This window comes from Pecten maximus, chromosome 10 (genome assembly GCF_902652985.1).
Source record: "Pecten maximus chromosome 10, xPecMax1.1, whole genome shotgun sequence".
NCBI lineage: Eukaryota > Metazoa > Mollusca > Bivalvia > Pectinida > Pectinidae > Pecten > Pecten maximus.
Window position 1 is genome coordinate 41,207,609 of NC_047024.1, and position 144,179 is coordinate 41,351,787.

The 144,179-nt window shown below is 36.2% G+C and overlaps 8 protein-coding genes across 8 annotated transcripts in view; 5 read left to right on the forward strand and 3 right to left on the reverse strand.

The window, feature by feature from the left end:
- Positions 1-4,159: 4,159 nt before the first annotated feature.
- On the forward strand, positions 4,160-7,254 carry LOC117335838. The gene is made up of 8 exons (XM_033896078.1): positions 4,160-4,276; positions 4,445-4,581; positions 4,791-4,908; positions 5,386-5,538; positions 5,973-6,069; positions 6,364-6,442; positions 6,631-6,732; positions 6,924-7,254. Exons 1-8 carry the CDS (start codon positions 4,200-4,202, stop codon positions 7,049-7,051), a joined length of 891 nt encoding a protein of 296 aa, XP_033751969.1. The 5' UTR covers positions 4,160-4,199; the 3' UTR covers positions 7,052-7,254.
- A 1,949-nt stretch (positions 7,255-9,203) lies between these two features.
- LOC117335839 (AP-2 complex subunit alpha-2-like) lies at positions 9,204-38,358 on the reverse strand. The gene is made up of 24 exons (XM_033896079.1): positions 38,262-38,358; positions 36,315-36,397; positions 35,764-35,832; positions 34,983-35,125; positions 34,024-34,217; positions 33,583-33,712; positions 33,108-33,209; positions 32,525-32,633; positions 30,744-30,966; positions 27,491-27,587; positions 24,445-24,582; positions 23,764-23,871; positions 23,027-23,101; positions 22,517-22,614; positions 21,696-21,825; positions 21,361-21,462; positions 20,568-20,753; positions 17,695-17,891; positions 16,820-16,992; positions 16,077-16,200; positions 15,535-15,651; positions 14,976-15,045; positions 14,577-14,711; positions 9,204-13,751 (listed from the first exon to the last, which is right to left on the reverse strand). Exons 2-24 carry the CDS (start codon positions 36,376-36,378, stop codon positions 13,674-13,676), a joined length of 2,862 nt encoding a protein of 953 aa, XP_033751970.1. The 5' UTR covers positions 36,379-36,397; positions 38,262-38,358; the 3' UTR covers positions 9,204-13,673.
- A 192-nt stretch (positions 38,359-38,550) lies between these two features.
- On the forward strand, positions 38,551-64,302 carry LOC117336147 (doublecortin domain-containing protein 1-like). The gene is given in 35 exon segments (XM_033896532.1): positions 38,551-38,679; positions 40,979-41,164; positions 42,392-42,625; positions 43,268-43,362; positions 43,517-43,629; positions 44,065-44,227; positions 45,440-45,545; positions 45,674-45,773; positions 46,247-46,340; positions 46,746-46,912; positions 47,439-47,531; positions 47,779-47,808; positions 47,810-47,869; positions 48,670-48,756; positions 49,466-49,751; positions 50,380-50,485; positions 51,825-51,966; positions 52,821-52,925; positions 53,371-53,556; positions 54,594-54,742; positions 55,268-55,391; positions 55,823-55,910; positions 56,690-56,775; positions 57,184-57,300; positions 57,584-57,830; positions 58,413-58,656; positions 59,083-59,235; positions 59,349-59,540; positions 60,035-60,258; positions 60,790-60,860; positions 61,152-61,305; positions 61,733-61,992; positions 62,345-62,504; positions 63,037-63,697; positions 64,191-64,302. Coding segments are annotated over 33 exon segments (5,250 nt in total). The 5' UTR covers positions 38,551-38,679; positions 40,979-40,985; the 3' UTR covers positions 63,672-63,697; positions 64,191-64,302.
- A 13,821-nt stretch (positions 64,303-78,123) lies between these two features.
- LOC117335363 lies at positions 78,124-80,738 on the reverse strand. The gene is made up of 8 exons (XM_033895314.1): positions 80,632-80,738; positions 80,321-80,457; positions 80,022-80,139; positions 79,494-79,652; positions 79,055-79,151; positions 78,846-78,924; positions 78,637-78,738; positions 78,124-78,438 (listed from the first exon to the last, which is right to left on the reverse strand). The coding sequence occupies exons 1-8, from the start codon at positions 80,706-80,708 to the stop codon at positions 78,311-78,313; spliced, it is 897 nt and encodes a 298-aa protein (XP_033751205.1). The 5' UTR covers positions 80,709-80,738; the 3' UTR covers positions 78,124-78,310.
- Positions 80,739-88,536: 7,798 nt separating this feature from the next.
- Positions 88,537-115,520, forward strand: LOC117336274 (tetraspanin-18-like). The gene is made up of 9 exons (XM_033896753.1): positions 88,537-88,897; positions 98,147-98,234; positions 101,530-101,742; positions 102,995-103,069; positions 108,953-109,042; positions 109,643-109,723; positions 110,383-110,517; positions 112,631-112,714; positions 114,574-115,520. Exons 2-9 carry the CDS (start codon positions 98,169-98,171, stop codon positions 114,637-114,639), a joined length of 810 nt encoding a protein of 269 aa, XP_033752644.1. The 5' UTR covers positions 88,537-88,897; positions 98,147-98,168; the 3' UTR covers positions 114,640-115,520.
- LOC117336275 lies at positions 114,641-115,520 on the forward strand. Its single transcript, XM_033896754.1, has 2 exons — positions 114,641-114,994; positions 115,078-115,520. The coding sequence occupies exons 1-2, from the start codon at positions 114,830-114,832 to the stop codon at positions 115,405-115,407; spliced, it is 495 nt and encodes a 164-aa protein (XP_033752645.1). The 5' UTR covers positions 114,641-114,829; the 3' UTR covers positions 115,408-115,520.
- Positions 115,521-125,595: 10,075 nt separating this feature from the next.
- LOC117335397 (leucine-rich repeat-containing protein 56-like) lies at positions 125,596-140,053 on the reverse strand. The gene is made up of 13 exons (XM_033895358.1): positions 139,902-140,053; positions 138,620-138,706; positions 137,032-137,191; positions 136,306-136,454; positions 134,838-135,017; positions 132,575-132,689; positions 131,815-132,016; positions 131,165-131,353; positions 129,951-130,090; positions 129,465-129,568; positions 127,809-127,969; positions 126,681-127,005; positions 125,596-126,188 (listed from the first exon to the last, which is right to left on the reverse strand). Exons 2-13 carry the CDS (start codon positions 138,649-138,651, stop codon positions 125,975-125,977), a joined length of 1,971 nt encoding a protein of 656 aa, XP_033751249.1. The 5' UTR covers positions 138,652-138,706; positions 139,902-140,053; the 3' UTR covers positions 125,596-125,974.
- A 56-nt stretch (positions 140,054-140,109) lies between these two features.
- LOC117335399 (thymocyte nuclear protein 1-like) overlaps positions 140,110-144,179 on the forward strand; it is a 9,534-nt gene continuing 5,464 nt past the window's right edge. The window contains exons 1-4 of the mRNA XM_033895361.1: positions 140,110-140,209; positions 141,435-141,595; positions 142,985-143,053; positions 143,416-143,511. Coding sequence (XP_033751252.1) covers positions 140,116-140,209; positions 141,435-141,595; positions 142,985-143,053; positions 143,416-143,511 — 420 coding nt within the window. The 5' untranslated portion in view covers positions 140,110-140,115. The remainder of the gene's footprint in view (positions 140,210-141,434; positions 141,596-142,984; positions 143,054-143,415; positions 143,512-144,179) is intronic.

Consider the following 144,179-nt stretch of genomic DNA (forward strand, 5'->3'; position numbering starts at 1 on the left):
GATAATAAGCATTCCATTTTACTTTTTCTCTACATAATTATATTTACAACTATACCATTAAAATTATTAATAATATTTATGTTAACGGAAGTATGGAAAGGACCTGTATAGGCTAAGCCTGTTGTCCAATCCAATTTGTATATATATCTCTATTATGAAATATTGTATTTAAATTAATTCAAATGATTTATTGAATAAAATATTTTGAAATAAAGAAATTAATTAAAACTGTTGGCGTATAAATATTATACCAGACAACTTACATAACCAGCATTTATACCAAGCTGACTAATTTGCGCGTGCATATACTTGTCACGTGCGTGATCTGTTGCCGCGTGACATAACGTTTCTAATTGAATACTCAGGTTAAAGAATGTTGTTCATGTATTATAATGTGTGGTACAATATGTTATTCATGGTAAGTGTCTAAATAAAAAATTCAGTAACTAATGAATGAACATGATAATGAAATGGTCTATCGATGTATAGACCGAAAACCAATATGTGCACTCTGAATAAACCTGCCGACTCTCTCTGTAAGCCAGAACAAACAGAATCATGACTAATCAACTCGGCGAAGTTGAAGTTCGTTATGTAATTTAGAATTGAAGGACTGTGAGGAAAAAATCATTTTCTGTTTTGCACTGGCTTTGATACAAAGTACTGGCAGCAATGCAGTGTCAACTGCTCTTGCGCACTTCAAAAACGTTCAGGGACTCTGGACTTAAAACTACCAGAGTTATCTCCCTTACAGTGCTCATTGGATGTACCGGTCGGAGCACTGGCATTAAGTGGAAGATCACTACAGCTGTGTTTGAGATTCTGATGAAATGATAAAACTGTCGATACATTTTCAAACCACATCCAACTGACATTTAAGAAGGCTGTTCTCTGAAGGACATCACTTATTAATCAAGAGTACTAGAACTGACTAGAACTACCTTTTCAAAAGTTGACTAAGACTATCACTTAAAACAGTTTTGAATGGGTGATAACGCTACATCATTTCATTTAAACCAATAAGTGATAACACTTAAACTACTAGGGGGAACTGTTTCATTAATTGATATCACTGAAGAGGAATAAAAAGTAAAACTGCGCTCCAAACCATTCATATTTCAAACTTCTAAGCTTATGTAAAATCACTTTAAAGACTCGATGATGTCATTAGAAAATGGAAATACAATTTAATAAGGAAATGGCACCCCGAAGGGAAGTGCAGAAACTGAAGAAACTGTCAGTCGGAAATATACAATTCAGTGAGCATTGAAAAAATCCGCTAACAATGTCCATGAATCTTGAGTTGACTGTTAAAGAAATGTAAGATCCTATTTCATTTTGCATTTTGTCATAATGAAATTTAATTATTTTCTTACTATTTACAGATTGTATAATCTACTAGACATTATTAGCTTCAAAAGTGAACATCAAACAAACAAAAATATACTTCGACAATAAAATAACATAAGAAGGAAAGACAGACGGGGATTTTTGGGCGCCTCCATGACAGTGTCTCGGTCGTCTGCTGGCATTTTCTTCGGTCTAAGAGTATTCCGCACAATTCGTCTCTTTATGAGTATCAAACGCCTCTCCTTCAGCAAATAGCATGTTAATCTACTGTCTTGTGAATGTATGCTTACAATTACGATACTCTGGGTTTAGGCTAATCTATGGTGGCATATTTCTGCCATCGTGTTATTTTAGGTCGCGTTACGGTAAAACGACTTGTCGAGATAATTATGTCGACAAGTCGTGTTACTAACACGGCAAGTCGTGTTATTATGACGACCTGTCGCGATAATTTATCACGACCGGTCAAGTTAGGTTATCGCGGATCTCGACCTAAAATGTGCTTTTGCCCAGATATGCCATCTACTTACGTTGTCGAGATAAGTTATAAATGGACACCCAGCCGTTTCGGAACGTCTCTGGCTTTACACTGAGACATGGGTATATCAGCTCAATTATTTGGTTTAAAAGTATTAATAATAATACTTCAGATCTGAATATTGTCAAAAACAACATTGGACAGAGCACACATTATGTTTAATAAATATTAAAAATTCTAAAACGTATTCAATCATAACTAAATTATCCATCAATTTTATTTCCTTACTGTACAGTACCTCACAGTCTGATTATTTATCCAAAATGGTGACCTGTATGATTTCATTTTTTTTTTAAGCAAATCTAAAAGGTATGGAAAGAAATTACAAAACACATTGGAATAAAATTAAAACAAAAGTTAATGTTCAATAGAATTTTAATTCCAATCAAAATCTGAAGAAACAGAATTTAAACCCCAAAATGAACCATATAATGTGTTCTACAAAGGAATGTTATCAATGATCAAATGTTGCATTCAAACCTATATACAGTCAAACCTGCTCTAACGACCCCCTGTATATAACGACTGCCTGTCTATAACGACCGGTTTTAAGATTCCCCGTGAGATTTTACTATATAACGACCCTCTGTATAGCGACTTCTGTCGCCCATCTTCTGCTCTCGGCAGTCATCCCTCATAAAATCCCCGGAACATCGACCCTGGCTTGATTATACAAACAAAGGACCACCACAACCCTGGGCTGAGTATATAAACAAAAGACCCCTACCACCTGTTAGCCTATAATTACTGTAGCTGCCCTGGCCTGGGGCTCGGTAAGAGAGGAGTCGGGTCACCATGCGTGTCGGTACCATTACATTACAACTGTGCACAGGTGGCTTCATTTGACACGGTCAGTTAATTTTGTGATAACAACTAGGATACATCACTTCAATAACAAACACTGGTCATATCTGTCAACAAGATTTACCCACATGAAAGCCAATAATGCCTTTCTTAATCGTAGCTGTTGGTACTAGCGTTTGTACTGCCGCCATCTTTAATTAGTCAATACTAATAAAAAGTCGTAAACTGACACAAATATCCGTATTTCAATTTGGGTCAGAAAAAAAATAATTTTGGTTTTAAGAAGTAAGACTATAACACAAAATAATTAGTAGTAACACAAATATAATTAATTTATTAATTATTGTGTATTCTTTTTCTTTATTCATGAAAGAAAGGGAGATAATTTGATAGATACATATAGCATTATTTCAGAACAAAATATTAAAAAAAAATTATCCATAAGACCATTTTGAGTTCTATTTTGTGTTTGGGTCCACAAATCATTAAATATTAAACCCTTCAGATTTATAAAGTTGATGCATTTATATAACTTCTGACTGGTCTTCTGAATACCCTGTTCAATGACAATTTATTTATGGCAGTTTTAAGTAAATTGGTTGGTGCAATAATTTTGACCTGTCTATAAAGGCAACCTGTCTATAGTGACCATTTTTTGGCCTCTCCTTGGGCGGTCGCTATAGACAGGTTTGACTGTAGATATATATATATATAGTTAAATGCCTGTGGAAATCAATAACTTGTTAATAGTTTTGAAAACACCTGAAAGTCATCAGTATCAATTCAAAGCTATTTTAACCATTAAAATATATATGGAGTATCTGCAAATCAATCACACAAATTTGTTTGTGTCGGTTATATTTAAAATATCTTAAGCCCTAAACGGCTGGGTGTCCATTTATAACCTATCTCGACAACATAAGTAGATGGCATATCTGGGCAAAAGCACAATTTAGGTCGAGATCCGCGATAACCTAACTTGACCGGTCGTGATAAATTATCGCGACAGGTCGTCATAATAACACGACTTGCCGTGTTAATAACACGACTTGTCGACATAATTATCTCGACAAGTCGTGTTACCGTAACGCGACCTAAAATAACACGATGGCAGAAATATGCCACCATACTAATCCAATTTCTCCCAATGGCAATGGTTCAAAGACATTTCAAATCATTATGCGGGTGTATACTTCCGGTAAAGGAAGTCATTCTAATCCGTCGCACGGTTGGATGCATCCGGAATACGCACGGCAATATTATCATATCTGACTATACCTTTTAGTTATTCACATTTCTGATTTAATTGCTTTTTTATGGCGATTTCAAACCTGAAAACTAGATTTTTGTACTGTTATTCCGGTAACATTTAGATATTAATTATCGCAAGCTCGGATTGATCCTCGGGAACAATTAAGGTGACGTCGTGGCAATCTCGCGCTATCTCGCGAACAATTACGCCTAGTTACAGCATCACGACGATTCTGTCTGAAAGCTGCTTTTTATAATGTCTCATAAAAATACGATGTCACCAACAATTATCGACGAAATGAACGAGGAAAAACTGCATGAACTTTGCGAAAAGTATGTATAGAAATTGAAGATATATTTTCTTTTATATATTTATCTTTAATATGCGTTAAAATACTACTATTAGTGCTCATACAATATCAAACAGAAAATCTTTAAAGTCACGACAAATTTTAACAGGATTTGTTTATGTAATTAATTTTGACGTAACTTCTGTTTTAGTTTGGAGAAGTACCAGAGCTACTGTCATTCACTGTGCGAGTACGTGAACAACCCTGTCACTTCCATCAATGGCAGTTCTGTCCCCTTCTACATACTCCAGCAATTCGCGTACGACCAGGAGAAATTGGCCAACATCAGTATGTATGATTTATTAAGTAGACATATACATAAGAAATATACGCTATTTAAACCAATGGATTTTTTTTCTCTCGTTCAAAAGGGAAGAAACAAAAGAAATTTAACGACGCATTACTTTATATAGATCTATACAGAAGTTATATCTTAAGTTTAATTCATATTTCAGTGACTAAGATTTCAATTTATTGTATTTTTGTTGATTTTACAGAGAATCCAGAAATGACTAAATTTGTTGCCGCCATAGCCGACACTGCCTGTCTCCTAGGAACTGTTCCGTATCCCCCCGGTGGATTATATGAAGTGTCCATGACAAAACCTTCCATAATGTGCGTATCCATAATTTTCTGTTCCAATTATTTGGGTTTTTTGTTAATTTTTGTTGTGTGTTTTTTTAAATTCTTTATTTATTTATTTATTTATTTATTTATTTTTTTGTTGTTGTTGTTTTTATTGTTTTTCATTTTTTGTTTTGTTTCTTGCTTTTATTTTTCCCCCTTTTTAATACCTTGCAGTCTGTGTTTTGGGAAATCATTGGGGGAAAAGCAAACATTTTTGTAATAGGAATAAGGAATCATATACATTTTCTTAACTGAATTCTGATTATTAACGATAGGGAAATTTCGCGCAGGGACTTGACATATATATACCATAGTAATGAATTATGTTATACGATAATAAAGCCCGGTTGTTGGGTTTTTGTGCCAAGTTCCTGTGTTACTTGTTAAACAATTGTAGCCAATGTACATATGTAGATCTAATTAAGTTTACTTACCATCCATATCTTAATTAATATTCCGGTCTAGATTGAACGACAAGACGATAGCCAATTTGGCTCAGGAAAGGGATCACAATAAACAGCAAATACGAGTTGCCATAGAAAATCACGTGACTAGCTCGGTGAGGAGTTTGTTAAAGGCAAACGAAGGATTCTTCAGGGCATGTACCAAACGACAAGGGTAGGTAACTCTTCTGGCCTTAAATTTCCATAGGATAGCATTATATAATTTATTGGAAAAAAATCTCCGGAAAACATAACAGAATTTAAATTAGGTTCATTTCCTAATATTTTTATTCTGCAATGTTTTCCATTGTAATATTTACAAGTTAAGGTATTTCCTCAATATAATGAACGTTGATGAACTCGGGGCGCAAAGGCACGCCTTTTGATAGAGTGTAAGGAACAGTGTAAAATGTCATCTCCACGGATGAAGAATGTCATTGAAGGGCAAACGATGAGCCAAAAGAAAAAAAAACCCACATGTATCGCTATTTTGGCTGATTAATCATCATTATTATTCATGACTACTGTATCTTTCTACTCTTATACAAATCGTTTGTATAAATGCTCCGTCTGATTTATGAATATTTAGTCTCAATTTCGTCTGTGCAGGTTGAATACACGATATGTTTGGACAAAGGTTAACAGCATCAACGTCTCCGTGATAGCCGAGGATGTGATTTCACGTGCGTCAAAAAGAAAATTCAAGGTGAGTAGACTAGCTGTTAAATTCATTTTCCTACGTGGAGCAGTTGCCAGGTACTGACCGTAGGCCGGTGGTTTTTCTCCGGGTACTCCGGCTTTCCTCCACCTCCAAAACCTGGCACCTCCTTAAATGGCCCTGGCTGTTAATAGGACGTTAAACAAAAAGCAAACCAAACCAAACATTTCATTTTCCCTACCGATCCATACATATTTGTAGTGATTTGACTGGAAATCTGATATTCTATATCGGGTAATATTTTTTTTCACGACAAACCAAATATTTATCAATTACTTCCAGGTACTTGGAAGCTCCGATCTGAAGAAAGCGGCAAACTGGCTCAGTCCTAAAATCAAGAGAAAGGCGTGCTTTCCACCAGGTAGAATATTTCATCTGTAACAGATGTCTTCTACAAGTAATTAAATATTGGCCATTCCCTCTTCTTCGAATTTTGCTTTACATAGTACTTTCATTTCTATCTCTTACGCATTAAATTTGTTCAGTTGTAAATAATTTTGATGAAAATAAATGCACGTGAATTATTACAACTCTCCTGTATAATTACAGGTGGTTTGTGTTTCTCTAAGAACCGAAGTGGGTTCCGGTTTAAGATTTCCGGAAGAACAGACGCCGCGAAACCCTTGCCTGGTTTCTTTGACACACGATCAGGTACGTTTTACATACCAACTGCACGTCCTGATGAAAAGAGGCTGTTTAACCCTCAAATAAAACTATACTTTTTTGAATATATATGTTAACCGTGTATATGTCAATAGCGTTTCCAAATCTATCCTTATTCAATCTGTCAATTTTATCATCTTATTTACATAAAATGTCAACATTTGTTGTTCTGTTTATAGATCTGCGCGTGAAGTGCAAGATGGGGTTGCTGCACGGTACAGTCGGGTTCGGCTGGATCCGGAAGTCAGCCTTGAGCAAGGAGAAAACTTGGGGCATGTTTGTTCATCCTCCTACATACGGGTTCTGATTCTCCAACACGCAATCATGGATTTTTCACGAAAATTTTGGCAAAAAATGTTGTTATTTGTGGATTTCTTTGACGGAGAGAACTTTGCTATCAGTATCAATGAATCAAATTGGCATATCAGTGAAAATCATGGACACTGTTATTGGACTTTTTATTATGCTGCTAACTGTGATATTTTGACGTCATTCATTCATTCATTATTCATTCATTCATTATTCACTCACTCACTCACTCATTCATTCATTCATTCATTATTCATTCACTCATTCACGATTCATTCATTAATTCATTATTCATTAATTCATTCATTAATTAATTCATTCATTCATTATTTATTCATTCAATCATTTCTAGTAAATTACATTTTTAATTAAATTCAATTTTAAAGTAATTTTCTATCAAATATTTCTACCTTAACATCTATATTGGGACACAGGAACTTGGTCATAGTTTATTTTTCCTGTGGGTTGCTACACACAGGGACTTGTCAAATCACAACCCCACGTTCCGTAGTCCGTACATACGGAACATGGGGAGGTGGCTTTATGCCTAAGTCGAGTAACTACATTTAGTAATACAGTAACTCATGGACAAGTAAAAATAAATTGTGACTAGAGTTCCTGTATATTAGGGGTTTGTGGGGGACGGGACTTATTTTTACATTTTTGTATTTGATATATCTTAGCCAAATAAAATATTGTTTATACTAATTGTTTTTTGCTTTGTATATACGTGTATATTCTGAAGTCCAATCTATCTGTCTTTAAGACAGCCATACATTCAATGTTTAATTTACAAATAAATGAAACAATGGAGTTCAAATGGTTAACGAATTTTTTATGATATATTTGCATAAGCCGGTTTAAATTTCATTTTTTGATTTCCAAACAGAAGTACATTTAATTAAAATTATTTGAAACTTATTGTAAATCGAATATCAAAAGATCACTTTATTCGGAAATGGTTTAACGATATAGACCTCAAGAGGAAGTACCTAATCTATTTTCAAAAACAATTTTGAACTTGAAAAATACTTAATAATTCTAAAATCAAAAGAAAGACAAACGGAAGTTAAGTTTAGAACATTTACTAATGGAAAATGGAAGATGGAGAGATTCCAACAGAAAATAGAATTTGCAATCTTTGTTGTCAAGACATTGACGATGAATGGCATTATGTTTTCAAATGTAAAGGTTAAACAATTTAGACAAAAAATAATCCTTATTACTACAGTAATTATCCTAATATCTACAAAATGCTAGGCCTTTTTACCATAAGCAACGTTAAAGTTTTGTCAAATGTGAGAAACTTGTTGGGGAAAATAGAAGCATCGCTAAAACAACACAGAATTACCTTAGATATTCATAAACTATTTTATTTTATTACATGTGTTTGATATTCCTTAACAATAAACAAACGATAGAAGCTATATTTTGAACTATTGCACGACTAAAATGACTAGTACACGGTCACGTGTGAACTATTGAACACCTGTGACCGTTTAGAAATCAGTCGTACCCTTTTAAGCGTCTAATTCACCGACTCAGATATCAATTCTAGACCTACAGGAAAGTCGAGATTTCAGTGATTCTAAGTGTGTTTTAGTGTTTATGTAATAAAACAAGTATATCATGGGTGTCTGTGCAATAGTACAGAATATTTGACACGAGGTACTGGTAATTGGCCGACTATTGCACTCGACCTTCGGTATTTTTGTATTCTGATCATTTTCCAAATTAATCCAAAGTTCGTGTAAAGTTCCAGATTTTTTCGTCTGATTATCTTTACTTGCGGTAAAAAAAATGTCAAGTATGTTTCGGGAGTTGGCAAGTAGACAATGTTTTCTGTACAACTTAAACTGTTTCAAACATCAAACTTTAGACATGAAGACTCCGCTCCTAGGCAGCAGTGGGTCCAGTCCAGAAGGAGTCAAAGGCGACATTGAACTCTTAAACTTTGACCAATGACCACTAGAATCTGATCACGTAAAGAACGAGATATTATGATAATATAGTATAGATAAGAAACAAATCCCACCCCAGAGATACAGTATTTTCTATTTCCGATTTGATTTGGGGATTTTGTCTTCATTGATGACCTAGCAACCACAAATTCATTTATTTATTGTGAACACAAAACAAACGCCACTGAATTGATGTACGGATGTTAAGTTTATTTAATAGTATGTTGTATATATATACAATGTCTGTCTAAGATTTACAAGACGATTTTTACCGGAGAACAAGTCACGGTGATTTCTCCGTACCATCGTGTTTCCGGTAAAACAAATATGGGATAATTACGTCGACATTTGTACAAATAAGGGATTCTACTACATATCTATCTTGTATGACGTCAATAATTAACATATAAACTTTGACCTCAGATTCACGTGACCAAAATACATTACACAGCAAGAACAGATGAGAATTTCATATATTACAACAACCACAGCACTACTTGATGAGAGTTCATAGTTCACCATAACATTTGACCTTTTGACTCCAAGTTCAAGGTCAAGTAATACAATATGGCGCCCCTGTCCCGATATACACGATATCCCTAAACTGTTTACTTTGCTAACACACAAAATGGCGGAGCATTTTTTCAGTCCTCTACACATTAACATGATGACCTGAAGTATTGCACACTTAAAATGGGAAGAGTTTTATTTCTCCTACGACAGCCTGTCGACAGGTAACGTTGTTACCATGGCAACCAGGTTGGACCTCTTTCAAAATCACGTATCACATATAAAACATATAATTATCTATGTAGAGGGCACGTGCGCCTGATCATACAACACAGACGATATTGTACAAGTTTCCATTAATACACAAGACCTTTGTGAAACAAACCATTGTGACTTGATAAAATTACCATCCTACAAACATGAAAGTCTTTCCAATATCTATCACCAAATCAACTAAAATAATTTGGTTAAATATAAAGTAGAAAAAGCAAAGAAAGACGCACCAATTGTTTGCCATGTTGTGAATTCACAGGTCTTTACAATGTTGCATGATTTTATCGATCGGGAATTGTCGGTACTTTCCGTTTCTCGTTTACGGAAAGAGCCGACAGTTCCCGAGTGATGTCAGTTACTACACACAAGACGTTGAATTTTAACAATGATGTGAGGGTGCTATGACGTCACAGGGGTACAATCACACTCATTCGTCACATCTATGAAAGTAGCACTAACTACAGCAGGTGAAGCTGGAAAACTCCATTGCTCATGAATACATCTACAACACGACGTTACCAGCACTTAATCTAAAACACGTCAATATATCATGTTATCAAGATATTCAATCGTCTGTATACCTTATTCGGAATAACATCATATTGCCAAGAAAATAAACCAAAACTCATCGTTTGATACTTCAATTGTATTCGGTTTACAATTACAATTTCACAAATTTACTCCGTCTGCTTTTCGATACTGTATTGCAGTATCAAACTAAACATGAAAGTACCAAAAGGCTGACAAAATCGCAGAAAAATTGTTACGAAATATGCTGAAATTTAATTGTTTTATCAATATATTTATATTTTTGTATCTTTCTTTAGTTTTTCAACATCACAGTGCAATCACTACCCAGAGTTGTCCTTCCTTAGACTCTCATTGCACTGAGGTAAGAACGATAACTCTGAGAAGTGAAGTATATGTCCCATGGGCCGAAAAAAAACGGTAACGGTTATAAACGAAATAACACGTAGATAGTATCAGAGCTCATTTATCTACCAGCACTTGTTAAAATTCTGATATTAAAATTATTTGCATGTCTACCTTATTTCTTGCTTAAATAGCTCTACTATAATTGAAAATATCCTTCATCTTCACAACAAGTACTATTACATGTTAAAACACGGAAGGAGATTATGTGACCATGTACAACATTATACTGGGGAAACCACAGTCACCTGAGTAATATATACCGGGTATATAATTCGTAGACGAGAGGACTATTTAGGGATCAACACACTACAGGTAATACATATAGGGAAAACTATTTACGCAACTGGGATCTGTCAGTACTTTCCATTAATATGTATTTCCTTTTATAGAAAGTTCGGATGGTCCAACTCTTAACTGTCTTTCACTGCTCATATCATATATGGTTTGAAATTCGATGCTGAGCAATAATAAAATTGCTTGGAATTTAAATGGTTTTAAGTCAGATATGTAGATCTAGAACAAATTTTCAAGTTAGTGGCCATGGGGGGCATATCCAGTTTGGGTTGTAATATTTCAGAAGACGCTTTCAAGAGTTAAATTAAACTAAAATCACCTCCAAGAAACAATGTCTGTCCCATATTTGAATACATCCTGCACTTCCCCATCCCCCCCCCCCCCCCTCCCCACCAGTAAAAATAATACATGACGTGTCTTAAAACACATATCAGTGTCTTATAGCATGTCTTGTAACACAATGTGTCTTAAAAATATGTCCTATAACGTTTAGCACACATCTCTAAAAATGAATAGCATATGTGTCTTATAACACATACCAGTGTCTTATAACACATGTCTTATAACGGAGAGTACATATGTCTAATAACAGAAACAGCACACGGGTCTTGCAACAGATAGCACAAAATGTCTTATTAATTAAATATAAAAATAACAGGTCGTAGACTGAAACAATTTGTGGAATGATAATATACAAATATACAGGAAAAAAAATGGACACACATACTCAGATGTTTGTTAAAAACAAAAACTGAAAGCGCAGAGCATTACACAAAGCCACAAGTACAAGTAGTGTCCAAAATACTGACAACAAGAATGCTACCTTTTCAGTCCGCACACGACCTACCACCGACATATCTTAGAAGTCTGTAACAGCAGAATGGGGCAACAATTTACTTACGAGTTACCATTGAAATACATTAGGGGTATATTTATCCGGACCTAGGTTTCAGTATGGAGGATCTCTAGACACAAATTATCACGGAAAATCTCGTCGTGTCAGAGCTAGGTCATTATGATATTATTGCAACCTCACATCTGAAGTGCAGGCCTGCAGAAGCCTTAAATAGAGCCACTTAAACTTCTTTGGAGGTGAAAATGGTAAAAAAAAAAAAAAAAAAATCTTGTTTGTATTCAAATGATACTGTTTGCAGATATTTCATTCACTAGCAACAAATTAATGAATACTTGTATCCAGATCTTAATCACAGTCGCCATTACATCAAGGCTTTAGCTAAGTGTGATACAAGAAATAGGCCCTCGTACCGAGAAACTGAAATGTTGGTAGGTAAACAAGCTTTCGTTAAATAGATTTCACTCAGCATCACAACCATCGACAACATGACAAGCATTATGTATATACTAAAATTGTTCTGTATCCTGACCTTTAACCTTCTAACTCTTACCCTCCTGACCTTTAACATTTAGCCTCATGATCTTTTAGCACCTGTAGGTGTGTCGATGGAGGATATTCTAAGAAAAAACATGGCTGGAATATTGATTTCCATTAATTTTATCAACGTGTACATAACTTTTTAATAAAACAGAATTATAAGAATAAGCATGATACTTAGAATATGTGTTAACAAAAACAGCGGAGATTAGATCTTGAATATACAGGTAAGAACCAAAAATTTACAGGTTATAAAGAATTTTTTTTTTTTTTTTTTTTTTTGAAGATTCACTGTACAACATCCTAATTGTTGCCTTATCTTTATCCAAGAAAGCAAATCAAGAAATCAAGACTTTAAGGTGAATCCTAAGCTTCCAAGATTAATGGATTGGAGATACATATACAGAGTAGCCAGCAAAACTTTCTCCAAAGATGCTCGGACACAGGTGTGGTGTATGGGCTAGAATTTTCATGAGCAGGTTTGGATTTATGAACACTGGAGGTTTTAACTTCAACACAAAGAGTGACATCAATCAAAGAAAACACAAAAATAAGGCAAGGGCACATAACTCTTGACTTGATAATTAGCTGCTAGGAGATGGAGGTACCTCTGGACAGATGCCTTTTAGAAAAAGCTGTCGTCATCAGTCGAGGCGAGGTTGTTGAGAATCTGATCCGAGACAGAATTTCATAACAACCTTGTTTCCACATCAGGGAAAATTAGTCACCAAACTTTTTGGCGAGAAGGAAGGCCTGGGGTAGATTTAGAACTGGAAACATTCCAAATGTCTTTTTCTCATTTGCCATCACCTATAGGGCAGCAAGATAACTTTCATATTAATTTCCATGTGAAATAAAATAGCAGACCGGTTAAGGAAACACTACAGAAGGATATTCTCAGGTGTAACCATGTGAGTATTGGAAATGTCATTATATGACGAACAGACACATGGACAGACGACATTCACAAGGCTTAACAATGGTAATATACAACCACCCCATATATACACCCTCCCCTTGGCCACCTCACAGTAACGTCCACGGCCGACACTTCCTCTCTCGTGCACACATGGGGAATTGTATAGCTATATAAAACACTCTCTATAAGATTTGTTATATAGGATATCCCACTCATTCCACAAACAAGTGCAATGAGATATTCCCCTAAGAATTCCCTGGCCACATCTACTGCAGTCCATGATGATTTTTTTTGCGTGGAGCAAGAGTTGCTTCCCCTTCCATAGTGTCCAATATTAAAATTGCTTGTCGAAAAGATCACACAACAGATTAGCAATGCCATCCTTGTTTGTCCTAATCGTCAGTCGGTACATCTACAAAAAATAAAAGTATTCATATCAGAAAATCTTCAATTCAGTCAACAACCATTAAGAGGAGTATTCTTACCTGGTATGTCATTCTAATACAGTGGAGATGTAACAAGGAATTTGATTGGCTAATGAATGAATGAATGCATAAGGCTTCTAAAACCACACAGAAACAACAGAAGTAGTTAGAATAAGGATAAGGCTTATGTGTTCTGAAATTTTAGAATTGACTAGGTGTCTCAAGCAAACTTTCTCAGACCTTATCACTTTCCTGTACTTACCTATTTGACAGGTAATGTACACAGACACTTTACTCACCTTTACTTACTTATTTGACAGAGAGCTCATAAAAACCCATCACTTTCCTGTACTTACTTATTTGTCAGGTAATGTACAGACCCATCACTTTCTGTACTTATTTATTTGACAGAAAGCTCACAAAACCCATTACTCACCTGTGCTTGTTTATTTGACAGAGAGCTCACAGAGACCCTTTACTCACCTGTGCTTGTTTATTTGACAGAGAGCTCACAGAGACCCTTTACTCACCTGTGCTTGTTTATTTGACAGAGAGCTCACAAAGACCCTTTACTCACCCGTGCTTGTTTATTTGACAGAGCGCTCACAGAGACCCATTACTCACCCGTGCTTGTTTATTTGACAGAGAGCTCACAAAAATCCTTTACTCACCTGTGCTTGTTTATTTGACAGAGAGCTCACAGAGACCCATTACTCACCCGTGCTTGTTTATTTGACAGAGAGCTCACAGAGACCCATTACTCACCTGTGCTTGTTTATTTCACAGAGAGCTCACAAAAACCCTTTACTCACCTGTGCTTGTTTATTTGGTTCTAGCCTCAGCAGGCAGCCGACCTGTGCTGTTCTTGTGTGCAATACACCGGCCGACACAAAATTTTCTGGGTTCGGGTCAATATTTTCACATACACTAAATCCTCCACCTAATAACTGTAAAACAAAGGAAAAAGGGGTTACACTCACTAAAATTTAAAATGATCCCGAAAAACAACAACATTTTTGTAACTTTCTAATGATGAACTTTGTCAAAATTTTACATAGACACATATGGGGGAAATATTTTCCAAATACTGAAAATATTCACTTATCTGTCTGCATTAAATCCATCAGCAAACCAATGTCATGGCTACTTCTCATAGTCAGAGCTATGCCCAAACTTTTAAGGAGATCTTCATGTCTGGTGAAATAACGTACCTTTGTTTTAATTTGTTCGGAATCCATCCCAAAACTAGCCTTGAATATTCTCTGGCATTCTTGATTTGGACTGAAACGGAGACAAGATTTCTGATAAACTGCCTGTGACAATAAATGGCATAAATGCTACAGTGAAATTCCCCACAAGGTCAAATATTTGAATATTTGTGTGGCTGCTTTTTGTGGGTTTTTTCATTTCTCCCATCCAACTTGGAAAAAAAAACTTCAACAGCAAATCTTATATCGAAGTGCAAAACAATGTTTACATGCAAGTTTCAACATCTACATTGTCAAAGACTATAAGTCATTCAATAGTGCAGAAAAATAAAGGCTGTATTTATCCTTAAATAAGCCTGTTTGCTTTGTTTAGTATTCAAGTTAGAGGAGGGCTAATTTTGGATTAAATACCAATTTAAAATTGATATTTCAGCAAAAATGTAAAAGGCAGCTTTTACAGTATAAAAGTGGTCTTGGTAGACAAGTATTTGTTATATAGACAAGTGACTGCTATCTACAGGTTGTCCAGATGAGCCCTTAAGGTAAGTTTTTAAGTACTTACTTGTTCAGGGCCTTCCATCGTGTGAAAAATGTTGAAGAGTCCATGTCTGCAGCGTCTATAAATTTGTTAATCATCACTGGTAGCTTGAGATTGATTCTCTGAGTAGCACCACTATATCTGTAAAACAAATTCCGAAATTACTTCGTCATCCCTGCTTTAACCATCTAAAATAAGTTTCAGAAGAATTTTCTTAATAAGTCAAAAACCTGTCTTATGGTTTAAACTACATGATTTATGGGAGGTGTACACACGATTTCCATGCCAATTTTCAAAATCTAAAACAATTTCATTTTTTTCAGTTTAAATTAGATTTGATGAAAATATTCCAAATTCCCATTTTAGTCCTGAGAATAGTTCCGGAAAAATGACCATCTGAGCCTCATTTTCTCTTTAGCAATTATAGATTCAAAATATGTTACAGTACTGCAGTGTTCACTAAAGTGTCATACTGCTGAAAAATGTATAGGGAGCATTTAAATCTTACATTGAAACATTTATAACAATGCAATGATCAAGCATTAATTCTCTCCTAAATTACTTACAGGAATGATATCTGAAGCGTTGGGGCTTCGGTGAACTCGGAAATTATCTCAATGTTGATGACCTGCTGCACCTGCGCCCCACTGTCCACAACAGTCCCCACCGGCTTCTGTTGACATGTTATCTGTACGCCAAATTAAGGATCACACACTTCATACAAAAATCACTCCATAATCAAATAAGTTAACGAAACATCATTCAGCAGGGAAATATGCCGATGCTTTGTGGGTGGGAAATCTGAAATGGGGTTCTAAATCGCACTTCATAAAACCAGTCCCTAAATAAGTAACAAATTTTCATTTAGGAGGAAAATATGCTGATGCTTTAGAACTCAATGAAATAAAAGTGCCACCTTGATTTTTTCTATACACCTGCAGGATGACAAGCTAGGCAAGCACCTCACTTGATTAGATGAAATCTAAACTGGGTTAATTTTCTCTACTGTACTGACATGCCTAGGAAGCTGATCTGGCGGAGGGTGTTCAGGGGAAACAGTCGAGAACAAATTAAGCTGTCCCCATAAGAACATTATCATTTACTGATAACCAAGTTGCTCATCAGTAAGAATCAGAGAAAATCCTGATCAATTAATCATAGAGATAAAATAATCATAAATTAAATAATTTGATTCTTAAGTCACAATAATACTAATACATTACACCATTTTGAGTATAAATGGAAACTATATTTGTCACTAAAATTCCTGCTGCCCTAAAATGAAAACAATTTGTCAGTGGAAGGATATTGGTTTGAAGATCCTCAGACAGATGGGCCTCTACTTGAAAACCAGTAAATTGGAATGAGGTTTTGTTGCCATAGAAAATTCCTAGACGTCCAAGGTTGGCCCTAAATTCTGTTTTCACTCCGATTTGTAGAAGATCATTCTCAAACAGTACGCCGTTGTTCTTACAAATAAATCTGAAAAGAACGCCACAGAATACATGTATATAAGAATTGATAATAAAAAACATTTGCCATAAAAGCTTTTCTGTGCTCAAATACAGTACACAGAAATTATGACTTTCTAGTTATTTTAACTTGGCCTCAATCAGTTAGTTCAATTTGTACATGAAATAAATTTGATTGACAATGGTGTAGATTTTAATTTTAGTTTCTATTCTCCATTAAAGAAAGACTGTCAAAACAACGACTATATTTGAACCACCATACCATCTTTCAGCAATAAAAAACTTTTTGTAGTGAACACTTATATACAGTCAAACCTCGATGATTCAAACTTCATTGATTCAAATTTCTTGCGGTATCGAACTTTTGGCTTGGTTCCGAATTTTCTCACTAAATAACCCTACTACTAACAAACCTATGTATGATTCAAATTTTTACAAATCGAAGTTTTCGATGTATCAAACTTTTTCCATATCATAGTGTTGATTAATAAACAGGCCCAATTTATAGATTAATTGTCATTATCAAGAAAACATCGATCTATTGTCAACCATGAATAATTAAAAGTCCTGCTGTTTTTCTGTTAGTCCCTTGAACTTCAAAACATCAGAGTTTGACTGTATAAAAACATTTTTTTACTGGTCAACTTGAGACGGGAGTGACTATAATTATTGTGAATTTTGTGATTTATTTTAATTATCTTAATTAACTCACTTCTGGTAGCCCTCCTCAGCTCCTGCTGTTAGGTTGTTGGTATCTGTGCCATTACTGGTAACTCCAGCCCCGAACACGTCCACCAACAGACTACTCATACCCCCATCACCGCCTCCACCAGAGGGTGCTGTGGGCGTTCCCAGGCCAAGCAAATCAACAGAACCTGAACTACTTGGTGGAGATATCGGCACCGACAACTGGAGATAAAAACACATTAGACTGATCTTAACTGGCAGTATTGTAATATACTGTGTAATAGAAAACTTTCGTTGTGTATGAATTTTTATTGTTTTTTTTGTGGTTGCTATGGAACAGCGAATATAAATACAATAAATACTGTTGAATGTAATTTATATTGTGGCATGGATAGACCAGCCACTAAAGTTTGTATCCACTAAACAATTAGAAAGCTGCAAACCACGAAGGAAAATACACACAAAAATTTCATGTTATACAGCAGATCAATCTACATTTATATATGGTAACAAGGAATACCGTCAACGTAGAATCAGATATTTAGACTGAATCTTTTATATCAAATGAAAATTTACCAGAAATAATTTTGTCAATTGCCTGTCATAAGACAATTTTAAGCCACACCAAAATCAAATATTTAATATGTTCATATGGATCATGCTACATACAAGATTGAACAATACTAATTTTAGTCAACTTTCATGTATAATGAAAATGTGATTTTCTAAAGGGTGATTATTCTCTATTAACCAGAATGTTTTTTCATGAAGTCATAAATTTCAAGCGTTATGCTGCTATTCATCAACAAGAGGCCCAATGGGCCTGTATCGCTCACCTGGCTCTACAGCAACTTTGAAGTTGATGAGGTCATTTCTAAAGATACAATGTTCTAGTCCTTCATTCCAGCATTCTATTGGCCTAATATCAGGTCTTGGAGGCTCTTGGCTATCGCAAATTTCACCCCTGTGACCTTGAATGAAGGTCAAGGTCATTTATTTGAACAAAATTGGTAGCCCTTCACCCCAGCATATTACAGGCCCAATATCAAGTCCCTGGGCCTCTTGGTTATTGAGAAGAAGTCATTTGAAGATTATAGCCTATTTGACCCATGTGACCTTAAATGAAGGTCAAGGACATTTATTTGAACAAACTTTGTAGCCCTTCACTCCAGCATGCTACAGGCCCAATATCAAGTCCCTGGGCCTCTTGGTTATTGAGAAGAAGTCGTTTGAAGATTATAGCCTATTTGACCCATGTGACCTTGAATGTAGGTCAAGGTCATTTATTTGAACAAACTTTGTAGCCCTTCACCCCAGCATGCTACAGGCCCAATATCAAGTCCCTGGGCCTCTTGGTTATTGAGAAGAAGTTGTTTGAAGATTATGGCCTATTTGACCCCTGTGACCTTGAATGAAGGTCAAGGTCATTTATTTGAACAAACTTTGTAGCCCTTCACTCCAGCATGCTACAGGCCCAATATCAAGTCCCTGGGCCTCTTGGTTATTGAGAAGAAGTCGTTTGAAGATTATAGCCTATTTGACCCATGTGACCTTGAATGTAGGTCAAGGTCATTTATTTGAACAAACTTTGTAGCCCTTCACCCCAGCATGCTACAGGCCCAATATCAAGTCCCTGGGCCTCTTGGTTATTGAGAAGAAGTTGTTTGAAGATTATGGCCTATTTGACCCCTGTGACCTTGAATGAAGGTCAAGGTCATTTATTTGAACAAACTTTGTAGCCCTTCATCCCAGCATGCTACAGGCCCAATATCAAGTCCCTGGGCCTCTTGGTAATTGAGAAGAAGTCGTTTGAAGATTATAGCCTATTTGACCCATGTGACCTTGAATGAAGGTCAAGGTCATTTATTTGAACAAACTTTGTAGCCCTTCACTCCAGCATGGTACATGCCCAATATCAAGTCCCTGGGCCTCTTGGTTATTGAGAAGAAGTCGTTTGAAGATTATAGCCTATTTGACCCCTGTGACCTTGAATGAAGGTCAAGGTCATTTATTTGAACAAACTTTGTAGCCCTTCATCCCAGCATGCTACAGGCCCAATATCAAGTCCCTGGGCCTCTTGGTAATTGAGAAGAAGTCGTTTGAAGATTATAGCCTATTTGACCCATGTGACCTTGAATGAAGGTCAAGGTCATTTATTTGAACAAACTTTGTAGCCCTTCACTCCAGCATGGTACATGCCCAATATCAAGTCCCTGGGCCTCTTGGTTATTGAGAAGAAGTCGTTTGAAGATTATAGCCTATTTGACCCCTGTGACCTTGAATGAAGGTGAAGGTCATTTATTTGAACAAACTTTGTAGGCCTTCACCCCAGCATGCTACAGGCCCAATATCAAGTCCCTGGGCCTCTTGGTTATTGAGAAGAAGTTGTTTAAATGAAAAAGTTGACGCCGGACGGCCGGACGGCCGGACGGACGGACGGACGGACGACGGACGCCGCACCACGGCATAAGCTCACTTGCCCTTCGGGCAGGTGAGCTAATAAACCAGTTAACTCCAAAGTGAAGATGAATTGTTAAGACAATAATAAATTTCGTAGCTATTAGCCTTATAGGGCATTTTATGGCTGCAGTCCATTTGACATATAACTGGCTAACTGAATGAACAATTCCAGCAGATGACAGGACGAGAAAAAACCCAGGTCCGATGGCCCGGGGCCAATAGATTTTGTCTGTGCACAAGTAAATATTGGCGACTACTTGCCCGATTGTCAAGTGCAAAATTTCTCAACTTTTTAAATTGAAGATGTTACAAAATCAGTTTAATTGGACCACTATGTTTCACCTTTGGGCAAGTACTTTTAAACCTAAACTTGCCCACAGGACCAGTGATGCTGAAATATTTCTTCCTGCTATGGATGAACACTACAAGAGGACTCACAGGTGAAGGGGTATCTTGGGGAGCCGCAGCTGGTGCGTCCAAACTGTTACTCATGTGAGCTTGAGGAATCTTGTGCTCCTTTTGTTCCGTTCCCTCAGGCACACCTGATGGCTTCTTCTTCTTCAGCTTGGCAAGTATGGAGGAGTCTCGCTCTGGGAACGGCGGCATTTCCTCCAAAACTGTGGCCTTTTAAAAGAAATATCGCAGACATTTTTAAGAAACTGGTCTCAAATTCAGTCACAAACAGTAACAAAGTATCTAAACGAGATCAGACCTATTTGCCAGTTTGCTAATATGTATTACGTCTATAAGTCTGATTTTACTTAATAAACTAAAGAAGGTTGTTTTACTTTTTTTCTCAAAGAAATGTGCTGAAAGGAGGGAAAGCCTTTTATTTTGCAGATTGATACTTAAAGAATGTGTATTGCTGGTGTATGTAAGAAAAGAAACTTTATGCATTCTGAAATCAAATCTAGTACAGACAGGGCAAAGCAGACACAAAACATATTACCTATTTTCCGTTTTTTTTTTTTTTTTTTTTAAATGACAAATATTCAGAACATTCAGAAGAAAGTAAATTCAAGTCTTAGATATATCAATATCACAAAACTGGAAAAACAAAGCCCTTTTTTTAACATTCAATCAGAAGGATTTTATACATTTCAATCTCATCTGGAATTTTTTTGTCTTTTTCTTGAATATGATATACCACAATTCCCCTGTCAACATTTCATCCAAGTATCAAGCAGCCTATAAAAGCACAATAAAAGCAAATCCATTGATTTCGACTCACCAAGACATCAGTGGAGGCCACCGTGCTTAGTTGTAAGTATTCCACAGCTCTCTGTTGGAGCTCAACCTCAGAGTTCCGCAGGTTGTTGTTGGTGCGCAGAACCTAGAAACAGTTGGCACATTATAGATTAACAATAGACTGGTATGTATTTTCAGAAAAAAAATCTTTCTGTTATTGTCATGTGTTTTCTGTTAATGACAAGTTTTCTGTTAATGTAACATATTTTTATAACAAAAGATATATACTTAAACAATTGAGATAAAGGCTGTGTACTGATGTCAATTGTGAACTGATTATGGGAGAAATTTCTACGAAAATTATATGGTCTCACTTACATCTTGTATGCTATTTTTAATCTCCGGAAACAGGTTAACAAACTTGATGTAGGTTGAGAGGAGGAGACCCCGGGTTCCTGGTCCACACAGGTGATATTTAGAGTGTAAAAGCTGGAACTGTACAATGGGACTGTAACAAAGTAATGACAGGTGTCAACAGGATAACAATAGATGGTTATAATAGGTAAAAGTCCAGGTGTCATCATTGTAACAATGGATGTTTATAACAGGATAACAACGGATGTTTATAACAGGTATTGGTCCAGGTGTCGACAGGGTAACAATGGATGTTTATAACAGGATAACAATGGATGTTTATAACAGGGTAACAATGGATGTTTATAACAGGATAACAATGGATGTTTATAACAGGTATCGGTCCAGGTGTCAACAGGGTAACAATGGATGTTTATAACAGGTATTGGTCCATGTGTCAACAAGGTAACAATGAATGTTTATATCAGGTATCGGTCCATGTGTCAACAGGGTAACAATGGATGTTTATAACAGGATAACAATGGATGTTTATAACAGGATAACAATGGATGTTTATAACAGGGTAACAATGGATGTTTATAACAGGTATTGGTCCAGGTGTCATCAGGGTAACAATGGATGTTTATAACAGGGTAACAATGGATGTTTATAACAGGTATCAGTCCAGGTGTCATCCGGGTAACAATGGATGTTTATAGCAGGTATCGGTCCAGGTGTATGAAACAGTTTTCAGTAGATTTCATGTAATTGAATCACAAAATCACTAATTACATAATTGAATTTAACAGCTGATAAATAATTACCTGCACCCCAGCTGTACTTACCTAGATCTAGAATCTCCAGCAATTAAGTTACCAAATTCTCCTAGGATATAACCACCAACCTTCACCATATTTTCATGACAGGCTGGGGCTTGTAATGCCTGAAAAATATCCAGATAGACATTTTACATTAAAAGTATTAAAATCAAACATCTTTACAGGACCTATCACTAACTTGAATTCTTTGAAAATTAACTTTGATCTGTATATTTCTCAATTTAACATAATTGCAATAAAATTCATAATTTAAACTCTATTGACAAAATTTTTTAACGGTCACTTTGGGTGTCCGACCTCAAAATGTATTTAAAGCATGCTGGACTTACTGTATACCTGGTGATTTTCACCATTTTTGCCCTTTGAAAACGAGGAAAAGGATATTTCTTGAAAACCATTTTGAGCGAATTTAAAATGGGGCGAATATCTTTTTGTGTTGCTCAAGGGCGAAAATAACCTGAGGCAAAAATAACCAGGTAAACAGTATATTGGTATCCCATCAAGACCTCTTCTTACCTCAAAAACTGTTTTAGCTGCATACCCCTGAACGTCGTCTCTGTTTATCACGATCTGTATGACTCGGTACCACACCTGTACAATAAAACACATAAATAAATAGACATACCTCTGGTATGCAAAAATGCAGGCAAAAATCATCCTTCTTCATATTTCAAAATGCCCTTTTAACAGACAGGAAGCAAACATGCAACCCCAATGTTTCGTGTGAAACTCGGGGCTGGTTTTTTCTTTTCTTTGTTTAACATCCTATTAACAGCCAAGGTCAGTTAAGGACGTGCCAGGTTTTGGAGGTGGAGGGAAGCCGGAGTACTCAGGGGGAAAAACCACCAACCTACAGTCAGTACCAGGCAACCCAGGCAACTGCCCCACGTAGGTTTCAAACTCGCAATCCAGAGGTGGAGGGCTAGTGATAAAGTGTTGGGACACCTTAACCACTAGGCCACTGCAACCCCCTGGGCAAGCTAATTTTTTTTGGTCAAAATAAAGATGTGGCTGGAAATTTTCAAAACTCTACCTGCAGACAACAATTCTATAAAAGAAAACATACTCCCTTGAGGTAGGCAGCAGTTTTTCCCTAATACATGGTCTTTGAAAAACCAAGAAGACTTCAGTATGACATGCCTTTGCCATGATATTGTGTTATTTACACCACAGTAAATATGTATCTATGTTTATTTATGTCTATAAAGGATAACTTAAGGAGGTGGTGTAACTGTGAGGAACTGTGTACTTACTTCTTCACTAACGTAGTCGCCTGATATACGAATCAAGTTGAGGATGACGTCCACATACCAAGTGTAATCTACCGCATACTTTTCTGCCAAGATTGCAACCTTCAGAACCTATAAAAATCATAACGACACATTGCATGACATTCTATGACGTTGCATGACATCATATAATACACTGTATGACATCACATTGCATTACATTGCAAGACTACATTCTAAATCTGGAAATATTGCAAGTTCTTTAGTTTACTAGAAATCATCTACTGGACTAGCTGCTACAGAACATGTTAACTTAATCAGGTCCATACATGGTATTCGACACATGCATATTACAAGACAGAGATCACCAGACGAACAAAGACTTGCACAAGTCCCATAATACCACTGAAAAGGTTACTTGACACAAGCATATTACTGGACAGATATCCCCAGGTGAACGGAGACTTGCACAAGTCCCTTAATTACATAACAAGGTTACTTTACACAGGTATATTACTAGAAAGATATCCTCAGGTGAACCAAGATGAAGTATTTCTCTTTAACACTAACACAGAAGTAACCATCAAATTTTCAACACTGAGTCACAACTGGATCAAAGATATAGCAAACTCAACGAACAGATTCCTGTAGAAACCAATTTCCTCCTCCCAAAATATTGACTAATTATCACTATGGCTGACGTACCATTTCCTCTCTGATGGAGTAGTCGGCAGACTCGAGGTAGTCGAGCATTTCACCTACAATCTCCTCGGCATTGGTGCGGTCACACATGGCGTATAATAGATCTACAGCACGCTGTCTCACACTCACATCACGCTCCGTCTGGGATTAAATTACAATACATATATATAATTATAGTGCTCCGTCTGTGATTAAATTACAATACATATATATATAAAAACCCACACAATCACAATTTAGCGCTTTCACTCCATCATGGGAGCTCTTCAGATTTCAGATATATATATATATATATATAGTATAGCATATCTTTTGAGAAGTATTGGGGAGTACAAATTAATCTCCACATCTGATGATAGTTCTGTGGAGTATTTCTGAGTATAAGTCAATATCAACTAGTGGTGGGCCGATTATCGATTATAATCGAAAATTAATCGAAATTACCAAAATACAGCGATAATCGATTGTTAAATTCAATCAAAGGGCCAAAGGCCCTGAGAAACGTCAGGGTCTGAGGTCATATTATAAGAAATTTAAAATTGGATTTTATAGTCAGACAGTTACATTTGTATCAGATGAAATGTCTTCATCTGGCCCTGGTATTTCTATTCTATATATATTCAAGAAAACATGTATAACATATATATATATCAGCTGACAACTTTACAATAGCTGAGTATAGTTCTTTCCCCATTTCTTTAATGCTTGTGAAAGATTATTGATATACTCCTGAATCAGTATTTAAAAGCTGCTTGTAAACTTTGAAAAAAGAATCAACTGTCGTGAACTGAGCGACAAATCGGTCTATTAACCGAACATGTTGTAACTACAACTAAAGATAAAATCCAAGATGTACACAGTCGAAGTTTTTTTATTTTATTTATACTATAGGTTATTAATAAGGCCTATCAAACATCTATTTTATGAACCCTTAAGTAACACATTTTAACTCTGATAGAAAATTGCGGTCGCGTTGTCCGACGAGACATATCTAGTTTTGACACCGCCAGTACATCAGTCACGGATCATAATCATTAGATTCTTTTCAAACAACAAATAATAACCTTATTTAATAAAATCCTCACGAAAAACGGCAATGTAGTTTGTTACAACTTGCCCTCAATTCCTGGTCATATTTCTTGCGTATTCTAGCGACTTACAAATGAATATGAAACTGCGAACGGTCGTTGGTTTAGTTACAGTAGACATAACCGCCATTTTGGCTGACTAGTGATCATGAAGAGTCACGTGACAGCTGAAGTTATCTCGTGGAATGCTCGGGTGCATTTGACTACGTAAATAGGATTGGTTTTAAGCTATCAAATGTTCCTGCATATGAACTCAGGATGAACAGATGTGAAAAGTTTCTCTGTGAATGCATGTAAATTTCCACGACGATCAAACTGATTTTTCTACTTTCGTTTTCAAGGCAGTATCGAGACAGAACTACGTAATCCTACGCCAACAAAATTGCATATACTGACGAGGAAAAGGGTTAATAATTATACTCTAAAATAGTCTAGAACACCGAACATTAACATTTCATTTTAAATAATTGCAGTAAACACGGTTTACATCACTAAAATTGTGTCAATAATTGCTATCAAAATAGGAACTATATTAGGCTGCGGTGGTATATCATTTGTATGACAGAAAAGAGGAATAGTTAGCCGGAAGAGATCTGTCAGTAACAACATTTCCCCACCACGCCTATAACGGCAGGTGCTAAAGGCACCCTGACGTTAATAATCGCTTAGTGAAATTTCCATTGAAAATATCTCCGGTAAAAAATGCGGCGTTTCCGGAATAAGTGCCCTGTGTTGGTTTCTTTGTTAGTCACTGTTCCGGTCACGAAAACGCTTCACGCACTCAAATTATATACAGATATAAAGCGTCTGTTTAACTCATACGCTTGAACAAAATGGAGGCACTTGAGACGGTGACACATGAGGCGGAATTATTCCACCACCCAGGCGCGAGTACCTTTAGTATGGAAATATTTTGGATTTGGAAAAGTAAAAAAGGGCCTCCAAATAAAGAAAATCTCGATATGTAGGCGGCAGTTTGTCGCCTTCGCAGATATGTTAATAAAGATAAGTTGACGTATTTTTTTTCTCCCGTATGATGGCGTATCAAGTGACTTGTTTCAGTTTCAATTTGAATTTCAACGTTTGCCGGTGATATTCATGCTAAAGTAAACGAAACCAAAAGTTACATACTGACTGGTCTGTTACGTTAAACTTTGAACAATGGCTTTAGTTTTGGATTACGTTGACATGTTTCAAATACTGGATTTCTGTACCAATTAATGAGAGTATTATACAGATTGTGGATGGGAAATAATAACAACAACGTCTCGTATGACTTCTTCTATTTCTATTAATCTCGTATGTTCATTGGAAACTTGTTAATATTGTTTTAAACTTTTAATCATGAATTCACAATACATTTTTTCAAATATTCATAATACATTTAATAAATAACTCTGATTTACATACTATCCGATTATAATCGATAATCGATCGGAAGGGGCTCTCCGATTATGCCGATTAATCGATTAGGAAATCACATCCGATTCCCAACACTAATATCAACAACTATTGATAATTTTGGTAAGTATTGAGGAGTACAAATTGTTGTCGACATCTTTTGATAGTTTAAGTCTAATTCTAATTTGTCATTTTAAATCAACACTTTTTCGGAAGTCTTAAAAATTTAGATAAAACACATCCTATAACATTTTGGAAATAAGATGTTTCAAGTTCAAACTTGTACGGCCTTCAACCAGAACTACTGGTGTTCAATCTGATTAAAATCATATTTTTATTTGTGTTCCTGTTCTGTAAAGTACAATGTGGGAGAGCGCAGGTCAAGATATGTTTTTAATCTGATTGCACTGGGGTTCAACCCTGCCAGAAGTGCTACCAGTCATAATATTTAAAACACACTAGAAACAAAATTTATACTTAAATGAACAATTGTGAAATTATTTTTTTAAGATTATTTTATATTACTTCATTCTCTGGAGTTAAAAAACATGTAACAATACCTTGAGGGCAGTGACAACGGTCTCTTGGTGTTTCTTCACTGCCTCATGGGAGAATTCTGATGTAGCCAGCAGACACATGCTCTCAAGGGCAAGATATCTATCAAATACAATGACACAAATCTGGTTAAATGCTGTATGTATTGCGACTGGGTTATTTTGACCCTCGCCATTTCAAATGTCTAACTTCACAGAACAATTAAAACATACCTGGTATGCCCTTTCAAATCAAAAATAAAAAGTGATTTTAGGGAGTCAACAGCAAACAGTTGTAATGAAAATTGTGGCAAATGCCAGTAACCGAGTTTGATATCCGACAGAGATTGAAGCAAGTACATACATGTCAACCTCTGAGACCTCCAATGAGGGAGATCTCCCTCATTCCACATCCAAAATGAGGGAGAAAGTGCGTGAAAAAAATCGTGACATTTTTGTTGCATTAAGGTGATGTTCCTCATGAGCTTGTGCAGGTGTAAATTACCTCGGGCTACATTTTGATATTAAAATTTGACTACAATGGTTAATTTTAAGGAATAATTAAAAAAAAAAAAATTTAAAAAAAAAGATTAATTCTTTTAAAAAATGTTTTAAGAAATTTCATAGAGAGGAACTGTATTTAGTGAGTTAATAATGATGTAGTCACCTGAAATCTGCAATCAGTATACAAAAGTAACTACTTATCTCCTGACTTTTTTTTTTATTTTGTTCTGAAATATATCTAAATGTATTTATCAAATTATCTCCCTTCCTTTCTCAAACAAGAGGCCCAGAGGGCCTGTATCGCTCACCTGGTTTCATGAGATATGAAACAAGAATGATGCTTCAGTATATTTGTCGCTGGTATTGCTATGTCAATATATATCATAAGCATTTTATATGGGTACATGTACATTGGTTTTATTTTAATGCTAAAAATGCCAAAAAGTGTATTAATCCATGAAATGAAATTGACTTTTGGCGCGACCCCATAGGGATGCTACCACACAAATATGAGTGATATCCATATTACTTAGTTTCAGAGAAGATCTTGTTAAGACTTATTGACCCCTTTTGACCCTGCCCTCTGCCCCCTGGGGGGTCAGCTCCTTCCTTTATACAATTTTGAATCCCTACCCCTATAGGATGCTACCAGTCAAACCATTGCTAAGTTTCAGAGAATGATTTGTTTAAATCAATTTAGCCAAATAGACCCCTCTTGGCCCCACCCCTCAGCCCCCTGGCGGCCTGGGTACAGTTGTACAATTTTGAATCCCCACCCAATAACCATGCTACCATACAAATGAAAGTAATATCCATTGCTTAGTTTCAGAGAAGAAGTTGTTTAAACAAATTGACCAATTTTGGCCCCGCCTCTCAGGCCCCTTGGGGGTCAGCCCCACCATTTGTACAATTTTGAATCCCCACCCCATAGGGATGCTACCAATATGAGTGATATCCATTGCTTAGTTTCAGGGCAGAAGTCGTTTATATCAATATAGCCAAATTGACCCCTTTTGGCCCCGCCCCTCAGTCCCCTGGGGGCCAGCCCCATCATTTGTACAATTTTGAATCCTCACCCCGTAGTGATGAAACCAGGCAAATAAGAGTTATATCCATTGCTCGGTTTCAGAGAAGAAGTCGTTTATATCAATATAGCCAAATTGACCCATTTTGGCCCTGCCCCTAAGGCCCCTGGGGGCCAGCCCCATCATTTGTACAATTATGAATCCTCACCCCATAGTGATGCTACCAGGCAAATATGAGCGATATCCATTGCTCGGTTTCAGAGAAGAAGTCGTTTATATCATGTAGCCAAATTGACCACATTTGGCCCCGCCCCTCAGGCCCCTGGGGGGCCAGCCCCATCATTTGTACAATTTTGAATCCTCATCCCATAGTGATGCTACCAGACAAATATGAGTGATATCCATTGCTCGCTTTCAGAAAAGAAGTCGTTTATATCAATATAGACCAATTGACCCGTTTTGGCCCCGCCCATCAGGCCCCTGGGGGGCCAGCCCCATCATTTGTACAATTTTGAATCCTCACCCCATAATGATGCTACCAGGCAAATATGAGCGATATCCATTGCTCGGTTTCAGAGAAGAAGTCGTTTATATCAATATAGCAAAATTGACCCCTTTTGGCCCCGCCCCTCAGGCCCCTGGGGGGCCAGCCCCATCATTTGTACAATTTTGAGTCCCCTACCCATAGGGATGCTTCTGACCAAATTTGATCAAATTCTGATCAGCGGTTATGAAGAAGAAGTCAATTGTTGACGGACGGACGGACGCCACGGTATCCTTCGGACCAGGTGAGCTAATAATAATTACACAGTAATTTATTAATTTTTGTTTTACTACTAGTTCTATTGTGACATAAAACAAACTTCTTAAAATGTGTTTTTATTTTTTTCTGACCCAAATTGAAATCCGGATTTTTGTGGCAGTTTACGACTTTATATTAGTATTGTCCAATTAAAGATGGCGGCAATACAAATGCTGGTACTGACAGCTACGATTAAGAAAGGCATTATTGGCTTTCATGTGAGTAAATCTTGTTGACAGATATTACCAGTGTTTGTTCTTGAAGTGATGTATCCTAGTTGTAATCACAAAATTAACTGACCGTGTCAAATGAAGCCACATGGGTTATAATGTATACACCAGTCGGCCGGCACGTATGCATGGTGACCGGTGACCGACTCCCCTCTCTCACCAAGCCCCAGGCTAGGGCAGCTACACAGGTGGTGGGGGTGTTTTGTTTACATAATCAGTTCAGGGTCGAAGTGTCTGAGATTTCCGGGGTATTATGAGGGATGACTGCTCAAATCCGGGATAAATTTAACCCCGATTCGGGAAATGTACCAAATTGGGATTTAGGGGAAATTTTAATGATTTTCCGGGCACTTCCCGCGTAATCCGGGATGGTTGACACCTATGCAAGTAGAGGAATTCTTTTCCTCCAGGCAAAACTCAATAATAAAATACAATTAACATACTTTATTTGGCATCCTCAAATTTTTAAATATTCTTCAAAATTTGACAGATTGGTGTATATATGAATTGGCATGCCAAAATTAGTTTACCATAGAACAGGATATAGAAATTATAATCATAATTAAGCTTAATGCTTCTAGTGCTAAAAGCACTAAAATAACATTAACACTAAAATATGTACATTTACATACTTCATTTTAATTACTTGCGAGTACCTGTGAACAGTCTAAGACATAATGAGTAGAGTTTGAACTAGACTTGCCCCTGGTCTGACCTACCTGAGGTTGGTTTCGCGGTGCTGGAGGAACTGACCCAGCTGGTTACAGGCTCTGACTAGGAGATTGGGATCGCTGTCCATGTGGATGATCAGGTTAATAGCCTCAAACAGAACAGCATTCTTGGCATTGGAGTGCTGTACTTTCTTCGATTTGGGAGGCTCCTGTGCCTTGTTTAGGATTGTCTCCAAACATTCCGTCAGCCTTGTACGCACCGCCGGGTCCTCTGTCAATGGAGATATCATATGACTAAAGCTCAACAATGTTTTACTGACTTACCAAGCAAACTTTCTCTACTGAAATTTAGGACTTGATGCATGAACTCACTGAAGCTTTTGTGTTTGCAATACTGTTTCTAGTAAAAGAATGTCTCTTTATTTAGTATAATGACTTCTTTCAGAAAAAGTATCTGAAATTACTATAATATTTATTTGGGGTATAAGACCTGAACTGGATCAGTGTAAGGCGGTTTATCCAACTACCATGATTTACCTGGGGGAGTTAATTCTGACTATAATGATTTACCTGGGGGAGTTAGTTCTGACTAAAATGATTTACCTGGGGGAGTTAGTTCTGACTCTAATGGTTTACCTGGGAGAGTTAGTTCTGACTATAATGTTTTACCTGAGTAAGTTAGTTCTGACTATAATGATTTACCTGGGTAAGTTAGTTCTGACTATAATGATTTACCTGAGAGAGTTAGTTCTGACTATAATGGTTTATCTGAGAGAGTTAGTTCTGACTATAATGATTTACCTGGGGAGATAGTTCTGACTATAATGGTTTACCTGGGGGAGTTAGTTCTGACTATAATGATTTACCTGGGGGAGTTAGTCCTGACTATAATGGTTTACCTGGGGGAGTTAGTTCTGACTCTAATAATTTACCTGGAGGAGGATAGCTCTGACTATAATGGTTTACCTGGGGAGTTAGTTCTGACTATAATGATTTATCTGAGAGAGTTAGTTCTGACTATAATGATTTACCTGGGGGAGGATAGCTCTGACTATAATGGTTTACCTGGGGGAGGATAGCTCTGACTATAATGGTTTACCTGGGGGAGTTAGGTCTGACTATAATGATTTACCTGGGGGAGTTAGTTCTGACTATAATGATTTACCTGGGGGAGGATAGTTCTGACTATAATGATTTACCTGGGGAGTTAGGTCTGACTATAATGATTTACCTGGGGGAGTTAGTTCTGACTATAATGATTTACCTGGGGGAGGATAGTTCTGACTGTAATGATTTACCTGGGGGAGGATAGTTATGACTATAATGATTTACCTGGGGGAGTTAGTTCTGACTATAATGATTTACCTGGGGGAGTTAATTCTGACTATAATGATTTACCTGGGGGAGTTCGTTCGGACTATAATGGTTTACCTGGGGGAGGATAGTTCTGACTATAATGATTTACCTGGGGAGGATAGTTCTGACTATAATGATTTACCTGGGGGAGGATAGTTCTGACTATAATGGTTTACCTGGGGGAGGATAGTTCTGACTATAATGGTTTACCTGGGGGAGGATAGCTCTGACTCTAATGATTTACCTGGGGAGTTAGTTCTGACTCTAATAATTTACCTGGGGGAGTTAGTTCTGACTATAATGGTTTACCTGGGGAGTTAGTTCTGACTATAATAGTTTACCTGGGGGAGGATAGTTCTGACTATAATGATTTATCTGGGGGAGTTAGTTCTGACTATAATGATTTACCTGGGGAGTTAGTTCTGACTATAATGATTTACCTGGGGGAGTTAGTTCTGACTATAATGGTTTACCTGGGGGAGGATAGTTCTGTAACAATCTGAGGAGCTTGACAGACAGCCAGGGAGCAGGAACAAAGTAATAAGTGTAGTCTTGTAGATCTGTGTAGGATGACGTCACAATCTGAAATGATCACTTAATCAGTCACAAACTAAACCACATAAACACAATAGCATTGTTATACTCTATTGTTATCTGACATCCTGACACAATGCTAAATTACGATACCACGAAACATTTAAACCAAATTGTGAATAATGAGGTTTTGATACTTTACTTTATTGTTATTAAGAGATAAGGGTTATTTCATTTAAATATCTACCTGACTGCAGGACTCCACAATAAATCACTTCTATACATGGTTGATTACCTTCCTTTTACTTCTATGTAATTTATTAAATGAATTCTATAGGTGGTACTCCTCACCCAAACCTGGAGTCCTGGGGTGGGGTAGATGTTTTACTGGACAAGCCCTAAACTAATACAAATAATTTTTACAGCTACACTTCAGTTTATAAATCATACTTCATTCAGCCTTCAAACCCTTTTAATTCTTGCATATTTGTTTTGTCTGTGACTACAATAAAGAGGACATACCCTGCTCAGTCTTGAGACCGCCAGAGAAACACAACCTTTGTATTCGTCAGGATTCTTCTTCACCAAGGCTTCAATCAGACTGGCCGCTGATGTCACCACACCCTGTAATAATGATACCATACCATATAAAGACGAGAAATTTTCAGTTGAAGGCTTCCTTTAAGAATAGGAGAAAGAGAAGATATTGGTTCCAAGAGACCAACAGACTCAATATTGAGGACCATGCATCTACTGCTAAAATGTTTCCTAGATAAATTGTAATATGAAAAGCTGCTTAACTCTGTAGAGTTGAAGTTATTGTGATTTTATTTTAAATGCAATTTGAAAGACTTTTGCACAATAAAACATAAGTTTATAAACTTTTATATAAGGCCCTGAACAACACTGTGAACTCAAAGATATTTTCCTTATAAACTCTGAATTAGAGTTTCTTTGATATATTTGAAGTTCAGGGATGTGAGGTCAGCATACTGACCATGTGTTGGTCATTCAGTAGGTGGATGACACGAGATGACCATTCGCCGATCTGTATAAATTCTGGTGAAGTCCTCAAAAGCCTCAGAAGAGTAAGAGCAGCACTCTGCTTCACAGCGTCAATGGTATCTCTGTAGGTCAAACATCACATTAGATTATTTCTAAAAAAATAAACTTTCTTCATCTTACAATAATTGCGAAACAAGTTATAAAAACTTATATCAATCACTCTTGTTGGCCCAGACAGATGCGCGAGAGGGGTCTTACTGTGGGAGGAAACCCGGAGTACCCGGGGAAAAACCCACATGGTCGGGCAGGTGTGTTACCATTGTGCCATTCGACCACTATAGATTTTTTCTGTCATATCCAATCAAAGCATGCATGACAAACTGTATATAAATCACTAAAGGTCAGACATGATAAGTCACATGATCAACCTTACCCTGAGACAAGCAGGCGAGGGATATCCGTGCCAAGTCCCTCGGCCATTTCCCTACTGCCGATGTTAGCCACACACTGGAGGGCCAAGGTCACATGGATAGGATTACGGCTCCCAAGGTCGTTCTTGATGGACTGTATCACAAGCTTCATCAATTCATTGTTGGCACTGACCATCACCGAGATGAAAAGGTAGCCCTAGGAAAATATTAACAGCACAATCAGAAGGATTTTCATAAAACCCAAGTTTAGTGTGAGAATTATGCACCAAATCAACTATCTGTGACAAATGTCTGTCTATTGTGATGTTTATATTTTATTTCCATTCAAACCACAAACCAGTTGTTGTTTTTCCAAATCAATTTTATCAAAATGTATCCTCCATTATTTTTTATAATAAATTGATATGGTGTATGTTATATATACTGTTGGATATGTCGAGATGTTGTGGATGGATAAGGAGATAGGAGAGGAAGTGTTAGACTCAAAACTCCTAAAGACTTAAGATATTCCAGATGATTTTTTTATTTCATTAAGGGCTGTTCCAAAATTATCCATGTGAGAGGGGTGGCAAGCATTAGAGACCCCACCATCCATCAAATATCAAAACATATCTAGTATAAGTAAGTAAAGAAAAATGTGTCTTTACCCAACCCTCATCATCCATCAAATTTTATTACAAGGTTTTTTTCCCACCCCTCCAACACAGATAATTAAATAATTCTGGAACAGCTCTAACATCTACAAATATATTTTAACTGTTTAACTGTACCTAAATATCTCTTCCTACATCCTTGGTTTTAGGACAGACCAAAAAATCTGTTTCTCTGTGCACTTGTTGGAGCTGACGACAGGCCAAACTTACAATCTGTTTCTTAGTGAACTTATTGGAGCTGATGACAGGCCAAACTTACAATCTGTTTCTTAGTGAACTTATTGGAGCTGACAACAGGCCAAACTTACAATCTGTTTCTCAGTGTACTTGTTTGAGCTGAGAAGATTGACTGCCTCCATCTGTCCAAAGTCAATGTCGTGACCCAGGAGGAAGATAAACAACAGTTTACAGACATACTTCTTCTTCTGGTAGCCATCCAAGGTTTTATCTCCTGCAACAACATAAAATTTCAAAATATTGACAATCCTGAAAGCTATGTGATACAGTCAATGTAGAAAATATTAGGATGTCAGGGTAGGAAACAACAACATTTCTGTAACCACATAATGTATAATTCTCGAGGTATTATTCACTTTTTATATGACAGTGATTTTTACCGCTTTCTGATTGGTCAAGACCTGCCCCACAGGTCAATGTCCGCCATACAATAGTAGATCTAGTTGGTATTGGGTAAATGTTCTGTTGTCAGAACTGACAACTTTTCAATATTTGATTAAATACGGATTATTGAATCAAATGTTTTTTTTTGAAAATCAAACAAACTATTTCAAATACCAAAATATCTTTGATCCCATACCAATATATAGTCATGAAAATTTTTCATGCAATTATTAAAATCATCAAAACTCAAAAATATTTCTGATGCCTACTATATATACTGGTATTTTTTCCCAAAACTTTACTTTGAATTTATTCAACATAACGACATAATGTCGAATGGACTCAAAAATTAAACAAACAAAAAATTCTTGTCAAAATACTGGGAAAAACATTCTTATGCAGTTATCCAGTGATAAGGAATAAATGTTGTACAAACCGTGCTACACTCAATGACAGTGACAAACTTACCTTTGAACTTAGATCTAATGTTGGCTAATTCCTTATTAATTCTTTTAATTTCGGCCTCCTTACTTTTGCCTAAAACAAAAAGTCCACATGTCAAACAATTAACAGCATAAGAAATTTGGTAGACATTACTCTAAACTATTTTCAATAATCAAGGGGAATGCTGAAATGAAAATAATGTACACAGTAGTCTCCCTTTGCGAAATACTCGGATCCCAACATCTAATATAAACATTGATAAACACAGTATTTTTCCCTTAGATACTGATCAAGAGTTTCTGTTAGTCTCCCATTACTAGATATTCACAGTAATGAATATCTGATATAAACACAGTAGTCTCCCCTTACTAAATAATGACTGTTCCTTCAATAAACACAGTTATCCCCCTTTACTGGATACTTGTAGTCCCAGATTCTTTACACAGTAGTCTCCCTTTACTAGATACACACAATTCGGATTATCTGATATTAAACACAGCAGTCTCCCTTTATTAGATACACAGTTCTAAATACCAGATACTTAACACAGTAGTCTCCCTTTACTAGATACTCACAGTTCCTGATATCTGATATAAACACAGCCAGACCGCGCATGCCATCTCCCTTGACAGCCGGCATGGTGAAGCTCTACAGACACCTGTAAATAAAACAATATCTTATGAATCAATTGTCTATCAGAAGTTGACCCTTGATTTTTAAACAATTTCAGAAGTCAGATCACTATTTCTCAGATACAACACATGTCAAATAGACATTCCTTTAATCTCAAGAGTCAAAAAAATATATATATACTCTTGAAGGTCTACTGAATGCCCATCACCTGAGATATTACCAGGGAGTAATAGCCTATGTGTGGTTCATTTTCCACAATTTGAAAAAAATGCATGTGGACCATTTCCTCTTAATCTGTATTAAGTTTTCAACAAGAGCCATTGAGAACATTTATGTGCATGGCCTTTGACTCTCCTTCCAATATCAAACACTGCAGGTGCGTTGTTTATAATTTAACAACATCTTAACATCAAGTTCGGCTTTAAGCTTCATGTTTTCAGAGGAACACCAAATCTTTTCTTTTATAAATATCAGAAATCATAATGCAAATTGTAATCAAAACTGATTCCATTGCTAAGGCAGGATATAATTTAGACTAAAATAAAACATACAACCAACCAACCATGCTTTGTGTACTATAGAATCTATAGAAAAATCTAAAAGCATGAAAAACAGAAGCGTAATCAGTATGCCAGGTTTTCAGAAACTCTCCCATAATTCTGAGTGATTTTTTTTTCTTTTAATTTTTCTTTAACATATGCTTTTGGAGTTTAAAAACTTTGACACTTTAGGAAAAGTGTGAAAGTGTATGCAAACTTACAACATAATTTGTTTGATCATACAAATTTCAAGGAAAATTTCATTTAACTTTTGAAATTTCTGCTACGTATATATACATAAATATTGTAATTTGTGTCAAGAGAAGCAGACTAATGACACACGTTACGTCCTTCAACAATCAATACAAAAAAAATCAACACAACGGATAACATGACTTGTTTGAAAGAAACATGTTTTAAGTATTATTGACTAAATTCTATAATAAAGCTATAGCTTATAATGTCTAGCTTTTTGTCTAAAAATTATTAACTTATCCTGATTTTACATTTTCAAATTTTTTAATGCATAAAACCTGCTAAATACCTTCTTTATCAGTAATAACTAAGAACCAACAATTACCGACAATTCAGGTTGGCAGGATATTGCAGTATTCACTAAATCAACATTTTGTGTAAATATTGCTATGTAAGTACGTTGCATATAACACATTATTCAACAGTATGATTATTGACATCTCATTCAATATTTATGATTATGGAAAAAAAGTCTGGTAAATATTGATTGTGATAGAAAAACAATGTGTATTTTATAGAAGTACCAGTAATGAATCTGCCACTTATATTACATTCCTGCATAAATTGACCGGTCACCCTAAATTTATTATTCACACTTCTTCCATCACTACTAAGTATATGTGCAACATTTCCTCACTATTTATTGGTACTTCATTCAAGTTAGTCAAGGTTTATTACACACGGTTTTCACACATGATCCTTCGGTTTCCAAAGTAAGCATATGATCCTATCTAAACATGGCACACCCCTCAAAATCTGGCTTGATACGATTTTTGTGGGAGGGTCACTTTTAATTTAATCAGTGTCCCGGATGATCTATTAAAAATCACTGAACACATCTGCTGAAAACGATTCTAAATTTCTATACAAACAGACAAGCAGATCACATTAATGCATACAATATGAAACATAAGGCATAAACATTAGTTACAACGAAACGGGAATATGAATCATTCAGTGTCAATATAGCGATTCCCACCCCCTGTCTTCAAATAAACCGGCCCGTGCATTTTCGGAGACCAAATGGCCAATAAGGAATATATTTGACATCAGCATCGAGCGATTTAGAAACAGTAGAATAATTGTTGCACCAACCGTTAGTCCACTGTCCTTAAATACTTTCCACGATCACCACTTCTCCCTCTGATTCGAGCTAGGTAGGTGGATCATCAGTAAAAATGGCCGCCATAAGTCAATGACAATCAAAACGAGGTCAAAGTTTACACCCACATTTTAGAAAACATAACACATACAAATTTCAATAAAGAAAAAGACAATAAAATAAAATAATATTTCTAAAGTTATTCGTTGATCATAATTGAACTAATTTTTGTATTTATTATTTACCGCGCACCTGTGACATGACGTCATCACCAAGGTGATCGGAGTAAATATTTCAATATGGAGGCCGACAGATGCTTTAGGTCTGTAATGTAATGATAATAAACAGACTGTGGATTTCTAGATAACGTTTAGCTGGGAGTAGAAGGATAATTCTGCCCACAACACACTCGTAAGTATCACTGTCATATCTCATATTTACAGTGAAATATTTCCCGGCACAATGAGAAGATGCAGTTGAGTCAATTTTGCAAGCAGGTGCCCGTTTCGATAGGCGCCCGGGCACTTGACAAAATGATGACTATCTGGAGAGAGGTGTGCATTAGCATTTGAACCAGTACTTACTTTATTGAGGGAGATTAGATGTTAGTATGTTTATTTGAGTTTGTGATTGATTAAGATTTAATAACGAGATATAAGATAATTGAAATAACGATTTAGGACATTCAAATGATGTCTACATAATGTTTACATATATATGTAGGCCCGTGTTTCAGGTAAATGACCCTGCAGATGGAATGCATTGACAACATAATTTGACATGGAATCGATAACCAGCAAAACTGTCTTCCATTGCTGTTGATATAAAAAAACAAAACTTCCAGTTAATTCAGAACAACAATTTAAGCAATTTTTGGGAGTGAAATGCCAGAGAATATTGTTTTTCTTCTTATCATAACTCCCTTTCGTCAATAATGTGGAGTGTTGGGTGCACAGGGGCGCTGATTAAAAAGAGAGAGAGTTTAGGTATTTTGCCAGATGTTTTACTGTAACTGTCAACAAATCCTGTGTTTAGTGAAATCTTATACTGCATTATATAATAATAATACTGGACGCAGGCAAAATGCCTATATATCCAGATCAAATGTTCTCCCGACAGTGGATAAGTTCATCATTGTCTATTTCATGGTTAAAAAAGCATTCTGGTTGTCCCCAGTACTCATCCAGGCGGGCTTCAAATGTTTTCAGTGTATGTGATTTTGATTTAAACATATTTTATTGTATCTTATTATATACAAGGGAATTGGGCCCAATTAAGTTATCAAACTTATATTAGCACTTTCCTTTATACTGCATCTACCATACTCACCCCCATGTCTATGTGTGAAAACATGTTGATCTGCCAAAATAATGTGTCTCAAATATATAATGTATACATTGCCTTTCACATAGGTGACCAGGGTTTGAATCCCCTGATTGCAAATGAAAAGTGTCACCTGCCCAACCACACAGGTTTTCTCTGGGTATTCTGGTTTCTTCTCGCAGTAAGACTCCTCAGACAATTCCTCAGTTGATATAACTTGTTTTGCAATCATAAAATAAATAAAGTTTACATATTGGCTTTGTACTTACAGCTGTCAGAGTGTAGCTTCAACTATTGTTACATTGTTCCAATGTAGAGACCTATTCTGCAAACTGAGTTATATGCTCAGAAAACTTTCCCTGAAAGGATACCATGTCACACTGTTAGAAGCTGAGGCACGTCCTTTGTGTCAGCTGCAAGGTCTTAAGATACTATAATAGGATTATTATATGCTGATTATAATTTGGCCATTACTAAGTTTTGCATATGTATAATTGTATTATGGAGAGGACATTGATAAGTTTTGATAACTTACATTCAATCCTTTTGTATATTGTTTATGCAATAACATTTATTTAACTTCAATGCAAGATCTTTAGCTTTAAAGTTATTTACTTATCATAGAGAATGATTAATTGCCAAAATTATACAAACACAGAAACTTATTTAATTGCCACTCATTTAAAATGTATGTAGCTTTTTTATTAAGACAAAAATATAACTTGTGTAAAGGTATCTGCAATATTATCAGAAGGATACCAGAGTTACTGCCCTTGGGTCAAACTATCATATAGATCTGTGTCATAATCAATCAATCAGTCAACCAATCATATCATCATTATCAAGTGAAACTCCATATTACCATGGTTACCATTACCATTATCAGAATATATTTTCTCTTGTATCTATATGGAATAAAAAAAAATAAATAGTGCATTGAAACTGAAAAACAGCTAGTGTAGAATTTGTGTTGAAGCTGCTCCTATTACTGTTTGAAGCATACGAAGATTTAAAGAAGACCTCTCAAACATATTACAGAAGGACTATATTTAACCTCTATTTAAAAAGGATTTCACTTATAAATTCTAAAGTACCCTATTGTAAACTGGACAATGAACATGAGGCTTGAATGAATACTGTAAATTTACCAACTTATTTTGATGGTGACTTAATTTTGGCAGATTCAAGTCTTAAAGACTTTTTTGCTGCAATTTGATTTCACGATTTACAGGAATAAAAGACCTGTGTCTGTTATTGATACTAATCTGTGGCAATAAATTTCTGAATTTTAATCACCCGTGAAATATATGTGAAAATTAATTGCACACAAAAATAAGTTGGTTTACAGTAACTAACTGAGCTTCATTTTCTTAATTGTTTCTTGTAGGATAGCGATGCCTCACCGCCGGCATGAGCACGGCGATTCTGGGCGGCCACGACTGCCAGCCCAGACCACCTCCAACTTGATGTACAGCAAGGCAAACACTGACATGGTCAGCTATGAGGACCTTCTTATAGCCCAGTATCTTGAGGAACTCCGAAAGGCAAAAGGAGAAATGAAGAAAACCAAAGAGTAAGTTATTTAGCCTCTATTTCTATTGATGTGTACAGAGAATATTATCATCAATTTAAAAAAATACATAATTAAAATGATTGTAAAAAAAAATGCTGAAATTACTCGATATTTAATTTGATGAAATATTTGGAAATCAATTTCAGGAAGCTAAATAATCATTTACCTATATAAAGTATATATGGTGACACTTTAAACAAACCTTTCATCCTTGAATTTGAAGACTTTATCTAGAAATTTGGATCTCTACCTGTTTGACAAAATGTGCAGATATTCACTTTTCGTAATATTCTACATGACTACAAGGGTTATGTTTGCTCTTGAATTACAGATAAACAAATGATTTTTTCTTATGATAAACTAATTTGAATGCTTATTTTTTTTACCAGAATTAATAAGAAATGAGTAACATCTTTCAATTTCCTTATTTCTGTATTCATGTACATGTAGGCACAGACTAAATATCATTTTATATAATAACCTATTTGATGGGAAAACATTTAAACACCTTTGTTGTGTATATTGTATAGCGTTTCTTCAATATCTTTTTGTGTATATTGTATAGCGTTCCCTCAACATCTTTGTGTGTATATTGGTTAGCGTTCCCTCAACATCATTGTGTTTATATTGTATAGCGTTCCCTCAACATCTTTGTGTATATTATATAGCGTTCCCTCAACATCTTTGTGTTTATATTGTATAGCGTTCCCTCAACATCTTTGTGTGTATATTGTATAGCGTTCCCTCAACATCTTTGTGTGTATATTGTATAGCGTTCCCTCAACATCTTTGTGTTTATATTGTATAGCGTTCCCTCAACATCTTTGTGTTTATATTGTATAGCGTTCCCTCAACATCTTTGTGTTTATATTGTATAGCGTTCCCTCAACACCTTTATGTGTATATTGTATAGCGTTCCCTCAACATCTTTGTGTGTATATTGTATAGCGTTCCCTCAACACCTTTATGTGTATATTGTATAGCGTTTCCTCAATATCTTTGTGTGTATATTGTATAGCGTTCCCTCAACATCTTTTGTGTATATTGGTTAGCGTTCCCTCAACATCTTTGTGTTTATATTGTATAGCGTTCCCTCAACATCTTTGTGTGTATATTGTATAGCGTTCCTTCAACATCTTTGTGTTTATATTGTATAGCGTTCCCTCAACATCTTTTTGTGTATATTGTATAGCGTTCCCTCAACATCTTTGTGTGTATATTATATAGCGTTCCCTCGTCACCTTACGTCCAGAAGTTGCCTCACTCTGACTATGGATACTTGACAAAAAGGCGCCCAGCGTCAGCAACATCTAGCAGTCGCCCACCATCAGGACATCATTCTTACAAACCTAAGATAGATGCCAAATTTATCGCTGACCCTTCAATGTGGGATCCTGCTACGCCACGATCGTCTGTTCACAGAAAAGGCCGTCCTGAAAGTGCCCCAGTCAGACAAAGAAGGTACTATATTAATTTCTAGTTTCTTTTTTACGTAAGGTTATCAGATTTAAAAATTACGATAATTTTGGGTGTGTCATCCAGAGAGTTTTAGAACATGCCATTTACCACTTATCAAATCCTCTTCTGTCCAAATGTGCTTGTAAATACAGTATGTACAGACTGCCATCTTTGCTTGGTTAATACTGGTAAAAGAAGTGACGGAAGCAGGTATAAAAATTCCTGATTTTTTTTATTCATGTTGAGTATTCAAAGTATAGCCTAGTTAAACTTTTACATTCAGTTGATAAAACTGGATTGCCCTTTTGGGACCAAAGTCCTCTTGGAACTCTACAGCCTGCATTCTCAATAAGTTCTCTCTTTGAGCACAACCCCTGGAATTTCAAAAATTTGCCAAATTGTCATCAACAATTTTCATACCCACACCATGAAATAGGGGGAGGGGGCATATAGTGTTACCCATGTCTGTCCCGTCCCATCCCGTCCCGTCCCATCCCGATGCAAGTAACTAGCTAATCTCAGTAACGGCTGATTCGATCCTAAACAAACTTTGTTTTGGGGTGTCAAGTGGCAGTGGGAGCATTTATGTCTTACAGACATTTTCTTGTTTTTATTGATGAAGTCAATTGATTTTTTTTTTATTAGTGGACGAAGTCGACCATTGTCTGGAACTTCCAATATTTCCTGGCTGTATGGTCGTCGTGGATACTCCGCCATGAGACCAGCGTCTGCCTTTACTGGTGAGTAAATACCATCTGAAGTAAAGATTTGATCTGGAACTGAAATCTTTCCTGCAAATATAAAACTCATTAATTTTATTTTAATGTCATATTTTGACGTATATCTAGGATGTTGTCATATGTCATGTTGTTATAAAAACTTTTTTTATTTTAGGACGTCGTATCAAATCTCAGTACAAGAAACAACCGACCACCATCAGAGTTACAGCATTTAAAAATGGCAGCCGAGAAAACTTTATCAGAGTGGCGGCACCTACAGTTAAAATTGTAAGCATTCATTTGATTGTTTGTTCGTTCATTCATTCATTCATTCATTCATTTTAACAGACACAGATAACTCCTTATGTATATTATCTGGACCTATGATTTTTTCTTATTTAGATTTTTGAACAAATTATGCCTATGTGTACAGAAAAAAACTTTAAATTTAAATTTATTTATTTGTTTTATTTTATTTGCTGTCTTACTTAATACTGTTGAACATCTTTCATACTCCATTTTCTATTTTGCTTGAAACAAATGTTTTATGTTTCCCTCTTTATAAATAACAAAACTCCTTTTAATGCCAACTTTTTGGCTGACCAAACAGTATCAATATACCAATGATGGCAGTATAATAAGATAATTGTACAAGGATGGCAGTATATGAAAATGAGCGTGTGAAATTTTAGTTTGTGATGTTTAAATTATGTATAATTACAGTTCCTGGAGATGTGTACAGACAAACTGGGGCTTCCCTTTGCTGCTCGTCGTATTTTTCTAGAAGATGGCATTGAAGTGACAGATCCTCGGGATATTCCAGTGGATGGCGAAGTTTTTGTGTCGACTGGCGAAAATTACAAGGACCCTTACAAAAATATCAAAAGTGAGATTCAGTCATTAAATTCTATGGTATCCACTCTGATAGCTACCGTCTTCCATATTTAAAGTGGCGTTCCTCGATCGGACATCAGAAACATGCACAATTTCTGTTGATAAAATCAATGTCAGAATGATGATTATAGGAGTGTTTGTGCCCACTTTTACTTAAATTAACGCCGAAATGTACCGGAAAAAGGTGTATTGTATACAAATACTGTATGTCTTTGCAGTAATTAGTGATACTTCAGGTCAAATTAAGAATTTTCAGGACTTAACACTCGAAGAACTTTGGTTTATCTTGAGCCATATTAATGTAAAGATTATAACTTTTACTACTTGGAAAAAATACATATTTTCCAGTAAGTTTAATTTTGAAGGCCTAAATTTTATTCAAACGAAGGAATGCCCCTTTGACCTATAATTAACCCAAGGGGCAGACATATTACTTTGGAGGAGGTGAGGTTTTTGCAGGATAATGAAATAGCATTTGATAGTAAATGTATTTGCACTGAGTTATAATAGAATTAGGTGGGTTTATTACCATGGGCTTATTGGCAGATATATATATATGGTACAGTACTGATATATGTTATAGATGTACATGAGGTTTTTAAAGTATAATAAAATGACATTCGTTAGGCATTTTTTAACTTGGTTGGGCTTATTACCAGGCATGGTGTTGTTATCATACATGGGCTTATTACCAGGCATGGTGTTGTTATCATACATGGGCTTATTACCAGGCATGGGCTTATTAACAGATAAATATGATACAGTACGTACTAGTATATATATGTTATTGATGTGGCTATTGCATTGCAATGAAATAACACTTTTTAGCATTTGTATAGAACTTAATAAGTCATGGATGGGCTTATTACCAGACATGGGCTTATTACCAGGCATGGGCTTATTACCAGGCATGGCTTATTACCAAGCATAGGCTTATTACCAGACATGGACTTATTACCAGACATGGTCTTATTACCAGGCATGGACTTATACCAGACATGGTCTTATTACCAGACATGGGCTTATTACCAGGCATGGGCTTATTACCAGGCATGGGCTTATTACAGGATAGACAGTATATGTATATGCCTCATTTTAGACTATTGCAGCTAGAATCTAATATTCCTGTTGATTGACTAAGGTCCAGATAATAAATATTCATACTGGCACAGTTTCTAATGCAGTTTTTTTCTCTGTTGACCAGGAAACATGATCATCAGTCAAGGAGCAAAGTGGACATTGTCCGGAGTCCTTATCCCAGAGGATGGTCATATCAGGACCAAGACGTCCAAGATGTCCAAGCGGATGAAGTAAGCATAAACTTAAATCTCAATAAGTCAGAAATTGTATGTTTTTGTGTCTGCTAACATTGTCTGAATTACTTGATTATATAATTTTGAATCATTAACCATTAAACTTGTACATCTGTGCATTACAGGGCCCTAACAGAGAAACGACGGATCAGAATAATTGTTTATAGAAACGGCATGTCTACGGAACCCGTGGAGGTGGTGGCTGACCTCACGAAACTGGACGAGGTTTGTAACAAACTTAACAGTGATGCAAATGCTCATATTGAGAAGTTTTTTCTTTTAGATTTTTTGAATTTTCACAGTTATACAAAACTTAAAGATGGCATGATGTGTTTTTTGTAGACATTATAAAATAGACCACAATTTTCTCAAATTATTTTGTCGTAATGTATCTTCTTCCACATTTTCATGCTATCTTTGAGAAAAAAATCCTCAATGAAAACTATAAAAACATCTTTGAAGGCATTTATAGCTGATAAACAAAAAGATTCATTCTCATTTGCATCTATGTTAAAATATTTGTAGTAGTCTCTGAAAACACAATTAATATTTACAGTAAATCAGATGTACATGTTGGAAAGTCTTGATTTAAAGGTAAAATGTATGCGATACTGAAAATTTTGAATATTCTTTGTATCATAAGATTTTTTTGAGATGTATTGAAAATGATGTTGATGTTTTGAATATTGTACTTGAAGTTCCTTGTGGCTTGTACTGGGAAACTTGACCTCAGGAGCCATGCTAAGATCGTGTACGACTGGGAAGGCAATGAGATCACACACCTGACGCAAAGTAAGTCCTTAAAATACAAGCATCTCTCTGACCCTGATGACAAAGGTCATTTTAGTGACCTCTATGAGCCAACAAAAAGCAGATCTGGAGATGAAGTGTGTGAAGGGTGAAAAGGGGGAGGGGCATTACATTCAACCTCTGGTATTCTGGAAAGAGTTATCTGTCAAGCTTGAAATGTCCAAAAATTCCTGACTGGATTGACCTGAATATCGTCAAATCTGCTTGACAAACTACATTCACAGAATCTCAAAAATGACAAACAAGAGTTAAAATCTCTTTTCTTTTCATTTATTTAAATTTTTGTTTTAGTTATCAGAACAATGATGCCAAAGTGGATTTGAAATCAGTATCTCTCCATCTGACATTTCATCTCTCTGTCAACGGTACATATTTGTCTGTTCACAGCTCCTGTCCTTGACGACTGCCTGCAACCCGGGGGAACGGCCATATTGGGTCCTGTCTGGATTTCCATAGGCGAGTCATTCAGTGCAACAGCGACTCTGCATTACATCCGTAGTATCAAACAGGTTCTCACAGATCGTCTAAAAGACGCAGAGCGATATAAGACCGAGGTATGAGTCACAAAATAAAAAACTTTCTTATCTTAGATTTAAGATTCTTAGATATGCATGGAAAGATGATGGAATAATGTATACATGTAAACATATTCACTTTGAAACAATAATGCTAAAAAAATATTTGCCTGTATTTAAAAAAAAAACATATTAATATGTTGTCTGTTTGAAAGATTACTTTTGAGTTAATGATCAACCTGGTTTTCATTTGAGGGTGTATCATAACCCAAAAAAATGAGGAGGCCGCGGTGGCCGAGTGGTTAAGGTGTCCCGACACTTTATCACTAGCCCTCCACCACTGGGTTGCGAGTTCGAAACCTACGTGGGGCAGTTGCCAGGTACTGACCGTAGGCCGGTGGTTTTTCTCCGGGTACTCCGGCTTTCCTCCACCTCCAAAACCTTGCACGTCCTTAAATGACCCTGGCTGTTAATAGGATGTTAAACAAAAACAAACAAACAAACAAACAAAAAAATGAATAGATGTATACAATAAAGGTGTCATTATAGAAATTTTATTTTACAGATAAACTACGCGATGCAAGGACAGAAGGAAACCATCTCCATCACGGCCATTTTATCGATGAGCGAAGAGGAACTCTACACCACTTATGAGCTGGTAAGTTTAACTACCATGTCTAATCAACATTATGAGAGTAAATATTTCACATCAAGATTTGCTAACTACAGGGCTATCTCATCCCCTTCATTCTCAATCAAGTCTGTCCGTTGTCCATAACTGATAATCTTGACCTTCAAGTGTCCTTCACTCCCACTTTGAACTGACCAATGTCCATGACAGCCATCTTGTGTCTCTGTACTTTGATGAGTATTACTTAGAATTTTTTTTCTTTGAATTTTTGTAGGCAGAGAAAGAAATATCACAGCTGAAAAGCTACGCTGTCCAGCCTCAAGTCTAAGATCGCAGCCATTGAGGAGGTCAAGATCAAGGAGGAGGTGAGATTTCATGTGTAAACTTAAAGTGGAACCTGTGTAATCTGACACTGTGTTGGACACAATGTATCGGTCAGATAACCTGTCTAATCTGATATCTTGTGGGATAAACACATTGGTCAGATTAACCTGTCTAATCTGTCACCCTGAGGAATACAACCTATTGGTCAGATTAACCTGTCTAATCCGACACCTTGTGGAATAAACACATTGGTCATATTAACCTGTCTAATCTGACACCTTGTGGGATACAGCTTATTGGTCAGATTTGACAGCATGTTGGAATGCACAGATATTTTGTACAAGAAATTATGCAAGTTACAGAATTATGTTGGATTGGACAGGATATTGGAATATTCAGAAGTCAGATGGTTCACTGAGCAACATAATACAAAAAAAATCCTTTTAGATCTTCAAAAAAAAAAAAAAATTTCCATTTTTTTTTTTTTTTTGTTCGTTTCGTTTTTGTTTGTTTAGTTGATTTTCGTTAGTGTACCACAAAAAATGACTAAAATGTTTGTTTCATAGGAATTTACACAGGATTTGTAGATATTCTGAGAACATATTTTATCTGGTATTTCTATGTACATGGACATCAATGTAAAATAAAGATAGATCTATACAATTATTAAAAATGTATTTTGATACTTCATTTAGATTATTACGTGTATGTGCATACTTAAAAGTTATTTGTCAGCATGAATTTTGTAAAATTAATTAATTTCAAAATTATAATACATTACCTATATTTTAATACAATTTTTTGAGGATATAGATATATTTTTTTCTCAATTCCGTTCCAGACCGAAGGCGCTAACTATCGTATGAGCCACATCCAGGAATTCTCATTTGACCACAAGCTGGTGGGAAGGAAAGGACTGCGACTCAAGGTTTGTATACACAGTCAGCTGTCACCATTGTCTAGCCCTGGTGCTGGTATCTTAAATGAGTACTCATTTCTTATCAAATTTTATGAAACAAGCCTTGGAAGTTTTTATTTTTTATGTCTTGGCAAAAAAAAAATTAAATCTTTGAGATCAGTTTCATAAAATCTCATAACATGATATAAAAAAATCATTTAGAATAAATTTTATCACATAACTCGGATAACTTACATTTTGAGAGGTTTTTAAGTCAAAATGAGGACAAAATCAAATAGAGGCAGCCATTTTGTCATGACGCCATGTCATTGTATTATTATGACGTCACATGACACAATCAATTTCTGTCTGGCACAGCCAATTAAAAATGTGATAGATATTACTTGAGTGACATATACAAAAAAATATTACACAGGTGAATTCACTGGATAACGGGTTGATTAAATGTGACGTATAGGCCATAGAAAAAAAGGTACTTTCATCGAGGATGAGCTTTGGCAGCCAAACTCTTTGTGATGATAAGCAGGGATAATTAATTGGGTTATTAATGAAAATCTTTAAAAAATTAAGAAATTTCTGATAAAAAATTCATAATGGAATTTATCAAAATATTATTCAATATGTTGATGAATTTGTGCCTTACTAATACTACCATGGATATAGTCGTGTATGTTGAGATATGACTCCGACACTATATTTCATCAAATATATATTCCAGGTCTATGAGAATGGATTCTATGGAGAAGGACATCAGTTCTTTTTCAACATTGCTGACGCCCTTAAAGGGACGGGTTCAGACAAGTCGGGCCGAGAACGACAATTACAACGTCTCCTTGACGACCTGTCAAACAATCGTGTCTTCAGCAACCCGGTCAATCCCAAACTGACCCCAGTAGCTCGGCGTATATTTGACCAATACGGTAATGAAATCAAGGACATCTTAAAGCTTGAATACGACCAGGAGATCTGGGTATCCTTTGGAGAACCTTTCATATCACCCTTCAGTAAGTAAATAAGTCTCACGGTAATTATTTCACTGTTGTATTTTACCACAAATATGCCCTCCAATATCACTTTTTTCAATATGCAAGGAATATATTTATACTTGCGAATTCAAGCTCCCTCTCGAGGAAAATACAAGAACATAATCTTTTTTTATATAATCTTACTACAAATGGTTTTACAGTTTCTATTCTAGCGTATTTCACACTATACAAACTTTGTGAGAATCAATTCCTCAAATTTTTTCCATTTTCTATTTTGAACCCAGATTCAATGTTGATGATAAAATGGGACTATCAAGTCCATGCTGTTACTGTGTTTTAAATGTTAGGGCTAGTTATGTCAGTTATAGTAATAATCCTAAAATATGCCCCTCTCCTGGACAGTGTAAAATGGAATCAAGTGGGGAAGGCTTGATTGTGAACCACTTTTAAGATTACTATTTTAAAAACTTGATGATTAAGCAAAAATTGAAGGAGGGGCTTATTTGTGGTCATGGGCTTATTTGAAGATAAATATCACATTATTGTAATTTAATCAAGTAAAATGCCAATTTTTCGATGGTATGATAAAATGTGACTAGTTCTATAGATGATGTGATGCTCACTGACAAGGATTCCTTAATTCCAGTGTTCTGTCTCCAAGCGACCTTTGACCGGGCCAAAGGTTACGACCTCGGAGATGCGAATGGAGTTTCCAGGGAGGCTAACCTGGAATCTCTGGATAACTTTAAAAGGTAGGCCATAAGGCAGGGATATACATTGTAGAGCAAGATTAGACAGGATGTCTGAATACTCAGGGATCTGATCAGACAGGATGTCAGAAAACTCAGGGTCAGATTAGACAGGATGTCAGAATACTCAGGGTCAGATTAAACAGGATGTCAGAATACTCAGGGGTCAGATTAGACATGATGTCAGAATAATCAGGGGTCAGATTAAACAGGATGTTTGTATACTCAAGGGTCAGATTAAACAGGATGTCAGAATACCCAAGGGTCAGATTAGACATGATGTCAGAATAATCAGGGGTCAGATTAAACAGGATGTTTGTATACTCAAGGGTCAGATTAAACAGGATGTCAGAATACCCAAGGGTCAGATTAAACAGGATGTCAGAATACCCAAGGGTCAGATTAAACAGGATATCAGAATACTCAGGGGTCATATTAGACAGGATGTCAGAATACTCAGGGGTCATATTAGACAGGATATCTGAATACCCAAGGGTCAGATTAAACAGGATGTCAGAATACTCGAGATCTGATTAGACAGGCTATCAGAATACTCAGGGGTCATATCAAACAGGATATCGGAATACTCAGGGGTCATATCAAACAGGATATCAGAATACTCAGGGGTCATATTAGACAGGATGTCGGAATACTCAGGGGTCATATCAAACAGGACATCAGAATACTCAGGGGTCATATCAAACAGGATATCAGAATACTCAGGGGTCATATTAAACAGGATGTCAGAATACTCGGGGATCTGATTAGACAGGATGTCAGAATACTCAGGGGTCATATCAAACAGGATATCGGAATACTCAGGGGTCATATTAAACAGGATGTCAGAATACTCGGGATCAGATTAGACAGGATATCAGAATACTCAGGGGTCATATTAAACAGGATGTCAGAATACTCAGGGGTCAGATTAGACAGGATGTCAGAATACCCAGGGGTCAGATTAGACAGGAAGTCAGAATACTCAGGGGTCATATCGAACAGGATATCAGAATACTCAGGGGTCATATCGAACAGGATATCAGAATACTCAGGGGTCATATTAAACAGGATGTCAGAATACTCAGGGATCTGATTAGACAGGATGTCAGAACACTCAGGGATCAGATTAAATTGGATGTCAGAATACTCCAGGCTCAGATGAGGCAAGAGTTCAGAATACTCGGAGCTCAGATTACAAAGGATTTTCACTTTGAAAAAATAAACGTGTCGGCTACTGACCCCTTGATATATAAAGGCCACACGCTATCTGTTAAATATATTATAAAGGGTGATTGCAGTACATGATTCAGCAGAATAAAGATACAAATTTCTGTTTGGACAGCCACCATGACTTTGACACCCACGTAGGCTTCCCTACTGATAGTTATGAGAAGGTCAAGGACCCCATCGTGATACAACACATCAAGGACGACCTTATTCCGATGTCGGAACTGAGTCAGGCCGGTCACTACATACAGGCCAAGGTCAGTTTTTACATTTTTTTTTCCTAGAAAAGTTTTAATTTTTCTGTGACCTAGTTTTTTTGTGTAGAGTCCTCATAACTCTGTATAGATATTCACAATTTTGACTCAAGTTTTGGAAATTGAATTCAATTTTTTTTTTTTGGACAAAATTTTCCAGAAATCTTTGACTTTACACCAATATAATTAATTTTCCATTGTTTGTATGCAGAATGCGGCTTTCTGATTAGTTGAGATTTTTTTTTTCATACCACTATGAAAAAAATTCCGAGAATGGCGCGAAAAATGTGACGTCACAATACGAAAATTGACGTTGCGTATTGATTTGAGAAAAAGAATCCCATAAAACCAGTAAAATTGTACATAAAACATGTTTTTAATTAGAAAATTATTTTCAAAAATTAATTATAAGTGTTGATGTCAATTATTTTTTAGTTTCATAGGGGTATTTTTTTTTTTTCATACCCCGATGAAACTAAAAAAAATTGACATCAATGCTTAAATGAAAAAAGAGATACATGTCTATCAGCTTAACTATGTCTGGATTACATATTATGTGGAATGAAATTTTCAATGGAAATAAAATTAATGAAATTTCATCCCCTTGGATAAAATCTGACTTTACATTATGTCCTTGAATTTGTAAGACCACAGCTATTATGTGTTTACGCTGATACATTAATATCTGTGTTAGGAATATGCTGTCATACTTTATAATATACATCCCTCCTACTGTCTTTCCTTTCTTTTCTTTTCTCTTTCTTTTCTCGTCAGCTAAAAGGTCATAAGGCCATAATAGTGGACATACAACCTGTTAATAAATAATTTTATAATATTATGACTTCTGACTGTTACAGAAAGACAAAGGCATTGTTTTATATCCCGAGGCAGCCATCACACAAAAGGTCAAGAAGGACAAGACTATGTGGCCAATGGAGGCTCAAGTCTGGGTCATATCCAAGGTAACATAACCAATCATCCAATCAAAACCCAGGATAAGTTTGGAGGACTTAATAAAAAAAATCTTTTATTTATTTAAAAATTTTTTTATCGAAATACAAACACAGACATTGATATACCTTTTAAATACTTATATATATCTTCATTAAATGTCAAGAGTTTTATGCATATCTTTTTTTCAAATATTAAGAAAGCCACAATCAGCATGTATGCATAAAACCTATTGGGTTTCTGCTTAACATGCCGAGGGGTCCATGCTCTGTATTAGTTTTTAATTTTTTTCACTGTTTGTAATACCTAAAACACTGAAAGCAGATATTTTTACAATATCGATAAAATAATTATAGATAAATTCTTTAATTTTTCAAACACGATCCTGAAAAGTACCAAAACACTGTGTATGCGTTGTGTACTATAACATTGACTTATGCTGTGTTTTGTCTTCAGCGCGGATACATCTACAGTAAGGGAATGCCCAGTCTGTGTTTGGCTGTATCAGACACGAGGGTCGAGTTCAACATCTCCGAGAAGGAGGGTACATCCTCTGGATTTGTCATCAACATGCAAAAAGCTACGAGTGGCAACATCTACCAACAGTGGAAGTTTAATCCTGATGCGACCATCTCCAACCAGGTATGTATGTAGTAAAACACTATTACCAGGAATTTCTCCTGCATTGAGAAGTCACTCTTAGTCATACAATCAATCCCCCAGTCACCCACAGAATCGGTGATTTCTGTATTGAGCAGTCTACCCATAGAATAAGATATTTCTGTATTGAGCAGTCGCCCATAGAATAAGATATTTCTGTATTGAGCAGTCGCCCATAAAATCAGACCTAAGTCGATTAAAGAACTTCACAGTTGCCCATAGAATCAGAGATTGTGTATTGAGCAGTCACCCTTAGAATAAGATATTTCTGTATTGTGCAGTCTTCCCATAGAATCAGATTTCTGTGTTGAGCAGTCAACCATAGAATCAGAGATTGTGTATTGAGCAGGCAACCATAGAATCAGAGATTTCTGTTTTGAGCAGTCATCCATGGAATTAGAGATTCTGTATTGAGCAGTCAACCATAGAATCAGAGATTTCTGTTTTGAGCAGTATTCCCATAGAATCAGATTTCTGTGTTGAGCAGTCACCCATAGAATCAGAGATTCTGTATTGAGCAGTCATCCATGGAATAAGAGATTTCTGTGTTGAGCAGTCAACCATAGAATCAGAGATTGTGTATTGAGCAGGCAACCATAGAATCAGATATTTTGTATTGAGCAGTCATCCATGGAATTAGAGATTCTGTATTGAGCAGTCGCCCATAGAATCAGAGATTCTGTATTGAGCAGTCGCCCATAGAATCAGAGATTTCTGTATTGAGCAGTCGCCCATAGAATCAGAGATTGTGTATTGAGCAGTCAACCATAGAATCAGGGATTGTGTATTGAGCAGTCAACCATAGAATCAGGGATTGTGTATTGAGCAGTTTACCCATAGAATCAGAGATTCTGTATTGAGCAGTTGGCTATGGAGTTTTCTGTATTGAGCAGTCTACCAATAGAATCAGATATTTCTGTATTGTCAGTTACCCTTAGAATCAGACGTTAGTCGAATGAATAACTTCACAGGCACTACTGTGATTTGACATGTTGTTGTAATATTTTTGTTGTTTTCAGGCTCACCCTGATCTGGTAATCACGTACACCGGTCACAAGATGGGGGACGAGGAGGCATACACCGCTATTGAGGGAGTGTCCCCAGGGGTTCGAGTCTATCTTGTCCTCATGGACAAACTTACCTCACGTAAAGAAGCTGGCTTTCAGAGGTAAGAACCAAATGGGAGATCTGATGGCAATAACCGTCAACAAAACAGATACCTACTAGCAGTTCTTCACTATTACAAGGCTTATATCACATAAGGTTCCTTAAAGTAAATTAAAAAAAAATAGACTGAATTGTTTTGTATATCTGAAATATGAAACCAAGACAAATGTTAGATCCTCTTTTTCTTAATTGTTACATACCAAGGAAAGCTTATCATTATTTCACAAAAAGTTGTCTTCTTCCTTTATATCACACATTTCTCAGTAATGTAGCACATGATGTTATCAGAAATCAATTCATGACCACCAACTTTAATTGGTTTGGTTTTGTGTGGTTGCTTGGGGTTTATCAACCCTTGAACAACCAGGGTTAATCCAGAGTAGTTAGGGCGAAATGTCTTTTCCGAGGACACAACCATGATATCACCATGAGACCGAACGGTTTCTCAGTTTCCAGAGAAACACCAACCAACATTGTTAGGGAGTGTCAAACAGAGATATTTCTATAATTAATATTTCTAATGCAGATTTGCACTGAAACAAGAGCGATTTGACAACCTGGGCCAGTGGAAATTTAACGATGCCACTAATCAGGAATGGAACAAGCAAGCTTATTCCTGGCCGGTCCGTGAGGACGGAGCTCTAAACGAGGTCAGTATCAAAGTGCTCTCAAAGCTTCATTTTACTTAACTTTCATATATATAGGAAAGCTAAAATTAATAATAAAAAAAATGAGAAAATTTCTTTATGATTTCAACATAAATTCAAATATACTGCTGAATTGGTATGGAATAATTTTCGCAAATGATTTTTTTCGTTAAAACTGGGGAATAATAGCACTGGTAATGTGAAAGAAGTATAAGTTAACTTTTTAAAGGAAGAAGGGATTAGATATCTGTAGATAGATAATTATGTAGATGTTGGTTTATTTGAAATTTGAAATTATATGTTGTGACATCAGTTTCATTATATTGGCGGTAAGATTTCATTGAAATAAATATATTTGATAGAATTGGCCTTAAAATCTCTCTCATTACACCTGAGTATACCAGTAAAGCAAATGTCCTGTTTGTGTTCTGTAGGATTACGACTGGCCCATGGAAGGATACATCATACCTAATGCACCTCCACTTCACAAGAGTTCCGGGAAAAACAACAACTTGTCTGGAAGTAAGTAAACTGGATCAACAAAGCCAACAAGCTTAGACTCAAATTAAGGATAGGTGTCATACAGGAAAATGAAATACCAGTTGTTTTCACTTAACATGGAGGGGCCGCGATAGCTCTGTCGGTTAGAGCGCCAGCCATGTAATCTCTGGTGAAGATCGAAGGTGCATGGTCCAGTGCCCCCTACCCTGAATGGTTTGTGTTTCTTGGGAAGCCGATCTGTCTTATTTTTGTGTCCTTGGGCAAGACACTTTACCCTAATTGCTCTAGATGGCATACGCTGGCCTGATTCCGTATGTTGTTGAGTGAGATAGTCACTAACTACTACAAGGAGACCTGACTCTCAAAATGACCTTGGCTGTTCACAGAGCTTAATATCTGAGGCATGGGCTTATTGTTTGATATACATGTATAAGGTAACATTCTTCACGAAGAAAAAATGTAAAAACTTTGAATGACAGTGAATTTGGTGGTGTACAGATGAAATTTCATAGAAATTATTCCGTAAGTTGACATATGAGTCTAATGTTTTACATTGTTAAAAACCTCTTGAAAAAAAAAATAAAAAAAAATAAAAATAAAAACATTCTTCACATTAGTTACCAAATTTTCAACATTTGTCTTCATATTCTGCCATTGCTTGAGGTTCACATTTCAATTTATCCTTTATCTTGGGTTAAGCTTCCAATTGTGTGACCTATCTTGGTATTTGATATGTTAATGATGCTATTTTAAGAAATTGTATGGTTCCCCATAAGTAACATTAACTATTTCATCATCAGTGACTCCACTACGCCTGATGTGTCTGAAAAATGGAGAGCAGGACTTCCGTAAGGCCATACCAGTTGTGGGACCAAACCTCACTAATGTAAGTAAAGGGTCTAGTGTGGAATCAGGAAAAAGTAAAAAAAAAATTGAAATCATTTTTGACATATAACCCACTTAAACGACAAAAAATACCAACATCCTAACAGAAACCGTAATTCAAACTAAAAAATTGATGAAAAGAGGGCAAAAAATATAAACAAAAAACTAAATTTTCATGAAGACTCCTGAAAAAGTACAAGGAGAATAAGACAGACCAGGTGCTCCAGAAGAGCTAGCACCTCTATCTAAAACTGTCTTATCTGAGGGGCTTGACTGAAATCCACAAAGCAGATAATGCAATAATCAGCATTAGATTTCGAGTGTAAAAAATTCGGACTCTTGCTTACTTAATGTAATCATGGATTTCTATTCAATGTTTTATTTCATATTAATATAAAATTTTTTACAGATGGTCAAGGATCTGCGATCAGAGAAAGGAGAGAAAGGTCAACAGAAAAGTGGACAGGAGGCACAGCCGGAGGACGAAGAAGTGTCGCACGGGAAGGAGGAGTTAGAACTTGTTATGGTAGACAACTCTTCATCATATTATTTATCTGTCCCTCATCAGTTGTCAGCTTCAATCTGTGGCTGTTGTTCATAGGTCAGCTTTAACTGATTTATCTACCTCAGAAATTTACACGAATGAATTTTGTATGATCATAAGTATATCTGATGAATTCCTCCCGGTTAATTATGACCTTAGCTGTTGATAGGACGTTAAACAGAATAAACCAAACCAAACCCATTTTTTTTCTCCAGAAAGGGAGATAACTTTCTGCTACTCATATTTCATCTTTTATTCGATTCAGTTCCTTGACCATTGTACCAGTCTGCTGGACATGCCGTTCGCCGCCCGGCGTCTGTTTGACCAGCACGGCAATGAACACTTCAGCCTTGCTCGTCTGAAGCGTGATGACATTGTGTATGTGTCGTGTGGAGAGGCTTGGTCTGACCCCAAACTGACCAAGGCTGAGCAGCAACGCCGCTTCCTCCTGTCTCAATTGTCGCAGGACGTGGCCAAAATCAGACAATACTGCGCTCTCCGTAACCCTGAGAGTAAGTGAAAAGGTCATCTGTTGGCAGACGGCAAGCTTTTTGTAAAACCTAGTCCAGTAACAAGTAGTTTATAAACAAACTTAAATCACTCAAAATTTTTACATTTTATTACATGAATGCCTGCTATCCTCATGGTTAGTACAAATCAGTACACGCAATTCCTCACAATAATCACAGAAATATAATGTAAATACATAATTAACCACCTAAATAAAAAAGCACCAACAATAATCAGGTGTATACAAATATACAATATACATAATACACAATCGGTGTATATGAAAATGAAGAATTATTTTGGTGATTACAAATTTGTATTTTGTATATATTAGTGAAAACCTAATTAAACACTTAAGCCATTGCACTTAATGAAGTTTCTGTTACAATATTTTGTTTTTTGTGTAAATATAACTGGTACATAACATTACCATTCTGTTAAGTTCCATTACATGCTAAAATTTGAGAACACAAAAATATTCATGTAAACAGTATATACACTGTTTATTAACAAACAGCAAAGAGTCTTCAGTTGATTAACAATTAAACAATACAAAAATATATTTTGCCTTGTCCAATTTGTAGACTACGTATTGGAAGTTGAGGGAAACCTGGTGCCCGGCAACCGTGTCATTGTCAACCAACAATGGCAGTCAGGGATGGACGAACAAGACGATGACGATGATAAGTTTGACACCAAGAGTCGATCATCCAAGGCATCTAAAGCTCAGAGTAAAGCATCAAAGACACGGTCATCCAAGGCAGGGTCAGAGGTCGGCAGTCATGTGACGGACGATGAGCTCCGAACATCTTTAGAATTTGGTGGACTGTGAGTATATAGTGTAAATTTGTTTTCTTAATACAAATAGTGTATTCAATGTTTGGTTGAATGTTAGAGTATATCAAGTTTGTACATGAGATAAACAAATTGATTAATTTGATAAATGTTACTGCTATTGAGAAAAAATAGAAATGAAAATATTCCATGAAATTAATAAAAATATATTTAATTGTAAATAAATAAAAGATTATTTCTTATCTTTTGTATTGGGTAAATAAAATTTCCTTACACTTATTTCTCCAGGTTAAAATCAGTGAAATTGGAATTTTTTTCAAAGTGTGATAATTATGGCCTCTTTACACAGGTAAATGTGGTCTCAGGAAACAGGTTTAGCTTTTGATAGAGGTGGTCTTTTATTGCAGACTTGCTTAAGTCAGAACTGTAGACATCAATCTAATCATATTTTTTTTTCAGGAGTGCACATGAGATTGCCCATGAAAGGTCAGAAAAACGTCTTAACCAACTCAAGTGGCCGTGGGAACGACTTGTCAATGTTGACAACGGTAACCTTGACGACGACCCTGAAGCAAATAAATACACTGATCGGGAGATGTACGAACGTTACAAGTAAGTATATTTAATGATAAGCACTCAGGTCATTTAACTCATATTTTTGTTAAAGATTAATTCATCAAACCCTACGCTTTCCTTATGCAATGTTGCCATCTTTGTTTCTAAAGGCCAGCACCAACCCCCAAAATATCGAGGGATACTCTCCAGAGATTTGTGTTTGAGGACGGGTACATTGCGTGTCAGTCGAACCGTAATATTGTGTTAGGAGTCCAGGAGAAGGAAGGTCGCATCAGTCAGGTGACTGTTGTCAAGCGTCGCCCCGACGACATCAACCAACGCTTCGTCATGAGAGAAAACGGGTAAGGCATTCCTTTTATTGAACTCAAAAAAGAGCTTCTTCATTAACGTGTGTGTGTAAATAAATATCAAATAATAAAAATTGGGAAGTTTTTCCAACTTTAATAAACCATGTCTGTTGATCTGGATGTAACCACTCAAATTGTGTGAGGACACCAAAGATGAAAGTGGTACGTTTTACCACTGCCACCAAACTATCCAAATATGGCAATACAGACCATATTTGGTAATAAGCCCACCTATATCTATGACTGTTGAGTAGCAAAACACTGTCAAATGTTGTTACATTTTTCTGTACTGAGCCCATCACCTGAATTTGAGTAAGAGATTTTGTGTTGGCCCTCTAGATTTATTGTTTCATTTTTCTGTACTGAGCCCATCACCGGACGTTGAGTAAGAGATTTTGTGTTGGCCTACTGGGTTATTGTATGATGAATACTGTACAAATTTTACTGTTGGTAGAATTCATTATCATTTGCTATATTTGACATTTTAGTGAAATACGGTCAAAGCATGGACAGAGGACTGTGTTAACCGTTTCACTTCCAGCCAATGAGCCGTTCTCGGAGGATGAGGAGGGTCGGACACTGACCTATTCCGGATGTGCTGTCACGATTCAGCAACGTAAAACGAACATGTACGGAAAATCTCATCAACGATGGCACTATGATGCTGAGACTGGACACATCCGCGCCTTCAAGACCGATCGTTACGACAAAGGTTTGCAAAGTTTGAAATCTTTTAAAATTTGAAATACATTATCTATTATGCTAAATTTTTGGGAAAGAAAAAGACTTTGATATCCATGGAATATAAAAACTTAACTAGTCTTTAAAAATGTTAAGGAATATATCCTCTTAGGCACAAGAGATTTTTTGTCGCTTTTAATTGATTGTAGATTCATATGTTTATGAACGTTATTTCAGAAAAAAAGTTGCTGTCAATATATGGAAGTTATAAGCAAAAAAAATGCAATCAATATTTTGAAATTCGAAAGTAACTGCTATCAACATTTCAAAAATGATTCTATTGTACTATTTTCTTCATTAAAAATATTTCCAAATAAATCATTCAAAAGTTTGCAATTACCTGTAAAAATATATATTTACACGATAGAAATTTTAGACTTAAAATCTTACTGAAATTATTTACCAGTAATATAGAACAATGAAAATGTCATTTATCTTAATATGTTAATTGCATAATTAAACATAACTGTTTATAAACTAATGCGTCGTTTCCTGTTTACAGAAATAACTGCGGCTAACAAGGCCGACGTGTGTACCTACTCAATAGCTCAGCAGACTGAGATCGATCAGCCGGTAAGTCATGACAGCATGTCTAACTTATCTTCATAACTTCCATTTTCAATTGAACTTACAAAATAATATTTCCAAATTCTTGCACGATCATCTCCTGTCTGTTGGTCTAAAATTAACTCTTTTTTTTTTTTAATTTAAAAATAATTCTCAACTTACACAGTAAATCTTATCTGAAAATTCATTAAAGCACTATTCTATATTTTGAAGTAAATCAAATAACAAAAAAATAGAGAAAACTTCTATTTGAATGACTTGATGTTATGTAACACTGTTTGGTGATGATTTCTGCAGGGTTATGTTGCTGAGGTACCCATGGCAACCCCTACAGACCGTCAGCACATCAAAGAAATTCGTGTGTGTACATCATGTGCTCGTGCCATGAGGGGGCGCTACAAACTACAGAAGATTCGTGAGAACACTGAGTTCTCGTGCGCAATGGGAGAAGGTAGTGTATCGACACATCAAATGTTGTACACTGACTCACTTTAGGTTCAGTAATAGCAATACTTGAATTTCCCTGTTAAAAAACTAACAAGATATTAAGTGGAATTATCCTCGTATTATTTCCAAAATATAATCCGGTTTAAGCTTTCAAGATTTTTCCGAAAGTGAAAAGGATTTACTTTTATAGGCAATAAACAAATTCAATCAACCGTAAATTTTCTTGAAAATTTAAAAAAAAAAAAAAAAATTCTTTAGAAATAACAATTTAACAGTAAATTTAAAAAGATGAGATTTTAGTTCGACTGTTAAATGAAATGTCATTTTTGTAATATTTAAATAAGAAAATCAAATGTTGGTGAGGTTGTAGATAAGAAAAACCTTGGTGAGGTGCACAGAATTGTCATTGGTTCGTTTGTCTATACTTTCAGCTAAGAAACTTAAACTACAGCAAATTGGGAGTTTCCGTGTGTTGAATGGAAAGGTGGATCTGTCGGAACATGAGGCAGAGTTGACCTTGGAAAACTGGGAGGATACGCTAACAAAACTCCGAGAGGAAACCAGTGTCCGTACCATCGCCAAGGAGATCTCGGTCGCCAAGACGCCTATTACTATGAAAATAATGGCTTATAAAAATGGAGAGGGCCGATTACATCAGGGCCGGCTCATTTGCGGCTCCAGTATCGAGGGGGTAAGTTGTTTTTATGGAGCAGTATAGGGGTGGGGTAAATTGTTGATACAGCGTATGATTTTGACTTTCAACCTTTTATTCGGTTTAGTAAAAATTTACACATACTGGCCTCAGGCTTCAATTGTATAACATTGTGAAATGTTGGGGCACAGACTTAAAATTCCTTTATTAGGCCATCAGACTTCAAAATTTAAAAAAGTCCTTAAATAATGAGTGTATTTTGGTACATTGCTCGGTAAAAAAAATATATTTTTTGTCTGTGTTAGATTTAGAATGGCATGATTGAATGTGAAATTGAAGAGATTAACTGTTTTAAATTTATATCAATTTAAGTGTAATTTTCTGGCTTCAGATCCTTGGACAATGTACATACAAACTGGCCATGGCCAATGCAGCACAGAAGATCTTCACCGAGGATGGTACGATGGTGCTGGAAATTGACGACCTAAAGGACTGGGCCATCAACAACTACACCTCGCTAATGGCCGACCAGCTGCAGCGGATCATGGCAGGTAGTTATCTTGTGGTTGTTTAGAAATTACTGACAGCGGTTCCTGAGAAGAAGTTTTTGATGCCCCTGCCGTAGTGTTACCCAATCTCCATCCCGTGATGTAAAGTTAGATTCAGTCCTGTCCTGATTTTTTTTTTGTTTTTTTTTTGTTTCTCTTGACAACATTTTACCAAAAATATAAAAAAAAAAAATGAGGGGAGTGATATCCTGGAATCAGTCTGACTGACAAAAAAAATCCTTCAAAAAATTGTAGGCCTATTTCAAAAAACTGTATGCATAACATTTCTACCTCGATCATGGCATTTTGTGTGTGGTATTATTTTTTCACTTGGATTTTTTTTAAAGATTTTTTGCTCCTTTGTCTTCACCTGTAGAACTTCTCCTAAAGTAACATAATGCACCTGTAGTTTTTGTGTATGATGTCATCATTTTTTGTGGTAATTTTGAGGTCATCACTTGTCACCTGATGATTTTTTGTAATATGGGTGAAATTGAATATTTTTAAAGGTGCTGTTTATCTTTTTTATTTGCAGATGGACAAGAGGGAAAAGGGGAAGAAGAAGAGAATAATGAGGAAGAAAAAGGAAAAACTTCACAGAACAGACAACCAGAGACTGTCAAGGAGGAGTCGGAGGAGGATGAAGACGAAATCAAAATCATTACTCTCCGAACCAAGATACAGAGCGGTATCAACTACACGTACACCAAACTCAGTGACCACAACTTCCAACTCGGATCAGACAGACATGTGGTGTTCGAGGTTCGCGCTTGTAATGACGCTCACATTGCCTTAATGGAGGAAGATTCGGATGAAAAAGACAAAAAAATGTACGAAGTTGTTATTGGCACGAATAACAATGCCAAATCGGCTATCCGTAACAAGAAGGAAGGAGTGAACAGGTCAGAATATGATGGAAGGATTTTGGACGGAGGGTCATTCAAGAAATTCCTCATCACCTGGGAAGAAGGTGTGATAAGTCTGTATAGAGAAATGAACGAGGAATGGCAGACAGTCATGTCCTGGAAAGATCCGTCGCCATTTAATATCAATTATATTGGTGTTTCAACCTCCATCTTGGCATCTGGTGTCTGGAAAATCGAGTGTCCTGATGTCCGAAAGGAGACAGCAGGAACGTGGAGAAGGCGAGGGCCAGGACAGTCCGAATGACGGTGGTTTCTACACGGAAACGGCAGGTTAGACTATAGAATTATATAGGTCACAAATATTATTATGATGTAAAAAAGTTCCAGAAATCCTTTTTCCACAAGCACTTATATTTAGGAATACTTGACATATAACTTAATGTTTAGAATGTATTTTTCGGATATTCATACCTGTACGAGCACAAATTAGTAACATTCATCATCTTGTATTCTGTATACAGTGTAATACTATATTCTTACTGGTATACATTGTATATCAATGTCAATATACATCATTTACCTTCAAGAGAAGAAAGCTTAACTAAATACTTCATCTCAAATGTTTGCAAAATTCCCCAAAAGGTCATTTCTAAATTTCAAACTTTATCAATCAAGATTTTCTTGCAATTGAAAACAATGGTAATTTTTTTCGGGGGGGGGGTTGAGATTTTCAAAAAAAATATTTGAAAGCTTAATTTGACAGAAAATAAAAAACCCCCATGGCCCGTGTTATCAATGTGATATATATATTTTTATATAACAGAAGGGGATCAACAGGAGTCCGACAAAATGAATCGTGAACGGCAGAAACTGCTCAACCAAGTCACTGTGCCGTCAGAGGATGTGATTCTACGTTATCCAATTGAGGTCTGGGTGTCCAGCGGAAAGGAGTTCATTCCTCCGGAGAAAGTGGAGTCCAAGATGGAGAGTCAAGTGAAGAAACGAGCGTTCAGATCAACCGTGTCTTTGGAGCTTGACATCGAAAAGCACATCCTACGGAACATGCGAGGTAGGAATCTTATCACATCAACTGAAATATCTTCTGTCAGGAAATCTGGCTTGGGTATTTAAACAATTTAAACTACTGTAAACGTGGTTATTTTCGCGGAGGTTTAAATTTGCGATTTCGATATGTAAACTATACACGTTTAATTTTCACGATCGATCCACCTTCATTTGTAGTTAGAGATTATGCAAATTGATATCAAAGAAATTTGCGCGGGGGAAATTTTAGCGATCAAAAGGACTCTGTGTAATTAGCGTAAATTTCCACATTTACAGTATGTGGCAATGATTACAAGAAAGAAAATAACATCGTAAAATAGTACACATCATTTGAATATTTTACATTTTTTTAACTTTGGCATTGTCATTACGCATTGGATGTGTTTTTTTATAGGTGCAAATTGGTGTTTGGCCAAATATTCAGAATTCTTTTTCCCAAGTTTCAGAATTCCAAGTATTTTTTGTTAGGGTATAAAAATCAGAGAATGGTTCATAATAGTATGAATTTAAATGTCTTGGTTCTGCTGACATAATTTAAAGATAAAAAGTGACTTTTAATTTTCTAATATTTGAAATTGTTATCATTTGACCAATCAGCACGTCGGATGGAAGACATGAGTCCAGGGAAGTACCGTTCCACTCGCAGTAGTCAACAGCCTGTGGTGATCGAGGGTCACTGGCAAGATGTCACGGTGGAGGAGCAGATGAAGCATGATACAGTCCACAAACTAGAGGTAATAATAGCAACAGTTAACAAAGTAGAGGTAACCATAGTTACAGTTCACAAACTACAGATGACCATATCAACAGTTCATAAACAAGAGGTAGCCTTAACAACAGTTTACAAACTACAGGTAACCATAGCAACAGTCCAAAAACTAGGGGTAACCACAGCAACAGTTCACAAACTACAGGTAACCATAGCAACAGTCCAAAAACTAGGGGTAACCATATCAATTGTTCAAAAACTAGAGGTAACCATAGTAACAGTTCACAAACTAGATGTATCCATAGCAACAGCAACAGTCTGCAGTCTTGATAGCAGTAGCAATTTTCCATTGCTTCAGATAAAATCTATAACCACTTTAGGAATTTGTAAAAGTGTAAAATTTGTTGATCTCTCCTTTGTATTAATCCTTTCACCCCTACTCACCATATTGGACTTCAAATGATGAATAAATGGCAGAATCCACTTAACTTTCTTAGGGTTGAAAGGGTTATATACTATCAAGTTTACTGTACAACATATTGTCTTGTTGTGTCATAATATATATTTTTTTGTTCCAGACACATTTGGCCGAAGTAAAAAAGAACCAAACAGAGAAGAAGAGATCATTGGTGAACATAAGTGGTCGCTTATACAGACAACCTAACACTGTAAGTCATAGAGGTCACAGCAAGGTGATAAAGGTCATACAGAGGTTGTATAGAAATCTCTCTGAGGTTACAGAGGTAACAGAGGTCATGGAGGTCATGGAGGTCATGGAAAGGTCATTGCCATGAATTTTTTCTTTAATATAGCTTCCAGACAAATATTAAGATGATGTTAACCATGATGCTAATTTCATCAAGAAAATTATGCTTCTTAACTTATATCATAATTTGAATTATTTGCTTCATGCCAAAATGTTATCCCTTTGAAATATCTGGTATTCCTTCAAACAGCCTTTTGATGCCTCCTACCCATGTGAGTTTGTGTTTCTCAGGAAGCTAAGAAATGGGCTGTTCTGTGCTGTTATGGTGGTGTCCTTTGGCAAGATGCTTTACCCTAATTGCTCTGATGGCATGCGACAGGCCTCCTGTATATTGTGCAGTGAGGTAGTCACCAACTACTACAAGGGAACCTCGCCTCAAAATGAACTTGACTGTTCACTTGGCGATAAATCCAGCAAACAAACTCCCTAAAACATTTCTCCCCATCCACCTCTGCCTGGATTTGCTATCAACTATCATTAAAATATAGCCAAAGATATTTTATGTCAGAAATGTATCGTTACAGAAACGAGTGTTGGTATTTCCTAACGGAGAAAGTGTAGAACGGGCCACCTACGTCTGGGGAGACACGATTGACCAGATATTGGACAGCGCCAAGTTGAGGCTCGGAATGTGGCAGTCAGCTAAATACCTCTACAACATGGAAGGCCAACTTGTATGTGAATTCTACCCAATGTTGTGTACCTTTGATTGGGTTTATTTAGGAATTGAATCTTACTTTTGAAAACCATTTTTAAGTGTAACTTGGATTTTTGAATCATTCACACAGAAAATGTTGAACTTGTCAATTTCATGAACCAATTAAACAAAAACAAAACATTCAGTTACTTTAACAAGTTTGATTTGTGTAGAAAAAAAGATAAACAAGAAAAAATAAAGACAAAAATGATAATCGCTTTGAACATGATTTATGTAACTAAATATTAACAGAATCTGGTTTGTTGTTACTTACAGATAGTTGACTTTGACGACATAAATCGGGATGAACTTCTGTGTGTTTCCGGTGGGAAACCATTTGTCCGTCCACATTCCTCTTTAGACGGTGTGGAAATCAAAGCCAACTGGGCCCGCGCACGCAAGGAGTATGGTCCTCAGGGTACAGATTTTGTTGTGGAGGCCCAACCCAACCCCAAGGTCTACGTAAGTAGAATATATATTTTTTTGTTTTCAAAGTTTCAAACATATACTTTACCTACCAGGGGTTTAAACCCCCACCAACATGTATTAATGCCTCTGTAAATTATCTTGGTTCAAAATTTGTTAGCAGTGTGTTTGTCTAGCTGTTTGTCATTTTTCATGTAGAGGATTGATAAATATATATGTATATAGTTATTAGCTCACCTGGTCCGAAGGACCAAGGTGAGCTTATGCCATACCGTGGCGTCCGTCGTCCGTCGTCCGTCGTCCGTCGTCCATCCGTCCGTCAACAATTGACTTCTTCTTCATAACCACTGATCAGAATTTGATCAAATTTGGTCAGAAGCATCCCTATGGGAAGGGGACTCAAAATTGTACAAATGATGGGGCTGCCCCCCCCCCCCCCCCCAGGGGCCTGAGGGGCGGGGCCAAAAGGGGTCAATTTTGCTATATTGATATAAACGACTTCTTCTCTGAAACCGAGCAACGGATATCGCTCATATTTGCCTGGAAGCATCACTATGGGGTGAGGATTCAAAATTGTACAAATGATGGGGCTGGCCCCCAGGGGCCTGAGGGGCGGGGCCAAAAGGGGTCAATTGGGCTATATTGATATAAACAACTTCTTCTCTGAAACCGAGCAATGGATATCGCTCATATTTGCCTGGTAGCATCACTATGGGGTGAGGATTCAAAATTGTACAAATGATGGGGCTGGCCCCCCAGGGGCCTGAGGGGCGGGGCCAAAAGGGGTCAATTGGTCTATATTGATATAAACAACTTCTTTTCTGAAACCGAGCAATGGATATCGCTCATATTTGCCTGGTAGGATCACTATGGGGTGAGGATTCAAAATTGTACAAATGATGGGGCTGGCCCCCCAGGGGCCTGAGAGGCGGGGCCAAAAGGGGTCAATTGGTCTATATTGATATAAACAACTTCTTTTCTGAACCGAGCAATGGATATCGCTCATATTTGCCTGGTAGGATCACTATGGGGTGAGGATTCAAAATTGTACAAATGATGGGGCTGGCCCCCCAGGGGCCTGAGGGGTGGGGCCGAATGTGATCAATTTGGCTATATTGATATAAACAACTTCTTCACTGAAACCGAGCAATGCCTGTCGCTCATATTTGCCTGGTAGCATCACTATGGGGTGGGGATTCAAAATGGTACAAATGATGGGACTGACCCCCCAGGGGCCTGAGGGGCGGGGCCAAATGTGGTCAATCAGGCTATATTCATATAATTTACTTCTTCTCTAGAACCAAACAATGGATATCTCTCATATTTTACTGGTAGCATCACATTAGGGTAGGAATTTGAAATTGTACAAATGACGGGGCCAACCCCCTGGGGGCTGAGGGGCAGGGCCAAAAGGGGTCAGTTTTGCAGAATTGATATAAACGACTTCTGCTCTGAAACTAAGCAATGGATATCGCTCATATTTGCCTGGTAGCATCCCTATGGGGTGGGGATTCAAAATTGTACAAATGGTGGGGCTAAACCCCAAGGGGCCTGAGAGGTGGGGCCAAAATTGGTCAATTTGTTTAAACAACTTCTTCTCTGAAACTAAGCAATGGATATTACTCACATTTGTATGGTAGCATGGTTATGGGGTGGGGATTCCAAATTGTACAAATGTTGGGGTTGACCCAGGCCGCCAGGGGGCTGAGGGGTGGGGCCAAAAGGGGCCAATTCGGCTAAATTGATTTAAACAAATTATTCTCTGAAACTTAGCAATGGTTTTACTGGTACCATCCTATAGGGGTAGGGATTCAAAATTGTATAACAGAAGGAGCTGACACCCCCCCCCCCCCCCCCCCCCCCCCCCCCAAGGGCAGAGGGCAGGGTCAAAAGGGGTCAATTAGTCTAAACAAGATCTTCTCTGAAACTAAGCAATGGATATCACTCACATTTGTGTGGTAGCATCCCTATGGGGTCGTGCCAAAGTCAATTTCATTTTATGGATTAATGCACTTTTTGGCATTTTTAGTATAAAATAAAACCAATGTACATGTACCCATATAAAATGCTTATGATATATATTGACTTAGCAATACCAGCGACAAATATACTGAAGCAACATTCTTGTTTCATATTTCATGAAACCAGGTGAGCGATACAGGCCCTCTGGGCCTCTTGTTATAAAGTTCTAATGGTGTATATATGTATTGATATGTCTACCGGTGGGGGAATAAAATTTTTGCACCGTAGAAATAATACAAAACAAAAAAACTTGACAATCTTGCATATCTTACAGTGTGTTGTATGGAATTCATTAAACAAGTTCGGTACTTTGATATGCCACAAGCCATGAAAAAAATTAATAAGTTGTGAATAAATTCCATATCACATTAACAAGAGTATAAGATTCTGTTTATCAAATAACTAATATTCATGAGAAAGTGAAAACTCTAAAACTAGATTTTATATCAGACAAATTTTGACACTGGTGAAATGTGTTTCTCTACAGATACAACCTTGTGAGGTTATATATTAATTGTTACTTCAGAAATTATTTACGACATAGCCATACCTCATGGTTGTACCAGCCAGTTAAGTGATGAAAGACATTTAAGAAATATTACCTAGCCATATCTCATGGTTGTACCAGCCAGTTACGTGGTGAAAGACATTTAGGAAATTTACATTACAAAGATAATACTTTAACATGGGGATAAGTTGCCTTGACATTTTATAACATACTGATTATCTCCCCTTCAGGTCGATCCGTACGGTCCGCCGGAGCTTGCCATGCCGCCGGAGGGAGAAAACAAAAATGCTGCACCTGTCGCAGCTCCTGTCCAAACCAAGTAGTCACCTCGGACTTATCATAGTCCATCCTCCTTAATGTGTTAGAATTTTGGTGCTCGCAACCTCTGGATAATACTATATATAGATATTGTTTTATAAATTAGCTGTTTTCGTCCGTCCAATTTGACATTTGGGGAATGGAATGTGCTTTGTGATATCTCTATAGGAGAAGAATTCCATAGGCTTTGTTTGATGTAATAATGATATCTTGCTTGCAGATGAAAATAAGTGCATATCAAAATGGCTACCATATTTATCCGCAAATAATCCCATGTACATAAATACATACTACATATATGTAAGCCCCTTCTTAGATTTTACAGAATCATCATTTTAAAATGATAACCAAAATGTGGTTCTCAGACAATTAGGCTCTCCCCAAACTTCAGAACTAAAATTTTGCACTTGGGGAGGGGGCATGCTTGAGAATAAATATGATATATATTAGAGTATATATAACTACACAGAAATGTCAGCTCTCTGGCTGACTAGATTTTTTATTTTTTTTTTTATTTTTGTGGACCTAAAGTTCCTAGGATTTAAGATGTGGATGGACTTTATTATATATAGATACATTTTTCTTGTACTTAAGATTGCCAACCAGATGCAATATATGTCCAAATAAAAAACCATACTATGAAATATTGAGTCACTTTCTTGAAAGATGTTGTGATGATATGAATTCTGTAAATATAAAAGTTTAGCTTTAATATTTTTGACAAGAAGCTCACAGGAAATATTATATATAATAGGGAAACGTTGATTGTCTGTCCATATCTGAGATTGGACTGTTTTTGTCCAAGGCAATGTTATGTTTTGTCCATTTAACCATATTGAATTTTAAACATGTAATGTATTGTATGTTATTAGAAATGGATTTTCTTTAGATTTTATTATCTTTTTCTAGAATCAGTAGAACGAGGAGCATAATCTTTAAAAAAGAAATAAATTAATATATTATATGTACATTATATATATGTACCAGCTACAATAAAGGGAAAACTTGCAATGTTAAACATGCGTACCCATTTTCCCCTAATGAGCACCCAGTGCATTTACCTTTTAAGTTTTAAATTCGAGAATTTATTTAAGATTACTGTAATTTGCAGAGATCTGTTTCTGGTAACTGTAAATTATAGGATAGTATGCCCAAACCACAGGGGCATGTCTAGTCTTATATTAAAAATATCCACAAATATCTACAATTGTATATATATAGATATATATATATATATTTTTTTTTTTTAAACAAAAAAATTAACAACGTTGTTAAGTTTTTTTGTTTTAAAATTATTATTCCGTCCGTAAGGATCAAATAACTTTTTTATTGTATATATATATATATAAATTTCTGGCTGTTTTTTAATAAAAGACTAGACATGCCCCTGTGCTCAAACAGGGGATTACAGTAATGGATGGGGTGCTCATTAGGTGAAATATGGTACCTCTGAAATTGCATTCGACAGTTTATAAAGATTTCTGTCCGATGTAGATTGTACAAGCTAGTCATAGAAATTACTGTTAATTTATTTTCCTCTGAGAGATCCAATTAGTTTAGGAAAAATATATCCACAGTACACATATATACAAACTAAAGATTGTACACAATTCACATAGAGAAGTATATATATAGGGTTTATCGGAGGAAACACAGATTTATGTTAATATTCATGAAATATTTTTACATTTGAAATTATCTTTACATTCCTGATTTGATATAGAATAAAACCTTTAATATATACCTAACCTATATTGAACATATTTTTACAAACTTTTATTAATTTTTTTGTTTTGAAAAGTGATATTTTGTGATTATTTTTATTTTTAATTATTAAAACATGTTTTTCTTTATGAAATTGATTTAATATCAACATAGAAATTGAATTTTAGAATATTTATGAATAACCTTTTACATTTTTTAAGCTATTGTGATTTGATATTACTCTGCACTGTTAGTTAGGGTCCTGATGTGGTAACAAAGAGAAGGGAAAACTGGGTCATTGAAAAGGGTAATTGTTTGCTGTTGTTTATTTGTTTATATGTAAACAATGTTAAATTCATGGAAACTGTGATATTGCAAATGTTGTGAATTTTTTTTTTTTTTTTTTTTTTGTAGATATATTGTGGTATATGTGATCTGTCTCCCAGTTTTAATTCCAGAACAAGTGAAGTTTAAGAGCTTTTAATTATAGATAGAAAATGTTTTTTGTAATGAATTATTGTATATAACTATGATGGAAAATATACATATATTTCCTGACTTTTAACTTTTTATCACAGGAAGTAGTCTTGGTTTCTTTATATTTTGATTGATTTTAAGTTATTCTTTATTAACAGAAACTAATATCTGGTATTGATACCCAAAGTTCAACTTACCTGATAATTCTATCATTCATAATCTTCAAAAATATTTGTGTGTTTGTTTCAACCTAACTGACATTGACAGAATGTAACAGAATGTCACTAGTGATCTTAGTCCCTTGAGTGATTGACTCAGTCAGCCGAAGTGCTATACACTGAAGTAGAAAGTTAAGCATCTTGGTGAAAAGAATAAGTATTGTTGGCATAACCAAACCATAGGACAAATGTCACATTCATAGTGCTTTGAACGTCATATAATGCTGATGTGAATATAAATAGGTTTCATTGGCTAGGGTTGTAGTGCATTTCTCAATAACTGATTATTTTTTATTTCAAAATCAGAATCTCTTAACAAAAATGAATAATCATTATTTTGTTAGCTTGCTAAGCATTTAAATGGAAAATGAAATATGTGTTTCATCAGAATGCACATGTCACTTAAGCTGTTATAGTTTTTCACATTAACCAGTACGGAAGCTGCCTGATCGTGCCTATTGCTTATATGTATAACAAGAATTCCATAATTCATATCTTCCTTAAGAAAGAAAATGTATATCAATATCTGTATATGATTATAGTGTATCTTGGTAATGTATATATGTAGTGTATATATTGTAAACCCCGTTACAAAGGGCTATTATGAATATATTCATAAAGTAATGAATATTCATTAAGCATTATTTATGAATATTCAAACTTGTTATGAATATGCATGACCCTATTAAGAGCATGTCTATTTTTGTACTTTTATCCCTTGGGTAAAATATAATTGTGAATACCTGGACAAGTTTCATGTCAAGCATTCTTTTTCATGAAGTTTTCAATGACCACTTGGGTTTTTAACAAGGATTTTAAAAAATTGTCCTATTGAAAATATATTTTTCGTGATATTTTGATGGTATTTGTGACTATCTGATGTCATCTTGTCCCAAACATGTATTTTTTATCCAACAATCTTGAATTGAGTAAAAAATGAACCATTATCTTGTCATTTACGAGAAAAAAACATACTGATATGAGCATTGTTAATTAAGAGCTTTGTTAATTAATTATATGACCACTGTTGGTTTTCATCGTTAAAATACGACTGATGATTTTCTATGTTGTTTGATGTGCCTGTTTTGATGTTTAAAATAATAATATAAATTTGTCTAACATTTGACTACAAGTGTCAGTAATCTTGTGATATTTGATGTGTGTTGTAGGCGTGTCCATTAACAGATTTCAGGTTTCTTCTGCAGTGTCACCATCATAACAAAATTTGATAGGCGTCATTTAGAATGAGAAATTTTTATGTAAAAGGAAGATTGAAAACCTAAGATAATTGTATTTTCTACATTTTTCAAATCTGTTCAGAAAGCTGATTTGAATTTAAAATGCTCTAAAAATTTACAGTACACTGTAATATCTGATAAAAAGCTTTCCCTACCACCTAACAGATTTCTAAAATTCATGCAGCATTTTCATGTAATCCCGAGTTTTAGGCAATTTATTTTTGTTGAAGTTGTTTATTATGTAAACTGTCTCAGAATAAATCAAATTTAATATTTCTTAAAAAGTTCCGTCCAAATATTTACTTTTACTGTTGATATCATACTTTACGAATCTAACTTTTTATTTATGTTGTATTTATATTTAAAATTATTGAAATGATTTTGTAAACAGTATGGCAGAATGAGATACAGGACACATCTGACCAATGAGAAATTTGGACACATGTAATTGCTTGTAAAATTTGGACACATGTAATTGCATGTAAAATTTGGACACCTGTAATTACCTATAAAATTGGGACACATGTAATTACAAATTACATAATAAATTTGAAAGATGAACAGAAGTATTGAGATATCTTGCATGTTGTGCAAAGTTCCACTGTTAAATGTTTAATTTTTCCAAGATATTTCCTCCTCCTTTTTCAGATCCATTTTCTTTATCATTCATTTGTTCATGAGGCATAAATTCTCTCACCAATTCCCATGGCTAAAACCCATCACACGTGAGACTAACCCTCTTGACTTCATATCCCATTCCTGCATACTACGCATCAAAAAACCCTTTTTTGTCATAAGCGAAACACGATGTGTAAGTTCTGTAGGGGGCACAATAGGGCATTCACCGTAAAATGTTGACCAGCTTTACTTAAAACGAGTGGCTTTAACATGACCAATTACAGTCTTAGAATGCTCTCTGTGGCTTTCATATAAGTCGGTTATAAATTTTGGAATTCACTCAACATAATTTTGTCTCATTTATAAGCAAATTAAACATGTACATTATTGTAATTGTTGTTTAAGAAACTTTTTATACGTTTACATCGTCTGTTTTCATTGACGAATTGTTAATGACAACAAGAATTGATCATCATGTTGTTTATAAAAGGGATGCATATCCTAACATAGGTTAATGTACTAATTGAAATTTTTTACTTTTTATTGAAATTTTCAAAATGACATTTCTCATCCAATTTTGTTGAATATCATTAAAATCCGTCATTGATTTTTTAACTTTTCTTTCAATTTGAAGCAATTAGCCCGATGTGTTTTGTAAATGTGAAAAAATAAATCATTTTTGAATATGAAAAAAATAATTATGAAACTAATCAGGTGTTAATTTCTTGTCAGTTTAGTCAGCAGATATTTTTAATCAACAGAAAGTCATTTTAGTGCTTAGATTTTATATGCTACTTTATAAAAAGAGATTTCATATTTTTGATTGAGAATTCACTAGATTTGGTGTAAGGCTCTATAATGTTTCAATTCAAATAATGTGTAAAATTTGCATATTTAATGAGGTTGCCGGTTCTTCCTCGATTCTGATTGGTTGATTCATTTCCAGACACAGGTAGATGGAACCACATACAAAATGTATATTAATAACATGTAATAATGGGAATTTGATTTTTTAATTAAAATAACTTTTTTTTAGATGATGGCATGCTCTGCTTGGTAGGGAAACTAAAACATAGGTCTGTTAACGATGTTTACTGAAATAAAGCTTTATAGAAAGAGACGTGTTGATTTCGTTGTTGATTAAATTACTGTAATATAACGTGGTATACTACAAGTTACTCCCAGTATTTAACTTAAGCCTATTGTCACATGTTATATATATGGTATATATATATATATATTATTTATAACCATCCACATGTCTACATGTCTCCCTTTGTGGAACTCTCCTGTAGATAAGTTAGTAAAAGTCTGAAAGGAAATAAAATGGTTGTCTGATCTCTCACTGCCAAGCTTCGATCGAGTTATTGCGATGTATTCCCCAACCGTCATACCATAACCTACTACACACAGCCTTTCGAACAAGCTGCAATGACAATCCTAGCATTCTGATTGGCTGAAAAATGTCAAGAAGTTTGTCGCGCCATCTACATATAGTTTCGCTTGTTAAGGAGTTTGACCTGTGTTGTCATGGTGAAAGTCGAGTTTCTATCCCAACTTGTTTTTGTTGATGTTTATTAATCGATGTTCCAGACGTGATGCAATTAGGCTGTTGCTGCATCATGCGTCCATTAAAAACCAAAAGAATGACCAGGGTTATGTCGACACGCAATTTGTAATGTGAAAGAAGAACCGGGGAAAATACATCCCTGCCGAGTGCCCCGACAGGAATCGAACCCCGGTCTCCGGCGTGACAAGCATACTCCGTCAGCTGAGTGACAGAGACCGTATTTAATACTATGTACAAGCCACACCGTCGACCCGTTCCTTGTACACTGACCAAATATCGACCCGAGACCCTCAATACTACCACCGTTTGCCCCACGTTTCGCGCTGTCGTCTGTTCATGGTCTGCTACGTGTTCATTTGTGTATTGCTCCTAAAAACCGAGGATTGTCGTCAAAATCTTAAATTCCTTAACTTAAAATTTTCCGTCTGAAAGTGTCGTGTATTTTCGGAGGGGGAGGGGGGGGGGGGGGGGGGGGGTATCTTAGCTAGAGAACTTCTTTAAATTCTGTAATGTTTTCCTATGGAAAATGATAAGTAAAGAATTTCTTGAAGTTGATTAATACTGATAAAACAAGCCCCCTGTCGACAGTAATTGAGGACGTTTTAAAGGTATGGGAGATGAAACTGTTACATCCGTGTTCATTAATTCGAAAATCATGATTTTGGACTGACTTGACTACATGTCTTTTTAATTGTCAATTCGTCAAAGCTACAGAAGTGTTCCTGGTCGTCCACACCGTCAGCCAGCTTAGCTATATCAAACACGCTTAGCCAATTCATCTATTTGGCCGTTCTAGGAATACATGCTGTATTGTGTAATTCCTTATGTACAAGGTCTAATACAACAAAACGCAACGCCTCTTATACTCCATATGCTGTTTGAGCCTATGTCATAATCAGAAGGTTCAGGCTATTAAAAAGCGACAATTGGTATTCTTTTATACATCATATGTTAGGAGACGGTCGAGGTCGAGGTATCCTGGCCATTATCTTTCTCAATTCCCCATATCACATTGACAATTCCATTTTTAGTCACTACGCTAGCTCCGAAACGCATGTCGTGGAAGCCATGGCATAGTATCTAAACATGGGGACCGGAAATCATGATTGTCAAGGACGGAAGAATCTTCATAAAGAATGTTCAGCTCTGCAGGTGCAGCATTCTTCTAATGTTTCTCGAGATATAGACAGAGAACGTCATTTTAACTGGTTCCATTTTCTTCTAAAATTTCTCTCAATTTGAGGTTTTGTGTAGATTTGTTCTGTTTTCAAGCCTAAAAAAACAATAAATCTGTCGCTCAATATTGATGACGATTTCTGAGAATAGTGCTGGGGACAGTAGACATTGATTTGATGGAAGAAGGGGTTTTGACTTTCACTTCCGGTTTTTTCTGACGTGTAATTCAGATTTCGCATAGTCCAATTTCGTAAGGATTCCAAATTGATTGATGAGTTGGCTCAGCGTAGAATTCGTAGTCCTGTATTGGCTGCACGTGCACTGCCTCCTCGGTGTGTGCAGTGAGGGCAGTGAGGGCAGCATTGTCTACAAAGAGCATCTCTCTGGTAAGGAATCTGCTCTCATTTGTCTTTGGTTGGAGGGATGCAAGGTTGAAGAGCAAACTGTCGTTCCTAGTGTGGGGGAAGATCCCGTCGTCAGACTGTGGGAAGGTAGCAAGAGGAAGATGTCGAAGAGTGTTGGAGCCAGGACGCAACCCTGTTTCTAGCCCGAGTTTCCTCTGGCCCTGACACCATGCCTGGTGTCTGGGCCAGATGAAACTCGGACAACCCTGTTTCATACCAGTAGCGCTATATGTTTAACAATTGTTGAAAAATAAATGATCGTCGTTATTTCGCAGAGAAATTACGATAACATCGTCTAATACTGATTATGGCTCTCCAACAAGTGCCTACGATAATTCCGTCACTTGCACAACAAAATCAAATACCATTCTCATTGAAATAAAGGCATAAACAAACAAAAAAGTCAAATACTTTATTTTATATTTGTCATAAACCTTTCAATAGAATACAAAAATAAATTATCTAAAATTAAGCCCCCGACCCCGTAAACCCCAAAACACAGGAACTATAGTCACGGTTTATTTTTCACCTTAGGATTTTTAATCTGACTTGGCACTTAAAAAAACAAACAAGAAAAAAAAAAACAAGTTTCTGTGAACCAATCCAAAAGAAAAATAAATTGTGACCAGTTCCTGTGTTCCCTTATACTAATATATAATATATGTTATAAAGATTAAAAGCATTCGATGAAAATCTTAATTAAAAAAGGCGTGTAAATTTGTCATAAAAATGCTTTACAGCTTAAAATGAATGAATGAATGAAAATGAAGAATGAATGAAAATCAGGGACATATATAGGCCTATTATACGTCCCTGATGAAAATGAAGAATGAATGAATGAATGAATGAATATCACAGTTAGCAGCATAATCAGAACAATGTCCATGGTCTTTGATATCATTAGTCATCTTCTCCGTCAACGAAATCCGGAAAGGACCACACTGGTGTTTAGCTTTTTTCTTTAAATTGTGTCCGTGTTAATTCCATGAAGACGTGTTGGAGAGTCAGAACCCGTATGTTGAAGAAGTCAGTACCCGTATGTAGGAGGATGAACAAACATGCCCCAAGTTTTCTCCTTGCTCAAGGCTGACTTCCGGATCCAGCCGAACCCGACTGTACCGTGCAGCAACCCCATCTTACACTTCACGCGCAGATCTATAAACAGAACAACAAATGTTGAAATCGTATGTAAATTAGCTTATAGAATTAGAAGATTAATCTGCGACAGACTTGAAAATGGCGCAATATGTCATACAATGGTGATATATAAGATACATTCAATTTGAGGATGATGCATTCCATACACATCAGTAGCAAGCACATTTTGATGTGAAGAAGGAAAAAACAACTTACCTGATCGTGTGTCAAAGAAGCCAGGCAAGGGTTTGACGGCGTCTGTTCTTCCGGAAATCTTAAACCGGAACCCACTTCGGTTCTTAGAGAAACACAAACCACCTGTAAAATACACAGGAGAGTTGTAATAATTCCAGTGCATTTATTTTCATCAAAATTATTTACGAACCAAACCAATTGAATAAAAAAAAAAAGTAAAAATACCCTACCTGTTGGAAAACACGACTTTCTCTTGTTTTTAGGACTGATGCAATTCGTCAGTTTCTTCAGATCCTCTTTTTCAAGTACCTGGAAGTGTTTAAATAGACTTTTGAACTATCGGGCATTAAAAGTGAGAACACAGATTCTATAATTTCCCAATATCACACCACTAAACATATTTTAATAGTAGAGGGAACTTACGACCTAGTCAACTCACCTTAGATTTTCTTTTTGACGCACGTGAAATCACATCCTCGGCTATCACAGAGACGTTGATGCTGTTTACTTTTGTCCAAACGTGTCGCGTGCTCAGCCTGTAGGAACGAAAGTGAGTAAAGAAATCAGGTTCAATCTGCAAATCGGTATTGTAACTATTGTAAGAGTAGAAATACCCATAAATAACATTATCAGCAAAAATAAGAAAAAGACTTTCAATTTAAAATCTGTTTCAAAGTAATTATTCATGAATCTCTTTTCAATCATCGCTTTCTTTTAGATGAACGGTTTTTATTCATATACAAGATGTTTTGTGTCGTGGTGTTTTAACAATAAATATTAGCTCAGTACAGTTATTTCTACGACGGATAAAACTGTATTTCATGTATTTCGATATTTTTACTCTGTCATTTTTTTTGTGAACCAGAAGAGTTACCTACCCTTGTCGTTTGGTACATGCCCTGAAGAATCCTTCATTAGCCTTTAACAAACTCTTCACCGAGCTAGTCACGTGATTTTCTATGGCAACTCGTAATTGCTGTTTAATATGATCCTTTGTAGTTTTCTGAGCCAAACTGGCTATCGTCTTGTTGCTCAATCTAGACCAGAATATCATGATATGGATGGTTAGTGAACTTAACTCAATTTAATAGATTAAAATTGCCAAATATACAAACAAGTAACACAGGACCTTGACACAAACTCCTTACACCCGGGCAATATTATCATGACATATATGTATATGGATAGTTGCTTGGTGATGTATGCCAAGTCCCTATGCGAACAAAATATCTTAGTTTAAATATCCCTACAAATTAAATATTAAGTTGATTTTATTATTTAAATACACAAATTCATTACCGCTATTAGAAAACAATCAGTAAAACTTTTTCAACAATTTAAGGAATTATTCACAAAATCTTTATTGATACTTTGGAAAATAGAGCTAGAAATTGTGTAATACGTACATGGTGGTTGCTTTTGTCATGGACACTTCCCATAATCCACCGGGGGGATACGGAAACGTTCCTAGGAGACAGGCAGTGTCGGCTATGGCGGCAACAAATTTAGTCATTTCTGGGTTCTCTGTTTAAGAAACAAATTTAAAACTAATTGAATTCTTAGTTTCTGAGTGTGAAATGAAGCTGTTTTAATAAAATTTAAAGCGTCGTTAATTTCATTTTTGATGCTTCTTCCTTTGTAAATATTATGGAAATTTCGACTGGTTTATGTACCATCTACAGTGTACTTAATAGATCATACATACTGATGTTGGCCAATTTCTCCTGGTCGTACGCGAATTGCTGGAGTATGTAGAAGGGGACAGAACTGCCGTTGATGGAAGTGACAGGGTTGTTCACGTACTCGCACAGTGAATGACAGTAGCACTGGTACTTCTCCAAACTAAAACAGAAGTTACGTCAAAAATAATACATAAAAAATCCTCTTAAAATTCATCGTGACTTGAAGATTGTCTTTTTGATATCGTATGGACATACACATACAGTATAGTAGTATATTAACTCATATTAAAGTTAAATATATATAAGAAAATATATCTTCAATTTCAATACATACTTTTCGCAAAGTTCATGCAGTTTTTCCACATTCATTTCGTCGATAATTGTTGGTGACATCGTATTTTCGTGAGACATTATAAAAAGCAGCTTTCAGGCAGAATCGTCGTGATGCTGTAACTAGGCGTAATTGTTCGCGAGATAGCGCGAGAGTTTTGGCGTCATCTTAATTGTTCTCGAGATATGACGTCATTACATGGCCTTTATTAATTTTATAAATATTGAGTCATATTTCAAATACATGTTTATGCCCGCATTCTTGATAAGCATACCAAATTATTCACTGTCAATATAACATCAAATAACCAATTACAAACACCTTTTTTTTTTGCGTACACAATAAAATGACAAAAAGAGAAGAAAAGGCAAAAACGAAGTCCGGATATGTTTGATAACCGTACCGGCATATTAGAATAACCTTTTTTTTTACCGGAAGTTTACTCCCGCAAAATCTTCAAACTCGACTTTTTTCTTCTTTTTTTTTCGACAAAAGTAGGCAAATATGAAAAGTTTAGGATGTTGATTCAAGATGGTAAGATAGTGTGTTTTTTATTTACATCATTGTCTTTGGTGCTTCCGAAACACAGTCGCAATCGACCGGAACAGGAATCAACATGAACTTTGATACTCTGCGGGTCTATCCCGCAGCAGGAACAATAAAATGGCATAACGTTTACTTTGGTTAATTCCTTCGAACAATAGCCGATTGAGTGTCCGTCCCGGCACAGGGGCATGTCTAGTCTTATATAAAAAATGGCCAGAAATACCTTTATATGTAGGTATTTCTGGTTATTTTTTAATATAAACAAGGCATGCCCCTGTGGTCCTGGCATCGTCTGCTAAAAAACATCAGAATCCTTCAAATTTGCACTACTCCGTCACACAAGACCAAAGACACTAGTTAGATGCAAAGGTTTTATTAGCCTCGTATAGGCCTATTATATATCTACAGGGATAACTCTGTAGGGGGCCATTGGGCCATTTGCCCCATATTTCCCAAAATGGTCCACAAAAGCTCACAAATTTCTTAAATTTTCTTTGTTTTGGCCCATACTATTTCTGAAATCTTGTCAAAAGGGCCCATGATTTTTGAGATCAGGATGAACCCTGTATCTAGGCCTATCTACAGTGCAACGAGTACCCGGGTGACCCGTACGGGTCGGTTTTGATTTGATCCCGACCCGGGTTTGAAATTGTGTACCCGAACACCGAAATTTTAATTTATTTTAACATCCTTGCGGATTTACCAGTGTGGAAAATATTCGGCAAGATGACTGATGACACTTAATCGACAGTAGAAGCAGGTAGTGGTTGCTTTTTCATGTATTTGCAGGCCCATAACTCCATAGCAAGGCTCGCAATACAGCTGTTTGTAGTGGAAACCTTACAAATCATTGCCAGCTGGGTCCAGATCAGCCGGGTCGATTATGTGGTAATAAAAGATAATAACTGTAGCTTTCATCGACGCACTGTGTCTGTCATCTCTATATATAAGATGAACCTCCTAGAACCCTTAGAGTAAGCATTTACTTGGAAGTGCATACCCTATAAAACACAACTAATGCACAGTCGGCGTATGGACGGACGGTATCGGACGGACTATATATCTTTTCCGCTTAATATCACAACTTTCTCTTCTCGAATATTGCGTATTGCTTTGAGGCATATTTTGAAATTGTCTTTATTTAAACTGATTTGTCAGTGTGTATTTACTCTATGACGTCATAGGACCAAAATTAAAGCATATATACAATGTAAAATGGGTCGATATAAAATGGTGGACAAGCATCCGTATAATTATAAATACTTAGATACAATTTGGCGAATTAGTTAAATTTTCTAAGTACACAAAGTAGTCTACTGTATCATTATCAAAATACTCGTTATCAACGGAAATCTTGTATTTCTCTTTTCGTGCTGTGATTAACTTGTATGTATTTTACAACTATCTCGATTCAGTTTTCGTTATCTTTCTATCGTTCCGCCATTAGCTATATAAAATTACAACCAACTGATGCTCCAAGATGGCGGACTGACTCCAGCTATGTGGGAACACTGTCGTAAGGTGAAATCGGAATGTGATAACATATAGATGTATGTTGTATATTCCTTAGACAACAACACACTTACATGTACACAAGATGTTTCCTCTTTTTTAGGTGGAAGTACTAGCACATGTATCTACTTAATATATTATCGGTATATTGTACGTGCGAGTATATCCCTGCTTTTGTAGACTAAATTGTACGCCACCTCCTTACCTACCATATCCCCGTACCACAGGGATCTGAGAATTTTTTACAGTCTAAATGTGTTTTGACCTTCCCTAGTGTGTATAGCAAAGTTTCAGACGTTTTAGGGGGCTAAATTAAAATTCGGTAAAAATGATGCCTCCGTCTGAAAATGTGCTGTACATACTTGGGAAGGTCCAAATATACGTAGACTGTGACATATTTTCTCAGGTCCCTGTGCCCCGTACTATAGTTTGGAGTGTTAACGTATAATATTTGAGGATTTCTGAAACCTATATATATTTCATGCGTCATTGACAAGCTGTATAACACTTGGATTTTCCGCGGGCACAAACTTAACGTTTCATGGCGGAAATTCACTAGGGCTGCATGTATTTGCTTGTTTGTTTGTTTTTTTCTTTTAGAAGTCCCGATTTAATTTTTTCCCCCGTAAGGAGCTACCTAAATAAAGAATAGAGGTTTCTATCAAGGTCATAGCAATTCATCATATCGTATGACGCACATTCCTAGAAAAACCGCCGCTTGTGACTGACATCTGCTTGTTTGTTTGTTCGGTATACAGTGAATAGCCATATTCGTTTTGAGAGAGAGACTCTTGTAGTCTCTGATTACTACGGAAGCGTATTAGGCTCACATTGGAGAATGTTTTTCATGGCATGCGAAAATATTTTATCTGGCGGCCGCCACTTAATTATCTGGCGGCCGCCACTTAATTATCTGGCGGCCGCCACTTATTATCTGGCGGCCGCCACTTAATTATCTGGCGACCTCAATTTGGTTTTTACAATTTAATATGATATCTGCTAAGGTAATTGCAGTTATTGTCGTTTTCAAATCCAATATTATGACTTAGAAATGATTTGTTAAATTTAAATTTGATTTTTATAATTTCCGGAAATCTGAACCGGTTACCGGATCTATCTTCTGTGATTATTACTAAATGAAGAAAACTGAGACAAAATCAAGGTGCTATGCTGTCATGTTACTACATCTAATTCCCTATAAGCTACGTACGATAGCACTACGGTATTAGTACGGAAATACTCCGAAAGCACGACTAAAATGCTACGGTTATGTTGAGGATACAAATAAATAAAGTTTTACAAAAAAAACCGAAATGTTTTGATTTTGTTGGAAACGGTAATATACTTGAATAACTTTACGTCACATGTATGAGCTTACTAGAACAGATTCTCGTAGAAAATATTCATAACAAGAAATATCTTTAAAAAAGATAAAAGGCATAGTTTTAATGCTGTTGATTATAATGTAAATCTGCTGTTGAAATAAATTAACGAACTAATGCATTTCAGCACGGATAACAAAATTATATCGATTTGAATCATTTTCGGTGATAATAAGGCTGCATTTGAATCAGTAATATAATTTTATTAATGTGTCATTTGAAAAGATACATCCACTTATTCAGCTTGCATTCAATCTTAATTTTGTTTCGTTTTTAACTGCATATCTACATTTTGCATCTACCGCTACATTGACCAATCACATACTTCATCTTGACCAGTAACGCCACCTGTCGCGTCATATCCGCGGCCAAAAGTAAATATTATACGACTATGCCGAAAAAGAAATGTAGTAATTTGAGCTAATTGTCAAAATGTTCGTGATTATAAAATATTAGTCGCTAGAGGTAACTCCTTAAACGGTAAAATTGTGTCGATTATCACATCTGGGAAACAAAACCGTGGCGCCCGGGGAAGGCTCGATGATATGGAAAAATCGATCAAGAGAACAAAGCTGTTCCACATCAACGGTAATGGTTCTAGAGAACATATTATTGGTCATAAAACGATTCCGGGTGGGGAGAGTTTTTTTTTTTTTTTTTATAGTTTGGCAAGGTTTCGTTCCTATATAAGATATCTTATAGGGAACAACCAACCAATTGAAAAAATATATTTTTGAAACAGCCCCTGTGTAACGTTGAGCCAAGGATAAAATGTCTGGCAGCCACTGATTGGCCAGTATGTTATGAAGTGAGAAAATAGATATGTAGCCTGATAGGTAACTATCAATAAGAAATGTTGATATAAATTTCTTAAGTCCGATTGGTTTTTTTCCCAAAAGTTCACGTAATAATAGTAAACAGGTAAACATTTAAGATTTTTGAGAATTTTTACTGCGAAATTCACCTATTTTCAAAATGGCTACCCTGGAGAAAATTTGAGCTGAAGGACCCAACTTTTTTTTTTTGATTAGGTGTTATATCAGACCCTAAACTTTTGTTATAAACCATAATCGTCATATTCAATTCAAGAATTTGAATGAAATAATCCAAAACGTTAACACTAAGGTCTATGGGAAAACAATTGGTTGGTTGGTCTCTACATATATGGTGTTCCGTTAGGGCCAAATTTCCAATATCGCTTATTCGCGTTTAGGTCGAAGGGGCGAAGGAGCGATATTGGAAATTTGGCCCTAACGGAACACCATATATGTAAGACAAGACTTAAAATTTACAATATATCGTGTATAAAATATCTCCCGTAGATCGTGAGTTCGAGGCCAGGTAAGGGCACGAGTCAAAAAGTTGTCTTCCTTCGTCATTTGTGTTGCAAGTTATATATCTATTTATTAGCACAATGTATCATATACACTGTATGTGTTGGTGATCCGAAGATATAGATTTGAATTTCCTGTCGTAGTTCTACCGAGAGAAATATAATATATACATATAAATATTTCTCGATAAAGGAGCGGAATGCTCCGAAAATTTTACAGTGCCATTTTGTCTACACTGTTGGAATTACTTCTTTGTCCTTTATTAGATTTTAAGTAATTCGGATCCTTAAAATATAGTATACAAATACAGACTTTGGTTGAGGGCAATCCATGGTTTTACGGACCTGACCTGGGCAAATGTTACTCATTGGTCCAAACCGGATAACATTACATTGATTATCTCGTTATAATACATCATGACGTCACCGAGAAGTCAATATGACGTTCTGCCAGGTCCGCGGAAAGTTATATCAACCCCTTAGTGTAGTTCAGGTACAACAAGCTCAACAGTCAAGATTTCGCAGAATAATCTAAAATTAAAAATGTATTAAAAATAATAAACGACATAAACTTCAGTTCGTGTTTATTTAGTTTAGGGTAGTTCTGACAAAACCTTATATTTTCACTAGTGAAAAATATAAGCTTATATTTGAAAATATAAGGTTTTGTCATCTTATATTTTCATTGCAGAGAAAATATCAGCTTTATTAGTTAGATAATTCTCTATATTTCACTGGCAAAACTGTAATAAAAAGATTTAAAATATAAAAATAGACTTCCATAAAAATGTACAATTACTGGAACGTAAAATGTTACTTTTAGTCTTTATTCTTAACATAAACTTTCGTTTTATTCATGAAATGAACATTTTATTCATGTTTTTTTTTATTTATATGACAAATCTGTAGAAATCATAATAAAGTAAATGCAGACTTTAGTTTAGGACAATCCATGGTTTTACGGTCTGACCTAAGAAATATGCACCTCGGCTTTCGGCCTCAGTGAAAATTGGCCAGTAAAGCTATTGAAATATATAACCGTTTCCAACAAAATCAAAAGATTTCGTTTTTTGTAAAACTTTGTTATTTATTTGTATCATCTGATCGTTTTCAAAGCGTTATCCGCAACATAACCGTAGCATTTTAGTCATAGGGAATTACATGTAGCAACATGACAACATAGCACCTTGATTTTGTCTCAGTTTTCTTCATTTAGTAATAATCACAGAAGATAGATCCGGTAACCGGTTCAGATTTCCGTAAAATTATAAAAATCAAATTTAAATTTAACAAATCATTTCTAAATCATAATATTGGATTTGAAAACGACAATAACTGTAATTACCGTAGCAGATATCATATTAAATTGTAAAAACAAAATTGCGGTCGCCAGATAATTAAGTGGCGGCCGCCAGATAATAAGTGGCGGCCTCCAGATAAATAAGTGGCGGCCGCCAGATAAATATGTGGCTGCCGCCAGATAATTAAGCGGCGGCCGCCGGATAATAAGTGGCGGCCGCCAGATAATTAAGTGGCGGCCGCAGGATAATAAGTGGCGGCCGCCAGATAAATATGTGGCGACCGCCAGATAATTAAGTAGCGGCCGCCAGATAAAATATTTTCGCATGCCATGAAAAACATACTCCAATGTGAGCCTAATACGCTTCCGTAGATTGCTACCTGACGGAACAACATACGGGAGGTCCGTGACTTCAAGAGCGTCTGGTTTAAAGTGCATCCGAGTAGGAATCAACCACACACCATGGAACTTTACCCAATGTCCATTGGGCCGATGATCTACAGGCCGAGCTACAATGTATCATGGCCCTGTGGGAATGTCTGACCACCGTATAGAGATTTAAACACAGGGTTTTGACACGAATTTTCAACCAACGTCCATGTCAAGTCCCTGTGGATTGTAGTCTGGTTCCCTGACCCTTATTTCCGTTTCCGTTGGACTACAATATAGGTCCAACAGAAACGGAAATAAGGGTCAGGGAACCAGACCATGTGGATTGAAACGAACAAAAATGAATCGGCGTCATTTCGACGCTTGTCATCTTGCCTCTTGGCTGTTCAGCTGAGACGATAGTCATTTCCAATATCGGAGATATTGTTTTATTTTTATCAAAAGATCAATGAAATAGCAACCAAATACAATGTTTTTGGCAGAAATGTTGATATAGTGTTATAAATGCAATTGTCTTTTGCAACGTTTGGATAAGAGCTATCAGATAATTTGTAATATAAATAAAGCTACACCTACTTCACCAACTTATAAAAAAGAAACTGCACAATTGCAACAGTAATTAATGCGTTACCTCTTGCAGATGAGACAGGGGTCGGGGGTCTCAACCCGAGGGAAAATTTTCAGTTGACAAACACATGCATTTCCTTGATTTCTTTTTTTTTTATTAGATGAAAACGTGATTTTATTACTGACGTCATCCGTCGCCCGAGGCGCATTGTTTACGCCGTTCAGAGCTCGTGACAGGCTAAAAGGAGTAAAAAAAATTTTTTTTTTTCACAGTGATGACGGAGGAAAAAAGAAACGAACGTAGTCAATTAGGCATACAATACAACAACTTGTATACATGTATATAGATATAAAACCTGCAGGTCACGCACTTTAGTTGTTGTTTAACTCTATCTTGTCAGTGTAATGCATTTTTAATCATTTTTAAAGACTGGAAATGAATTGCATGACTTTTCTATTGACGTTTTTTTACAACATTTATTTATGTTAGATTTGTTGAAAGTGATATTTAAGGTTATTTCTAAAGTAAAGTCTATACGTTTCCATATCTATATATTTAAAATATGATCTTCAAATTTGAGCACCTAAATCTTAAATGAATAATGATAATTGAAAAAACAACAATGTGAACTTATATCATTTTAAGAAATTGTTTATTAATTAACTCCTGTGTAATATGTAAACACGAATATGATACAAACATCTCCAGAACGTCTATATACTACAAGAAAATAATAGCTTACATATGTGAGTCTTTGCTTGACGCGCTCTGGAGGTAACACCCCCCTGTCAAACGGTGGAGTACTGATACATAGGGCCACGCTTTGTGAGCCTAAAGTAACGATGATCTTAGAACTAGTGTAGACTACACCGCGCCGGTGTATCATATAGTATCCGTGTACTCACAAATCGTGGGTGTGTATATATATATATATATATGTGTGTGTTGTGTGTGTCAGGGAAGACAGTTTGGTGGTGTCGCATAACGAAGGTCGGAAAAATCTATATTAAGGGTCAAAACGCATTTCTCTGTTATAACCAACGGTCGATATGTATGTGAAAAAATGAAGAATTTGGAAATATGTGTATCATTGTTTTCTAAGAATAGCGCAACCTGTTAAAATACCAGACGGATTTTTGGCATTCGTTTTTCTCTTTTCTTGTGGAAGTTAGTATGGAAGTTTTGTGGCCGTAGACATTTGGAACGTGCTCACGTGAGGAATACTAGAAGTAGATAAGGTAAGTACAGCACACCGGGACAAAGTTTATTTATAGAAACATGCATATGAATATGTATGGCAGTGGGTCATATTCTCAGGTACATGCATGTATGTATGTCATTGTACACTTAAGACAATGCATGTCTCGTTATTCTCTGTTCAGACATAAAATACCATCGCCTCCGCTTTTTGATATTAATGTACAATGATGATGAGTCCCGAACCGAACATTCGCCATGGTGAGATACCGTGAATCGTGCATTATGTCGACGCTGATACGGTCTGAAATTTTGCGTTAAATAGGTAAAGTTCAAATACTTAAGTCACTGTGACCTATATATATAATTGGTACACGAAACGTCGTCTACGCAACGGGCACCAGCGCACATATTTACGGAATGTACTAACTGAACGCGCGTGCAAACTGACAGATTGGACACGTGCACATCACACAACTATACGTCGTTAATAAACACCTTTACATCGCCGAATATAAATGATAGATATTTTTAGAGAATATCAAGCTCGTGGTTGTGGCTTATTTGTTTGATGTACTGTATCTTAACCATACTTCTACATACATAATACTTGATACGAGTTTACTGAAGGAGGTAAATGGCCCCCCGCGTTTGATGGGACGGAATACCACAGATACCTCGTTCTGAACACCGAATGACTCCCTCGGGTCCCAGGGCTAGTACGAACGATACGGCTCTGCCCCGGGACATCTGGGCAACACAGGGGAGTAAATGGAGGGCTGTACGCGTGCCGTTAATTGCACTTCGTATGTTTATTAGCTTTTGTATACCGCTTCCTTTACCTCTTAATGGCGAAGATGTATATATCATCTTTGTAGTGAAAGTATATCAGCTAACAATACAACGCATTTATATACATGTGCACATGGATCGCGATGACTAACCTGCTACTTTACATGCTATTTCTTGGTGAGTTTCCCCCCCATTCAATCACAGGAAGACTGGCCCCCTGTCTGTAGAATATCGAAATCATAAATAAAATTGAGCTTTTATGATTTTGTCCCCTAGGATATGTCTGATCCTAAGTTTGAAACTAGGGGAAGATAAACTAGTATTTGAATTTAGTTTGGTAACTTTTGATAAAAACAAAAACAAACAAAAAACCCGAGGGTCTGGTGGCTAGTCTAAATCACTGGGACTGGACACAAATCCACACCTTATATCCGTATTGTACTTTTAATGCACATTTACAGAAAATAGGGTTGGAATTTGCGAAATCCCTGTGCTCGTGACTCATCGCAATGCACCATGTTCCTAATATTGATAAAAATACAACAACGAAGAAAATAGTAAATTCACTTTTACATTTAACTAATACTCAATAGTAGATTTAAAAAAAGATGCCAAAAATGGTTATATGGTTAATGGGAATATACTGTACGACTCTATTTAAAGTACATACAATCCAAGTCAGTTTACGATCACTGCACGACTCAATTTTGAGCATGTTCGACTTAACTTGGGATCAAGACTCAGTTCAGTTCTCAACTCAATTTTGGGCAAGACTTAGTGTTTGAATGAATTTGGAGCAAGTTTCAGTTCAGTGTTGACTCAATTTGGAACACGAATCGGTTAAGTGATTGACTCAATTTGGAACAAGACTATCAATTCAGTGTTTGACTCAATTTGGAACACGACTCGGTTAAGTGTTTGACTCAATTTGGAACACGACTCAATGTAGTGTTCGACTCAATTTGGAACAAGACTATCAATTCAGTGTTTGACTCAATTTGGAACAAGATTCTATCAATTCATTTTTTGACTCAATTTGGAACAAGACTCATTTCAGTGTTTTACTCAATTCGGTGTCTGACTCAAATTAGGGCAAGACTCAATTCAGTGTTTGACTCAAGTTGGGACAAAACGCAATTAATTGGAATGCGAATCCTGGAATTTTGAATCACTAATTTTAGACTTAGGCCGAATCTGATATTTGACTGCAGCAGGAATTATCACATATGAGATAAAGTACATGACATATTTTTTGCCCGTGTACAGTAAAACGTTCTAAAATTCTGACAAAAACTGCATATTCCTGAAAATGAGGAAAGTCGTGCCTAATTAACGAACGCCGAGTTCCCCGTGGCGCCTCCTGCATAGCCAGATGTACTGGTCAATTACTGTTTGGTTCTGACCACATGTGTGTGTCCAGCACTGACCAGTGTCGGACAGTTAGACTCCGCTCTTCAATCATCGCCAGACATCGTTTATGACATAGTTGATGGCCAGCGTTTCCGAGCGACACGCCTAGATCAACTTTATAATGTTTTTCAGCCCTAAACGTACGGTACTTACCCTACTGATCAAACAAGAACAGGGCCTGTGTACTTTACTTTTCGATTTGTGTCAATTCGTTTACACTACGGCCTTCTTAAGGAGCCACAGGGACTTGATAGTAACACAAATGACGAAGAAAATCGAGCGTTGAACTCTCAATATACGGCACCTAATCGCCTAAAAAAGCCAAAAAATACCCGCAGCTTACACCACTACACCACATCCACGTTCTGAAAAAGAAACGTTTCAATGGCGCGGTGATGGTCGGCCCGATACCCTGACATGATCATATATTAATATACGGACCGTGGAAGGTTGTAAAGTCCCTGTGTTTCGGTTCACAATTTGTCAGATCACAGGCGTCTGTATCTGGTTAGCATTTCCAGAAAAAATAAAACTTAGCCCCTACTAGTTTTCGGCTAATATATCTTTTCAATATATACTTACTAGATGCAGACGCATGTGGTCAAATGAACACACTTATGATAGAACTTAACTGTGGTTGTTTATACATATCTAAAAGTAAACGATTAATCAGGAATTCAACAATTCAATAATAATCTGACAACACGTGCTAATTAAGTCACACTGACCGAACGAGATACCACAGGCGTCTGCACCTGCTTAATATTTATAGAAAAATAAATTAGCCCCTACTCCTAGTATTTTAATATAGAAGGAAAAGAGGTTTATCTATTTTCTGTAAATAATAATCAGATGCAGACGCCTGTGGGGACACTTTTATATCATAAACTATCTCCTGAGTGCAGCACGCGACAGCGAGTATACAAACCAACGTATGAATGCGTCCTTTTACTCGATACGTCACAAATCATCAACTGATACCTTTCACGGATTTTGGTCAAACTTTATGCGAAGGTCAAATATCGGTATACCTCCCTTTAGCCCGAGTTTCCTCTGGCCCTGACACCATGTCTGGGCCAGAGGAAACTCGTCTGACCCGATATAACAAACTTCTTTACCAACACTAGGGTCGGCTGGTTGGACAAATTGTTGTCATGTGTCTGTGATGAACAGCTCATTATAAACCTGCCCTGATAACATGCACACGTTAATTAATGTGCAATCTCAAAGGCTTGTGTTTTACAATTCACAACGAATAAGATAAAACGCATATCGTTTATCATTTTTTTTTCAATTTACGACGAAATCGGGATAAAGTACCCTTCCTTGTTGATGTTTAATTCTTCTAAGTCTGCATGTTAAAGGATATTTAAGGAAACCTTAGAATTCGAAAATTATCGTGAACAGCTAGTTGATAGAAACCAGATTACAGTATGTAAATTTAGAACAAATAACCATAAATTTATAATTGAATCAGGATCGAAGGTGGAATAATGTTGCACGAGAAGATAGAATTTGTACATATTGTAGTAATGGAAAGGTTGGAGACGAGTTTTACTATTTGTCACAATGTACTAGATTAACCAATAAGAGACAGTTTTATTTATGAGGGTATTGTTGTTCGAGGATAATAATTGAATTCAAATGAATACTTATGATACAGACTTGCTAAAAAAAATTAAATTTATTCGATTTATATTCTCCAGTGTTTGTCCTCCATAAGTAAGTTTATGAATCTATTTATTTCATCAACTGTGGATACCATTATTGTATGTATATATTTAAACTGTTCCGCTCTGTTTATTTAAATCAATATTGATATCATTTATCAATTTTACCGTAAAACAAGGATAAAACGCTTTGAAATGTTATCAGTTCAGGTAGAGCCATGCTAAGATGTTTCTCGCTTCTCAGTTTAACAATAAAATCAGGATAAGACGTTTAAAAGAAGAGAGAATAACCCGCCCCTCATTTCCCCCTTTACGATAAAACCAGGAAAAAAAACCCCTTATTTATCAGGAAAAAACATCTTGTTTAACACTTTTGGGTAAAACAACGGTTTAAAGACTTTCGTTTATCAAATTCACGATAAAACATGAATAAAGCGCCTGTTGTTGATAAATTTTACGATAAAACCTCTAAAACACCCCTAGTTTGTCTAACTTGCTTTAGTTTCGATATACTGACAGATGGTTCGCGCACTAGAGTAAAACCTCGATATAAACCATCATTTGTCAGTATACAGTGAAACCTCTATTTGATGGCCGTTCTTTATAATGTCTCTCTACTCTGGTGCGAAAGAGAAAAACGGATCGACAGATTAACAGTCATGAGATGCAACAGGTAGTTTGAATTTCAACATTGTCATGGGTAAATTTTAAACAAAACAAAAATTACACTTTTCAAAGTTATAACCATGAAAACCACATAGTATAAAATTTCGTTGATTTTTTTTTTCTAAAAAATACATAAATTTACTGTTTAATACCTTCAAGAAAACACTTTTCCGGCATGACAACCTTGACCTCAGCTGACATTCATTCTCCTGACCTTGGCGACTGTCACCTGATGCGCAGTGCCAACAGTCAGCTGAGTAAATTTGTTTCCTCCCTAGACACTATACATAGCTCTGAGCGTAGTCTCGGCTGATAGGCATAATTAGAGTTGTCATCAACAATTCATACACAACTTATCTTGACAACATGATACAGCTGCCATTTTACGTAGTTTCCGGCAGGATGCCAGAGCCGTCGCTCTTTGTGTAGCCTCATGCTCTCAATACTCTCACTACAATCGTAAGTTATCGCTCCACCTACCGGTCACCTAATGTAACCTGTCGACCACTTACCGACAGTCACTCCACCTACCGGTCACCTAACGTAGCCTATCGAATGGTCGACCACCTACCGACAGTCACTCCACCTACCGGTCACCTAATGTAACCTATCGAATTGTCGACCACCTACCGACAGTCACTCCCCCTACCGGTCATCTAATATAACCTGTCGAATTGTCGACCACTTACCGACAGTCACTCCACCTACCGGTCACCTAATGTAACCTGTCGACCACTTACCCAGGGATAACTCTGGCTCTTAAAACCTATGGGAGATTTTATGAGATTAGCAAAATTCCTATGAGATTTGTCTGTATATAAGGGGCCGCGGTGGCCTAGTGGTTAAGGTGTCCCGACACTTTACCACTAACCCTCCACCTCTGGGTTGCGAGTTCGAAACCTACGTGGGGCAGTTGCCAGGTACTGACTGTAGGACGGTGGTTTTTCTCCGGGTACTCCGGCTTTCCTCCACCTCCAAAACCTGGCACGTCCTTAAATGACCCTGGCTGTTAATAGGACGTTAAACAAAAACAAACAAAAAAACAAACAATTGTCTGTATAAAGAGGTACAATTTTGAATTTTTAATGAGATTTTTTTGAAAAACATGGGTAAAAATCCCCCAAATCACTGCCCAAAGTGATCCCTGCCTACCGACAGTCACTGCACCTACCGGTCACCTCATGTAACCTATCAAATTATCGACCACCTACTGACAGTCACTCCACCTACCGGTCACCTAACGTAACCTATCGAATGGTCGACCACCTACCGGTATTCACTCCACCTACCGGTCACCTAACGTAACCTATCGAATGGTCGACCACCTACCGGTATTCACTCCACCTACCGGATATCTACCATTGCCAATCAAATTGTCGCCCCTTCAACCGGCTACCTGACGTATTTATGGAACAATCGTCGCACCTACCGGACAGTCACTTAATCTGCCGAACGGTTACTCGACCTACCGGAAACCTAGCTACCATAGCAAATCGAACAGTCACCCCACCTACCGGACATCTACCATAGCCTACCAAACAGTCACCCCACCTACCGGGTATATACCATAGCCTACCAAACAGTCACCCCACCTACCAGACGTCTACCATAGCCTACCAAACAGTCACCCCACCTACCGGGCATCTACCATAGCCTACCAAACAGTCACTCCACCTAAGGGGCATCTACCATAGCCTACCAAACAGTCACACCACCTACCGGGCATCTACCATAGCCTACCAAACAGTCACTTCACCTATCGGACATCTACCATAGCCTACCAAACAGTCACTCCACTTACCGGACATCTACCATAGCCTACCAAACAGTCACACCACCTACCGGGCATCTACCATAGCCTACCAAACAGTCACTTCACCTATCGGACATCTACCATAGCCTACCAAACAGTCACCCCACCTACCGGATATCAACCATAGCCTACCAAACAGTCACCCCACCTATCGGATATCAACCATAGCCTACCAAACAGTCACCCCACCTACCGGACATCTTCCATAACCTACCGAACAGTCACCCCACCTACCGGACATCTACCATAGCCTACCAAACAGTCACTCCACCTACCGGACATCTACCATAGCCTACCAAACAGTCACTCCACCTACCGGACATCTACCATAGCCTACCAAACAGTCACTCCACCTACCGGACATCTACCATAGCCTACCAAACAGTCACTCCACCTACCGGACATCTACCATAGCCTACCAAACAGTCACTCCACCTACCGGACATCTACCATAGCCTACCAAACAGTCACCCCACCTACCGGACATCTACCATAGCCTACCAAACAGTCACTCCACCTACCGGACATCTACCATAGCCTACCAAACAGTCACTCCACCTACCGGACATCTACCATAGCCTACCAAACAGTCACTCCACCTACCGGACATCTACCATAGCCTACCAAACAGTCACTCCACCTACCGGACATCTACCATAGCCTACCAAACAGTCACTCCACCTACCAGACATCCACCATAGCCTACCAAACAGTCACCCCACCTACCGGACATCTACCATAGCCTACCAAACAGTCGCCCCACCTACCGGACATCTACCATAACCTACCAAACAGTCGCCCCACCTACCGGACATCTACCATAGCCTACCAAACAGTCGCCCCACCTACCGGACATCTACCATAACCTACCAAACAGTCACCCCACCTACCGGACATCTACCATAGCCTACCAAACAGTCACTCCACCTACCGGACATCAACCATAGCATAGCTAACTTTCACCCCACCTACATCACAATTATCTTATCTAACAATCACTTAGATTATAGTACATTTAGGAAACGGATCGAAAATGCAAATTTTGTTGAAAATTAATCAACTAGCGAATTTGAAATCGGCCAGGAAATGGAAATATATCACTCCTAATGAAGCCTTCATGATCCTTGATAAAATTACATTGATGTTCGCTGTGCCCAGTTTTATTTCTTTGAATTATCCTTAAGCCCCAAAATAGGAAAACCCGGCCCCGGAAATAATGACGCCGCCATTTTGATCTACAAGCATGAGTTATTTGTTTCATTGTATCATGTGCTCAATCACCAAAGCCCGAGACAACTATAGGATACCAAGCAGCCTTGGCAAAAATAGGAAATCAGTTTACTGTAAATGACTGATCTATTTCTAGGTAGGCTGGTTAGTAGGTATTTACTGGTATGTTTGCGTTTTAATTTCCAGGGCAATCGTAACTTTTGTCAATATGTTGACATTAGTTGTCGATAAGAAATACTAAACTATATTTTTAAGAAGAATTTTGTTACATAATAACAGCATGTATTGTGATAATTTGGTGTCGCCTTATTCACCGTTGTCCCAAATGGCCGACAGACCGTGTTGCTGTTTTCAGCGATATACAAACTATCTGACATATCTACATTAGGTAGTATAGAACATAGTCCTGCTAAACGTGGAATACCTTTTGACAAGCTGATTTTTTCAAGTATGAAAATGGCACGCCTGTGTTCATAAGGTCTACATAGAAAAATTCACAAAAATAGTAAAACCCCAAATTCAATCCATTCTTCATATATCTACCTAGTCTTCCTTTCTTCCAACTTTTATTGAAATTCGCCAAGAAAATGTATGAGTTGCATTCATAAACAAATTTTGTTTGCAATTTTCTGTAAGAATCCGCGCAAATTTTGTTTCATAGAAGAATGAAAAGAATTTTTCGACCAATCACATTTGAGTATTTACCATAAAACAAAGAAAAATTAATTATTTAAGCATTGAACGGCTTTCAGTTGGCATTCATAGTCAATATGCATGCCAACTGGACAGAGGCAAATTCGATGAAGCGCGCTAGCGCTTCATGTTGAATTTGCCTGGACGCGCTTCATGATGAATTTGCCTCTGTCCAGTTGGCATTCATATTGACTATGAATGCCAACTGAAAGCCGTTCAATGCTTATATTTACCATCTGCGATTTTTTATTTGTCGTGCGATTTTTTTTTTTGAAATTTTCAAATTCAAATTTCAGTTGGCAGTTCATAAGCTGGTGAACTCGCAACTGAATTGGTAGTGTTATATAGTGGCAGTGCCATGCAATGGTAAATATAGAAGAATGAAAAGAATTTTTCGACCAATCACATTTGAGTATTTACCATGAAAACAAAGAAAAATTAATTATTAACCAATCAAAAACAACGTAACAAACAACAACGTCATTTTTATTACAGGAGAGTGATGTAGGACATTTAGGGATGGATTTTTCAAACAAGATACCATCATTATCAATAGATTTATTATTATGTTGCCCTCACACGCGACCAAATTGTAGATTATTTCATTGATCTAACAAATAAACACTCTCCAACGGTTCGCCTTCGTGCTAGAGTACCGGAGCACAGGGGCATGTCTAGTCTTATATTAAGAAATAGCCGGAAATACCTATAAATTAAGGCATGTCTAGCCTTATATTAAAAAATAGCCAGAAATACCTATAAATTAAGGCATGTCTAGCCTTATATAAAACAAATAGCCAGAAATACCTATATATTAAGGCATGCCCCTGTGATCAGAGTGTCGTCTGCTCCGCTTTTCTTACAGACGACCATATTGTTCGCGAGTATTCCTAGGGCCATAGCATCATCTTCCTCATAATTAAAACCGGACTACAATGCTCGTAAATATGCTGACCATTCGAGTTACCTCGGATATCATGCCATGTCTATCAGAAATGTCTGTCTTCCTGTTCCAGAGGTCTATGACAACATTCCAAGATGGCGGAAGGAATGTGCGCCACGTGCTCTCGATATCTACTGATTGCGTTCAACTTCTTATTCTGGGTAAGTTGACTGTGCGTGTGCCGTGTTAGTTTCCAATTTCTTATTTGTTACTGTTTTAACTGTTTCATTTTTATTTAATTTTAGATATGATAAATTCATCGCAACTCTAATTCCTGTTCATTTAGCTGGTCATAATATTCATGGGAACATTTTTAGTGCCATTAGACAAGTTTATTTTAGGAAAGAAAAGACGGACTGGTGGTTCGTATTTGTCCTCATCTCTCAAGCTGAAAATAACAGTTTTATTGTACACAGTTGTGTTTTGTTGTATCTACGGGGTTTAACATCCTCGTAAATGCCGAGGTTATACAAGAAAGGAGCAAAGAAAGGAAGAAACGCGAAAGGAAATATAATATCATGATTCAAAGGTCATGAAGTGCGAATGGGGAAGCAGATCAATTTCGGTCTCTCCAATGTCTCCTGAACAGAAGAGACGGAAGAAAACTCAGATTCGCCATGGACCCCACTTTTAATCGCCTTCAATGAGTCAACATATTGGGCGTTGATTTGGTACTCTACAATGTCTCTTAAGAGCAGGAGACACTGGAAAAACCATGTCTGCCCTATAAGAGGGTTAGGTTAGTCCAATCGTTTTTTTCTGCTCGTCGCTCCAACATGGATTATTCTGTTTATCCTGTAACCATTTATCGGCTACAGTTTCATCAAAACAGGACAAAAATATTATATTTGTTTACATTTTGTAAACTGAACCATACCCATTGAGTTTAGTATGCGAGATATATTCACTGTTCAACTACATCACGGTACAATAAAACAGAGTATTATTCATGCACAGCACAATTGCACGTGCATACTTCTGGAAACACTGTATATTTGTGTATCATTTCTGTCTGATAACTCATCATTTACTCCACTTAATATTATTTTTCATAACGTGTGGCATTTTGGCAACAAGACATGTTTTTGTTTAAGTTGATATTACCGACAAAGATTAAATTTCATATATATTTGAAAGCAGTGACGTCAGAGGCAGAATAGGCTCACGCGATCTTTATTGTCGAATGACGCAGAATAACAATTTATTTTTAAGCTTTACGTGTATTTATATCAAATTGTTTTTCAGTAAAAGTTTTTTCGTCTTTTATTTTTTCGTTCTGTGTACTTTATGTATAACCGTGCGGATAGGTAGTTGTTACTTTTTAAAGTGTAATTAACACAATATGATCATTTAAGGACTGTCCCTACTTAATTAAACTCGGAACCCAAAACCTTTCCCTTAGAGAGAGAACCAAAAGCCTTCCGCTTAGGACGGAACCCCATAGGGATAGAACCCAAAGCCTTCCCCATAGAGACAGAACCTAAGGCCTTCCCAATAGGGACAGAAACCAAGGCCTTCCCCATAGGGACAGAACCCAAAACCTTCCCCATAGGGACAGAACCCAAAGCCTTTCCCATAGGGGCAGAACCCAAAGTCTTCCCCATAGAGACAGAACCTAAGGCCTTCCCCATAGGGACAGAACCCAAAACATTCTCCATTGGGACATAACCCAAAACCTTCACCATAGGGACAAAACCCAAAATCTTCCCAATAGGGACAGAACCAAAACCTTTCCCATAGGGACAGAACCCAAGGCCTTCCCCATAGGGACAGAACCCAAGGCCTTCCCCATAGGGACAGAACCCAAAGCCTTCCCCACAGGGACAGAACCTAAAGCCTTCCCCATAGGGATAGAACCTAAAGCCTTCTCCAAAGGGACAGAACCCAAAGCCTTCCCCATAGGGGCAGAACCCAAAGCCTTCCCCATAGGGACAGAACCCAAAGCCTTCCCCATAGGGACAGAACCCAAAGCCTTCCCCATAGGGACAGAACCCAAAGCCTTTCCCATAGGGACAGAACCCAAAGCCTTCCCCATAGAGTCAGAACCCAAAGCCTTCCCCATAGGGACAGAACCCAAAACATTCTCCATTGGGACATAACCCAAAACCTTCACCATAGGGACAAAACCCAAAATCTTCCCAATAGGGACAGAACCAAAACCTTTCCCATAGGGACAGAACCCAAGGCCTTCCCCATAGGGACAGAACCCAAGGCCTTCCCCATAGGGACAGAACCCAAAGCCTTCCCCACAGGGACAGAACCTAAAGCCTTCTCCAAAGGGACAGAACCATAAGCCTTCCCCATAGAGACAGAACCAAAACCTTCCCATAGGGACAGAACCCAAGGCCTTCCCCATAGGGACAGAACCAAAAGCCTTCCCAACAGGGACATAACCTAAAGCCTTCTCCAATAGGGACAGAACCCAAAGCCTTCCCATAGAGACAGAACCCAAAATCTTCCCCATAGGGGCAGAACCCAAGGCCTTCACCATAGGGACAGAACCCAAAGCCTTCCCCATAGGGATATAACCCAAAGCCTTCTCCATAGGGATAGAACCCAAAGCCTTCCCCATAGGGACATATCCCAAAACCTTCCCCATAGGGACAGATCCCAAAGCCTTCCCCATAGGGACAGAACCCAAAACCTTCCCCATAGGGACAGAACCCAAGGCCTTCACCATAGGGACAGAACCCAAAACCTTCCCCATAGGGACAGAACCCAAAGCCTTCACCATAGGGACAAAGCCCAAAGCCTTCCCCATAGGGACAAAACCCAAAGCCTTCACCATAGGGACAAAGCCCAAAGCCTTCCCCATAGGGTACCTGCAAGGAATACGAGTACATCAATGGCCACTGATGATTATCTCCATAATTGTATTGGCAGGACGTTAGCCAATGATAAACAGCTTAACGTTTTGTTTGTGTTACACGTGCTTTGTTTGTTTGTATATGCACGTGGTTTGTTTATTTATATACATATGTGTATGTGTTTTGTTTGTGTGTTATACATGTGCTTTATTTATATATACATGTGTGTGTTTTGCATGGTGTTACACGTGCTTTGTTTATTTATATACATATATGTGTGTGTTTTGTTTATGTGTTATACATGTGTTTTATTTAAATATACATGTGTGTGCTCTGTATGTGTGTCACACGTGCTTTGTTTATTTGTGCATTATGTATACATGTACAATGTATGTGTTTTCTATTTGTTTTGTGTGTGTTATATGTGTTTTGTTTATTTATATACATGTAAGTATTTTGTTCACCTGTGATTTGTTTATTTGTAAATAAATGTGTTTTACTTGTGTTACACGTGCTTTATTGTTTTGTTTACATGCTATGCTGTGTGTGTGTTTGGTTGTTTACAAATCTTTTGTTTTTATGCTATGTTTTGTTAACATCGGATGTTGCTGTGAATGGTATACGACTTTATTTCTGTATATTTATACAGGTGTCCGGAGGTGCGTTGCTGGGACTGGGTATCTGGGTCCGGGTGGACAGTCAAGTTGAGGATACTTTAAAACAGTTTGTACACATCACTCTCCCCGTCGACGTTCTGTACGCCGCCGCGTATGTGTTCATCGCCGTCGGCACATTCATCTTCGTAACCGGGTTCTGTGGCTGCTGTGGAGCCATCCGGGAAAGCGCCTGTATGTTAGCTGTGGTAGGTATAGTAAATGGTCAGAAGTTATTGAACCAGGCTGGTGAGAATTTCGCTCGATCCTGATGGTAGGATGTCAACTTAGAGGGCGGGAATAGACTTATTAGCTCACGTTTGTGTGAATTTCCCTTGATCCTGATGGTAGGATGTCAACTTAGAGGGCGGGAATATACTTATTAGCTCACGTTTGTGTGAATTTCCCTTGATCCTGATGGTAGGATGTCAACTTAGATGGCGGGAATAGACTTAATAGCTCACGTTTGTGGGAATTTCCCTTGATCCTTATGACATGATGTCCACTTAGAGGGTAACAATAGGCTTATACGCTCATGCTGGTTGGAAGTTTCCATCTAACTTATGGTAGAATGTAAACTAAGAGGATTGGAATAGGCTTATTAGCGCATGTTAAAGGGAATTTCTTTTTGCCCTAATGATAGGATCATAATATATAAGGCGGCAATAGGCTTTTTAGCTCATGCCGGGGAGGATTTTTCTTTAATTTATGATAAAATGTCCGCTTAGAAGGCGAGAAGGGGCCGCTCTATTACCTCACGTGGATGGGAATTTCCCTTTAGCCTATCGGAGAAACAAGTAAATAAGGTTTCATTTCAACATTTCAAAAGTAATGATGAGTTAAGGACAAACGTTTGAAACATCTGATACTTCAAATATTTTACTTCCTAAACCCATACACATAGATACACAACAATAAATCGTTTGAAGTTTCATGGTTCCTACAGATGATCGTAAGTGCTGTACTTTGGGGTCAGTGCTGAAAATGTCATGCCTACTTGCTTAAAACATACTTTCCCGATTCCTTGACAATGATTGATTTATTACGAGAAAGTTATCAAGAGATTTTTATCCTCAGCATTATTTCCTTTAATTTTCGTTGATATGCAGATTTCGGTATTTGGTATTTAATATTACAAGCACGCAGTTTTTTGAGCAATTTTATTACCCAATTTTGTTATTTATATAATGTTAAAGACAAACATTACCTAAATTCTTTGTAATTTGCATTGGAAACAAAACCTGGAAAAAGGCAAGAAAAAAGTGCTTGAATTTTTATATGAAAAATCTGCATTAATCAGGATGTGTCATTCAGCTTCATTTTTGATGTTTTTTTTCTCACTAAATTTCCAAGAAAATGAAAAGTGATAATTTTACTTCATTGTACAGCACACAACGCTTTTAAAATGTAGTACATTCTGCGTTCCTTATGGGATATATAGACATTGCCTTTCCCTTGCAGTATATCGGCTGTCTGACAGTGGTCATTCTAGGAGAGTTGGCAGCCGGAGTGTACCTCGCCGTTGAACGTACTAATGTAAGTAAAGAATGTGGGGACATTCCTTTATCTTATCATCGGCATAATTCAGGGACAGTTAGCAATCTTATAACAATGTTAATAATAAATGAATTTATCTGTACATTTCGTACTAAGGAAGAAGATTATTAGGAACAATAGCAACAAAAAGAACAATAGCAAGAATGAGAATATAACAACAACAAAAAAGAGACCAGGAACATCAGTATTTAATGTACAGGAAAGTTTCTTTGATAAACTGTCTTGTTTAACAGTTTTATTTCATTTTCTTTACAAGCATAGAGGATCAACATTACAACAAATGTATACATACAATAATGGTGTTACTGTTAATGAAATAGATATATTTTATAAACTTACTTATGGAACAATGGAAATATAAATCGGATAGATTAACACAATGTAGCGAGTATGTGTCATTAGTATCCATTAAGGATTGGAATTTAATTACATTATTCTCGAACAGAAATAATCTCCAAAATAAAATTGTCTTTTATAGTTAAATCTAGCACATTCTAATAAATAGACAAATTCCTCTCTAACCTTTCCACTAATACAATAACATTATTCCGACTTCATGTTTCAATTATAAACTGATTTTAGTTGTTCTAAATACAAAGTGTATTCCGTTCTCTATCCTCTAGCTGTTTCAGACAATTTTCGGATTCGAATGTGTCCTTAAATATCCTATATCATACAGACTGAAAAGAATTAAAAAAAACATCGCGTTTATTCCTTTGAATATGCCGGGCGTTTAAACTATGTATAACTGTTAACTTTTACTATTCTGTGTTTAATTTTAAGGGGCATCTAAACAGCAAATCCAGTTAAAACATTGATATTTTACAGGCCTATAAATCCCTATTATGGTGCAATGTCACAGAAGTAACATGATGAACGTTTAGTATGTATCATGGCAAACCGTGGGACTTGCTATTGACATGTAATTTTTTAAGCTGTTTGTAAATTTCAACAAAACGTAAGAAAAATGCATGTTTCAGGGGGACATAATTAACTCATTTGTATCCCATATATTACACAAACTTGCCATGTCGTTTTGCTCACAAGTGTCTAAAGCACAAAATAGGAGCATTGGTTTGACCAGCTTTGACGTTATTATATGTATAAACGCTGTTTTTATTTTGACCTTGAATTGCAAATGGCGGTCGTGAATGATATCACACAAATATGGCATATTAGGAGGTATTTAAAACATCAAAAATGCTCTTATTAGACAATATAAAGTATTCTTGGTGTGGCAAGAAGACTGCTTTTATGAAAAAATGATCAACCGTTGAGTTTGGGGTAAAATAAGCCTATTTCTGAAAAAGGCTCCAAACTCACCAGTTTAACAAATTGACTTCAAAATGTTCATGTTACTATGATAAGATGTCTTAAAAGTACGATATAGGAGTATTGTTATTAACTGAAATGCCTCCTCTAAGCCATATTTATGTAATATTATTCTCAGCCGCCATTTGCATTTCAAGGTCAAAACAAAATAAGTGTTTATACGTACATACAGTAAAATCCGGTCAAACAAATGCTCCTACCCTATGCTATAGACACTTGTGAACATAACAGCATGGCTATTTTTCAGGTTTGATAATTTGCGTGACTTAGAATTATTCCATGCTACATCTTACCACAAAGTTACTCTATAGAAGAAACTGGTAGCATCTATAGCATATTATTGGTGATTGTAAGAAGCTACATGTCCAAACAAACATTTTGGTATATTACATCAAATTTTTTGTGCAAATATTTAGGTATTTATTCGTATTTGAAATTCAACACTATTCTGCTATATAGATGACCCTTAAAGTACTTTATAGAACTTCTCATTTGTAACTTAAACCAAATTCATTTAGGACATTTCTAATGTATGTAAGTCGTGTTTAATGATGTTTCTACTATATATGTATACCTAAATGTACTCTCTTTTGACTGCGATATCTTAGACAAGTAACTTAATCATACGTCAGTGTCGTATCTAACCTATAATGAAGTTGTACAATAATATAATGGTATGTTGCAGTCATATCGTGATATGTATGAATAATATGATGACGGAATTGTATTATGGATAATATAGAATAAAACACATGTATAACGATTAAACAAAGTAATATAATGATGGGAGTAAATAATATAAAGATAAAAGGTAATGATATAATGATGAAATCAAATAATATAATGACAACATATAATAATATAACTACAGAATCGAATAATATATTGATAAAGTCTAATGATATTATAAAAATATCAAGTGTGACAGCTATGGCGTTCCATAATATCCCATTGTACATGTTGTCGTTGACTAGGTATGAGCGTGGTTAAAGTGAGCTTGGCGGGGCCCAACGAGATTGTACCGTCATTTTGAAAAAAACATCAAAAAGCGATCTACATTGTACATGTATATCCAACCGAAACAAACCTGATTAAAAACGAAAAGTGACATGTGGAACTTTTATTTTTACTTTTAAACTGCTGTACAACAGTTAATCACCTCATTTAGCATGTAAACACTGGAGAAATATATACACGAATCCCTTAATGTCGGTAACTTCAATTATTGTAAAAATAGATTCAGCCAAATTCATCAGCCTCCACTGAGAATGGATTGCAGTTCTCTCAACAGTTATTTGTTTGAACATAATCTAGTTAAAGTCCTATTTGCAATTGCAGCCAGGCTGCTGAAACAACATAATCTTTCCTCCTCCCTTGTCGTTTATATACTAACAGTTAAGTTGCAAGTGCTTCACCAATCTTCACCTAGTTATGACGTCAGCCTGGAAACGTTTAAATGTCAAATCAGTCAATGTGTGAATGTCCTTGACTGCGTCAAACGTTACACATGCTTCTTTAAAGAATTTTAAAATCTTTCGTACACAGCATGTTTGAACTAAAAACAACAATAATCTTTGCAAACAATACATCCCCATTCACATATGTACTGATGTACATGTAGTTCGTAGCTTTGTTCCATTTTTCTCTCTTAACCCCCCCCCCCCCCCCCTCTACCCCTCCACCTCCCCCCTTTGCACACATATGTACGTATTAATCATATTGTATATATTTGCTTATATTATCTGTCGATAAATATTGTTTAAATCAACTGAAAAATAACAATTAACATGTCGAGTATCGAGGCTTCGATGTGGAAGCTCCCCTAACACTGTACGACTGTATTGATAATTCTAAGTATTCCCTAGACTATCACCGTGGCGCCTACAAGTGTTTCCCATTAGAAGAAAGCCATTGTCAGTTAGATTTACAGCCTCGCTGCCGTCTACAGCTGTTACCGTGGATATTGACAAACTCGTAATTGCAAAGACAATATAGCCCCTGGTTGTTATAGCGTTTTGTTTCTTCGCCGCATTAACTAATAGTCACACATTGCCGGTCCGGAATTTTATACCTGTCACTCTGGCAGCTCATAATATATAAGGCATCCCGGTAATGGTACGCCCGCTGATAATACTTCGGGAAGGGATGGGGAGGAGGGCAAGGGGAGAGAGGGTATGTAAACCTAGGATTAGGTAAAACTGACATATATATCTTTGTCTAATCTCCACAAGACAATAGGTTGCCAAAACACCACTTAACGTACAAAAAATTATTTAATACCCCTCGAGTCGAGAGAAAACGTTATGCATGTGCCCTATCTACTTCAAAAAGATTGTGTTCATCGTCAGAAAAAAAATGTAATGTTCCTGTGACGAGCAAATTCAATAAACAAATTTTGTGTTTAAATCACCTTTCAATCACTTGTATTGGCTCAAACTAATGCGCACGGGAGATTCTGAAGAAAAAGACGACCATTGTGTTTTGTTTGTATAGGTTGGCTACAGCCAAAGTCATTTTTGGAAAGGATGACAGAGAAAACATGACCAGATAAAGATCTTAAGTGTTGCGATGGGGCAGTCGATCAATCATGACTTTTAATGCCCGGCTTGGAGTCTGAAAGGGCTCACTTTCAGTTATTTTGGGGTTTTCCTATTTGCTCCCCGAGCATAGTGCAAGGAAATCGTACAGTTCGCTGTCCCTTACGGCGTGTACCAATATACAAGATACAAAGTCTATCGAAGCATTTTACAGGTTAGCAGGAGAACATGGAAAGCGATCGTGTTTATCTAGAGCCTTTCAGTGACTTGCGTCAATATCCACTCCACAAATGACCACAAAGTGCATTTGTGGTTAGACACGTCAATTGTAAAAACGAAAAGCACGATAATATTCGTAAGGATTAAGGAGTAATGTGAAGTTGATGCAGGTGAAAGAAAGACATAATCAGTGAGAAGAAATGAAATAAAGACAACGTTGCCAGTCCGTACGAAAATTAGACAGGAAGGCGATTCGATGTTTAACTTGGCAATCCAGAGCCAGCTACATTGGTCCAATTAATGATGCAATGCGTATTTACGGAGACATTCGATACATATTTCATCTCCCGTAGTTGGTACCGCTTGAAAACGAATAGATAATAATGATATTTGTTTATTCAGCAAGTTTGTATACAAGTCTGGAGATTATCCAGATATATCTTTTGGAGTATACAGTAATTCCTACCATTGAGTTGCACACCTCTCGACGATATAACACATGTTTAAGTGTAATGTGGTATTAGCGTTTGTTTCTGCACACACCATTACACAAGTCTATTAGCAATCGACATCTGATTTCAATATGGCGTTCATATACATTAAACAATCCATTGACTGACACTGATGTTGGCGTGATTTTTCTGTAATGCTTCTGTAATATCTTCAATTGCTCTGGTACGTGTTCTTGCACAGTATCGTTACATAGGCTGTTTTATAAGAAGAAATTTCAGACAAATTTACATATAAACATGAAATTAACACGAACGTTGTGCACTGAAAATCCTTTCCTGAATATTTAGGAACATTTCTGAATTATCTTGTTAAATTCAACATATCAGTTGTTGTTGTTGTTTTCCTCGTGATCCGGAATTCAAAAGGTTTCACTTTGATGTGTAAATCGCTACAGTGTATCCCAACTTTGAAATGTCGCTGGTTCATAAGCATGACTTTTCTCTCGGTACATTTTACTCGGTGGCCTGAGTAGCCATGATCGAAGTGTGATCTAGATCAGTCTCCTCTAGAAAGTGCGTTCGAGACGTACTGGCAGGGGATGGTGTCTGTTAAGTTAGCTGCTGTCTCCACGTTTGTTTCCTCTCGTGGGATTTTCCTCCAACAACTGGAAACTACATTTGTTCTCTTAGGTGCGTCGTGATAACAGCTCTATAGAGCGTATGATAAGTGTTGACATTGTAGAAGATGTTAAATACACTTGTAAATGTCGGTTTGATACCTTCTTGGGTAATTTTGGTTTCCACGGCCTGATGACAGAACCTGAAAGCCTTCCTCACTGAGGCGAACGCTCAACTAATGGTCAAAAGTGATGCATTATCAATGGAGACATTAGGAAGAAAAAAATGCTTTTATGAAAAAGAGAAAATATGAGACCCTTTACAAATCCTGCAATGATGACAACCGGGTACAGTTCTTACGCCATATTTACTTGCGGTGCAGACGATCTGATAGCTCGTGGCAAAAATACGGAAATAATGGTGTAATTCTGCTTCAGTAGTACATAACAAAATGTGAAATCTGCTAAAAAAAATCCAATGTTGGGATCACAATTGTTGTGATTTTTGAAAATTTCTTTAGAGTTATTTCCAGGATAAGTAAACCTATATTAGAGACCGCATTCATCAGGAGGCAATCTAGACGCTTCTAAATTGTAGTCATAGAATACAGCTATAGCAGAATCAATATATATATATACTTTTGACACACTGAATAATTTATACATAGCGTTATGAAATATTTTAGAATTGTCCTTTTATTTCAGCTGGAACAGATGTTTAATGATAATTTATCGACGCAAGTTCGAAACTACACGGATCCCGGGAATTCTACAATGGACTTCTTACAGATTCAGGTAAAGACCACAACATTATCAGCATTAAAAAGCTTAAACATATGTATACTTTAATACAGGGCTAGATTAGAATCCCCTCAAGAACAACACTGACGGTTGTTGGGTTGTTATTTGTCGCAGCGGTAGCACAATTGCCTTCCCAATTCAACATGAAACGTAAAGCGGTCTCCTGTCCGACCACTTTGGTTTTCTCCGGGTACTCCGGCTACCTTCCACAATAAGACCCCTCGCCCGCTTCGTTCGGGCCAACAAGATTGGTGTAAAATAAATAGTAAGATAGTTTTTGAAAAAGAAGTGTCATGTTTACCGAATATTTCATCTAGCTCTCTAAAACGTCTAAAATCATACATACTTTTTTTTTGTATATTCTAAATACGCATTACCATAACTAAATCACGATGGGTTTTGAGACCCAATGGTCATTGCATGCTTAAACCACACAAGAAATTTAAAAAAAAACGCCAATTCTCTCCCAGTGTGGGATTTACAACAGATTCCATACCAAATTGTCGTAGCGTTGCAACAAGTCCAATTCCAATTTCATGTTTTTCTTCTTAAATGTTATTTCCTATTAAGGTATTGATTTTTTCTTTGGTTTAGTTTGATTGTTGCGGCTCTCACAACTATTCCGAATTTAACTCCAGCGTCTACGCTCAAAATCTACCAACAAACACAAGAATGGTAAGTGTGGTACCATGATATTTAGGTAATATCCAAGACTTGTGGAAGATCACGATCTTCATTATGATCTAAACTAATTTTGACGTGTTTGATTCTCATCCGTATGCATTTGCTTTCCTTGTCCCCTTTTAAGGAGGTGGCTTAACTTTGATATGAAGAAGATAGCGGTAGACTCTTACTCTTCTGAGACGCCTGGTCCAAGTTTCATCAACGTTCCTTAACATAATAATTTTCCGTAGGAAAAGCATCACAGAATTTTAATAAAAACCGTCCATAAATTCTGTGATGCATTTGTGTGGAAAAATTTAAGTTATGATTTTTTAAGTTAAGGAATGTTGATGAAACTGCCCCCAAGTCTTTCTTTTTCATGGATACTGGTATTTGTTTAAACTGTCATCTGTGGGGTATTATTCTGTCCATGTATCGACTGTGAGTTATAATAACGTTTTTGTTTTCCCGGCGCTTTTGTTTGTTTGTTTGTTATCTATACTGGTAGAAGTGAAAGCTTTCATGTATTGGAAGTTACTGTTGTACTGCAAAACGTGTCTATGCATCAGAAAATGTGATCTGGAAAATCTGATGTACAGTTTATTGAGTGATTGTCTTCAATGTAATTGACGAACGTTGTGTAGTGGATGTATTTTCCATGTGTTGTGCAGGATTGGTTTGTACCGGACAGTTGCTGTGTAGCAGTGAAAGTGCACAACGCCAAAATATCCGACGTCGATCGGCGAACATGTCAGAATGAGGCTAGGGATAGGATGTCCTCAAAGACAACCCAACTTAGGACGGCGGTAAATAATGGAAAGACTTAATGAGCATCTTGTTTACTGATACAGAACTCATCCGTGATGTAATGACTATCGTTTTACCTTCGAGACAGATTTAAAATTTATTTTCGAACCAATTATCAATTTGTACGTCCTTTCTTAATTAATGCTGCTCGGAAAATCTCTGGGTTCAGACAAGATCCAAAATACAAGGGTGTGGCGCGGATTATGTTCGGTTTGGCCGTTATGTTGATTGGTTTATATGTTGTAGGTTAATATGGTACCAGTTATTGTGTTATCGATAATCTGTTACCGCTGAATATATTATCGGTTATTATGATATCAGGTAATATGATATCGGTTATTATGATATCAGTTAATATGTTATCGGTTATTATGATATCAGTTAATATGTTATCGGTTTATTATGATATCAGGTAATATGTTATCGGTTTATTATGATATCAGGTAATATGTTATCGGTTATTATGATATCAGTTAATAATGTATCGGTTATTATGATATCAGTTAATATGTTATCGGTTATTATGACACCAGTTAATGTTATCGGTTATTATGACATCAGTTAATGTTATCGGTTATTATGATATCAGTTAATATGTTATCGGTTATTATGATATCAGTTTATATATTATCGGTTTATTATGATATCAGGTAATATGTTATCGGTTATTATGATATCAGGTAATATGTTATCGGTTATTATGATATCAGTTTATATATTATCGGTTTATTATGATATCAGGTAATATGTTATTGGTTATTATTATATCAGGTAATATGTTATCGGTTATTATGATATCAGGTAATATGTTATCGGTTATTATGATATCAGGTAATATGCTATTGGTTATTATTATATCAGGTAATATGTTATCGGTTATTATGATATCAGGTAATATGTTATTGGTTATTATTATATCAGGTAATATGTTATCGGTTATTATGATATCAGGTAATATGTTATCGGTTATTATGATATCAGGTAATATGCTATTGGTTATTATTATATCAGGTAATATGTTATCGGTTATTATGATATCAGGTAATATGTTATCGGTTATTATGATATCAGGTAATATGTTATTGGTTATTATTATATCAGGTAATATGTTATTGGTTATTATATCAGTTAATATATTTTATCGGTTATTATGATATCAGGTAATATGTTATTGGTTATTATTATATCAGTTTATATGTTATCGGTTATTATGATATCAGTTAATATGTTATCGGTTATTATGATATCAGGTAATATGTTATTGGTTATTATTATATCAGTTAATATATTTTATCGGTTATTATGATATCAGGTAATATGTTATTGGTTATTATTATATCAGTTTATATGTTATCGGTTATTATGATATCAGTTAATATGTTATCGGTTATTATGATATCAGGTAATATGTTATTGGTTATTATTATATCAGTTAATATATTTTATCGGTTATTATGATATCAGGTAATATGTTATTGGTTATTATTATATCAGTTTATATGTTATCGGTTATTATGATATCAGTTAATATGTTATCGGTTATTATGATATCAGGTAATATGTTATTGGTTATTATTATATCAGTTAATATATTTTATCGGTTATTATGATATCAGGTAATATGTTATTGGTTATTATTATATCAGTTTATATGTTATCGGTTATTATGATATCAGTTAATATGTTATCGGTTATTATGATATCAGGTAATATGTTATTGGTTATTATTATATCAGTTAATATATTTTATCGGTTATTATGATATCAGGTAATATGTTATTGGTTATTATTATATCAGTTTATATGTTATCGGTTATTATGATATCAGTTAATATGTTATCGGTTATTATGATATCAGGTAATATGTTATTGGTTATTATTATATCAGTTAATATATTTTATCGGTTATTATGATATCAGGTAATATGTTATTGGTTATTATTATATCAGTTAATATATTTTATCGGTTATTATGATATCAAGTAATATGTTATTGGTTATTATTATATCAGTTTATATGTTATCGGTTATTATGATATCAGGTAATATGTTATATATTATTATCACACCGGTTATATTGTTAACATTGATCATCCCCTTTCTTTACCACAGGGCTGTTACGACAAGATCATGAAGATGCTGCACACCAACAGCGCTATACTTATAGGAGTGTTGGTGGGCGTGGCTCTTTTAGCGGTATGTATTTATGTTCAATCATAACATTTAAGACAGCTTTTACCGCTTTTTTGCTTACCTGGACGAAGATCAGGGGAGCTTTTATCCCCCAGCGTCGTCATCGTCGGCGTCGTCGACCTCGTCGTCGTCCGTAGACTGCTATGATAAAGATTTTATAAAAAAGTTGTGTCAATACTAAAGAGGATACAGCTAAGGTATTTGGCGTGTGTTCCTTGTGACGAGGCCTTTTCCATTGGTACTACATTTGCGGATCTGCTGACCTTGACCGTGACCTTTGACCTAATTTTACAAACATTTAACCTTGTCACAGTATTTTAACCGTACAACATAGGGCTTGCATATCTGTCATGTATATTCCTTGTCACAGGAGCTCTTTATTGGTTCTACATTTGCGGACCTCCTGACATTGACCATTACCTTTGACCATTACCTTTGACTTAATTTTAAGAACTGACCTGCTCACATTGTTTTATCTTCAGTATCTTCGGGCTTTCCGAACATGATGACTATATTGTCTTTTGACAACTCTTGCTTTCAAATTTGAAAAAATAACAAAAAAAATTCAAAAATTCAAAAATATAAAAAATAATCAAAATATGTGAAGATGAATCCTAAATTCTAATTTGCGATGTCCTCCTTCGCGATTTATCATAAAGTAAATTTGCATATTTATACCTATCACTCTATCATTGGTACCCATTACATAACAATAATTAATTTTTCTTTGTTTTCATGGTAAATACTCAAATGTGATTGGTCGGAAAATTCTTTTCATTCTTCTATGAAAGAAATTCCGAGAATGGCGCGAACAATGTGACGTCACAATACGACAATTGACGTTGCGTATTGATTTGAGAAAAAGAATCCCATTTAAAACCAGTAAAATTGTACATAAAACATGTTTTAAATTAGAAAATCATTTTCAAAAATTTATTATAAGCGTTGATGTCATTTTTTTAGTTTCATCGGGGTATGAAACAAATTTTGTTTGTTAACTGTATGAATCCGCGTAGCGGATTCTTACATAAGTTTGCAAACAAAATTTGTTTCATACCCCGATGAAACTAAAAAAATGACATCAACGCTTATAATAAATTTTTTTAGTTTCATCGGGGTATGAAACAAATTTTGTTTGTTAACTGTATGAATCCGCGTAGCGGATTCTTACATAAGTTTGCAAACAAAATTTGTTTCATACCCCGATGAAACTAAAAAAAATGACATCAATGCTTATTGCTACCCATTCCGGTGCTAGGATCAACGAAAAGTTCTAGCAGTGGTTTCGTCCAATAGTACACTCGAATGGAAGTAGCACCTCGGGACAAAAAAAAATCTAGTCTATTGAACACCTTCCCAGTTAACAACTCTATGGTATGATTACAAGTATCGCCTAGCAACGCTTGGATGTACTGTCTCATTATTTTAATGTGACGTCACAAATATATGCGTCACAAATGTGATACTATGTGATTATGACGCAACAAATAAAGTAGCATGTTAAAATTTTAAAATATTAATATTTTATTATTGCCGAATATTTGCAACGGATCTTTCATTCGGGCCCATTTCTCGTGATAATGATATGGACTGGTGTATAAATTCCTTTTTAATTGGAAATTCCTATAAGAACTGTGTAAGTTCTATGTAACTATGTAAACTACACACATGTATGTTAATTTATTTATTGAAGTCATACACGAAAATTGAAATGCTTCAAAAGTAACATGAATTATCAATTCAATGTGTTTAATACAAGTTTTTGAATGGTGTTGTGTGTAAAAATATAATGCGAGAATATATTGAAATAACCTATTTAAATTATGTTTTTTTTTTTATATATTTTTCTCTTATATTTTCAGGTGCTAGGCATAGTATTATCTATTTGTCTATGTAGGAACCGCACTGAGTATTGGGAGTGGGAATAACATCATCAACAGCGTCACTAGTTTTTACATCAACTGTTACCTCGTTTTCAACGCCATCAATCTTACCTTCGAGAATGTTACCTCGATTTCAGCATCATCAGCTGTAACCAGCAATTGTGACTTGCCTACAACGTTAATCACTATCAACGTTTACCTCGTCTTCAACGTCATCATCTGTGACCTTACCTTCATGGTCATCAACTGTGACTTCACCTTCAACGTCATCATCTGTGACCTTGCCTTAATGGTCATCAACTGTGAACTTGACTTCAACGTCTTCACCTATGACCTTGCCTTCATGGTCATCAACTGTGAACTTGACTTCAACGTCTTCACCTGTGACCTTGCCTTCATGGTCATCATGCAACTGTGACTTCGGCTTCAAATCATCATATGTGACCTCGCCTTCAGCTTCATCAACAGTGGCCTTTCTTCATGGTCATCAACTGTGACCTCGCCTTCAATGTCATCAACTGTGACCTTACCTTCAACCTCATCAACTGTGACCTTTTCTTCAGTGTTATCAACTGTGACCTCGACTTCAACGCCATTAATTGTGACATCGCCTTCAACGACATCAACTATGATTTCGCCTTCAACTACATCAATTTCGACCTCGTCTTCAACATCATCGATCTTTCAGTAACCCGTACCGCGATTTCAATTTCATCAGTATATATATATATGTATATTTATCAAATGTTACCTCGCCTTAGGATGAAAATAACTACCCATATGGATGCAGTGATTGATGTACAGTGGATATAATTGCCATTGGGTGTAAGAAACCACTCATTTACGTGTATTGCCAATTAAGTGTGAAAGTCTGTGTTTCGCTTATGTACAAGTTTTATTTCCGAGTAAATCAAAATGTAAATGATCACCTGCAAATGTTTAAACCACTAGCTTGTATACAAACACAAACATACATTTTGTATGCAAACACAAACATACATTTCATATGCAAACACAAACACCATTTTGTATGCAAACACAAACATCCATTTTGTATGCAAACACAAACATACATTTTGTATGCAAACACAAACATACATTTTGTATGCAAACACAAACATCCATTTTGTATGCAAACACAAACATACATTTTGTATGCAAACACAAACATACATTTTGTATGCAAACACAAACATCCATTTTGTATGCAAACACAAACATCCATTTTGTATGCAAACACAAACATCCATTTTGTATGCAAACACAAACATCCATTTTGTATGCAAACACAAACATACATTTTGTATGCAAACACAAACATACATTTTGTATGCAAACACAAACATCCATTTTGTATGCAAACACAAACATACATTTTGTATGCAAACACAAACATACATTTTGTATGCAAACACAAACATCCATTTTGTATGCAAACACAAACATACATTTTGTATGCAAACACAAACATACATTTTGTATGCAAACACAAACATCCATTTTGTATGCAACCATAAACATACATTTTGTATGCAAACACAAACATACATTTTGTATGCAACCATAAACATACATTTTAAAGACACGTGTGAGATAGTGTGGATACATTTTACCTTGTAGGTGTAGCATCATACATTTAACTGTATATATGTAAATGTATGTATACCAAACCACTGTATGTAAGCAACCGCTCCCGTGACAAAGCTACACCAATGTATCAATGATCCGTGACGTGATCAGTCAACTGTGTAAGAAATCAATCATCCATGTATGTTGCAATCTATGCGTATAAGGACCTGCACGTTTACGTATTCATAAACAAAATAGCTAAGTGGAGGAAATATATTGCATATACTTATTAGCAAATATATTGATGAGGAAAATGTCATATACCAACATACAGCAGAAAATTAATATCTTCGTAAGTCTACAGGAAAATAATGAGACTTTATCCTGCTTACAGAGGTATTAGGATTAGCTACTGTTCTTCATACATATTGACCAACTGGGACTGTATATTTTAAATATAAATATTTTAATATATTTCATTTATATAGATATGAAAATATATTTTACTGCAATGGGAGAAATTAGTTTTAGTTAAATATACTGGGAAGGTAGCAAAAATAGTATAAGACGTTTTAAAAAAGAAAGCGATCTTTTTTTTTTTTTTTTTTTTTTTCCAAATGATAATAATGATATTAAAGCTAGCGATTTCAAATACTAATAATAGGAAGTTTGTAATTCATTTTACTTCATTAAGATTAACGTAGATATTAAATGCTACTATCATTAGAATAATTGAATCCAAGATAAATCGTATATAAATGCAATAAAGAATATGCCTACTATGTACCAATATGCGACGAATGTCAAGTCAATACCAAATGTTATTTCAAATATTGAAAAAGAGTCATGTACAAAAAATGTCCCCAGTTCTGTAAAACATCTACAGCTATTATACTACATGTGGAATTTTAGTCTATCTACGTTCCAATAACAATTGTTGATGTGAAGATGATTATGTTTATCCTTGATTTACAAGATCACACGATATTGAACATTTCGCTTTCATTTCTTTTTATTCATTTCTTTGTCGATCTTAATAAAGATACCCTACCCTTGCTTGTATTTTGTGTTTACTTAAATAAGCGTCGTGATATCTGTGAAGGCATTTTCCCCATCGTGGATGGCACACACTGATTCTTACAAAAAAATCATAAAATGAAACCCATGGAATCGAAATTAAAAAAATGAATACATAATAATAAAATTATCGTTTCTACACCGGAAGTAAAATGTAGAGGTGGAATGCGATAAAATGTCTTCATGGGTTATTTGCATTCTCTTCGAATTTGAAAGGCCAAATTTTTTGGAGATGCTTTTAGCGTAAAGATTTAAAATTTCAGTATCATATTAAAGTATACATTGATATTTAGCCTTTTATTGTTTTCAATATTTCATAATTACGTTTTTGTCGGCGATGTGGCATCTTAAATATCTTGTAAATATCACTGAATAAAAACAACTCATTGTGCGATCCCCAATAGAAGCATGGACCACACTAGAATCCGCTCTAGGTATACTTTAGTTGGATTGCATCCTTAAGACCAAGCTCACTGCAGATTGTCATGATTTTAAATATCCCAATGCTATCTCAATAAGGAGGTTGTATATCTATCATCATACAACGATAGATCACACTTCCATTTACGTTGCCATAGCAACATAGCCAGCTCATGAAAACGACATTATCCATGTGGTAAGGATAGTTCCTGATATCTTAGTGCAGAGATGTTACCAGTGAATCTAAATCACACGACATAAAGGTTTATGGAAGGGATTATCCCCTCCCAGATAACAATGTTTGAGGATTATAATTATCACTGGAAAAAATGCGTAAGCTGATTTTATAAGGCAAATGAAGCTGAAATCCAAACCTTTGATAACACGACCTATTTGTTGTTAAAAACAGTTGTGTGATGAAAACGTCCATCTTCCTGACATCATTACATTTTCGTCAAATTCAGTAGAACGTTTCGTATTTATGACAAATCATGTGTATAGCTTGGTCCTTCTCTGGTATACTTGGTAACAATTTGGAACACAACGCCTGAATTTCCAACCAAATTATTTTCAATTTCTCTTCCATCTTGGTCTCCAGCCAGGCTTCGATTTCAAGATATCAAGTCGCTTGTGCGTTCTCGTTTGGTTACCATTCCATTCCTAAACAAGTTAAAAGGGCATTACTTCGTTCGGACATCAGAAGCGTGCAAAATTTCTATTGATGAAATCTCTGCCCGAATGAGGATTACATGAAATTTTGTGTCTACCAGTAATGCAAGTAACGCCAAAATGTACAGAAAAATGACGTTTCGTACACAAACAACGTCTGCTTCTGCGGATATTTGTGATACATGTACTTTGGGTCGAGTTGGGAATTTTTATGATTTAATACTTGAAGCACTTTTGCTTCTCTTGAGAGTAAAACTGTGGTATTAATTTAAAGATTATAACTTTTACTACCTGGGAAAATATACACATTTCTCATTAAGTTTCATTTTGGTGACATACGCTTTATTCAAACGAAGGAATGCCCCTTTAATCTCCTCTGTGATTGTGGTAAATCGGGTCACAATAGCTATCGAATTGGAAACCTGAACCCTCCAAGTTTACATTTTTTAGCAACATACTGCTAATAGTGACTTGTAAATTAAACCAAGATCTATGAGACGAGGGGGACAGTTGACAACGTATATCATAGCTATATATACTACATTTGTATGTTGAACCCAAGGTGAGAACCAGGATAGTGACACGGGCGTTCAACACAATCAACATCACATCGCACAAGGAAGTTTGCGTCTTTCGGAACATCTCCATATTTGGTATTGGAACCTCTTGTTATTTTTGTCCGACAACAGTCAATGTCTATTGTATATACAACCATGGGAATAAAAACATCCATGATCAAACAACCCTAAAGTCGAAATGAACTGTCGGGCAACTTTACCAAGTCAGAACATGGACAGTGATGATGGTACTGAGGTCACGCGTTGTTTACCTCGTCTTGCACTAATGTAAACAGATGTTTGTTTGTTTGTTTGTTTGTGTTTTACGGCCCATCGACAGCTAGGGTTATTTAGGGCCAAAGAATAAACTATGATTATATTTTATTTTAATTTAAAATCAGATAAAAATGTTCATTTTTCAAAAGCGTCCGTATTGTATATTTAGATCATTAAAAAGGAGGGGTTAAAATCATGAGAAAAAATAACGAATAGTTGATTTGAACTTTGTGATATATATATAACGTCAAAGAGAGTAATGTAAAACGACATTAAGTGCTATAGAATAGATCGGTGTCTTTCAAATTGCTAAATAGTGCTTTCGAATCTATGGAATTGAAAAGAGTTTCAATATTCGGGACTCCAAAGTAGTTATCACGAATGTGCCAAAAATCGGAGCATTCCGTTAGAAATGCTCCACTGTGAATTGAGCATCACATGCATGACATATTGGTGAATCTTCCCGTTTTAAAAGGAACGAATGAGTAGGATATATATACCAGGTACGGAGCCGAGAGAGGACAACTTCCTCTGTAAGATCTCCCCGACTTGGAAAGTATGTTTTAAATTTCGGTTGAACTTTAATAAGTTTGTTGCTCGTCTCGAGAGCCCATTGTGCTGCCATTTACGTTGAATGGCAGTACAAATGACAGGTTTGAAGTCTTTATACGGTAGTTCGATATTTATTTGTTGGGAGATTTGAAGCTTGTATTTGCTTGCCGGTCAACAAGTTCGTTGCCTTTAGTTCCGACATGGCTCGGAATCAAATGCAATGCTTTTTTTTTTTTTGCTTTTTTCTCTCTCAAAGATGAGAGATATTCGGAAGACAAGGTTTTGTACGAGTGTGTTCTAGGATATCGTAATTGTAAACTCTGAAGGACAGACAGAGAGTCAGAAAAAATGATTGCTTTTTGGATGCGGTGTTCATCGTATATATGGTCGAGGGCCAAACTGTAGAGAAAATGGCGGCACCATCGATCAGGTAAACGGATTGAAGAAGAATGGTGATTGGTGTAGCACGCTGTCGAGACCTTTTCACCATCTTTTGAGCCATCAGTGTAGATCTGAACATGATCAGGAAAATCTGCAATGCACTCCCGAAAGGAAGATTTGTGCTCTTCAGGTAATACACTCGACTTTTCCCTCTCATGCAGAGTAAGGTTAATATCAGGTGTTTCGACAAGCCACGGCGGTACATCAGATACGGTGTACTCGCCTATGTTGTCTAAACGTATGTTAAGTTCATGTAGAAAGTTTGAAATTCTTTTGTTTGTAAGAGTTTTTGGTTTTGAGTAAATAAGTTTCGTTATTGCGGATTGAAAATAAGATTGAAAGCCGAGATTTTAGGGGTTTTACTTAAATTGTTTCCTTCGGTCATTTAAAGATGGCTCAATTGGCTCTACGTAATGGTTTTTCACTGGTATTGCTCGAAAAATTGCATCATCTAGCACTAATGTAACCGAAAACAGAGGGATAGGACGAAAGATGAGGCAACCAATGAATATCTACTGCATCTCGGCACGTATCGAGAAATCATTCTCATGCATGTTGAAACATGAAATCTGTGCTCAACCACGCTTTCTTTAAACTCGCTTAAATCATAAAATAGCAGTTTATAAAAGAAAAACCTGAACATTGACAATAATTGATGTCCTCTGAAATTTCGTCAATTACTGACAAACATTTTGATTAAGATAAAGTTATCACCAAAAGCCTAAGCCCACAAAGTTAACTTGAGCACGAGTAAAACTGGTATTCATTTTCTTGTACTTTTCGGAGGTATCTGTGAAGATATATATAATAATCCTGCTCTTCATATTTTGCCATCATTATATATAACTATATTAACATATTGTCATTTAAAACAAAAGAACTGTTTTTATCAGTTCTGAAAATAGTTATTTTTTTCAGATATATAAAACTGCAGTTTAGCTTGATTTTCCCCCTCAAATATCTAGTATGTCAAGCTGAACCAGCATTCTTTACTTTGAAAATATTTAATTTGTTCAAATTCTAATGTCAACCATCTCAAATTTCTAGTTGTTGTAGCTGACCCAACATTCTCTACTTAAAAATATTCAATTTGTTGAAATTTTAACGTCAATCATACACATGGTATTTCTGAATATACATGTACATTCATTTAGTTCCTGGGACACCATTTGACTTCAGAAGACTTTATTTACAACACCAAACCAGGAATAATGTATTTATCAAATTTTATTTGATCACCAGCTGACATCAACAAAAACGTGTACACGACAGTGAAATCTAATGAAAATGAAGGCTTGACATTTCAAAGACATTTCAAAGACATTCCAAAGACATTTCAAAGACATTCCAAAGACATTCCATAGACATTCAAAAGACATTCCAAAGACATTTCAAAGCACTTAACGATTTACATTAAATAATGTGAAATAGTTTTAACTTTGGTTACAGTATGATGTTACTAAGATAAAATTCAACTTTTTTTTTTAGGAAAAAAATAAAGTGTTAATTTCAGAGATGACAACTATTGGCAACTCCTGAGAAATACAGAGTGACAACAAAAGATAGAAAGATGACAACTATTAACAACCTGAGAAATAGGGAGTGACAACAAAAGATGGAATGTCAGAATGTACACAAAACAAGTGTTGCAGAAAGCAAAATACAGTGCATATAATTAGCAGTAAATATTTTAGCGGTTTCCCCAACTTGTCTGATTTGGTTTAAAGGGTTTCTTATCCAATGTATAGCAGTGCCAAAATCTGATATGTAAATATACGAGGATTTGAAAGCAAGTACCATATACTTTTTTTATCGTAAATTTGCAGTAGGACAGCACTACATTCATTAAGATGTTGCAGCAAAATGGAGAAGAAGAATTCAGGGAAGAAGGGTGGAAAGGAGGGAGTGTATCAGAAATTGGGAAGAAAATGCTTGTAATGAGGAAAATATAAGAAGAAACTTCGTTAAAAGAAAGAAAACCTGGTTTGAATGTATGTTGTGATATGGTAACACTGAGGAACAGTTTATAAATCTTTAAAATATATTTCAGATGTCTATACTACCCTATCACATTGAATCACAAAGTGTTCTGATGACTATTTTTGTGGCATTCTGTATTAACAAAACGACTGAAGTCTGTATATCAGGCTGACTGATTTAATCAGGTCAACACATCCTATTGGCAATAGAGAACATACCTCAAATCAGGAAAATTCCCGGAATCCCCCCCCCCCCCCAACACCTCTGTCTTTTCATCAAATTGATGTTTTCAAAAAGAAATCAATACCTTTTCACTTAGCCACCCTTAAAAACACTTCCACTTCATGAATATGAGGTATAACCAACCATCTGGGTTGATGTGTTTTTTTATTTAGACAATACATTTTATTTTACCCCCCCCCCCCATTCAGCAAAGAAACCTTGGGCAACTTCAAAGAGACTTACATACTTTATCATGGCTGCATGGCTGTTAATTGGCAATTAAAACAAGCAAACAAATAGAAAATTGATTTTGAGGGGTTATAACCAACTATTCAAGTCACTGTCCTTTAAATATGCGTGTAAAATAATTAACATGAATCTATTCAAGTGTTTCTGACTGGTAAAAATTTAATGTTTGTTGGAACAATCTCAAATAGCCTGGAGATGAGGTACAAAGTCACATGACTAATGAGGTACAAAGTCACATGACCAATTCAACATACCAGTTCTGTATTTCAGCAGTTATCTCCCCTTTTTATGTAATGACATAACAAATAAATACTGTTATCACTCCTGGAGAATTTACATTAATTTTGTTGTTGTGTAAATATTTCATTTAAAATATATATTTCAAATTATGCAGAAATTAATTTACAAACAAATTCTATAATACCACAAACAAAGCTTCTATTTGACACAGTTTATAACCCTGCCCTGTGTATAAAGAACACTCTGTACAAGGTCAGGAACCTTTCAAAGAGACAGTTGAGGAAACAAGACAAAAAGTCAAAATTAAGTTTATCACAAATAAATAAATAAAAATATACAATTTGCATATATAACAATATAAGTAATTATATAAGTATAGTGTTTACATTTTAAAACAAGCATGTGACAGACAGCTGTTGTGATCATTTTCAAGTTTTATAATCAATTTCATATTCATAGCTCAATAAAACACATCTGACATAATTGTACAATTTAGTCTCACTGAAACACAACAGACTAAATTAGTCTTTCGAAAACACACCTGACCAAATTAGTCTTTCTCATGCATGGGACCAAATTAGTCAATCTCAAAAACAGGTGAATATATCAGTCTCTCTTACACATTCCTTACTTAATTCGCCTCTCTGAAACACACTTTACTAAATTAGTCTCTGAAACACATCTGACTAAATCAGTCTCTCTCACACAATTGACTAAATTATTCTCTCTCACACAATTGACTAAATTATTCTCTCACACAATTGACTAAATCAGTCTCTCTCACACAATTGACCAAATTAGTCTCTCAAAAACACCTGACTAAACTACAGTAGTCTCTCTCAAAAACACCTGACTAAATTAGTCTGTCAAGCACATCCCACTAAACTAGTCTCGAGCACACCTGACTAAATTAGCCTCTCCTACACCATTGACCAAATTAGTCTTCCTCAAACACACATGACCAAATTAGTCTGACACTTCATCCTCAAGTTTCTTTGAAGCCAAACTTTACTAACAATGACAATTTAGTCATTCTGAAACAAGCATGCACAGTTTAGTCTCTTTCAAACACACGGTTGATCTAATCTCTCAGACATGTAACGGTCAGCTAACTGACATAGATTCTCTGTAACACGTTTTTACTAATTCTAGACTTTTTAACACACCTAAGTTTATCGTCTCTCTGGAACACTCTCAAATTTTACACTACGTAGACCAAATTAGTCTATCGGAAACACACCTAGCAAATATACCTATGATATTTATCTACATGAGAGAAAATCATGTTGAAACAAACATTTTAATCAATGAGAGTTATCTCCCTTTGATTGTTTCCCCTTACACAGGAATTTACTGTAATGGGGACTACATACAAAAATAATAAAAAGGCCAGTTATTATCAAATGAAATATATATTAAATTTCCATGACAATTAATAATCAAACTTAACACACTGTACATATCATCTTTACATTCCTTAACAGTTCGCTCAAATTTATTACAGCAACTACAGATACATTGTTCAGTACAAACAAACATACAAATAGCAAGAAATTTAGAAGTAATTTAAGTCCTCTTGATAAAACTGGCCCTCAATGTCACTTTCAACTTTCTTATACATACTTTTCAGTTTCCACCTTCAAATACAACAATGATTTGTGGGGGGAAGAATTGACAGAATTAAATAATCATCAAGGACCATTGAATGGCAAGTCCATAAAGATATTATGGTTTCTGGTATGGGAGAACTAAGGTTTTTGTGGACCTGGACGGATTTTCTGATATAATATCGTACAATTTGAGTTTTTTTTAGCAAAAATATTGGCATAAATCTCATCCTGAAATTACCATCAAATAACAAAACTGATTAGTGAGGAAAAATAAATATTATGTTAATATGCAAATTATGCTGAGCACCATTTAATACAGTATTTTCTTAATTTTTTTTGTTCACTTTTCATGACATCACTCCTTCCAAAATTATTGATCGATGTTGACTTTACCATATTGACACAAAGTCAGTACCACACACATATATTAAGAGGAATGTTTACTTTCAAGCTTTGTCTGATTCCAGTAACATCAGAGTGTACGTACGAAACACAATTGACAATTTTCACATGTCCTTTCTGCCAATTATGTAATCTGAAGTTTTCTGATGATTTCTCTGGCTTTTAAAGAATAAGCCGATAATTTGTCTTACCAATAAGGCTGCAGTACATGACTTTGTAACTTTTAATGGAATGTTAATTATCTGAGGAAAATTAGATTTATCAAAATAAAACAAAAATATGCCAGATTAAATGAATGTGACAATAAATCATATATGTGCCAATAATTAGAAATGCATGGATATTGTTGGTATTACTTATCACAAGTAAGTCAAAAACCAGTTTCAAAATGTTGTTGACAAGAAAATCACTTTAAACTCAAAACTCAAAAATTCTAACCAGTCAAATCTTTATACAGATAGATCTGTAATTACAAACCTCTTAATTAAATCCAAAATCTTTGTCTCATAGCAGTGACTCTAGGGAAAAGTGAAATAGGTAATTTTGTGTCTGTGTTACAACGATGATCGATGATGTATCCGTTTGGCTTTTATCTTCGTTTCAGCAGTAATACAGACATCAAGGCAGAATACTGGTCCATCGAACTTTAAAGAAATTGTCCACCCCACACTGAATTTATGTATTGTCAAGGCGTAAGTTTCCAGATCCGATGTCTGATGAACTTTTCCGGAGATTAACTTTTCCGGAGATTCTCGGAAACTTTTATAAATTAGCAACATTATCATAAAATGTTATTCCTTGAGTTTTTGTTCACGTGAACACTTTATACTATGATCAATTATGGAATTATTTCCTTGTAGGTCCATCCACAACATCACAAGAAGCTTAAACACTTTCCACATATAATGTTGTCCACATGCAAAATCTCTAGAATAAAGCCATGCCTATCTATCACATGTAATATCCTAAGTTTACAATTTATGCAAATATAGCATGTCAACATTCTGGAACAGGAATGACGCCAATTACCGAAAATGTCCATCATGACGACATGGAATTTAAGCAGATGTAGCAAAATAAAAATTCATATTGGTCCAGGAGCAAAATTTGTTTTGGCTACTTTGGAACCGGTGGACGGGAGGGTAGACTGGGGACCGACGGAAGGGTACGACGAATCCTTTGTTGTGTGGATGGAAGAGAGGGTTGGAGGATGGCATTGGCAGTGAACGGTCGAGTAGAAGGGAGGGGTCTTTCTGCTGCAGCTGCTGACGAGCCTCTTATAACAGGCTGTACAGCCTCAGAGTAGATATTGCTGCGATCATACTTTTTCCTGTAACACAAAACGTAGAACACAACCATTATTAATTGATTGAATATTTAGCATAATGATTTATTCTCAAATACCCGTTCTCAAGTGTAAAGTGAGTATTTAAGTTTAGGGAGAGCTTACTTCAGAACTGTTTTAAGCTTACCATATTAAAAAAGATTCTGCGCTAAGCAAGAGTAAGAACTTTTATGGTTCAAAGACTCTGGTATGTCTTGGCAAGAGACAGCACCAAAGCCTTCCTTACAGGGGTGAATGCATGCTCAATGGTTGTCCAAAAATGAGGTAGAGTCAAGCGAGACATTTGGAAGAAAAAAGATCTTTAGTGAGAAGAAAGAAAAAAATTAAGTCGCCGCTTACAATCATGCAATGGGGGCAGCAGGTACAATTCTTATGCTCCACCTACAGGACAGAATTATCTGTTACTTAGTTCATATCTGTAGGAGCTAGTTAAATTTGTAACTCTTGTACAATCTTGACAAGTAAAACCATATTTACCTGAGACTACTAGACCCTGACCCAGCAGATAGAGGGCTAGGCTCGTCTGTAGACGTAGCATATGAAGGGGCTCGGGGTAGACCCAGATTGTCCGACACCCTGAGTGGACCCCTCACAGGACTATTTCCTCTCACACCAGTGATTGGCTTCATAGGAGGAGATGGGCGCATTGGGCCTCTTGACTTGGGACGAGCACCCTCACTTCCTGACAACTGGTCAAGCATCGACCTGGCAGGGACACTAGTGGTCAAGTCCTGGTCATCAGGTGACCGCTGTTTACTGCGAAGGCTGTCTGTAACCATTTTGTGATTCGTCAATCTGTCGTCTGAAAAGAAATTTATATTATGACCAAGAGGTAAACTTGATACTTATTCCTACGTGCATACATTATGTATAATATCGTAAAGGGACATAACTCCTAAGAAAATTAAGGAAACGAAAAAAAAAATCTTCCCATTCCCAGAACTCCAATTGATTGGCTGAATCACTTCTATCAATTATTGAATTCCCTTCCTTTCACATGCTAGCTGACAAATCCAAATTAGATCATCAAACAAGCCTTTTGTCTATCTATATCAAAAGACGATTGAATGGTGTTTCAAAAATCAAAACTGTCACCCACAGCTTTTTAAATGCTCTGATGTTAAAATCAGCTCTTCTTGATTTTCTTAATGCCAATACCAAAACGGATCAGGGATTGATTTTTTCATTATTGAAAACTTCAAATGAGCATGTTTTCATTAGCATGTCATTATCTAAGAATTTCTGCGGTCTACAATTTTTTCTTTCAATTGAAAACAAAATCATAAGCCTTCCATGTACCATTTTTTTAACAATGCAAATAACATCACAATATTCAAGACTTTGAAATGTTTGTTTCAGTCTCATATCACCAATTTTGATTTAGAACTATATGGCTTTGATTATTTTGTATTTTTTCTTATAAGGTTTTCAGATGCAAATGTATTATCATTGTCATAAAAGTATTGCTTTCTGCAAAAATTTGTGCGAAATCTCAAAATTATAGAAGCTTCGCCCTTAAAGGTTATAGTATCCTGTAAGTAAATGTATGAGATCTACATCTTTGTAGAACTAAGAAGGTAGAACCTGGCTAAAAGAGTTTATTACCTTTTTCTGTAATATCTGCACCAAGAGGGGTGATCCCAAGGTTGTCATCCAATTCCTCATCTTCATCCGATGTGATTTCCTCACCAGAAAGGCTGATCGCATCATCGTGGTCCACGACTAAAACTTGAGGGGCCTTGGCCTCCTTAATCTTTATCATACGCCTGCGGGGGGAAAATTGTATGATAACGAGGAAGGATTCATAAATATAAAATTATTTAAAACCGGTGCCAAAAGTAGTGTATGTATATACACCTAGATCAGGGATAATATAGGAATTTGGGAATATACTACCCATTACGTAATTTCGGGAAAATGAAGGGCTGCAATGTCTTGAATTATTCTTTAAACTTTAACATTTACGGCTATTCTTTAATTGCTATGATTCTTACAGATTTCATGAAAATTTGGGGGAGTTCTCCTGTTTTGGAGAATTTTCAGCTGTTTTATGGGATTTTTATTGAAGGGGAATTTGTTTTTATTCAAAGGGGAAAAACACCATCAGTGGGGAATACTACCTAATTTCGGTAGTAAAATCGGTCTAGATTACGGTAACCTTTGTTATAATGCAGTGTTATATCATTTATTGTTGTATGGGTCATGGTCACTTTCCTACAGTTTGTGTTAAGTTTTTGTTACACAAACTATCCTACAGCATAGTATTGTAACACAACAGCATATAGCCAAAATCAACATAGATCTTCGAATTTCATAATCTTATTTGAACAACTTTGTAGCCCTTCACCTCAGCATGCTACAGGCCAAATATCAAGTCCCTGGGCCTCTTGGTTATTGAGAAGAAGTCGTTTGAAGATTATAGCCTATTTGACCCATGTGACCTTGAATGAAGGCCAAGGTCATTTATTTGAACAAACTTTGTAGCCCTTCACCCCAGCATGCTTCACCCCTAATATCAAGTCGCAGGGCCTCTTGGTTATTGAGAAGAAGTCGTTTGAACTTCGTACACTTTTTTCACCTCTATGTACACATGCTGCCCTGGTCATTGGTCTGATGAAGGTGACATACTGTATTAGTTATCGAAACGTCACATATAAACATTCATTTGTTGTGAAACAAACCTTTTACATAAACCATATTTTCCAACCCGAAGAAAATGTTAAGAGAAATCATTTTCCTAGAGTTTTGTTAAAACTCTGGGTCATATCATATGTAAAATTTCAATATTTCTAGAATTTCTATGGGTTCAACAAAATTTTTGAGTCTATTAACTGGGACTCTCATATTGATTTATCATTGAAGATGACACCAAGTGTTTACTTCTTGTACTTTGTTTTGTCTTTTTTTTTTATCAAGAAACAAATTTATGTCCACTGCAATACAGAATAACAAACAGGCTAACTAAAGTAGATCTCAAATTCCCACATTTGGTATTAAGTGGGGGATATGTGTAATGGAGTCACACATAGAATGTGGGGAGACTTTCAAAAGGCACTTTCATTGGGTAAGTGGGGGGAGATGTCAAAAGGCATCAAGGACAATACTTTTATCAGATTTATATTGGATATTACTATAATTCCAAGACTTCTGATAAAATTTGTACTTGAAGACAACCCATTTTGATAGGTCATATCTACACTGATAGATTGAAATATACAGCTGAAATTGACGAGCACAATATGATATTTACTGATGACTTACTTTTCATGTTCCTGTTTCCAGGCCCGTAATTCTGACATTATTTCTGATCGATCTCTGTCGTCCTCCTGTGGTAGATCGTACGTATGCTCTGGCTGATGTTTAAACTAAAACAAAAAATAGTTTTATAAAGCATCAATAATCTACAATTTAAATCTATTACTTTTTTTTTACTATGAAAGTTACACATTTTACTCTCATAGGGATCACAACCAGTGTTTGTTGCAAGTGAAAATCTGTTTTTTTGTTTTTGTTTTTTTGTTTTTGTTTTTTAATATTTGTTTATTTTAATTTATTAATTTATATTTTTCAAGAACATGAATTTCAGAGATAACTGACATCACTTCAGAAATATCATCCTGACCAATTTAATTGCAATTTCAATGACTCTGTCTCTTGGTTTGGAGGAACTTGTTCTCTGTGACCTTGTAAGGGGTCAAGGTCATTTATTTCAAGCAAGTCTTACTGTCTATTCAGGTTGCAGCCTACCTGTGGGAACATTTTAGGAGCTGTTGCCTCTTTGTTTTCGGGTCCTGTGATGCGTCGCCGTGACAACAAGGCTTTGGAGGGGTTACCACAGATGACCTTCCCTAAAGTCAGATCACTTGATGCTTCTTCTGACCGCACATCTGAAACAGAAAATAAAATTTGTCTGGTGGTTCACACAGAGCAAAATATCTGTATACATATGTCACACTTTATGGCTAAAACAAGGAATATATGTTTTTTTGGCTCTTTGTCCTATGACAAGGAAAACATCATTTCTCTCCTCCAAGATATGAATTTTCACTGTGTAATATATACCTTAAATGCTGCAAGCTTTGTTTGCTTTATATACAAATAATGACTGACACAGAAGAATTATGGCATAATATTTGGGCTCACCTCTGTAGGTGGCCTTCAGTATTATTTTTAGAATGAACATAAAAACGCATAAATTCAGATATATAAAGCAAAGGTGAGCAGCAAAGCTATGCCCAAGTAAGTGTTGAATTATATTTGAAGATATATCAATTGTTGAGCTGGGAAGGAGGGAGGGAGGTTTTTGTTTATAAAAACAGTCACTTCATAATTAGTAAATTTTGTTTAGAATTGTACTAATGAAAATTATTAAAGATTGTGACAGTGAAAATTTTGCTGACGAAGATGTGGGCACTAATGACCACTCAAGTTTTAACTCTAATAGCTGACCTGTATGAAATACCAAATAAGGTAACGTGGGTGGAGCCCAAGCTATGTATCCGAAAAATTGGTGACATGAGCAAAAATGTGTTTGCAATCAGACTTTCATAAATGCATAAGAACTTCAATATTTCCTTCCAATAAACCTTTTTCATTGATGTTACTCTAAGATTTGTATGAAAACATGTGTAAGACTGTTTTATCTTTGATATTTCACAAGAAATATGATTTTTGTACGTTGAAAATTGGTAAGTATGATTATTATAGTTATGATAATAATGAGTTGGTGATAAACAATCGTCAAATATCTCATTAATTACGGTTATGACTATGAAAAAAATATATTTTCAGGTATTTTCTAAATTAATTCACCTTGAGAATTTTTTCCATGACAACTGGACATATATTTTTCACTTGAACATCGCAGATCCTATCACTGTAATTGTAAAAACACCAAGTTGGTTGTAGACCTTTGTCTGATATGCTGTACCTAGGCCATTTAATTTTTCTGAGATACATACCAGTAGTATTTGTGTTACTGGCCGTGCCAGGCCGAGCTGTGCCAGGGCGTAAACTTCCTGATGTTGTTGCAGGGCGCCTTGAACCTGTCAAAGGACGGAAACCTGATGAAGGCCTCATGGCACTTCCAGGTCTATAGGCAGTGGAGGGACGCAAGGACGCACTGCTAGGACGACTCGAGTCTGATGGACCTGGGACATCAACAATAGAGTCATTTACTGTAGACACATAACAAACCGAGCCAGTTGTTAGTAAATAATCCCAAATGTCACTTACATATGATGCGTCAACATCACTCCAAGGTCATTTACTGAATATATTTAAACATCGGGACAGCATCATTTAAAATCAAAACATAAACAAAAGCAGGATAATTTTTTAAAACTGGGAGTCATTTTGAAATCCCAATATTCTAAGGCTTTGAAATAGATACATGTGCTAATAATAAAATTGCTAAAACTAGATCAACCAAAATTAAAATTGATAGAAAAATTATAATCCAGTTTTGGAAATTAAGATTGATAGAAAAAATTAGAATCCAGCGTTGGAAATCAAAATTGATAGAAAAAATTATGATCCACTTTTGGTAAAACCACAAACATTTTTAAACAATCAAAAACACAATCTTTACATAACATCACTTTTTTCTCACCTCCCCCTCCATCAGAAGCTTCTAAGCTCTCCATTGACCCTGTCAGTCCTAAATCTTTGTGTAACTCCTCTAAAAAGGCCCAGTCGGCATCAAAAACATTTTTTGGTTTGCTCGATATTGACTCAATCATTAATGGCTCGTCATCCAGTGTGACAACGTGAGGAATGCTTCTCTTCACTTCTTGTCTGTAGTCGTAATTTGCCTGTAATATTTTTAAAACAAAAGGCCCATTGGTCCTGCTGGTTGCCAAGTACAAAGAAACATAGTGTTAAGCAGAACCTAAATTCTAAAAGTGATACTTTTGTCGTCAATATATCTAGGTAAACACTTCACATCATCATATTTTATGAAATTCTAGATCAGGGGTTTGTGAACTGAAAATGGGCAAAAGTGGGGGAGGGGTGAGCTTATCCCTGTAAATAACCCACCCTCCATCTTGGATTATGATATGGAAGAGGATAGCCAAATCTATGTCAATATGTATGACTGAAATGATTCAACAAAAACAAATTAATATGGTGCTGGTAATATTCCTTCTGGGTTAGCAACAGCAAAAATTGTTGATTTATTTCACAGACAATATTTTGCTGATATAAGACTTACATTGTTTTTGTCCAGTTTGGGATGAACTGCTAAATCTTCAGATTTATTTCATAGAGAATATTTTTGGATGAGACTTCCATCATCTTTGTTTGGTGTGAGATGAATGGCTAAATTTATAGATTTATTTCATATTGAATATTTTCTGTGTACTACTTACATCATCTTTATCCGGTGCAGGGTGAACACAAAGTGGGTTTGCCTCTAATGTGAGTTTCCTCAACTTGAGGCAGAATGACAAGTACTGAATTTGTGATATATCGTCTAAATTATTCCTGAAAAAAATAAGACAAAATTATTTGTTAAGTTTTACTTGCTGAGAGAACAATAAATACAATGTTTCTTATGTAATAATGCAGTGCTGACCTTAATCTGTAATTCAAATTAGAGGGTGGGCTTATCAAATATAAATTTTAAATTTCTATTGACCTGCAATAGACATGGGTGGGCTTATTATCAGACATGGGTTTATTATCAGGCATGGGTTTATTATCAGGCATGGGTTTATTATCAGACGTGGGCTTATTATCAGACGTGGGTTTATTATCAGGCGTGGGTTTATTATCAGACGTGGGTTTATTATCAGGCGTGGGTTTATTATCAGACATGGGTTTATTATCAGGCGTGGGTTTATTATCAGACGTGGGCTTATTATCAGACGTGGGTTTATTATCAGACGTGGGTTTATTATCAGGCGTGGGTTTATTATCAGACATGGGTTTATTATCAGACGTGGGTTTATTATCAGACGTGGGTTTATTATCAGGCGTGGGTTTATTATCAGACGTGGGTTTATTATCAGACGTGGGTTTATTATCAGACGTGGGTTTATTATCAGACGTGGGTTTATTATCAGACGTGGGCTTATTATCAGACATGGGTTTATTATCAGACATGGGTTTATTATCAGACGTGGGTTTATTATCAGACGTGGGTTTATTATCAGACGTGGGCTTATTATCAGACATGGGTTTATTATCAGACGTGGGCTTATTATCAGACATGGGTTTATTATCAGACATGGGCTTATTATCAGACGTGGGTTTATTATCAGACATGGGTTTATTATCAGACGTGGGTTTATTATCAGACGTGGGTTTATTATCAGACGTGGGTTTATTATCAGACGTGGACTTATTATCAGACGTGGACTTATTATCAGACGTCGGTTTATTATCAGACATGGACTTATTATCAGACATGGGTTTATTATCAGGAATGGGCTTATTACCAGACATGGACTTATTATCAGACGTGGACTTATTATCAGACGTGGGTTTATTATCAGACGTGGGTTTATTATCAGACATGGGTTTATTATCAGACGTGGGTTTATTATCAGACGTGGGTTTATTATCAGGCATGGGTTTATTATCAGACGTGGGTTATTACCAGCCTGACATGGGGTTATTACCAGACATGGGGTTATTACCAGACGTGGGTTTATTATCAGACGTGGGTTTATTATCAGACGTGGGTTTATTATCAGACGTGGGTTTATTATCAGGCATGGGTTTATTATCAGACGTGGGTTTATTATCAGACGTGGGTTTATTATCAGGCATGGGTTTATTATCAGACGTGGGTTATTACCTGACATGGGGTTATTACCAGACATAGCTTATTATCAGATATGAGTTTATTAACAGACATGGACTTATTATCAGACATGGGCTTATTACTAGACATGGACTTATTATCAGACATGGACTTATTATCAGACATGGGCTTATTATCAGACATGGGCTTATTATTTGGACATGGGCTTTTAATCCAACAAGGACACATTATCGGTTATGGGCTTATTATCAGACATGGGCTTATTACCAGATTGAAACAATTAAAAGTTGGAGCTTGATACAGAATAATCTTCAATCAATAAACAATACTGGATGGCAGAAATCAATAACCGCTGTATTTGAAATAAAGACATACTGGATATAGAATCATAATTCATGAACTATTTCATTGTTTTGGTAGATAATTAGGCACATTAATTACAGAATTATCTTAATTATTGCCATGAGAACCACATGGTAAATTTAATATAATTTTATTGTTGAAGACCAAACAGGACAAAAAAAGCCAGACAGTTAGGTTAATTAACCTAAATGTGTCTAAAATTCATTCCAATAAGCTGATGAATACTTTCATTCAATCACTGATCAGAAAATTTATATATTTTTGGCGTCAACAAGTGAAAAAAAAATGTGTGCCATGTACTTCTGTTTAAAACATTCTGTTTGATTTGAAATCCCAATCCTATTAAGGTCCTCTGCATTACTGACAAGTCCTAGAAGGACGAAACAGTTATATGATACAGTTTAATTAATTGTTGCTCTGCTGTATTTAACTCCAAATTTGTTTTGAAAGGTTTTAATATGTTAAGTGTTTTTTTTGTGCAATACCTGAGATATACTCACCCTTCTAAATCTAGAATTTGAAGTTTATCTAACATGCTGAGAGGACTGATATCGGAAATTTCATTGTACGATAGGTATAATTCCTTGAGACTGCTCATCGAGGATGCACCGTCAAGTTCAACGAGGGAACATCGCGACATCCACAGTACTTGTACAAACCGCAGTGATGATCCTAGATCCCTGAAATACATCAAGTATCAACATTAAAAACTCAAAATCAACATAAAAAACCTCAAAATCAACGTAAAAAACTCAAAATCAACATAAAAAAAATCTCAAAATCAACGTAAAAAACTCAAAATCAACATAAAAAACTCAAAATCAACATTAAAAAACTCAAAATCAACATAAAAAATCTCAAAATCAACGTAAAAAACTCAAAATCAACATTAAAAAAATCTCAAAATCAACGTAAAAAACTCAAAATCAACATAAAAAACTCAAAATCAACATTAAAAAACTCAAAATCAACATAAAAAATCTCAAAATCAACATCAAAAACTCAGAATCAACATTAAAAACCTCAAAATCAAGATAAAAAAACCCTCAGAATCAACATTAAAAACTCAAAATCAACATTAAAACCTCAGAATCAACATTAAAAAAACTCAAAATCAACATAAAAAACCTCAAAATCAACATAAAAAACTCAGAATCAACATTAAAAACTCAAAATCAACATTAAAAAACTCAGAATCAACATAAATTTTTAAAAATAATGGTTTAGTCAGATGTTGAAATAAACGAAAAAATTAACATTGCATGATGTGACGTCTTTCAGAAATCATGTTACTAAATCAAACGATCATTTTATCTAAATGAAGTCCATATTTATATCTAGCTATTATCACATTCTGTGTCCCTAGGGTTTAAGATTTGAAATGATGACAAAATACTTTTATACATTTTAATCAAACTTCATATATTCATGGTCAAGTTTGAGAATATCTCAAAGTAGTTCATGTTTCAGGGTGCCAAGGTCAAGGACAAGGTCATTGTTACTATTAATAGCACTCTAGTAACTTCTTGTTTAAAAGGTCAAGTAGATTACCTTAACAAGCATCGTGTTTCAGAGTGTAAAGGTCAAGGTCACTGTTACTACTTAAGTATGGCTTCTATCATAACAGAATATTCCAGCAGGTATATTTGGCACATGAGGGGATTTTATTGGTGGGCACTCACTGCTTGAAAACTACATATTGTACTGTACACAGGTGAAACAACGGACCGGTCACTCATCCAAGAGCTGACCACACTCAATGTTGCTTAAATTCCGAACAGAGACACGACACACAATCGCACAGCCACAAAAGCTAGCTTTTGGACTATGCAGCTGAAATGCCCACATCCATGAACCATCACAATATAATATATATACACAGAAAAGACACTGGTGATTTTTTTTTTATTTCTTCCAGTCCTGATGAAATGGCCAGAGGAAAGTAGCCAGACAAAATACAATACTGACCTGATACAGGGTATAACACTGTTGGAGAGTCTTAGTTGAGACAAGTTTGGTAGTAATGATCCGAAATTCCCCAGACTGGTGTCAGAAGTATCAACCTTCAGTTCCAGACTGCTCACTGAATCTAGATTCTGTACTCCAGTCAAAAGTTTCTAAAATAAAAATCATCGGAAAGTCAAAACAGATTCTGTACTCCAGTCAAAAGTTTCTAAAACAAAAATTACCGGAATGTATAACAGATTCTATACCCCAGTCAAAAGTTTCTACAGCAGAAAATTACAAAAATATATTTTCAAGTGAACACTTTTTTACTGCTTGGAGCTTCCATTGGGGTTTCTCCTCCAGTCATTTATGATTGATTAAAAACATTAATGAAGAAACTATTATAGATCTATATAAATATATATTATATTTAATACCCCAAAAATTTTTTTTTTACTATGACCACCCTCAAACAGTTTGAGCTTCTCTTTTTAATTTAAAGAGAATAAATAATTTAATAATTTTGCATTGCATCCTGAACAAATTCTATCTTGCTCCATATCTATAGATGGTACACTTGTCGTTGTATCAGCAATTATTTTTAGGCGGTTTTTATTAATGTTTCTTTTCCATTCGCTGGTGTTAATTAGATCATATTTTTATACCTTGGATGCCATATTTGGTATATTTTTGAGATACGCTGTGTAGACCCTGTAGGAGATGAAGTATCATTGAAGTTAAAGTTACCAATTTGCCCGGAGAGAGGTACTGCTCCAGTAGGACATCACTGTCCTCTAACACTATTGGTTCTGGGTTCACTCTAGTATCCTTAAACTCTGTGATCTGCACCCCTCGGGCCAGGGCGCTGACCGGTCTCCCACCAAAGTCAGAAGTCATGTTTTGTAGCCTGTAAAATACAAATTCATGCATTACTTAATGTAAATGTAATGAAAATCCAAGGAGTGTTTCATCATAATTGTAAGAGAAACACTTTGTTCTCAGAATTCTCACAATTCTGATGTTGATTTTTTGTTAATTTCCAATGATTTTGGTTTCTCTGATTTGTATAAGCCTTTCACCCCTACTGGCCATATTGGACTTCAAATGATACACGAATGGAAGAGTCCACTAAAATTTCATAGGGTTGAAAGGGTTAAGCTGTGTGCCAGATTGGTATACCTGTTAGCAGAACATAACTATTTGGTTGAGTAGACAATACATTTTGTGATTTAAATGTTTTCTCACAGATTTTGTTAAAGATCGCTTTGAAAATTACATGCATACTAATCACTGTCATGGAGTATGTTGATTTAAGATTTAGTACATGTGTGGACCATAAGATATATAGTGTCTGGACAATGAAACTTTACAGAAACAGTTGAGATATAACTGAATCTATCTAATAAGTTAATGTTCCATTGGTGTTTAAAGCACATGAGTCTAGCCAAGCATTGAAGTGAAAGACAGAAATGTAGCCATCTCGACAAAAATTGCAGTGAAAGGACAATGAAACTCAGGACAAGCATTGCCATGAATATGACTTTTGACAATTAATTGACATCTGGACAAACATTGCAGTGATTGTGACTTTAGATTAATCAAGTTATGACAATTAAGGATTGCTGTGAACGGGACCTTTGATAATTAAAATCTGGACAAGCTCTGCAAAAGATGCAATTTTGGATAATTCAAGTCATATATATGGCAAGCATTGCAGTGAATGTGACTTTTATAATGTTTTGTTACTTGTTACAATTACTTGTCATCGAGTTCTACTGTTAGGCTTAGGAGCCTCTCTGAGCCATTTTGGTATAGAATTTTTTTTTTCCTGGAAGCAAAAGCCGTGGATCCTAGAAGATACCGGAGGTTTCACGTAAAATCCAGGTAATGAGTAAGGAGGAGTGATCCCAACACAGAGTTTCGTCCCGAAATTTATTCCTTGAGTTGTTAATATGTTTAATATTCCTTGAGTTGTTTACATGTTAAACATGTAAACAATTCAGGGAATAAATTTCTGGACCAAACTCTGTGTTGGGATCACTCCTCCTTACTCATTTTCTGCTCCATCTGGTGATGACTGTACATGTCCTTGCCCTATGCATGGAACACCATCAGAAATGGCATTTGGTAGCTACTGTAAGTCGAAATGGGTATGATCTCAAGAGAGATTGACCTCAAAATTAAGATGGGAAGGAATGTGGTAAAACTAGACAGCACTAGGCTTTTGAGCTTAACGTCCAGTCTTTTGGCTCTATTGTTAGAACGCTCGGAGGTACTGGGTTGGATTCCCAGTCCATCACAACAGAAGTATGAATCATGTGATATATCAGCTTACCTGTAACACAGGGTATCCTGTGTAAGAGCCATGAGAATCAACTGTCAAAGCAGATCAGTATATCAGCACCTTGTCCACAGGGATCCTCTATGAAACAGACAAAAAATAATATAAGCATTCATATGATAGTCTGTCTACTTTGTTCCATTTTCTTTTTAATAGATCAGGGAGGATAAGGGAATTCTTAATTTCAAATATGATATTTTCATATTTCTGTTCTACTGTAGTAGGAGTGGAAAAATGCACGGGCAGACCGGGGTTCGAACCTGGGACCTCTCAACACTAGCTGAATGCTCTACCGATTGAGCTACCTGGTCGCCGATGATCGCCCCGGTCCATTTCCGCTACATTACAAAACTGGTTAAAGGTCATTTGCCAATTGCATAAGAGCATCAGTTTAGAATTCATATATGGTCTGATCACAGGGGCATGTCTAGTTTTATATTACAAAAAATAGTCAGAAATACCTATATATATTGACATATATAGGTATTTCTGACTATTTTTTGTAATATAAAACTAGACATGCCCCTGTGGTCTGATCCTCTCTATATCTTCCTCTCCACTTCGATCTTTTCTTACTTAGCTAGATTTATATTAAATTATTTTAGATGTAAAACAGTGGTAATGAAATAATCTGCATAATTTCATATCATAATCACAAAATGTGGAGTGGAATAAAAAAATGGAATTCAGTAGAACACAATATTATGTTCAACTCCTAAAGTACATGTCAAGCATAATCATATCATTCAAACTTTGCCTTTTTGTCAGTAATCAGAAGTGAAATAAAAAAGAACTTTGGTTATTTAAAAAAAACTGTGGCCAAAATGACCCCTCTTAATGTGGAAAAAAAGACCAATTCTTAAAATACACAAACCAGAACTCTCGTAAAACAATAATACAATTTTAAAAACAAATCATATATAATATGTATATATATACATACATGGGAAAACTGTTCATTCTTTAATCTCTATACAGGTGTAAAAGCATTGTGTTTTCTGTATAAAAGCAGGTGCCAAAAACTGTAACTCTGATAGACACCTAATCGTGAATGCTAAATTAAACATTTGGTCGATTCACTCTTTGCATATCTCGAAGAAGTGAAACGATAATAATATGATAACTATTAATAGATATTAAGAAGCACTTCTGTGTGCAGAAGAATGCTCTGATACAAAATGATGAGATGGTGCTGTTAAAACATCAATATCACCGATCTCGACACAGCTTCCATAACAACGTCGATTTCATGTAGTATTTCTGACTTACAAATTACCTGAATACATCCCTTTCGACAATCAATGAAAAGAGTATATCCTGCTACATAACTGTCGACTTGCAACTTAAGTTTGAGATCAAGTTATAACGCTTCACAGTTAACAATTAGTTTGTATGCGGTTGCAACGGACGCAAGTTCGCCATGTTGGAATTCCGTATTTAATACGCATGCGTCGAACTGACTTCCGATCGGAAGTTGTCATTTGCGAGAAATGCGCGGGAGTGAACCACGTGTTTTGAAGAAGATTGTAAACATTGGAAAACGCCATCTGTCATCGAGTGTAAACATGCCAGGAAAAGTTCGAGGTTGGAGTTTTCAATCGTTAAATATGCAAATACATAGAATTCATTTCCAGAGTTGTCGTTCCTTTTGCTTAATTTGAGGAACACAACTCTAGATCTGGATCAGTGGATGTAATTTGAAATACCCAGCATTCGGACACAAATTGTAATAAGATTGTCTGACAGGCCACAGGGACACGTTACAATAATAATGTATGTATAAAATATATGGGGGTCGATATAAACATAACACAGTTTAGTTTTTATATCGACCCCCCCCCCCCATATATTTTATACATACATTATTATTGTAACGTGTCCCTGTGGACAGGCTGTGGCATGGGTTGGTGATACATTGTTCTGATAATTAATTAATTGATTTAGCTCTACCAATTATTAATATTGCATAATTTATGCTGAACTATGATATGTTTGATAAATGAATATGTGCAGTTATCGCCCTTGTTTTCTATTATTTTATTGAAAATCAGTAGAAATTGTTTTGAAAGTTACATTAATTGCATCCTAGCTGTCACTATATTGACCAATATGGATATAGACATGTATATAATTTAAATCAATATTTAATCAGAGATGCCTAGCTACATTTTGTATATCATGACATATATATGTCTCTGATTTAATTGACATGATTCCTTTAAACAATGTGCATATATATATATGGAATAAGTTTTAGATGCTACAAATGTATAAGCACAACATTTATGTGTAATAGGAAAGTAATGAAAAGTATCCTGCATCAGTGCTCAAACTTTCCTGCATCATGCAGAACTCAAACATGTGACCTCAAGCTCAATATCTGTGATAGAGCTGATGAGGCATCCTACATGTTGTGGGGAATCTTGGAAGAGTTATAATTACCTCCCCTTGTGTGGACTTTCTTGTGGCGGGAGATGCGATTCGCTCTCTTCCACCCAAGCTATGAAACCAGCAGGACGTGTGGTAATATTCCCCCTGTCATAAACTTCGTCGAATTGGAGCGTTTGGTGGCCTCTCTGGGTCTTTGTGAGCGGGGACAGCTACAGCAGGGATCTGTGTGACCCTTTCTGTGTTAAATGTTGACATGTTTAGTTGTTGTTAACTTGTTATTGTAAATAAAGTCTGTTGGAATCTTGCAATGTACATACTTCCTGCAGTCAACTGATAAGTGTATACATATATATAGATAGCTATCATTAAGTGACATATTGTATTCTGAACATGTATTAATGTCATTCATATTTTGTAGGGGTTAAAAGGAAGAGAGATACTGAGGTGAAACCTACTAAAGAAAAAGCATCAAACAACACAACTCAAACCAAAACTGAACAAAAAGCAACATCAAGCTATACACACTGGCTGATGAAATCTGAGCCCGAAAGTCGTATAGAAAAAGGAGTTGATGTTAAGGTAAATCTTGTGATCGTTTAGATTCAAGCAAAATGGCTGGATTGTTTAATAGTTTGGTCAATAGTGCTATTTTTATGCAAATGGATGTCAATGTCCTCTGAATCATTTGCTGGTAATTAATATAAATGGGGCATGAGCCATCGGGTCAGTGGTGTTGATGGGAAAACCAGACTAGCGTGGGCTGGGTGCCAAACATGCACAAGTAGAGGTTAGTGTTGGCTGATAAGTTGGATAACCAGGTTAGTGGTGGCTGGTTAATGAGACAGTCAAATAAGTGGTGACCAGAGGTTAGATATGATGTGATTTGATATCAGATCAGGTTAGTGGTGGATATTAACTTGAGTGAGCTCAAGGCAACCAAGTTGGTTTGTAAAGCCAGATTAGCAGTTGGTTGCTGGAAAGTGGGACAACAAAGCTAGTAGTGACAGGAAAAATGGGCAATCAGGTTATATTATCCAGGTATTGGGACAACCAGGTTAGTGGTGGCTGGATAGTGGGACAACCAGGTTAGTGGTGGCTGGTTAGTGGGACAACCAGGTTAGTAGTGGCTGGATAGTGCGACAACCAGGTTAGTAGTGTGGCTGGTTAGTGGGACAACCAGGTTAGTGGTGGCTGGATAGTGGGACAGCCAGGTAAGTATTGGCTGGTTAGTGGGACAACCAGGTTAGTGGTGGTTGGATAGTGGGACAACCAGGTTAGTAGTGGCTGGATAGTGGGACAGCCAGGTAAGTATTGGCTGGTTAGTGGGACAACCAGGTTAGTGGTGGTTGGATATTGGGACAACCAGGTTAGTAGTGGCTGGTTAGTAGGACAATCAGTTTAGTGGTGGTTGGACAGTGGGACAACCAGGTTAGTATTGGCTGGTTAGTGGGACAACCAGGTTATTAGTGGCTGGATAGTGGGACAACCAGGTTAGTGGTGGCTGGATAGTGGGACAGCCAGGTTAGTAGTGGTTGGTTAGTGGGACAACCAGGTTAGTGGTGGCTGGTTAGTGGGACAACCAGGTTAGTGGTGGTTGGATAGTGGGTCAACCAGGTTAGTGGTGGCTGGATAGTGGGACAGCCAGGTTAGTGGTGGCTGGATAGTATGACAACCTGCAAGTTAGATGTGGCAGGATAGTGGGATGAACAGGTTAGTGGTGGCTGGATAGTGGGACAACCAGAGGTGGTCAGTTAGTGAGACCAGGCTAGTGGGTGGATAGTAAGTAAGACAATCAGGGTTAGTGGTGGCTAGTGAGTGAGATAGCAGGAGTTTTAACTTTTTCTAATGACATTCTGATAATATGAAATGCAAAAATGGTTTCAATGACCATATATATATATATAAATATGTATTTATTGAATGACATTTGTTACAGAAATAGCTCCATAAAAAGTTGTTTAATTCTAGTTTGGTATTGAGGACCTGAAGGCCTGTGAGAATCAAACAGCTTGTTGGGATGGAGTGCGTAATTACCAGGTACACAATGATCAGCCTATATCATGATGCTGCACAAATTCCTCTTATATTGCTTATCGATATCTGTGTGACAATGCACAGTTAAGAATATAAATGTGGTCTGGTGTGCCTCTTGTGCTCACACTCATTATGATGTAACAGGCCCCTTGGGCATTTTGTTCTCCGATACATGAATTGAACAAGCTTCCTTGGCCTTTTGTTCTTTCACTTCGTGAGCAATACAGGCCTCTTGTACCTTTGTTCTGTCGTATTGGTTGAACATGTACTATATGTAAATGTAATTCTGTCGTTTGTCCTTTTAAAGTCATTTACATGTAGTACCTGTAAATTTATACAAATTAAGGCATGTTTCCTTTTTGCAGGCAAGGAACTTCATGAGGGATGGCATGAAACTTGGACAGAAAATGTTTTTCTATCATAGCAACACAAAAGTCCCGGGCATCGCTGGTATTTGTGAGGTAAGAGAAATAGGATTAGAAAATAATGGAATCATCTTAGAAGTGTTCTCTGAGTAATTTTATCTGTCATGTCAGATTTCTTTTATACCTGTACATTGAGGTTGAATTAGGTTTATTTCTTGTGTATCATCTGAATTTATCTGCAAATTTACCACCCAAACCCCTATACATTCTACCGAAACCAATGTTATAAAACTATAAATAAATCATAATTATGTATTTATTAGCTCACCTGGTCCCAAGGACCAAGGTGAGCTTATGCCATACCGTTGCGTCCGTCCGTCCGTCTGTCCGGCCGTCCGTCCGTCCGTCCGTCTGTCCGTCGTCCGTCCGTCAACAATTGACTTCTTCTTCATAACTGCACATCAGAATTTGACCAAATTTGGTCAGAAGCATCCCTATAGGTAGGGGACTCGAAATTGTACAAATGATGGGGCTGACCCCCTGGGGGCCTCTGGGGCAGGGCCAAAAGGGGGTCATTTTTGCGCTATTGATATAAACGACTTCTTCTCTGAAACCAAGCAATGGCTATCACTCATATTTGCCTGGTAGCATCACTATGGGGTGGGGATTCAAAATTGTACAAATGATGGGGCTGACCCCCCAGGGGCCTGAGGGGCGGGGGCCAAATGTGGTCTATCTGGCTATATTGATATAAACGACTTCTT

Bases quoted from the DNA above. Each gene is read 5' to 3' on its own strand.
- LOC117335838 (XM_033896078.1), top strand. From the start codon at position 4,200: ATGTCTCATAAAAATACGATGTCACCAACAATTATCGACGAAATGAAC. The intron at 4,582-4,790 runs GTATGTATGATT...TTGATTTTACAG, and splicing joins GGAGAAATTGGCCAACATCA to AGAATCCAGAAATGACTAAA. The intron at 6,733-6,923 runs GTACGTTTTACA...TTCTGTTTATAG, and splicing joins TTTCTTTGACACACGATCAG to ATCTGCGCGTGAAGTGCAAG.
- LOC117335839 (XM_033896079.1), bottom strand. From the start codon at position 36,378: ATGCCGGCTGTCAAGGGAGATGGCATGCGCGGTCTGGCTGTGTTTATA. The intron at 15,046-15,534 runs GTAAGTACTTAA...TCTCCGTTTCAG, and splicing joins CGATGGAAGGCCCTGAACAA to TCCAAATCAAGAATGCCAGA. The intron at 14,712-14,975 runs GTACGTTATTTC...TTTGTTTTACAG, and splicing joins CCGAACAAATTAAAACAAAG to TTATTAGGTGGAGGATTTAG.
- LOC117335363 (XM_033895314.1), bottom strand. From the start codon at position 80,708: ATGTCTCACGAAAATACGATGTCACCAACAATTATCGACGAAATGAAT. The intron at 78,739-78,845 runs GTAGGGTATTTT...TGTATTTTACAG, and splicing joins AAAGTCGTGTTTTCCAACAG to GTGGTTTGTGTTTCTCTAAG. The intron at 78,439-78,636 runs GTAAGTTGTTTT...TTCTGTTTATAG, and splicing joins CTTCTTTGACACACGATCAG to ATCTGCGCGTGAAGTGTAAG.
- LOC117336274 (XM_033896753.1), top strand. From the start codon at position 98,169: ATGGCGGAAGGAATGTGCGCCACGTGCTCTCGATATCTACTGATTGCG. The intron at 101,743-102,994 runs GTAGGTATAGTA...TTTCCCTTGCAG, and splicing joins GCGCCTGTATGTTAGCTGTG to TATATCGGCTGTCTGACAGT. The intron at 110,518-112,630 runs GTAAATAATGGA...TCTTTACCACAG, and splicing joins CAACCCAACTTAGGACGGCG to GGCTGTTACGACAAGATCAT.
- LOC117336275 (XM_033896754.1), top strand. From the start codon at position 114,830: ATGGTCATCAACTGTGACTTCACCTTCAACGTCATCATCTGTGACCTT. The intron at 114,995-115,077 runs GTCATCATGCAA...CCTTTCTTCATG, and splicing joins CCTGTGACCTTGCCTTCATG to GTCATCAACTGTGACCTCGC.
- LOC117335397 (XM_033895358.1), bottom strand. From the start codon at position 138,651: ATGGCTCTTACACAGGATACCCTGTGTTACAG. The intron at 132,690-134,837 runs GTGAGTATATCT...TATTTTTTTCAG, and splicing joins CAAATTCTAGATTTAGAAGG to GAATAATTTAGACGATATAT. The intron at 130,091-131,164 runs GTATGTATCTCA...TTTCTGTTTCAG, and splicing joins CAGTAACACAAATACTACTG to ATGTGCGGTCAGAAGAAGCA.